Source organism: Oncorhynchus mykiss, chromosome 8, assembly GCF_013265735.2.
Source record: "Oncorhynchus mykiss isolate Arlee chromosome 8, USDA_OmykA_1.1, whole genome shotgun sequence".
In the NCBI taxonomy this organism is placed as follows: Eukaryota; Metazoa; Chordata; class Actinopteri; order Salmoniformes; family Salmonidae; genus Oncorhynchus; species Oncorhynchus mykiss.
The window spans coordinates 83,789,609-83,895,390 of NC_048572.1; the positions used below are offsets into that span (position 1 = coordinate 83,789,609).

Sequence of the window (105,782 nt, forward strand, 5' to 3'; positions counted from 1 at the left end):
TTGTGTGAAGCGCGACCCCATTGGACTCTGGAGCAGTGGAAATGAATTCTCTGGATTGACAAATCACACTTCACCATCTGGCAGTCCAACGGCCGAATCTGGGTTTGGTGAATGCCAGGAGAATGCTGCCTGCCCCAATGTATAGTGCCAACTGTAACGTTTGGTGGAGAATGAATAATTGTCTGGTGGCTGTTTTTTGTCGTTCGATAAGCAGGTGTCTAGATAGTCCATCTGTAGATGCTCTACACTATCAAAAAACTATCTGTTGATAAGCAACTGATATATATATATATATATATATATATATATATATATATATATATATTATACTGTATCAGTAACATATATATATACAGTATATATGTATATATCACACATTATGCTACAATATTATGCAATATTATGCTATATATATTACACATTATGCTATAATGTAATTCTTATAATTAGCATTATATGCTATAATGCATCTGTATAGGTGACCGTGTGTACTGTAGCAGTGTACACATACGGCGATGCACAGACACTATCTGATCATTAGCGAGTGCACAGGAAGAATTCACTTTTCACAGACTGACTGACCTGCTTTTCAAACTGTATGTAAAACCAATTAAATAGGCAGGTAAAAGACAATTAAATAGGCAGGTAAAAGACAATTAAATAGGCAGGTAAAATACAATTAAATAGGCAGGTAAAATACAATTAAATAGGCAGGTAAAATACAATTAAATAGGCAGGTAAAAGACAATTAAATAGGCAGGTAAAATACAATTAAATAGGCAGGTAAAATACAATTAAATAGGCAGGTAAAAGACAATTAAATAGGCAGGTAAAATACAATTAAATAGGCAGGTAAAAGACAATTAAATAGGCAGGTAAAAGACAATTAAATAGGCAGGTAAAATACAATTAAATAGGCAGGTAAAAGACAATTAAATAGGCAGGTAAAAGACAATTAAATAGGCAGGTAAAATACAATTAAATAGGCAGGTAAAATACAATTAAATAGGCAGGTAAAATACAATTAAATAGGCAGGTAAAAGACAATTAAATAGGCAGGTAAAATACAATTAAATAGGTTAAATTAAATGAAATAGGCAGGTGACAACAAATAAACTTTTTAATGTTCACTGTCAAGTTTATCATCATTCACGGAAGTAGGGAATGAAGATGAGTTACTTTTGTTCGTCCACAGATCCATATAGGGCATTAACCTACAGTACATTAACCATCCCATTAACTTACATTGTGTTATTGATTGGGTACTATTGCTTCTCTACATTCACATCAATCATCATGTGATAATGTATGTCAACAATATACATGGATCACCTGGTACTACTTACCTGCCTACTTAATTTAGGAAATATTATAACCATGTCATAAATGATCATACCATAACCATCAATGACATCAACAAGTAGGCCTAACTCATGTGAGAGCAATATTAGCACCCCGCATCTTGGACCAATGCAGTCTCAGTCCAAAATGCATTATTTCTTTATCCGACAACTCAGGTCCAGATTTTAGCAGATGCTTTTATCCAGAGCGACTTACAGGAGCAAATATGGTCAAGTGCATTGCTCAAGGGCACATTGGCAGATTTTCCACATAGTCGACTCAGGGATTCAAACCAGCAACCTTACAGTTACTGGCCCAATGCCCTGAACCGCCAGGTTACCTGCTGCCCAGTAGTAAAGTTGAATTCACCTGAAGTTATTTCAGTCTTTGAGGCACCAGCGATTGGAAACAATCAATCATCGAGTCAGTCAGCCAGGTCCTAAACTATGACATGACTCACAGTTAGATGCTATCAGAAACACCATGACTGGCTCTTTCTGTTACACATCATGGAGGAAGACCAAGAACCCATGAAGATGGAAAAAGATCAATGCGCATCCTAAATGGTACCCTATTCCCTTTATAGTGCACTACTTTTCACCAGGACCCATAGAGTTCTGGTCAAAAGTAGTGCACTATATAGGGAATAGGTTGCCATTTTGGACGAATACCTGACTTTACACATCACCGCTGGTTACAGAATAAGAGATCACAACACAGGATGGGAATGGACATGCATCAGAACTGTGAGAAAACAATCTAGTATCTTTGAGTTAATGCCGCACCATACAAGTGATAAATCTCACTTGACTTGGTTAACTATGACATCGTAAATCACTCTCACTAGGCTTCAGTATTCACCAGTATTGCACCATACATGCGATCAATCAGTCTTGCGATGAAAATCAAATCAAATCAAATCATTTTCGTCACATTGCGCCGAATACAACAGATGTAGACCTTACAGTGAAATGCTTTACTTACAAGACTTTAACCAACAATAAAGTTTTATGAAAAATACCTCAAATAAATAAGAAAAAAAAGTAACAAATAATTAAAGAGCAGCAGTAAAATAACAATAGCAAGGCTAAATACAGGGTACCGGTACAGAGTCAATGTGCGGAGGCACCGATTAGTCAAGGTAATTGAGGTAACGTACATGTAGGTAAAGTTATTAAAGTGACTATGCATAGATAATAACAGAGAGTTGCAGCAGCGTAATGGGCCGTGCAAAAAGTCTGAGTAGCCATTTGATTAGATGTTCAGGAGTCTTATGGCTTGGGGGTAGAGCAGTCATGAGTGAACAGGGAGTACAGGAGGAGGCTGAGCACGCACCCCTGAGGGGCCCCTGTGTTGAGGATCAGCCTGCCGGATGTGTTGTTACCTACCCTTACCACCTGTGGGAGGCCTGTCAGGAAGTCCAGGATCCAGTTGCAGAGGAAGGTGTTTAGAGCGTGATCACACAGTCTTCCAGAACAGCTGGTGTTCTTATGCATGTTTTAGTGTTATTTGTGTCGAAGTGAGCATAGAAATAGTTTAGCTCTTCTGGTAGGCTTGTGTCAAGAGGAAAGAATTATGGTCAGATTTGCCAAATGGAGGGCGAGGGAGAGCTATGTGTGTGGAGTAAAGGTGGTCCAGTGTTTTTTTTTCTCCCTCTGGTTGCACATTTAACATGCTGATAGAAATTTGGTAAAACGGATTTAAGTTTCCCTGCATTAAAGTCCCCGGCTACTAGGAGCGCCTCCTCTGGATGAGCATTTTCTTGTTTGCTTATGGCGGAATACAGCTCATTCAATGCTGTCTTAGTGCCAGCCACTGACTGTGGTGGAATGTAAACAGCTATGAAAAATACAAATAACTCTCTAGGTAGATAGTGTGGTCTACAGCTTATCATGACACACTCTACCTTCGGTGAGCAATAGCTTGAGACTTCCTTAGATATCGTGCACCAGCTGTTATTTACAAAAATACATTGTCCGCCGCCCCTTGTCTTATCAGAGGCTGCTGTTCTATCCTGCCGGAGCAGCGTATAACCAGCCAGCTGTATGTTGATAGTGTCGTCGTTCAGCCACGACTACATGAAGCATAAAATATTACCGTTTTTAATGTCACGTTGGTAGTTTCACCTTACGCGTAAATCATAGATTTTTTTGCTCCAAAGATTGCACGTTTGCTAGCAGAATAGAAGGAAGTGGGGTTTATTCGATCGCCTACAAATTCTCAGAAGGCAGCACACCCTCTAGCCCCTTTTTCTCTGCCTCTTCTTCAAAAATGATATTCTGCTAGTCCGTGGTGAGTAATCTCAGTCCTGATGTCTAGCAGTTATTTTTGGTTTTAAGATATGGTAGTGGCAACATTATGTACAAAATAATTTAAAAAACAAGTTACAAACAATGCAGATAAACTAACAAAAAACACAATCAGTTGGGGACACGTAAAACGTCTGCCTTCCTCTCCGGCACCATTTTATCCCGTTTATCCCGTTGCCCAGAACAGCTGATGCTCTCATTCATGTTTCAGTGTTACTTGCCTCGAAGCGAGCATAGAAGTAATTTAGCTCGTCTGGTAGGCTCGTGTCACTGGGCAGCTCTCAGCTGTGCTTTCCTTTGTAGTCTGTAATAGTTTGCAAGCCCTGCCACATCCTACAATGTGAAAAAAAAATGAAAAAAATAGCACGGCTGGTTAAGAGCCAATAAAACAACAGCCATCCTCTTCTATTTTGTACTGTGAAAAACATTTTGTGGCACTTATGAAAAACACTGAAAGGTAGATGGGAATATAGCCTTTCCTACTTGGATATTCTGGCTAAAATAACAAATTAGCCATATCACCTGGAAGCTTCAACAAAAACATCTGTGGTAATGCTATACTGATAGGGGTATTTCTGTATCTGGTCTATTTCTTCTTTTCATTCAGTCCACATATCTTCCTTATCGTATCAATTGTGTATTTGATACCACTAAGTCATGTGATAAATGCAACACCTTAGCCGGTATTAGAGTGTTGGACTAGTAACCACAAGGTTGCTAAATTCCCAATCTGGCCCTCAAACCATCACGGTCACCTAATAATCTCCAGTTTACAATTGGCTCATTCATCCCCCCCTCCTCTCCCCTGTAACTATTCCCCAGGTCGTTGCTGCAAATGAGAACGTGGTGAACAAGGCCGTTAACCCACTGATCCTGGGCCGTCATTAGAAACAAGAAATTGTTCTTAACTGACTTGCCTAGTTAAATAATGGTACAAATAAAACATAAACTTACTATTTCAAAGGGTTGGTGAAGGAACAAAGTGTCCAATGTTTTTTTTTTATTGTATTGTCCTTGAACCGCGTGACAATAAAGATGTCAAAGGCTATGCAACACAAAGGCTCTTGGGTTCGACAGTCAAAGAGAAAGTGTAAAGGTCTGTAGTGAACCATAAAAGGGACAGAGAGAAATATTTAACAGCTGTAATAAACACATCTCGATGGGAATATTAGGGACATTACTGTGCATTGTCAGAAAAGCTGACAACGTAAACTCTATGTACGTATATTGGTTGTTTTGTATGCCCGATAGATTCTGTTAACCTCTTTCTACTTCATTTATAAAGGAAATGTTCTCTTGGCGGTGTCATAACTCATCAACAATTAACATTTATCAAGGAAATGTTCTCTTGAGTGGTGTCATAACTCATCAACCATTAACATTTAACATTTATAAAAGTTCTCTTAGCGGTGTCATAACTCATCAATCATTACAGTCTAAGCCGGGGGGGGGACAGGAAACAAATATATATTTTACCCTTTATTTTTTTGTCACCAAACAATCTCTATATACACTTCCATTCATCTTTCTAACTGGTGCTGGAGACCTACAGCCTAGTGAGGCCCCTAGTCTGTTTATTTGACCTTTATTTAATTAGGCAAGTCAGTTAAGAACAAATTCTTAATTTCAATGACGGCCTAGGAACAGTGGGTTAACTGCCTTGTTCAGGGGCAGAACAACAGACCTTGTCAACTCGGGGATATGAACTTGCAACCTTTCGGTTATTAGTCCAACACTCTAACCACTAGGCTACCCTGCCGCCCCAGTCTAGTGAGGCCCCTAGTCTAGTGAGGCCCCTAGTCAAGGCCTCTAGTCTAGTGAGGCCCCTAGTCTAGTGAGGCCCCTAGTCAAGGCCCCTAGTCTAGTGATGCCCCTAGTCTAGTGAGGCCCCTAGTCAAGGCCCCTAGTCTAGTGAGGCCCCTAGTCAAGGCCCCTAGTCTAGTGATGCCCCTAGTCTAGTGAGGCCCCTAGTCTAGTGATGCCCCTAGTCTAGTGAGGCCCCTAGTCTAGTGAGGCCCCTAGTCAAGGCCCCTAGTCTAGTGATGCCCCTAGTCTAGTGAGGCCCCTAGTCAAGGCCCCTAGTCTAGTGAGGCCCCTAGTCTAGTGAGGCCCCTAGTCAAGGCCCCTAGTCTAGTGAGGCCCCTAGTCAAGGCCCCTAGTCTAGTGAGGCCCCTTTCCACAGATGGGTCACAAGAATTTCACCACACCCGCAAAAAAACATCTGCTAAACACATGTAGGTAACCAATGAAATGGTCTTTTATTTGATTTATTAGTGTGTCACCCAAACTGTTTGGACGCTACAGGCAGAAGTTGGGTAGATCGGCTGTACCGACTTCAGACGAGTCACAAGAAGCTTGTGGAGGGGGGGGGGGGGGGGGGGGGGGGGTCGTAGAGCAAAACAGAGAACACCATCCTGTTCATGAGAGTCTCATTTTCCATAGAAGGGGTTATAATAGTTTTGTAGGCCAAGCTGTGCCATACCTCATAAACCATAAACAAAACAGAGTGAAACGCAGTACACAACTTTATTAGTATTTGTTAGTGAAAACCAATATAACAAGCGAGAAAAATATACATTTGACAAAAAAAATCTACAGTCTCAAAACGTACAAAGAATACACAAATGCAAAGAGATTTCATTCAAAAATTGGAGGCACTTTTACTTGGTGGCGCAATGGTTGGTGGCGCTATGTTCAATAAAAAATCAAATCCAATTGTATTTGTCACATGCGCCGAATACAACAGGTGTAGTAGACCTTACAGTGAAATGCAACACCAGATTTTATGCAGTGGTGTAAAAAAAAATACTTAAGGAGAAATACCTTTTTGAGTATCTTTACTTTACTTTTTCATATTTTTGACAGGTTTTACTTTAACTTCACTTCATTCCTGAAAAAAAAGTACTTTTTACTCCTTACATTTTCCCTGACACCCAAAAGTACATTTTAAATGCTTATTAGCAGGACAGGAAAATGGTCTAATTCACGCCCTTATCAAGAGAACATCCCTGGTCATCCCTACTGCCTCTGATCTGATGGACTCACTAAACACACATGCTTTGCTTGTAAATGATGTCTGAGTGTTGGAGTGTGCACCTGGCTATCCATATATAAAATAAATCATTAATGCCATCCGGGTTGCTTAATATAAGGATTTTTTAATTATTTTTTCTTTTACTTTTGATACTTAAATATATTTTAGAAATTACATTTACTTTTGATACTTAAGTATATTTAAAACCAAATACTTTTAGATTTTTACTCAAGTAGTATTTCACTGGGTGACTTTCACTTTTACTTGAGTCATTTTCTATTAAGGTGTCTTTACTTTTACTCCAGTATGGCAATTGGGTACTTTTAACATCACTGGTTTTATGCTACACACAAAAAACTGTACAAACACACACTCACACACTCACACGCTCACACGCTCACGCGCACACACACACACACTCACACGCTCACACGCTCACGCACACACACACACACACGCACACACGCACACACACACACACACACACACACACACACACACACACACACACACACACACACACACACACACACACACACACACACAGGTTCCGACAGGATTGCTACACAGTAAAATGCAGCCGCACAGAATGGCTGGGCTGACTTCAACAGGTACGGGTGTCTGTTAAAGGAATAGCAGAACTGCACAGTAGCAGAAAGTATGCAGCATTTCCAGTTAGATCTCTGTTAAAGCAGCAGATGTCTTCTGCAGTAGAAAAGCAAAAATGTCCCTCCAATGACCAGACATCATCGAAAATCGTACTGATTTTACAACAGGACTCGTCACGGCAGGATGGCAGAGTAAATGGATATAGACGACACGGTGTCGAAGGCAGAGCTTCTAGCCTCCCAGCTTCTTCTTCCCCTTCATGTGCTGGAAAACAAATATATTGGTTTCAGGAAGACGAATGAAATCAGTGAATAAATAAATAAATCCAGTTGTCATGTTAGAAATTCTCACCTTTTTACTCTTCTTGGTTTCGACCTTCAGCATCAGTTCATTCACCCACTTCTCTCTGGGGTCAGCACAGAACAACCTGCCTCTCTTCATGGTGAACCTGACGTGGACGGGAACAGAAATAAAAAACTCAGGGTGACCTTCAAAACACGAACGCTGATGAAGCCTTACAGTTTTGCAGTTGAACCTCACGAAGTGAGTGAACCTCCGCCGTGCATCACAGAGCTGCATGTCTCGTCCACTGAAGGTACTTTTTAACACGTTCTGTATTACTAAAGTCATATAGCAGCCTTTCCACGGTTACACTCCTCTATTCTCAGTCAGGACTTACACTATAGCGTGGATGTTGCAGCCCCCGTCCGTCTCCTGCCTCCTGTAACTCGTCACCATCCTCACAGCGGTCTTCTTCACCCTCCGCACGTACTTCAGACAGCAGTCTTCATAGGAACCTGGGGGGGGGGGTGGGGGGCATGGAGAGGATCGCAGCTCAACATCTGTACTTTATGATGAATGAAATAAGAGAAGGCCCCCAACTCTGCACAGAAATTAATTAGTGTATTCCATTGGTTCAAAATGGAATTAACTGATTCCCCCCCCCCACCGTTTCAGGTTGGAAGTGCGCAGGTTTGATTCAGCATCAATGAAGAAGAGTGTGTGGATATGGCTTGACAGTCTTTGACCCATACGCTACCATCAGTAAAGCAAAGCTAACAACACCACCGACTGAAACGCTATCTGAAAATCAGTGATCAAATAAAAACAGAACAACACTCAGGGTGAGGCTGGCTTATCTCTCTGAGAACAAGGGGTCCAGCTGGTAGTATCAAAGTCCTTGTATCTGTATTTGTCCTGCATCTTTCCTGTATTTTTCCTGTATAACAGTGCATAATATGGATGTCAAATCCATGAACAACAACTCATACAGCCAGAAGAGGACTGGCCAACCCACATAGCCTGGTTCCTCTCTAGGTTTCTTCCTAGGTTTTGGCCTTCCTAGGAAGTTTTTCCTAGCCACCGTGCCTCTACACCTGCATTGCTTGCTGTTTGGGGGTTTTAGGCTGGGTTTGGTGACAAACACTTTGAGATATCAGCTGATGTACGAAGGGATATATAAATCAATTTGATTTGATTTGATTTGATCAATTAATTCAAAAATATTATACAAAAGCCCGTTTTACATCAGCACTTGTCACATAGAGGCTTAATTAACCGATACCCAGCCCATGTTAAATCCTATTTATACTAAACGTACCTTGGGCCAGCGTGACGCATAGACAGGCTAGGATTAGAATGAACACTACGTTGAACCGCATGTCTGGATGTGTGGTCGTGGCTCTGTGAAGAGTTCCCGGAGGTGCAGAGTGGAATCAAACCCTGCAGCAAACACAGAAATAGCCATACACCTTTATCAATGTCTCTCTGCTTCCGGCAACTTCTCACATCTTACTGCCCCAAGCTATCCACTTTCAAGTCGTTTTGTAGTTTTACCTAGGCTATATGATAACATTTGTGTTCCATTGCTAATGGACATCAGCAATCACCTTAAAATAACGTGAACTAAATAGGCACACTTTTCAGTCCAGATGTATAATTATATAGAAAATAGTAATATGTCCAAATGTAGACCGCCTATTCCAACTCACAATATCTTGTTCAACTTTTTGCAAGCTAAAAAGGGAATAATACATATTTCACTGATGATAACGCACAAAATCTATAACATTCAAAACCATATGCTTTTCATATGACAGTGACACAAAAGTAGTAATCCTTGCATTCTAGAAGGCTATCCTGTACAAAGACAGCTATCAGTACTACTCACAAAACTCTGAAGGAGATAGGATGTCTTTAGTTTGCTGCTGTTCCCTTTGATTCTGCTGGGTGCGCAAGGGAACGTGCTCTTATGTAGTTAGCGTCACACAGACAGAGCTTAGATTGTATTACCTGTGACGTGTCACACCCCCTTGTGCATCTGAGGTACTCTGACTTTGTTTGATTGTTATTGGGTAAGCAGAAAATTGATTGACACATGGAGCGTTGTGAAGAAAACTTGCCAAAATACATACGGGTTCTTGATAAATCTGGGTAATCTCCATCTGAAGGACGGTTATACATTCGATTTCACACAGTTTATTTTTCTTTAAATAGGGAAATATCTTAGACATTGAACTGAAAGGCCCAATCGAATAGTACAGTTAATTCAGTTTCTCATGGTTGTGAAATCATTTTAATTTACCAATTGAGAGTTTGGAACTATATGGTTCTATCTGCATTATTGTCTATATGTAATTATTGACATAGACTTGTTCTGTTCAATGTTCTCTACCTATGTAGTACACTAAATAACACCAATTCATGTTGTTAACATTGCTGTCACCGTTCAAACACGAAGAAGGTTCGGAACTTTAAAACCATTCATCTCAGAATTATCTTTTGGTCCCAAGCTCTCGCAATGGCTTTAACGATTAGGGCTCACCTGTGATAAGTATCTGTTCTTATCTCTTACATAATGTGTTCTTGATTCATGGCCAAATGTGGAAGCATTATTTAGAAAAGGGATGAATTATTAGACTCAAACTTGGCTACTTCTTTTATTTATTTTATTATTGACGTGTCTACAAAATCTACCCAAAAGCCTCTGTTGAAACTTGCCATAAAACAAACCTGGCCCTTCGCTACTTAATTAGTTGTAGGCTAATTGTCATAGAAAAAGATGTGTGACACAGGGGAATGTTGTAGAATATGCATGTAACTCGGGGAGCAGATCAGCCGTCATATTGTCTGGTGTAACCGCAGATCGTTTTTGTCAGTAACTTGGGAGACTCTTCTCTGCTACTCTCTTCTATTAAATGGTAGCAACGGTGTCAAAGGTCATTGTTTTTTCGCTTCTCCTTTAATTGTTTTTATTGTCAGCGGAAGTCCACACTTTTTTTTTACTCCCAACAGATAAAGTCATGGCTTCCTTTATCAAGCCAGGAACGACCATTAAAATTCCTATCTCGGGAATTGCCAAGATAGTGAGCCTGACCAAACGTCTCCATTGTAAAACAATGTTTTTTTCTGGGAAGACTGCTATAGAGCCAGGCACTGGATGATTAGAACGGTCCGTAGACAGTGCTGAGACCACAAAATCTGCAACCTCATACAACATGATCTCAAATCATTAATACAGACATTTTTTCCCCCCCCACCTTTCCTTTCCTTGTAAAATAAACAAAGATCTATTTTACAAGGGAGTCCTGCATATACACAATTTACAAAAACAACATAATACAAATATACAAAATACTATCCATAAGAAAGTATAGGTTGCTATAACATGCTACACAGATTTTTGTGCATTTCCACTGAGGATTTACCCCAGTGTTTTACCCAAAACACTTTTCTGAGCCGGCACCCGTGTCTCACTGGGGTAGGGCTCTGGAGGACCTGCTCTGACTTGAAGCCAAGGCAAAGCCCTGGGTATTTTTCAGCTGTCATTTTCATAACAATGGCTTTACTGTGAACTTTAACACCTTCTCACAAAGCAACAGTTTTTAGTTTATAGTGTCACACTCCTGATGGAAACACAATACATTTGCTCTATGCAGAAATCGACTCTGCCCTTTTCCTGGTTGCTAAAATTATAATAGTTCACCTAATTTTCAGTTTATGTGACAAAACATAACAAGCAAGTATAGTGTAGAAAAAACATTCCGAGGAGGCTGGTGGGAGGACCAATAGGAGGACGGGCTCATTGTAATAGCTGGAATGGAATAAATGGAACGGTATCAAACATATCAAACAAATGAATATCACGTTTGACTCCAATTACTCCATTCCAGCCTATATAAGGAGCCCATCCTCGTGTTGCTCCTCCCACCAGCCTCACCTGTAATCATTGTACATCTAAATGTCTGAAAAATATTTGTCCATAACCAAAAATGTAGTATTTCAGCTGTTTGAAGCTGGTGTACAAAACCGAAAATAAAAGACCCCAAAAACAAAACTTCAATAAAAATAAAAATAAACATTTATTTAACTAGGCAAGTCAGTTTTAAGAACAAATTCTTATTTTCAATGGGTTAACCCAAATGGGTTAACCCAAAAGCCACGTTGAGAAATAAGGTGATGAAAGAAATCAGACAGGCCAAGGCAAACTTTTTTATTAACATAATTGGTGAAGCAAAGGGAAATTCTAAATTGATCTGGGAGAATCTAAAAAAAGTTAACAGGGAAAGACCATAGTAAAACTACAAAAAGACTAGAAATCATGGTGAATAACAATCACAACACAGGATGCAGTCGAAATAGCAATAGCCTTCAATTCCTACTTTATTGACTCTGTCAGGGTACTGACACAGAACCACTCCACTGGATTCTTGGGCTCAGTGCTAGTGAATTACACTAAACCTGTCTTCATCATAAGGGAGGTTACTGAGTCAAAGGTGAACAAGGTGATTAGCTCACTAAAGAACTCTAAAGCCAAAGATGTGTTTTGGCTGGACTCACCTTTCTTTAAAAACTACAAAGAGTCACTCATTGGCCCCATTACTAAGGTCACCAACACATCTATTGGTCTCGGGGTGTTTCCAAGGGTATGGAAGTCGGCCAAAATAACGGCCATCTTTAAATCGGGTGACCCTGCTGACGTGAGTAACTACAGGTCCATTAGTACTACTACCTGTGGTGTCGAAGGTTGTTGAAAAGTGTGTAGCAGAACAACTGATTGCCCACCTCAACAACAGCCCCTTCACATTACACTCCATGCAGTTTGGCTTCAGAGCGAAACACTCCACAGAAATGGCCAACTGCTTTCTTCTGGAAAATGTGAAGTCCAAGATGGACAAAGGGGGCATTGTTAGGGCTGTGTTTCTGGACCTAAGGAAGGCTTTTGATACTGTTAACCATGAGATTCTCATCATAAAATTGTCCAAGTTCAACTTTCCCCCAATGCCTTGAGATGGATGAAATCATACCTTGAAGGCAGAACTCAGTGTGTCAGAGTGAGCAATGAATGAGCTGTCGCTCACTCTTAGCTATGATGTGGGCATGCCCCAAGGGTCAATACTGGGGCCCCTCCTGTTCAGCCTGTACATTAATGATCTGCCTTCTGTCTGTACTGGGTCTGAAGTTCAAATGTATGCAGATGATACAGTGATATATGTGCATGCAAAGATCAAACAACAAGCTGCACAAGAACTTACTACTGTAATGGTCCAGGTTACAAAGTGGCTCAGTGACTCGTGTTTGCATCTCAATGTGAAAAAAACAGTCTGCATGTTCTTCACAAAGAGGGCAACAGATGCTACTGAGCCAGATGTCTATGTGTCAAGGAAGAAGCTCCAGGTGGTATCTGATTTTAAGTACCTTGGCATCATACTTGATTCCAACCTCTCTTTTAAAAAGCAGGTGAAAAAGGTAATTCAAATAACCAAATTCAACCTAGCTAATTTCCAATTTATATGAAATTGTTTGACTACAGAGGTAGCAAAACTGTACTTCAAATCTATGATACTCCACCACTTAACATACTGCTTGACTAGTTGGGCCCAAGCTTGCTATACAACATTAAAACCCATTCAGTCTATCTACAAGTCTATCTTAAAGTGCTTGATAGGAAGCCCAATAACCATCATCACTGTCACAATGGCCTGTCTCCCCCTCCACTCAGTGTTTTTGTTAAAGAGAAAACCCAAACATATGGCAGCAGATCCACAAGGTCTGCCATGAGGGTTGACGGCATAGTTCCCTTAAGGAAAAGCACCTTTAGTAAATCCGCTTTCTCTGTGAGAGCTTCCCATGTCTGGAATACACTGCCATCAGACACACATAACTGCAACACCTATCACACTTTCACAAAATGCTTGAAGACATGTCTACAGGTCAATCAGATTTGTGAACATAATCCCTAGCTGTGTATTGCCGCTTTCCATGTTGTCTGTAGTCTGTAGCTTGTGAGGTGTGGAAACACTTTGTTGCTTTTATGGATTTTGTCTTGTTGCTTTTTGTGCTATGTTGCTCTGTCTGCATGCTGTGTCTTGCTTGTCCTATGTTGCGCTGCGTGTGCTCACTGCTCAATGATTGTCTGTATTGTAATTGTTTTTAATAACCTGCCCTGCCCAGGGACTGCTGTTGAAAATTAGCCGGCTGGCTAAAACCCGGCACATTTACTGAAACGATGATTAATGTACACTGTCCCTGTAAAAATAAAATAAACTCACTCACTCACTCACTCACTCACTCACTCACAGCCTTGTTCAGGGGCAGAACGACAGATAATTACCTTGTCAGCTCAGGGATCCAATTTTGCAACCTTTTGGTTACTAGTCCAACGCTCTAACCACTAGGCTAGCCGCCGCCCTAAATAACAATGACAGATCTATAACTCACATTTCTATGTGAATTTGTTTGTATATAAAACGCTGGCGACACCCTGGTGTGGGGGTAAGTCGGGATGGAAAAGCAGGAATACACAGATATGCCAGAATGTAGAAATATTGAATTACAATTTCTCTCTATAAACTCAACCTAATCTACTTTTAGAGTCATATAGGGATTTAGTGACAGGAATTACATATCGTTGTAAAGAGAGGTCTTGTGCTCACAAATAATTTTCCCTCTGGACATGTTCCGACAGTTGTGACATTCTCATACGTTAAGCAGAGCTATAGGTAGTGCACTTCATAGCGTTTAGGTTGGCATTTGAGACACACTCTATGAGTCTAACTCTGACATTAAAGAGCCTCTGTCAGCATGGCCTTAAATCATATCTTCTTCCATGTTTGGCCTCTCATCTCCTCTTTCCAGCTGAAATACGATTCTATTGGGATATAAACCTTTTAAAAAAAACACACAGATTTTTAGAAATTCTAACGTTAGACTTTAAAAAAAAGGCGCTATATAACGCTCCAGGATTCATTTTGTTCGTTTAAAAAAAAAATCTGAACATAAAACAACATTTATAAAGCAAACATTACCCCTCAGAAAGGATCTAGTGCAGCAAATACTTTGATAGTTTAAGCAAACTGCATGTTGCAGAACAGTGATTACATTTTTTTCAGAATATTGCACAAAAAAAAAAAAAGATCTTAAGGGGGGGGGGGCGACAAGCCACTGGTGGAGTTGAATACAAATACAAAAAAAAATACTTATTTTTTCCCTCAAACAATAGTTCTATACAAACATTTGTAAAATATAGAAAATTATTCATTTGAAAATCTCCAATTAAAACAACCATTCTTTAAGATCTTTCAGCACACTTTCCATTAGACAAAAATCTGGCGGATTTGAGGTTATGCAAAGTTGGCAAAAAATGTAATTTTTCTTATTCATTCCAGTGGTATACAAACTAGTAATTTTGTTTTCCCTCAGTTGCTTATGACTCTAAAACCTAATTAAAATAAACATATTTGAAACTAAATTAAAATCCTATCAGGGAGATGGAGTTGACAGTTTATGGATGTGACCAGGGTGATTTCAATATTGATTGTTTAAATCTATCAAAAGTTGTCACGACTTCTACCGAAGTCGAAGCCTCTCCTTGTTCGGGCGGTGCTCGGCGGTCAACGTCACCGTCTTCTAACCATCATTGATCCATTTTTCATCTTCCATTGGTTTTGTCTTGTCTTCCTACACACCTGGTTTCAATCCCATCAATTACCTGTTGTGTGTTTAACCCTCTGTTTCCCCTCATGTCTTTGTCAGAGATTGTTTGTTATTCAGTGTTGTGTTGGTTTTTGTATTGGTGTGTGACGGGTCCTCGTACCCACTATTATATTGTTACATTTAGTGTTTGGCGTATGTTTAGTTTATTGGTTATTAAATACTCCATTACACTCCGTTTGATTCTCCTGCGCCTGACTTCCCTGCCACCTATACACACGACTCTGACAAAAGTAGAGAACTTTTCAGACCATGAGTTGTCTTGTTGCACTACATGTAATGAGGACATTAATATTAATTTAAGATTTCAGACAAAACTGACGGAGTTCACCAAATTTACAGCCAATTTTTTTAATGGGAACCACCGTTTTGAGATAAATATTCTTTGAGTCAGCGAGGCCTATTGCAAGAAACTAAATAAGATCCCGTTTTAATTAATATTAATTATTGCCAGGTTTTAGAATTATAAAACCTTTTGGGGAGAGTTTGTAATTGGGATCCTTTGCTCCAGACATTTCTGGGCATAAAGCCGACATGGAAATGAATAATGTTGAAAATATTTCCAAAATTCCAAAAGAGGGGCAACACCCTTGTCTCGCTAAACTTAATTTTTAAGATCAAATATTTCAACTAAAAATTGTTTTGTTGTTCAACTATAAAAAAATAAAGTTTCCCTGCCAGACAAGGATCGTTTCGACTTTCATGAATCCCTGACCTATGTTGATGGGAAAGTGTCAGCCCTGAGTGGACGTGTCATCGGATAGCATTGTTCAGTGATGCTCAAGTCACTTTCACAACCAACACTATCACAATCGTGTCCCAAATAAGGCACCCTATTCCATATGGGCCCTGGCCAAAGTAATGAGCTACAAAAGGAATAGGGTGCATCCCATAACAGCCAAATGAGGCATGTCAACAGCCTGCCCTTTCTGTTTTGTTTGCCCTCAGGGTTATTTTTCTTGTCAGTGTTTTTTTGGTGTTATGGTCCTGCAAGTGAGGATATTATTACTACACTGTGGTCTCACTTTGTTGAACAAAACCTTCACACCCTTTTCTGTTTCCACCCAGCATGGCAGGAGAGGAGATAGCTTGAGAGTGAGTTGTTCAAATGTCAAGGAGATGTTATAAATATTTTCTTGCAAAAACAATAGTTCACATAAAATAAGATATATATCTGATTCTGTTGTGATTTACTCACATTGTTTCGGTCATTTTCTAAAAGTTTGACGCGACCCTCGCTGTCTTTTCCTTGTGAAATACAACAGTTTGCTTGTTTCATAATCACCTGCCATAGTTAAAACAGTCATCTGGGAACACATCCTAAACAGGGGACACAAAGTTGGCTAGAGTTGTCCCATTTCCTGGTAATGGTTTCATAGCTACTGATCCTGACAGATTAATGGCACTGAACTCTGAACAATAGCTGAGAAATACCTTGTCATAAAGTCTTAGAAAAAGATAATGGCACACTGCCAAGAGATCCTGGTATGCATCCCAAATAGCACCCTATACCCTATGTAGTGCACTACTACCTATGGGCTCTGGTCAAAAGTAGTGCACTATATAGGGAATAGGGTGCTATTTGGGACAAATCCCATGGATTCAGGTTGCATGAAAGAGACTATGTCTCTCTCCAACTTTCATAGTTTGTCATGTTGCATGCGTTTCGGGAAAAGCAATATCCAAAGCCATTAATCAGTGTTGCTGAATGAACACTTTACTTTGGCACAGAGAGAAGCCTCAGTATAGGTTCACATACTGACCTGTATATTAAGGAACTGTCTAACACTCTTCCTGACATCAGTGAAGCATCAAGTATGGCCTTGAATTCACAAGAATGTCTGATGGACACTCCAAAGACATTGTGCAAAACAGAGTGAAATATGGACAAGTCACTAATATGAAGCTATTATTAATTAGAGCTTTAACCAACCATTTATAAATAAGATGTACCAAACATGGGAAAAACAAACATTTTGACGGTTATTGATGTACTGTTTGGATTCTCCCACTGAAAATGTCAAGACAGGCATGACCGATAACAGGAATACTTCCCCATCCCTACAGAATGTTTTTTTTAATGTTTGAGTCGTGCATCACACAATGTCAACAAACATTGTAAACCGCAAAAAAAACAGGAAGGTAAGCCTACTGTTTCCTGTTAGAGTATTTTCACGATTTGACTAGTGTTAATGCTATATAAGAGTATATAACAACCACTGTGTTTACTGTGTGAGTAAGATATATGTATATATCAAATCAAATTTTTATTGTTCACATAAACATGTTTAGCAGATGTTATTGCGGGTGTAGCGAAATGCTTGTTGCAAAGTTTCCTAAGAACTAGAAGCAAGGCATCCCTCTCTGTCGGCACCATCTCAATGTTTTTTATAGTATATATGAGTTGGGGGAGGGGGAGGGGGCATGCATTTGGCTCTTAGATGTGCGTCTCTTGTCAGGTTTAGACTTACCATTGTTTATGGAGCAGCACACTTGAAAAGCTTCCATCTTCCTCCTCTTCTGTCTGCGATGAATGTGGAGTAGGCCTAGAGCAGTTAGCAGTGGGTGGGGGGACATGTATGGGCTTGGTAGTGCCTCAGGAAAATGTTGAACTCAGATTCTGTCTTGGTGTGTGAAAGACAAGAGCTCTCACGTGGTTATCTATAGCAGGGTTTCCCTAACTCTGTCCTGGGGCTCCAATTGTGCAAGTTCTCCCACTTAAAAAGATGAGAGAGGCCTGTAATTCAACTATGACAGACAAAATGACAGACGAAATGAGAATAAAAAAAATCCAGAAAATCACATTGTAGGATTTTTTTATGAATTTATTTGCAAATTATGGTGGAAAATAAGTATTTGGTCACCTACAAACAAGCAAGATTTCTGGCTCTCACAGACCTGTAACTTCTTCTTTAAGAGGCTCCTCTGTCCTCCACTCGTTACCTGTATTAATGGCACCTGTTTGAACTTGTTATCAGTATAAAAGACACCTGTCCACAACCTCAAACAGTCACACTCCAAACTCCACCATGGCCAAGACCAAAGAGCTGTCAAAGGAAACCAGAAACAAAATTGTAGACCTGCACCAGGCTGGGAAGACTGAATCTGCAATAGGTAAGCAGCTTGGTTTGAAGAAATCAACTGTGGGAGCAATTATTAGGAAATGGAAGACATACAAGACCACTGATAATCTCCCTCGATCTGGGACTCCACGCAAGATCTCACCTCGTGGGGTCAAAATGATCACAAGAACGGTGAGCAAAAATCCCAGAACCACACGGGGGGACCTAGTGAATGACCTGCAGAGAGCTGGGATCAAAGTAACAAAGCCTACCATCAGTAACACACTACGCCGCCAGGGACTCAAATCCTGCAGTGCCAGACGTGTCCCCCTGCTTAAGCCAGTACATGTCCAGGCCAGTCTGAAGTTTGCTAGAGAGCATTTGGATGATCCAGAAGAAGATTGGAAGAATGTCATATGGTCAGATGAAACCAAAATATAACTTTTTGGTAAAAACTCAACTCGTCGTGTTTGGAGGACAAAGAATGCTGAGTTGCATCCAAAGAACACCATACCTACTGTGAAGCATGGGGGTGGAAACATCATGCTTTGGGGCTGTTTTTCTGCAAAGGGACCAGGACGACTGATCCGTGTAAAGGAAAGAATAAATGGGGCCATGTATCGTGAGATTTTGAGTGAAAACCTCCTTCCATCAGCAAGGGCATTGAAGATGAAACGTGGCTGGGTCTTTCAGCATGACAATGATCCCAAACACACCGCCCGGGCAACGAAGGAGTGGCTTCGTAAGATGCATTTCAAGGTCCTGGAGTGGCCTAGCCAGTCTCCAGATCTCAACCCCATAGAAAATCTTTGGAGGGAGTTGAAAGTCCGTGTTGCCCAGCAACAGCCCCAAAACATCACTGCTCTAGAGGAGATCTGCATGGAGGAATGGGCCAAAATACCAGCAACAGTGTGTGAAAACCTTGTGAAGACTTTCAGAAAAGTCTGACCTCTGTCATTGCCAACAAAGGGTATATAACAAAGTATTGAGATAAACTTTTGTTATTGACCAAATACTTATTTTCCACCATAATTTGCAAATAAATTCATTAAAAATCCTCCAATGTGATTTTCTGGATTTTTTTCTCATTTTGTCTATCATAGTTGAAGTGTACCTATGATGAAAATTACAGGCCTCTCTCGTCTTTTTAAGTGGCTAAATACTTTTTTGCCCCACTGTATATGACTAGAAATACAAGAGCTCTTATGTGGTTGTCTATATGACTAGAAATACAAGAGCTCTTATGTGGTTATCTATATGACTAGAAATACAAGAGCTCTTATGGGGTTGTCTATATGACTAGAAATACAAGAGCTCTTATGTGGTTATCTATATGACTAGAAATACAAGAGCTCTTATGTGGTTATCTCTATGACTAGAAATACAAGAGCTCTTATGGGGTTGTCTATATGACTAGAAATACAAGAGCTCTTATGTGGTTATCTATATGACTAGAAATACAAGAGCTCTTATGTGGTTATCTATATGACTAGAAATACAAGAGCTCTTATGGGGTTGTCTATATGACTAGAAATACAAGAGCTCTTATGTGGTTATCTATATGACTAGAAATACAAGAGCTCTTATGGGGTTATCTATAGCCAGATTAGGATGAGGTATTTTCTTCAAATACATTTTCAAATGTGTCATAGCATGTTGAATTCCCTTGTACGCTACCCCATCTAGTGGTGGATCTGCAAGCAAGTTACACCTCTTAACCCAGTGCGCAGATCAAATCAATCTTCCACCTACCTATTGCGTCTTGAAACTTCTCTCTTCAAGCCCTCTTGGGCCAAGTTAACTTATTTTTAGATGAAGGAGAGGAGAGGAAGTTAGACCATTGTGATCATGTTGCACCATGAGCACTGGAGTACCATACACCCCCCACAGACCCAGGGGCAGTGGCAGTGGGGGTGGGGGTAGGGGAGAAGGCTCTGGGGACCCACAAAGCCTTAACCAACAATGCAGAAAAACAGAGTTAAGAAAATATTTACTCAATAAACTAAAGTAACACAATAAAATAACAATAACGAGGCTACAGTATATACAGGAGGTACAGGTACCGAATTGAGGTAATATGTACATGTAGGTAGGGGTAAAGGGGCAAAGCAGATGGCACCATTTTCTTGTTTTTAAAATGTATGGAGAGCCAGGGTCCACACTCCAACAATCAGACATTATTTACAAAAGATGCATTTGTGTTTAGTGAGACCGCCAGAGGCAGTAGGGATGACCATCTGTTCTCTTGATAAGTGCATGTTTTTGACCATTTTCATGCCCTGCGAAGCATTCAAAATGTAACGAGTACAATCGATTGTCAGAGAAAAAGTATGGAGTAAAAAGTACAATATTTTCTACAGGAATTTAGTGAAATAAAAGTAAAAGTTGTCAAAAATATAAATAGTAAAGTAAAGTACAGATACCCCCACAAATTACTTAAATAGTACTTTCATGTATTTTTACTTAAGTACTTCACACCACTGCCGCTAAACCCAGATGGGATGGCGTATCGCTGCAGAATGCTGTGGTAGCCATGTTGGTTAAGTGTGCCTTAAATTCTAAATCATCACAATCAGTGTCACAACCAAAGCACCCCCACACCATCACACCTCCTCCTCCATGCTTCACGTTGGGAACCACAAAGACACGGCGGTTGGAAGCAAAATTCTCAAATTTGGACTCGTCAGACCAAAGGAGAGAATTCTACTGGTCTAATGTCAATTGCTAATGTTTCTTGGCCCAAGCAACTATTCTTCTTATTGGTGTCCTTTAGTAGTGGTTAATTTGCAGCAATTCAACCATGAAGGCCTGATTCACGCAGTCTCCTCTGAACAGTTGATGTTGAGATGTGTCTGTTACTTGAGCTCTGTGAAGCATTTATTTGGCCAGATAACTCTAATGAACTTATTCTCTGCAGCAAAGGTAACTCTGAGTCTTCCTTTCCTGTGGCAGTCCTCATGAGAGCCAGTTTCATCATAGCGCTTGATGGTTTTTGCGACTGCACTTAAAGAAACTTTCAAAGTTCTTAAGATTTTATGGATTGACTGACCTTGTCTTATTTTACCCTATTTGGTAAAATACCAAGTCCATAATAACGCAGAAAAGCTCAAATAAGCAAAGAGAAATGACAGTCCATCATTACTTTAAGACATGAAGGTCAGTCAATCTGGAACATTTCAAGAACTTTGAAAGTTTCTTCAAGTGAAGTCGCAAAAACCATCAAGCACTATGATGAAACTGGCTCTCATGAGGAAAGGAAAACCCAGAGATGCCTCTGCTGCAGAGGACAAAATCATTGGAATAACTGCACTTCAAATTGCATCCCAAATCAAGTACAATGTGTCTGTTCAAGTAACAGACACATCTCAACATCAATTGTTCAGAGGAGACTGCGTGAATCAAGCCTTCCTGGTCGAATCGCTGCAAACGAACTACTACTAAAGGACACCAATAAGAAGAAGAGACTTGCTTGGGCCAAGAAACACGAGCAATGGACATTAGACTGGTGGAAATCTGTCATTTGGTCTGATGAGTCCAAATTTCTTCTTTGTGAGACGCAGAGTAGGCGAATTGATGATCTCTGCATGTGTAGTTCCCAACATGAAGCATAGAGGAGGAGGTGTGGGGGTGCTTTGCTGGTGACACTGTCTGTGATATATTTAGAATTCAAGACACACTTAACCAGCATGGCTACCACAACATTCTGCAGCAATACACCATCCCATTTGGTTTGCACTTAGTGGGACTATCATTTGTTTTTCAACAGGTCAATTACCTAACACACCTCCAGGCTGTGTAAGGGCTATTTGACCAAGGAGAGTGATGGAGTGCTACATCAGATGTCCTGGCCTCCACAATCACCCGACCTCAACCCAATTGAAATGGTTTGGAGGAGTTGGACCGCGGAGTGAAGAAAAAGCAGCCAACAAGTGTTCAGCATATGTGGGAACTCCCTCAAGACTGTTGGAAAAGCATTCCAGGTGTAGCTGGTTGAGAGAATGCCAAGCATGTTCAAAGCTGTCATCAAGGCAAACGGTGGCTACTTTGAAGAATATAAAATATATTTTGATTTGTTTAACACTTTTTTTTAGTTACTACGTGATTCCATGTGTTATTTCGTAGTTTTGATGTCGTTACTATTATTCTACAATAAAGAAAATAGTAAAAATAAAGAAAAACCCTTGAATGAGTAGGTGCCCAAACTTTTGACTGGTACTGCATGTATGTGTATATATACAGTTGAAGTCGGAAGTTTACATACACTTCGGTTGGAGTCATTAAAACTCATTTTTCAACCACTCCACAAATGTCTTATTAACAAACTATAGTTTTGGCAAGTCGGTTAGGACATCTACTTCGTGCATGACACAAGTCATTTTCCCAACAATTGTTTACAGACAGATTATTTCACTTTATAATTCACTGTATCACAATTCCAGTGGGTCAGAAGTTTACATACACTAAGTTGACTCTGCCTTTAAACAGCTTGGAAAATTCCAGAAAATTAAGCTTTAGAAGCTTCTGATAGGCGAATTGACATCATTTGAGTCAATTGGAGGTGTACCTGTGGATCTATTTCAAGACCTACCTTCAAACTCAGTGCCTCTTTGCTTGACATCATGGCAAAATCAAAAGAAATCAGCCAAGACCTCAGAATTTATTTTTAGACCTCCACAAGTCTGGTTCATCCTTGGGAGCAATTTCCAAATGCCTACCACGTTCATCTGTCCAAACGATAGTATGCTAGTATAAACACCATGGGACCACGCAGCCGTCATACCGCTCAGAAAGGAGACGAGTTCTGTCTCCTAGAGATGAACATACTTTGGTGCGAAATGTGCAAATCATTCCCAGAACAACAGCAAAGGACCTTGTGAAGATGCTGGAGGAAACAGGTGCAAAAGTATCTATATCCACAGTAAAACGAGTACTATATCGACATAACCTGAATGAACGATCAACAAGGAAGAAGCCACGGCTCCAAAAACGCCATTAAAAAAAGACAGACTACGGTTTGCAACTGCACATGGGGACAAATGTTTTGGAGAAATGTCCTCTGGTCTGATGAAACAAAAATATAACTTTTTGGCCATAATGACCATCGTTATGTTTGGAGGGGAGGCTTGCAAGCCGAAGAATACCATCCCAACCGTGAAGCATGGGGGTGGCAGCATTATGATGTGGGGGTGCTTTGCTGCAGGAGGGACTGGTGCACTTCACAAAATAGATTGCATCATGAGGAGGAAAATTATGTGGATATATTGAAGCAACATCTTAAGACATCAGTCAGGAAGTTAAAGCTTGGTCGCAAATGGGTCTTCCAAATGGACAATGTCCCCAAGCATATTTCCAAAGTTGTGTCAAAATGGCTTAAAGACAACAAAGTCAAGGTATTGGAGTGGTCATCACAAAGCCCTGACCTCAATCCTTTAGAAAATGTGTGGGCAGAACTGAAAAAGCTTGTGCGAATAAAAAGGCCTAGATACCTGACTCAGTTACACCAGCTCTGTCAGGAGGAATGAGGCCTAGATACCTGACTCAGTTACACCAGCTCTGTCAGGAGGAATGAGGCCTACAAACCTGACTCAGTTACACCAGCTCTGTCAGGAGGAATGGGGCCTACATACCTGACTCAGTTACACCAGCTCTGTCAGGAGGAATGGGGCCTACATACCTGACTCAGTTACACCAGCTCTGTCAGGAGGAATGAGGCCTAGATACCTGACTCAGTTACACCAGCTCTGTCAGGAGGAATGAGGCCTACAAACCTGACTCAGTTACACCAGCTCTGTCAGGAGGAATGAGGCCTACAAACCTGACTCAGTTACACCAGCTCTGTCAGGAGGAATGAGGCCTACATACCTGACTCAGTTACACCAGCTCTGTCAGGAGGAATGGGGCCTACATACCTGACTCAGTTACACCAGCTCTGTCAGGAGGAATGGGGCCTACATACCTGACTCAGTTACACCAGCTCTGTCAGGAGGAATGGGGCCTACATACCTGACTCAGTTACAGCAGCTCTGTCAGGAGGAATGGGCCACAATTCACCCAATTTATCGTGGGAAGCTTAATAAATGTATTTGACTAAGGTGTATGTAAACTTCAGACTTCAACTGTGTGTGTGTATATATATATATATATATATATATATATATATATATATATATATATATATATATATATATGTGTGTGTGTATGTACTGCTTGACTACAACAATCTTGGTTTACGAACAATCAACCACTCTACTAATTGAGTTCAGCCCCAGTAGACTGACAGAAAATTAGCTTTAACAATTCAAAATACTCTCTGCCCCATGGCAATTTGCGTAGAATAGCTGGAAACTAGCTTAAAAACAGCAACATTTTCTCTCATCCTACAATTCTACACATTTTGCCATTAGGCTTTTTATCCCCCCCCCAAAAAAATGTCCTTTGTCAGACCTTGAGGGGGCCCCTCAAAACCATGAGATTTCTGAATTGAAACCCAAAGTTTGTTTCACTCAGTTTCTCTCCTAGAGTTGATGGCCTTAGCTTAGCGGTATATCTCCTATTACCTTGGTCACAAATTGATTAAGCTACTTTGGATGGTGCTCTCTCTCTCTGAAAATAACACTTTTGAATTGCTGCTAATGATAGACAAATCACACGTTAATATTTTAAGATATTGATTATGTTATACGTTTCCATTACAAATTCTACTGGTTATCGATATTGAGTGATTTTTGTCTATTTCTGAGAGATTTGTTTCTGTCTGCCTACACGTATTTTGCGTGGTGGATTGTGGGTGTTGAGCAAAGAAGGAAAATGGCGGACTTGGCAAATGAAGGTGAGCAGTGGCCGTGTGAGGAAACGAAACCGTTTGATTATCTACATTACGTTTTAATTATAGTTAAATTACTGTGTGCTAAAAATAGTGATTCGTAGCCTTTCAAGAGAACAGTTGAACGAAAAAAAAAAAAAAAAAGTCAACTCCGGTTGCAAAAACAAAAGAAAACGTTAGCTTTCAGAGCAAGCGTCTCTTTTTAGGCGGGGATGGGACGCTGGCTAACGTTAGCTAGGTAATCAGAAATTATGGTACCATTAACTACGTGTTAGTAAAGTGTTTGTATTTATATATAATCAATTAGTAATGTACGTTAATGCATGTTTGCTTCCTACCTAGCTATGTGGGTTGCTTATTTGTGGTTGTCACATCTGACGTTACTGTCAAACTAGCTAACAATTTCATCAGCTAGCCAACGTTAGCCGGCGAAATGACTCGCTACTCCTTGGCGGGGGCTATGGCTAACTTTAGCAAGAGTGTTATTTGTCAAGGACAGTTAACTAACCAGTAAAACCCCGAATTCTTGAAAGGTTAGCCAACTATCTGTCAACACCCCACTTGCCAGCAATTTTAATGAATGTTGCACATTCGGAACCGGAGAGGACTAGGTAGCTAGTACAATAACTAACAAGTCTGAACCTTATTCTTACGCCAAATCCAGTTATCTAGTTAGAAACGCTTCGTGGCTTGTAAATTCACTGAGTTGTCTGTAACTGTATTTATATTAGTAGCCTATATGATGTAACTAGCTTACTAATTTGTTTTGCTGTATCTGATTGGGAGGTAGGCTAGTGGCTATGTCGTGGTAGGAACGTTAAGGCTGCTGCACAGACGCAATGAAGACTAGTTAAAGATGCACTATGCAGAAATCGCTCCGCCATTTCCCGGTTGCAAAAATTCTAATAGTTCGCCTAATTTAAGTTTGTGACAAAGCAAGCAAGTGTAGACAATCATTGTACCATCTAGACTGCTCATAAGTATTTTACATAGCCAAAACATATAGTATTTTCAAATGTTTGAAGCTGGTGTAAACCGAAAAGTAAAATATACTTAAAAGAACTGGAAGCATAGAAATAATGCACATTGAAGCTTTCAATTAAAAATGATGGATCTATAGCATGCATTGCTATGTGAATTTGTCTGTCGCCCAAAAAGTTACATATTGTAGCTTTAACTGAAGTGTTTTGTTCACTTTTCCGTGATGGCAGCCTCCCGAAATCAACATCCGACATTCCAATAAAAAATAAATTATACAGTGCCTTTGGAAAGTATTCAGACCCCTTGACTTTTTCCACATTGTTAGGTTACAATAAAATAAAATGTCTCTACAAGTTTGGCACACCTGTATTTGGTGCGTTTCTCCCATTCTTCTCTGCAGATCCTTTTAAGTTCTGTCAGGTTGAATGGGGAGCGTTGCTTCACAGCTATTTTCAGGTCTCTCCAGAGATGTTCGATCAGGTTCAAGTCTGGCCTCTGGCTGGGCCACTCAAGGACATTCAAAGACTTGTCCCGAAGCCACTCCTGCGGTGTCTTGGTTGTGGGCATATGGGTTGTTGTCCTGTTGGAAGGTGAACCTTCGCTCCAGTCTGAGATCCTGGGCACTCTGGAGCAGTATTTTGCTCTGTTCATCTTTGCCTTGATCCAGACTAGTCTCCCAGTCCCTGCTGCTGAAACACACACACACCATTATGCTGCCACCACCATGCTTCACCGTAAGGATGGTGCCATGCTTCCTCCAGAATGTGACAATTGGCATTCAGGCCAGAGAGTTCAATCTTGGATTCATCAGACCAGAGAATCTTGTTTCTCATGGTCTGAGAGTCTTTAGGGGCCTTTTGGTAAACTCCAAGTGGGCTGTCATGTGCTTTTTTACTGAAGAGTGGTGTCGGTCTGACCACTCTACGATAAAGACCTGATTGGTGGAGTGCTGCAGAGATGGTTGTCCTTCTGGAAGGTTCTCCCATCTCCACAGATGGACTGTAGAACTCTGTCCGGGTGACCGTCGGGTTTCTGGTCACCTCCATGACCAAGGCCCTTCTCCCCCGATTGCTCAGTTTGGCCAGGCGGCCAGCTCTAGGAAGAGTCTTGGTGGTTCCAAACTTCTTCCATTTAAGAATGATTGAGGCCACTGTGTTCTTAAAGACCTTCAATGCTGCAGAAATGTTTTGGTACCCTTCCCCAGATCTGTGCCTTGACACAATCCTGTCTCGGAGCTCTACGGACAATTCCTTCGACCTCGTGGCTTGGTTTTTGCTCTGACATACACTGTCAACTGTGGGACCTTTTTATATAGACAGGTATGTGCCTTTCCAAATCATGTCCAATCAATTGAATTAACCATAGGTGGTCTCCAATCAAGTTGTAGTGATATCTCAAGGATGAACTTGAGCTCAATATCGAGTCTCATAGCAACAAAAAAATATAGCATGGGGTCTGAATACTTACGCAAATAAGATATTTCTGTTTTTTTCTTGTTAATACTTTTGCAAACATTTCTAAAAACCTGTTTTCACTTTGTCATTATGGGGTTATTGTGTGTTGATTTGCTGATTTGTTACAGCCCTAATCCATTTAAGGATGGGGCTGTAACGTAACAAAAAGTGTAAAAAAGAGATCTGAGTACTTTCCGAAGGCACTGTGTATGCCTTCTACAAGTTCTCATCTAACCAACAATGTGTGAGGTATTTCAAGTTTCCGTGTGGCCTTTGAATCTTGTTAGTTTTGGTTTGAACCTCTCTACACCCCAAATATTTCCCCCCTCTGTTCTATTGATTTCACCGTGATATCCATGGAAGTGATTAACAAAAGAGTGTTGCGGTACACTTAGTGCAGAACTCTTCAAGATGTATCTATCTAGCTGTCTTCTTCTACAACTTGTCCTCTAACCAGGGATGTAAAGCCTACCTGTTATTCCTTTTTCCTGTGTTTTTTTTGTGCTGTGTTAGTTTTAACAGGATGTCCAACCTCATCTCCCCCTCTTGCGCAATTGATTTCAACGTGATATCGATATGCGTGATTGACGAAAGTGTTGCATTTTCTTTCTGTTTGGTGACCCCCTTATCAAAATGCAACATTCCAAAATGTAGCTGCAGGTTGGCCTCTAACCAGTGAGGTAGCTGCAGGTTGGCCTCTAACCAGTGAGGTAGCTGCAGGTTGGCCTCTAACCAGTGAGGTAGCTGCAGGTTGGCCTCTAACCAGTGAGGTAGCTGCAGGTTGGCCTCTAACCAGTGAGGTAGCTGCAGGTTGGCCTCTAACCAGTGAGGTAGCAAAACATCTCCAGTTTTTGAGTTGTGGTAGTTTCAGCAGCACATATCTCCTTCTTAATTGATGAGTGATTTATTTCCACACATCAAAACAACAAGGGTTTTTGGTGCTGGTGCAGTTTTGAGGTGCTTGTTTAAAGAAAGTAGAATGATTACTATTGTTGCACATGTACAGTGTCTTCGAAGTGTTCATACCCCTTGACTTATTCCACATTTTTGTTACAGCTTGAATTCAAAATGGATAGATTCCCTCCCCTCCCCCCCATCATTAATGACAAAGTGTTTTTATTTTTTATAAATGTTTTGAAATATGGAAATCTAATTTGCATAAGTATTCACTTCACACCCCCGAGTCAATATTTTATAGTAGCACTTTTGGCGGCAATTACAGCTTTGAGTCTTCCTGGGTAATGTGTATCAGCTTCACACATCTGGATTTGGGGATTTTCTCAAGCTCTGTTAAGTCAGATGGGTGGAGCAGCAGTGAACAGAAATCTTAGTCTTTTGACAGATTTTCAATGGTATTCAAGTCTGGGCTTTGTTTGGGCCACTCAAGGACTTTCACATTCTTGTTCTGAAGCCATTCTGGCATTACTTTGACTGTATGCTTGGGGTCTTTGTCCTGTTGGAACGTAAATCTTCCCCCCAGTCTAAAGTCGATTGCACTCTGAAGCAGGTTCTCAAGGATTTTCCTGTATTTGGCTCCATTCATTGTTCCTTCTATCCGTACCAGTCTCCCAGTCCCTGTAGCTGAAAAGCATCCCTATAGCATGATGCTGCTGCCACCACCATGCTTCACTGTAGGGATTAGAGGTCGACCGATTATAATTTTTCAACACCGATACCGATTATTGGAGGACAAAAAAGCTGATGCCGATAATTCAAACAGTTAAATGTATTTATTTATTTATTTGTAATAATAACAATACTGAATGAACACTTCTTTTAACTTAATATAATACATCAATGAAATCAATTTAGCCTCAAATAAATAATGAAACCTGTTACATTTCGTTTAAATAATGCAAAAACAAAGTGTTGGAGAAGAAAGTAAAAGTGCAATATGTGCCATGTAAGAAAGGTAACGTTTCAGTTCCTTGCTCTGAACATGAGAACATATGAAAGCTGGTGGTTCCTTTTAACATGAGTCTTCAATATTCCCAGGTAAGAAGTTTTAGGTTGTAGTTATAGGAATTATAGGACTATTTCCCTCTATACCGTTTGTATTTCATTAACCTTTGACTATTGGATGTTCTTATAGGCACTTTAGTATCTCCAGTGTAACAGTATAGCTTCCGTCCCTCTCCTCGCTCCTCCCTGGGCTCGAACCAGGAACACAACAACAACAGCCACCCTCGAAGCAGCGTTACCCATCGCTCCACAAAAGCCAAGGGGAATAACTACTCCAAGGCTCAGAGCGAGTGACGTTAGAAACGCTATTAGCGCGTGCCAACTAGCTAGCCATTTCACTTCGGTCACACCAGCCTCATCTCGGGAGTTGATAGGCTTGAAGTCATAAACAGTGCAATGCTTGACGCACATCAAGAGCTGCTGGCAAAACGCACAAAAGTGCCGTTTGAATGAATGTTTACGCGCCTGCTTCTGCCTACCACCCCTCAGTCAGATACTTAGATGCTTGTATACTCAGTCAGATTATATATTTAACGCAGGACACGCTAGATAATATCTAGTAAGATCATCAACCATGTGTAGTTAACTAGTGATTATGATTGATTGTTTTCTATAAGATCAGTTTAATGCTAGCTAGCAACTTACCTTGGCTTACTGCATTCGCGTAACAGGCAGTCTCCTTGTGGAGTGCAACGAGAGAGGCAGGTCGTTATTGCCTTGGACTAGTTAACTGTACGGTTGCAAGATTGGATCCCCCGAGCTGACAAGGTGAAAATCTGTCGTTCTGCCCCTGAACGAGGCAGTTAACCCACCGTTCCAAGGCCGTCATTGAAAATAGGAATGTGTTCTTAACTGACTTACCTAGTTAAATAAAGGTATAAAAAAATATATTTAAAAAAATCGGCAAAATCAGTGTCCAAAAATACAGATTACCGATTGTTATGAAAACTTGAAACCGGCCCTAATTAATCGGCCATTCCGATTAATCGGTCGACCTCTAGTATGGATGATGTTAGATGAGTGATGAGCTGTACCTGTGTTTTCTCCAGACACAGGGCTTTGCATTCAGGCCAAAGAGTAAAATTTGTCTCATCAGACCAAATAATATTTTGCCTTATGCTCAGTCTTTCACGTGCCTTTTTGCAAACTCCAGACGTGCTGTCATGTGCCATTTTCTCAGGAGGGTCTTCCATTGGGCCACTCTACGGTAAAGCCCACATTGAAGTCCTGTAAAGACTGTTGTCCTTCTGGCAGGTTCTCCCATCTCATCTAAAGAACTCTGTAGATCTGTCAGTGGTTATTAGGTTCTTGGTCACCTCCCTGACAAGGTCCTTCTTGCCCGGTTGATCAGTTTGGTCTGCCGGCCAGCTCTAGGCAGAGGCTGGTTAGTTCCATTTTTTTTTTTCAATTTCCCAATGATGGAGACCACTGTGCTCTTGGCAACTTTCAACATTCTAGAACTTGTTTGATACCCTTCCCCAGATATAGGCCTCATCACAACTCTTATCTCTGAGATCTACAGACAGTTCCTTGGACTTCGTGGTATAGATTCTGCTCTGATATGCACTGTCAACTGTGGGACCTTTTATATAGACAGGTGTGTTTCTTTCTAAATCATGTCCAAACAATTGAATTGGCCACAGGTGGACCCCAATCAAGTTGTAGTGACGTCTCAAGGATGATCAAAACAAATCGGATACACCTGAGCTCAATTTAGTGTCATAGCAAATAGGTGTGAATACTTATGTAAATGACATTTCTGTATTTTATTTGAAAATACATTAGCAAAAATATCTAAACGTGTTTTCACTTTGTCATTATGGGGTGTAATCAATTTTGAATTCTTGTTGTAATGCAACTATGTGGAATAAGTCAAGGGGTATGAATACTTTCTGAATGCACTGTATATGTAGATAGTACATTTTTATGTTTTCAATATCACAAACTGTTTCTGCATGTTGGTATTGATTTGGACACTTTTTAAAAGTGTGTTTTGACATTGGGGCTATTTATCAAAATGTCTGGTCAACGAGAAGCACCAGCGGTATCATTTTAAGGTTTAAGAATAAACATTTAATCAGGTTAAAAACTGCTTAACGAGTCCAAAAACATGTCAGATTTAATTTTTATGATACCCCAGAAATCACCAAATCTGGTTTGCCCTGCCTGGTCATGTTGCGTGTGTCACTGTCGTACACCATGACTGTTTGTCACTTATGACCACAGTTGTTTCAGTCAAGCTAAAAAAATATTGTGGGAGTTGAGCTGGATCACATGTTTATTTACAAAGCAGGACAGTCCTCTCTCTCCGACCCTGGCCTGTAGACGAGCTAGTTGTCCCCTTCGGCTTCAGTTAGGTCATGAGTTTTGATGGTTCAAATCCAATGCTTTTGTTCATAAATGTAGACTACTTGAGCCACTCATAGGGCAGATAAGCATGATATACACTGGAGGATATACACTGGAGGATATACACTGGAGGATATACACTGGAGGATATACACTGCCTTCAGAAAGTATTCAGACCCCTTGACTTTTTCGTTATAGCCTTATTCTAAAATGGATAGAATACACGCTGTACCCCATAATGACAAAGGGAAAACAGGTTTTTAGAAAATTTTGCAAACGTATTAAACATAAAAACACAGAAATCCCTTATTTACTGTAGTATCCAGACCATTCGCTTTGAGACTCAAAATTGAGCTCGGGTGCATCCTGTTTCCATTGATTATCCTTGATGGTTCTACAACTTGATTGGAGTCAACCTGTGGTAAATTCAAATGATTGGACTTGAGCTGGAAAGGCACACACCTGTCTATATAAGGTCTCAAAGTTGGCAGTGCATGTCAGAGCAAAAAACTAAGCCATGAGGTTGAAGGAATTGTCCGTAGAGTTCCGAGACAGGATTGTGTCGAGGCACAGATCTGGGGGAGGGTACCAAAACATTTTTGCAGCGTTGAAGGTCCCCAAGAACACAGCACAGTGGCCTCCATCATTCTTAAATGGATCAAGTTTGGAACTACCAGACTCTTCCTAGAGCTGGCCGCCCAGCCAAACTGAGCAATCGGGGAGAAGGGCCCTTAGTCAGGGAGGTGACCAAGAACCTGATGGTCACCCTGACAGAGCTCCAGAGTTCCTCTGTGGAGATGGGAGAAACTTCTAGTAGGACAATCATCTCTACAGCACTGCACCATTCAGGCCTTTAGAGTGGCCAGACGGAAGCCACTCTTTAGTAAAAGGCACATGACAGCCTGCTTGGAGTTTGCTAAAAGGCCCCTAAAGACTCTGATCATGAGAAACAAGATTCTCTGGTCTGATGAAACCAAAATTGAAATCTTTGGCCTGAATGCCAAGCGTCACTTCTGGAGGAAACCAGGCAACATCCCTACGGTGATGCATGGTGGTGGCAGTCTCATGCTGTGGGGATGTTTTTTAGCGGCTGGGACTTGGTACAGAGATACAAGTACAGAGATCTCCTCGATGAAAACCCCATTCTGAGGTCCTGAGCAGGTTAAGGTTCACCTTCCAACAGGACAACGACCCTAAGCACACAGCCAAGACAACACAGGAGTGGGCAAGTCTCTGCATGTCCTTGAGTGGCCCAGCCAGAGGCCAGACTTAAACCCGATTGAGCATATCTGGAGAGACCTGAAAATAGCTGTGCAGCAACACTCCCCATCCAACCTGACAGAGCTTGAGAGGATCTGCAGAGAAGAATGGGAGAAACTCCCCAAATACGGGTGTTCCAAGCGTGTAGCGTCATACCCAAGAAGACTTGAGGCTGTAATCGCTGAATCCTTACATACATTTAAAAAAAATAATAATAATAAAAAAAATTATATATAAATTCGCAAAAATGTCCAAAATCCTGTTTTTGCTTTCTCATTATGGACTATTGTGTGCAGATTGATGAGGGGAAAACATTAAAATGTTTAGAATAATGCTGTAACAAAATGTGGAAAAAGTCCAAGGGTGTGAATACCTTCCGAAGGCACTGTAAATAGCTTTTGTTTAATGCAACTTTTTTGTCCTTTAAAAAAAACAAACTTGATTTGCTTTAGATGCAGGTTTTTAATATTTCATTCATGTCTCATCTATTCTAGGCTGTGGTTGTCTCTGGTGACTGAACTAATCAGTGTTTGTGTGCCACTTGTTTTAAAATGGACTGAAGGATTACAATGAACGTTGTTTATTCTCAGATTTTGCATCATGAATGTTTGGCATCTATTCAGAAGTGTCTGAACTGAGTGGTGAGCGTTGCTATGCTTTGTGGGTAGAACTAGTTTAGCGGAAAGTTGGAAGAAGGAGAAAATAAAGTCTGAAACCATGGTTCTTTTTTGGGTGGGGGGGGCAGAAATACTCACCATGTCTATGGTTTAGCCTCGGCTTATCTAAATACAGTATTCCTGAGTTTCCATAAGTGTCACTGAGCATCTTTTGTAGAATTAGAAACATATTCCTGTGTTTTAAACAGAGAGAATCAAGTGTGCCAGACATGGGTTGCTCCGATCTAGGCCTTCTAGCTGTTTGCAAAAAAAACAACACTATGGGATTACTTGTTACAGCAAGACTGCTGCAGGGTGTTCGTTCACGACGCTTGTTTAAAAAAATTTAAAAAAAAGATCACCATGACAAGTGTTTGTTGAAACAAACAACTGATTGACAGGCCGTGGTGTCTTTAAAAAAAAAAATATATATATATATATATATTAGGCCTACACTTCACACAAGTCACTGAAGCATACTCTTCTTCTGTATGATAAAGGATGCTTTCCTTCTTTTGAAACAGAGCAACCTGCCACAGTGCCACCAATGTTTGTGTTCCAAAAAGATAAAGCACCTTCGAAGGTAAGTCACATCGTGTTGTTTCTACCGCCTGACATTCGTTGACATGAGTGAACCTTCTTTATGGAAATTCACTGTAAAGCTTCCATTTGATTGGGTAGTTGTTGTTTTTTAGACTGAGAAACACAGTAGATTCAGTACTGCTTTCTATTACAGCGGGCAGCTGATGCATCCAGTGGAGAAGATGGAGAAGGTAAGACTACATCCGCATATCAGATTTGGCCTTTTTAAAATCTATTTTTTTATTTTTTTAAACACCTTTTCTAATATTTTCCATCTAATCTTAAAATTGATGTCCGTTTTATAAATCTTGTAATTTGTTTACCAGGAGGGGTATTGTATTTCCTAAACTGGAGCCCAGCCGGGGCTTTTTAAACTGCCATGTTCTTTGTCAACCCTGAATGCTGATTGGCTGAAATCTGTGTTATATCGGAATGTATACCACGCGTATGACACAATTATTTTTACTGTTCTAATTACGTTGGTAACCAGTTTATAATAGCAATAAGGCACCTCGGGGAGGGTTGTGGTGTATGACCAATATACCATGGCTAAGGACTGCATCCAGGCACTCCTTGTTGTTTTGTGCCTAAGAAGAGCACTTAGCTGTGGTATATTGGCCATATACCACACCTTCTCGGGCCTTATTGCTTCATTAAAGTGCAACTGATTGCAATAAACAACTTCGCTGATAGAAAAGTTTCTCTATATGGCATCGATATTAGTCAAACATTTATTCTAATGTCAAAATTGAGTACCAAGTGTAAATGTGAACATTTTGGTCATAACGTCAGTCTCGTCCTAAACTGAGTTTTGTAAGTGAGTTCGTCATGACTTACTCGAGGGTTGGGTTTGGATTTCGACAATGCTCACTTGTCTGCTAACACGGGATACACAGCTGCAGTGATTTGTGCTCTATCCAATCCTACCGCAGAACACAGACCGTGAGACAGACTGACCAGCAGAGCAGTCTTTGTTGTACATGAGACAACTTCACACTTTTTTTTTTCTTCAGAAATACTTCACCAAACATTTAACTAGATTGCGTGACTAAAAACTCAGCCAAAACATGCAGATTTCTTGAGTTCATTTTGACTTTTGAGGAGTGATACTGGCTTTGTTCATATGGCGTCTCACGGGGGACAAACATCAGTAACTGCCACATCCAACCACACCCAAAAGACTGAAATCTCTTCTTTCTTTTTTTCTTCTTAATGAGCGACGGAGAAACAAATGCAGAATCGGTGCGTTCAATCGCTCTTTAATCATGTGAATTGACGGCTAAGTCTCTTTAATTATTTTTTAAACTTCAGATTCAGACAGAGAAGATGGCTATTGTCCTCCGGTGAAAAGAGAGAGGACTTCATCTTCAACACAGTTCCCGTCTTCACATTCTGGTAGGAGAAAACAACAACATCAGAGAAGCTGACTGTGTTTCAGTTGATTAATGAAGAGTAGGACAGGAAACTTGCCTTGTGTGTGTGTGTAAGGTTTCTTCTTGCTCTCTGCAGTGGCTAGTAAGAACAATGTCTTCATGCCATCAAGTTTCTGGCAGTCTCCCACTGGGAATTCCGAGGACTCGGAGCCAGGTGAGCCATAGTGTTTACTTCCTATGGTTCCTCCTCATTATAAAGGCTTCCCCTCATTTAAGTCTCCAGTATGTGACATGCGTTTTGTAAATGCTTGTGAACTTTAGTCCAGGCCAAAAGCACCTTTTTTAATGCACAAATAAGTTATAGTACAACTCAATGGCAAGGAAAGTTAACAAAAAGGTCTGACCTGGATTTTTTTTATTTTTTTACTTTGGTTTATGTGCAGTCTCTCACAAATACCTTAATTCAAGATGGGTTCACATAGACAAGAAGCATACATTATAGAAAAAACCCACACAGACCATGGGTTAAACTTGACAGGGAAGAATAGCAGGACAGAGAAATATATAAACATGGTTTTGAATTGTTTTAATGTATTGTGTTAATGTATATTGTTTGAATGTATTGTTTGAATGTAGACATTGAATGAGTCTTACTCACACTACTCCAAACTGCCAAATGAGATGCTGAAGTAAACTTTCACAGATGGTTATTTTCCTCATTAAAAAAAAATGTCTGTGCCACAAAACATCAAGATTTGAAAGAAATAACAAAACCACAAAAATACAGAATCTCAGCTCAAAAGCTCCCAAACATATGTAGAATTAGTTTGGAGATCAAGAAAATAAGACTTAATTTAGTCCATTCTGGGGGGAAAAGGGTAAACTCTAAACACCAATGTGTGTCATCTCCAAGACCTTAGTGACACACTAGCTTTGAGGTGAGTAGGGAACTTAATTTATGTAGCTTCGAAAATGACCTTCATTCAAGCAAGTTAGTCAAATGTGTCTATCTCTAAATGTGTAGTGCTTCGTTTTAAAGGGATACTAAGGGGATTTTTGTCAATGAAGCCATTTATCTACTTCCCCAGATGAACCTGTGGATACCACTTGGTGTGCTGTTTGAATGAAGTTGACAAAGTCTATGATAACTGCTAGTAGATACCATTCACTGCGCTAACGCTAGTTAGGATTGGCTTGCGAAACTACCTCTTAACTTCCATCATAATGGATGCAGAGACAAACGGTATCTCCATGGGTTCATCTGGGTTCATTTTATGATGGTATTAATGTACCCTCCCCACACGCTGAAAGTTGCCATTTTTGTTTATGGTCTTGTTAACAATTGTACCTCTTGTTTTTTTTTTTTTTTTTCTTGCCAGAAGAGAAGCCAGTTGGGTTTCGTTTAAAACCACCAACTCTTATACACGGGAAGGCACCTAGTTCAGGTGGGTATTGGTGCCTGGGTATTGGTGTGTGTTGATTACAGAAAGCAACTCTAGTCAGGTTAAATTTTCAGGAAAACTCTTAAAACGTAGATGGTGTTACAGCGTGTTAATATGATTGGACGTGCATGGTAATAGTTTTGATATAGTCCCCGCGGTCGTGCATGTTGTAATATAGTACATGGTAGGTGTGATATAGTTGTGAATGGACTAGTTCTGTAAGGCATTCAGATCCAATCCATTAGCAGGTTATGTTCCAGGCGTCCCCAGTCAGAAACCCAAGGAGCAACTGCGCAGTGTCCTCCGGCCAGCCATGCTCCAGGCCCCGCCAGCCAAGACCAACTCCGAGTCCACTAACGGGGTGAAGAAGTCAACGGACGGGACGTCAGAAGGGTCGACCATCTTCCGTAACAACACTGAGCAGTCAGACGGCCTCGCCAGGTCACCGGTGAGGACAAGGCGTCGTGGTCCCGTTTTGTAATACGCAGAAGCGTGTGTAAAGTGACAATGGTGCAGCAACGAAATAATTTTAAAGTGGAACGATAATTTTAATGCGCCTCTATGGCAGCGACTTATTTTGCCTGTAGTTGCATGGCAACAACAACAACAAATTTAAAGTTGAATTCCATATATGTTTCATCTAGAAATGTGACAAAGAGGAGGATGGGATGAGGGACGACTGTCCTGCAGAGTCCTCTTTCGTGTTTGGACAAAATATCAAAGACAGAGCAAAGGTTCATATTTTTGTAGGATGCTGATACTCTTATTTCATTCACTAAATAGGCTGTTTTCAATATTTTATTCATTTTTTTTTTATCACTTTCTCAAATTAAGTGGATTATGATCTCAGTTTCTTTGGTAACCTCTCTCTATTCCTCTGTCTGTGTCTCTCTCTCTCTCTCCGTCTCCGTCTCTAGTTGGAAGAGAGCTCTAAAGACTGCAAGTTGTTACCCCTGGCCTCTCAGAAGGAGGGAACAAACTATTTCTTAGAGTACATTGCCACCCCCAGGTAATGCAGTGTCCTCAAGAGTAGAAATACTCATTTTACTGGCTTTTCAGACCACTTTATACTCTTTTTCACTATTTTGAAGGTTGAACTTTATAATGCTCGTAATATTATGGTTTCAGCTACCTTAGTGTTTTTAGAAGCGGTAATTGTAAGTTGCACTGGATAACTGTCTGCTAAATGACTGGCGTACTGATAACTTCACCCACGAAGCATCGTTACCCATCGCTCCACAAAAGCCGTGGCCCTTGCAGAGCAAGGGGAACTACTACTTCAAGGTCTCAGAGCAAGTGACGTCACCGATTGAAACGCTATTTAGCGCGAACACCGCTAACTAGCTAGCCGTTTCACATCCGTTACACTCACCCCCTTTTTGACCTTCCTCCTTTTCCTTCCAGTTCAAAGAACGCCGCAAACAATACGGACAAGGGGGCCAAATTTGTCTTCGGGCAGAACATGTCAGAGAGGGTTCTGGTGAGTAGTGGACTGTTTTAGCGGGTGGTGTTGTCCTTCGGGCCATGACAAACAGTAGAGCTGTTGGGGGAGATCAAAACCCAAATCGATACAGCTCCATGAGAAATGGATCAACCTGGAACTGTTATGAAAGCTTGTAGCAAATCCAATCATGCAGGACAATGTGTTTTTGAATTGGGACTAGAAAATCACACGTATATTATGAGTGACCTTATCAGGGGTGGACTTTATTATTGCATTGTTGAGACACTGTGGTTGACTGGCTGCCTCATGTGGGGTTGACTGGCTGCCTCATGTGGGGTTGACTGGCTGCCTCATGTGGGGGTTGACTGGCTGCCTCATGTGGGGTTGACTGGCTGCCTCGTGTGGTTGACTGGCTGCCTCATGTGGGGTTGACTGGCTGCCTCATGTGGGGTTGACTGGCCGCCTCCTGTGGGGTTGACTGGCCGCCTCCTGTGGGGTTGACTGGCCGCCTCCTGTGGGGTTGACTGGCCGCCTCCTGTGGGGTTGACTGGCCGCCTCCTGTGGGGTTGACTGGCCGCCTCCTGTGGGGTTGACTGGCTACGTACTGTGTGTTTTCAGAGTCCTCCTAGAGGAGGTGAGGCATCAGAAGAGGACTGTAAAGACTTACCGGCTCCCCCTGTGTCTGAACCGTCCTCAAAGGAAAACACACCAGAGAAGGGTAAGAGAGAGACATACACACACACACACGTCTCGCAGTATAAATCTTGAGAGACTGGCTTTCTCTATCTTCAGTACAGACTAGTGCTGGCCCCAGTGTGTTAATTAATGAAGGTGTGCGTCATTGTGTGTGTGTGTGTGTGTGTATGTTCCCAGGTAACAACGTGACAGAGTCACTGGAGGAGTCTGCAGCAGCGTACACCAAAGCCACAGCCAAGAAGTGTATCTTAGAGAAAGTAGACGTCAAAACTGGAGAGGAATCAGAAAGTAATGTTTTACAGGTCGGTGACTAGTCTCTATTGCTGACTATGTTGGAATACATCAAGGTGCATAGTCTTAGGTTCTAAATAAACAGAGTAAAACTATGGGACCACTAGGGAAAGCTCAAACCAAGTTTATTCACTCAATGGGACAAACGGCTAAACAGACATATTTACATAAGCACTTGGTCCTAGGTTTTACATAAACCTTCATCCTATGCTGTCTCTCCTCCTTACACATCTGGACAGTCAATAGATCTCTCCTGCTAGACAGGACTTTAAAGATGCCAGTTTTCTCTTTCTTCATCTGACCTGACCTCGGCCCAAATTCCTCACTCCTCTCTAACTCACGGCTGTCCTGTTGACTTGTACCAGACGGTGGCCCTTCTCCTTTCCATAGGATACCTGATGTCTAACAATAACACGTTCTGACGGAATGTAAACGTGCTACGTTCTCCCTTTAGTGACCTGAAATACGGATATTTCATATTTTCAAGTTTAGTAGTCAGAACCCATCAATAGTCACTAGGATCAGTTTTCAGATCATAATGTATTAGATTAGGTGGACAGGGAGGCGCTGATCTAGGATAATGTATTAGATTACATGGACAGGGAGGAGCTCGTCTAGGATAATGTAGTAGATTGCATGGACAGGGAGGAGCTGGTATAGGATAATGTATTAGATGGACAGGGAGGAGCTGATCTAGAGCGGTACTCACACTCTGAGACACTTGATACATACACCCCGCCGATCAGTAATGTGTGGAGACAAAATCAGCAAGCCCTTTTTTGAGGAGAAATATCTTAATTTTCTTTATACAGCATTTCTGCTAAATATACATTTTACATACATGGTACTTTTTTTTATATAAAGCAGTCACATAACAATAATACATTACCAAACATAAACTCTTTAATCCCACCCCTCAGTCCATCCCACCTATCACCATAGACCTCAACTCTTTAATCCCACCCCCTCAGCCACTCTCAGTCCATCCCACCTATCACCATAGACCTCAGCTCTTTAATCCCACCCCCTCAGCCACTCACAGTCCATCCCACCTATCACCATAGACCTCAGCTCTTTAATCCCAACCCTCAGCCACTCTCAGCCCATCCCACCTATCACCATAGTCCTCAGCTCTTTAATCCCACCCCCTCAGCCACTCTCAGCCCATCCCACCTACCACCATAGACCTCAGCTCTTTAATCCCACCCCCTCAGCCACTCACAGTCCATCCCACCTATCACCATAGACCTCAGCTCTTTAATCCCACCCCCTCAGCCACTCTCAGCCCATCCCACCTATCACCATAGTCCTCAGCTCTTTAATCCCAACCCTCAGCCACTCACAGTCCATCCCACCTATCACCATAGACCTCAGCTCTTTAATCCCAACCCTCAGCCACTCTCAGCCCATCCCACCTATCACCATAGTCCTCAGCTCTTTAATCCCACCCCCTCAGCCACTCTCAGTCCATCCCACCTATCACCATAGACCTCAGCTCTTTAATCCCACCCCCTCAGCCACTCTCAGACCATCCCATCTATCACCATAGACCACCCCTCAGCCTCTCTCAGCCCATCCCATCTATCACCATAGACCACCCTCGTCTAGTTTTCATGTGCCATATATTTTTTGGTTCTGTGAAGTTTTACAAACATTTTGAACCTTTCTAATCGTATAGTATCCACAGATTGTGAACTAAAGATGAACCTTTTGTACAAGTATTTATTGACTATGGCTTTCCAAATCGCCCAAAACGGCTATTTGTAAGGTTCATTTTAAGTGAATTTCTTTTTTTTTTTTTTTTTTTTTTTCTTTACCATTTCTGAACCTGTGATCAGAAACGAGCTATATATAATAAATACCAGAATACATTTTCTAATGATTCTGTGTGTGTGTGTATATATATATATATATATATATATATATATATATATATATATATGATAGATAGATATATATATATATATATATATATATATATATATATATATATATATGATAGATAGATATATTTAAAAATATCTATCTATATATAAAATATATCTATCTATATGTTTATATATATGTATGTATATGTGTGTGTGTGTATATATATATATATATATATATGTATGTGTAAACAAGTTCCCTACCTTCTCCCTTTTCCACTTGCCGCCTCCATGTTTGTGGTAATGCTGCAATCAGTTGGTTGTTAGTTTATATTGAACAGATATTCCCATATATTTTCGATAGCTGCATATGTGACACAGCTCCACTGTTTCTATTGTTAGGGTCTTATTTTTGAGAGTAAATAACTCCCAGACATTAGAGAAGCTTAACCAAGTTTAATTAGATTATTTCTGCCCAAAGGTTATTTTACAGCTGTAATTCAGACCGCCAAACATTTCTCACAATCATAGGTGTATATATATCTATATCTATCCCACTTAAGACACTCCTCCTCTCCAATCCTTACATCTTATGGTTCCACAGGAACCTTATAACTCCCTTCAGGGGATCTGACCTCAACCACCTGACCTCAATCCCTCCTTCGCCTAATCCACAGATGTCCATCTGCCTCCCCTATAGCAATCCTTTGATCTCCTCCCGTCCACCCAGCACATTCCACAGCCACTCTTGTCTTTCTACAGATCTCACTCCTTTATATACTATGCATCTCATCTATTGTGTCCTTTTAATATCTCAATGTTAAAAAAATTGAATTTTGAATCCAACACTATTCATAATATCATTAGTAAATATAGTAAAATAAATGTTTTAATAAATCAGTATATTTGAGTTTGACCATAACATTTGATGTAATATTTGTTCTATCATTTTTCTGGAGGATAAAACTGAAAATGTACCCAGCTTTGTACGGCTTGTTTTAAGAAAGGGTGATACTTTAAACAACATTTCATTTTCAATTAGTCGGCAATGAGAAGTTGTAATCTGTATGAAGGTAAAAAGGCCATTTTTGAACAAAGGATGATTCTTCCTTAATAATCTACTGGAGATCCATTTTGGGTTTAAGTATAATTTATGTATGAGTGAAGCTTTTAGTGAGCTGTTTAAAGCTTTAATATTTAATAATTTTAGCCCCTAAACTCATATTTTATATATATATATTAAAAAAATATATTTTTTTAAAAACTAGGCAAGTCAGTTAAGAACAAATTCTTATTTACAATGACAGCCTACCCCAGCAAAACTCGGGCGACACTGGGCCAATTGTGCGCCACACTATGGGACTCCCAATCACATCCAGATGTGATACAGGCTGGATAAATAAGCACATTTTAATTTTGTCTAGCATTCCAAATAAAATGAAATTGTTTTTTTCTCATATGATAAAAAAAAAAAAAAAAAAACGAGTCGTCTGGGGTATTTGTTGTTGATTTGTTGTTTTTGTTGTCCCTCTTCAGGTCCAGTGCAAGTTGTTTGTGTTTGACATGACGGCCCAGTCGTGGATAGAGCGAGGTCGAGGGCTGCTCAGGCTTAATGACATGGCATCTACAGATGACGGATCATTACAGTCACGCCTAGGTAGGTACACGAACGCACAAACCTGTACACATTCATGAATGGTTGTTTTGTCTCGGTAACTTACAGGATAACTCGCAATGCCTTCCAAACCGACCAGTCATTTGGATTGAACATTCCAAAAAGGATTGAAGGAATACAATGCCTTCCTAACCGACCACAGTCATTGAACATTCCAAAAAGAATTGAAGGAATACAATGCCTTCCTAACCGACCACAGTCATTGAACATTCCAAAAAGAATTGAAGGAATACAATGCCTTCCTAACCAACCACAGTCATTGAACATTCCAAAAAGAATTGAAGGAATACAATGCCTTCCTAACCGACCACAGTCATTGAACATTCCAAAAAGAATTGAAGGAATACAATGCCTTCCTAACCGACCACAGTCATTGAACATTCCAAAAAGAATTGAAGGAATACAATGCCTTCCTAACCGACCACAGTCATTGAACATTCCAAAAAGAATTGAAGGAATACAATGCCTTCCTAACCGACCACAGTCATTGAACATTCCAAAAAGAATTGAAGGAATACAATGCCTTCCTAACCGACCACAGTCATTGAACATTCCAAAAAGAATTGAAGGAATACAATGCCTTCCTAACCGACCACAGTCATTGAACATTCCAAAAAGAATTGAAGGAATACAATGCCTTCCTAACCAACCAGTCATTTGGATTGAACATTCCAAAAAGGATTGAAGGAATACAATGCCTTCCTAACCGACCAGTCATTTGGATTGAACATTCCAAAAAGGATTGAAGGAATACAATGCCTTCCTAACCGACCAGTCATTTGGATTGAACATTCCAAAAAGGATTGAAGGAATACAATGCCTTCCTAACCGACCAGTCATTTGGATTGAACATTCCAAAAAGGATTGAAGGAATACAATGCCTTCCTAACCGACCACAGTCATTGAACATTCCAAAAAGAATTGAAGGAATACAATGCCTTCCTAACCGACCACAGTCATTGAACATTCCAAAAATAATTGAAGGAATACAATGCCTTCCTAACCGACCACAGTCATTGAACATTCCAAAAAGAATTGAAGGAATACAATGCCTTCCTAACCGACCACAGTCATTGAACATTCCAAAAAGAATTGAAGGAATACAATGCCTTCCTAACCGACCACAGTCATTGAACATTCCAAAAAGAATTGAAGGAATACAATGCCTTCCTAACCAACCAGTCATTTGGATTGAACATTCCAAAAAGGATTGAAGGAATACAATGCCTTCCTAACCGACCAGTCATTTGGATTGAACATTCCAAAAAGGATTGAAGGAATACAATGCCTTCCTAACCGACCAGTCATTTGGATTGAACATTCCAAAAAGGATTGAAGGAATACAATGCCTTCCTAACCGACCACAGTCATTGAACATTCCAAAAAGGATTGAAGGAATACAATGCCTTCCTAACCGACCAGTCATTTGGATTGAACATTCCAAAAAGGATTGAAGGAATACAATGCCTTCCTAACCGACCAGTCATTTGGATTGAACATTCCAAAAAGGATTGAAGGAATACAATGCCTTCCGAAAGTAATCATAAAACCATGACTTATTCCACATTTTGTTGTTACAGCCTGAATTCAAAATGGATTAAATTTATATATATTTTTTCTCACCCAACTACACCCCATAATGACAAAGTGAAAACATGTTTTTAGAAATGCTTGGTAATTTATTGAAAAATGGAAAACAGAAATATCTCATTTACATACAGTACCGGTCAAAGGTTTGGACACACCTACTCATTCCAGGGTTTTTATTAACTTATTAATTGTAAAATAATATTGAAGACAAATAACATACATGGAATCATGTAGTAACCAAAAAAGTGTTAAACAAATCAAAATATATTTTATATTTGAGATTCTTCAAAGTAGCCACCCTTTGCCTCGATGACAGCTTTGTACACTCTTGACATTCTCTCAACCAGCTTCATGAGGTAGTCACCTGGAATGATTTTCAAATAATAACAGGTGTGTCTTAAGTTAATTTGTGGAATTTCTTTCCTTAATGCATTTGAGCCAATCAGTTGTGTTGTGACAAGGTAGGGGTGGTATGCAGAAAATAGCCTGTAACCTAACGAAATGTGGAAAAGGTCAAGGGGTCTGAATACTTTCCGAATGCACTGTATATGTGTTCCTCAGTGATCTGTCTAATTACCCTGTGTATATATCAATCAATCAACCCCAAACAGCAAACAATGCAGATGTAGAAGCGCGGTGGCTAGGGAAAACTCCCTAGAAAGGCAGGAACCTAGAAAGAAACCTAGAGAGGAACCAGGCTCTGAGGGGTGGGGCAGTCCTCTTCTGGCTGTGCCGGGTGGAGATAAGAAGAGTACATTGCCAATTTAAAGGCCAGATTGTTCTTCAAGATGTTCAAACGTTCATAGATGACCAGCAGGGTCAAATAATAATCAGTGGTTGTAGAGGGTGCAGCAGGTCAGTACCTCAGGAGTAAATGACAGTTGGCTTTTCATATCCAAGCATTCAGAGTATCTCTACTGCTCCTGCTGTCTCTAGAGAGTCTAAAACAGTAGGTCTGGGACAGGTAGCACGTCCAGTGAACAGGTCAGGTTCTATAGCCGCAGGCAGAACAGCTGAAACTGGAGCAGCAGCACGACCAGGTGGACTGGGTACAGCAAGGAGTCATCAGGCCAGGTAGTCCTGAGGCATGATCCTAGGGCTTAAGTCCTCCGGGAGAGTGGGAAAGAATTAGAGGGTTCACACAAGAAACCAGATAATGCAGGAGAATTACACCAGATATAACAGAATGACCCTAGCCCCCCGGCACATAGACTATTGCAGCATAGATACTGAGACGGTGGGTTGGGGGACACTGTGGCCCTGTCTTGACGATACCCCCAGACAGGGCCAACCAGGCAGGATATAACCCCACCCACTTTGCCAAAAACAGCCCGCACACCACTAGAGGGATATCAACAGTTACTACCATGAGACTAGGCTGCGTATAGCCCACAAAGATGTCTTCTACACTGTTCCCCAGTGATCTGGCTGTAACTACCCTGTGGTATGTGTTCCCCAGTGATCTGGCTGTAACTACCCTGTGGTATCTGTGTTCCCCAGTGATCTGGCTGTAACTACCCTGTGGTATCTGTGTTCCCCAGTGATCTGGCTGTAACTACCCTGTATATCTGTGTTCCCCAGTGATCTGGCTGTAACTACCCTGTGTATCTGTGTTCCCCAGTGATGCGGACCCAGGGCAGTTTAAGGTTGATCCTGAACACCAAGCTGTGGCCCCAGATGCAGGTGGACAAGGCCAGCGAGAAGAGTGTCCGCGTCACCGCCATGGACACAGAGGACCAGGGGGTCAAAGTGTTCCTAATATCGGTACGACACCATCCCCTAGCCTGCATCACACATACAGCACCATCCCCTAGTCTGCATCACGCATACAGCACCATCCCCTAGCCTGCATCACGCATACAGCACCATCCCCTAGCCTGCATCACGCATACAGCACCATCCCCTAGCCTGCATCACGCATACAGCACCATCCCCTAGCCTGCATCATGTTATGTCATCACACATACAGCACCATCCCCTAGCCTGCATCACGCATATAGCACCATCCCCTAGCCTGCATCATGCATACAGCACCATCCCCTAGCCTGCATCATGTTATGTCATCACACATACAGCACCATCCCCTGTAGTGGGTGTGGCCAATGGTGCAGTTTTAGGGGCCCTATTGGCTGCTGAGGCTATATTGCTGTTTTTACAGCAAATTTCCTGTAATTCTACACATTTTGCCATGGCTGCTGCAGTGTCTGAGTGACTCAAACATAACAAAGTCAATGGGATCCCCCCCCATGCCATGACATTCTCCCTGACTATCTAGTTTTTATTCCAGTGCTTGATAGATCTCAAAGATGACCTTGCTAACATTTATCTTTCCTACATACTTTTGTATCTTGTTTTAGTAATTTAAGTTCACACTGAGAACTTTTTACAGTCCGGGAAAATGTAAATAAAACAATTAGAAAATTAGAACTGCGTCACTGCTAAATGCATATAGGGGAAACAATGATGTCTGTTTATCTCTTGTCTTTGTGGTCCCTTATGGATCTGGCCATAAATCTCCACCCAGCACAGCCGGAAGAGGACTGACTACCCCTCAGAGCCAGGTTCCTCTGTAGGTTTCTTCCTAGGTTCCTGCCTTTTTCTAGGAAGTTCCTAGCCACTGTTCTTCTGCGTTGCTCACTCTTTGGTGTTTTTGGCTGGGTAATCAGTAAAGCACTTTGTGACGACTGCTAATGTGTAAAAAAAAAAGGGCTTTATAAAATAAATGTGATTTCAAAAAAAATATATATATATTTGTTGGTTTCCAGGCCAGTTCTAAGGACACAGGTCAGCTCGCTGCAGCGCTGCACCATCGTATCCTGGCCTTGAAGAGCCGTGCGGACCAGGAGCCCCATGAGGCCTCGGCTACAGACTGCGTCCCTGAGGCTGACCTGCCCCACTCTGAGGGGGACAGCGATGAGGAAGACCAGGTCAACAACACAGCAGCAGGTCTGTACCTAGCTACCTTTCTAGTGGTATTAGTGGGTGGGTGTGTCATTCAATCACTTTTTTGTGAGACTTCAAGGTTCTTCAACTGCCTTTGTGGTACTTTGTGTACTTTTAGTCAGTATGTCTACCCATATCTCTCCAGTTACTATTACTAGTGTGTCCAGTCATCAGACCCACCGACGACAGGGTGGCCTAGTGGTTAGAGCGTTGGACTTGTAACCGAAAGGTTGTCAGCTCAGGGATTTGATCTTGCAAGGTAAAAATCTGTTGTTCTGCAGACACAGCACCATTCCCAATCTGTCGTTCTGCCCCTGAACAAGGCAGTAAACCCACTAGGCCGTCATTGAAAATAAGAATTTGTCCTAAACTGACTTGCCTGGTTAAAGAAAGAAAGAGAGAATAAAAACCTACACGTGTTCTGCGTACCATGCACTCAATCTGAGAGGAAAGCATGCAGGTACAAAAAAACTGGCACATTCTGGTGTTTGACTCAACCATCTGAAGTTGGAGCTGAGCCAATCAGAGGACTGGTTTCTTCCCTCCAGCGTGATGGCAGCTCCCCGCATTGCCCCCTGTAGTCATGGTTTCCTCTCTCCAGCTGGATGGCAGCTCTCTTGTTTGTTGACATCAATGATGTGTGAGGGGGGAAAAAAGGCAAACGAACTGATTTGCCAAATACATTTTCCAAAATTGTATCTAAGTCAGGCGCACAACTACTTTCTTAATTGTCTACTTAGCTAAGGTCGTCATTACGACGAAGGTAATTAGCTACAGCGCTTAGTCAACTAAAATAACACTTTCTTACCCGTGCATGCTTTGATCTCCGCAATGGTAGTAGGCGGGAGCACATTGACGAGCAAGGAAACGTGTGTGTGTGTGTGTGTGTGTGTGTGTGTGTGTGTGTGTGTGTGTGTGGTACTGAGATAGTTCAGTGCGAGTGGATGGAAACGGACAGGGCAGAGAGAGCTTTTCCGCTAAGACCGTCGTTAACGTAACGCTATGTTGGACTGTTAACGATTAGTAGGCCTATGTTAATTAAACAGTTCTTGATCTGTAGGCTGCTAAGTAGTGATAATAGTCAGTTCACCAATGACAACAAGGCATATTGAATACTAGGTAGCCTAGTAGTCAGACCTAACTTGGAGGATTATGTCAGGGATGGAGATCAGCAACAAGCTCCTATAGGTCTAGTTTACTTGTTTCATATTACCAAATAGCCTACAGTAAACTAGACTACTACATTGCATCCAGTAATTGAATTATTCTGAATTTTCTCCCCAAACAAAATGAAAAAAAGTCAGTCTACATTTGCACTAGACTATCCACATAGACACCTATTCATTAGAAAAATCATTACTCCTAAATTGAACCTAGAAGCATTTGAAAGTGTCATTGAGACCACCTCCATTTCATTTAGGATAAAACACAAGACTTCTGTGTTAGCTACATTGTTTGATATCATTTAAGATCTAGGTTTCAGGAAATGGCATTTCCTGGTTAAAAAATAATAATCTAAATGCTCGGACTTCCTGAGGGGGAAGTTAACTTTAGGAAAGACGTGCCCCTAGCGGGACACCTCAACAACATCCGGTGAAATTGCAGAGCGCGAAATTCAAACTACAGTGTTATAAATATTTAACTTTCATAAAATCACAAGTGTAACACATCAAAATAAAGCTTAACTTCTTGTTAATCCAGCCGCTGTGTCAGATTTTAAAAAAAAAGGCTTTACGGCGAAAGTGCACCATGCGATTATCTGAGGACAGAGCCGCATACAAAACCATTGAAAACTAAAGTCAGAAATAGTGATATAATAAAAGCCTTACCTTTGATCTTCTTCTGTTGCCACTCCAAAAGGTCCCAGTTACATCACAAATGGTCCTTTTTGTTCGATAATGTCTTTCTTTATATCCATAAAAACTCAGTTTAGCTGGCACGCTTCAGTCAATAATTCACCCAGTTTCCCTCCATCAAAATGCATACAAAATAAATCCCAAACGTTACTAATAAACTTCTCCAAACAAGTCAAACAACATTTTTAATCAAACCTTGGGCACACTAATACGTAAATATACAATAAAATTGAAGACAGAATTGTTATTGTCTTTACCGGAGAAAAATACCAAAATGCGCTCTCTTCCACGCGCTTGGAAACACTACAGCCAATCATTTTTCATTATGACGCTTACTGGTAGTCCCTAGTCACGTGACGTTTCCCTGCACACGGCGACGAGATACCGGAGCCTTGAGTCACTGAGTGTTTCGCAGTACAGCACACGCCAGGTGATGTAGTTACAGTATGGAATTCACAACTAAATGTTTGCCAGCTAGATGTCTTTGTACCCATTAACTGTCAAATGTGCTAAATGCGCTGCAGTTGCTTTGCTAATTTAGTAGCTAGTAAGCTACATTCAAAATCAAGCTTTGCTTGGTAATAGCAGAGAATCCCCTCCTGGATCAAGAGCTGTGTAATATTTGTTTTGTGCATGCAGCAAGCAAACTGTGAGTAGCATTTTCGAGTTACTTGTATAACTTTATTAGCTGGGATGTCTGTTCTGCAAATACTTTAGGTTCAGAGACTGTATAAAAATGTTAGCAATGCGCTCGTTAGCATTTATTTAGCATTCTCGATGGGATTTTACATGTACTTGTTAGCATTGCTAACCTTCGGATTACAGAGGATCAGTGGGGTTTGAAAATAGAGCTCATTGTGTTCAGTGCCGGTATAAAGTTATGACAACCAGGATACCGCCCAAACCTACAATTCTAGTTTGTCCAGTCACTGTTCGGCTGCTCTGCAATTTTACTGTTTTAAAGCTAATTTCCTGCAATTCTACACATTTTGCCATGGCTTATGCCTTGTTCTTATGCTAGCAAAATGACTCAAACATTACAAAATCAATGGGGACTCCATTACATTTTTGGAATTTCCGATTCTCACCGACGGTGTAGTTTTTATTTTCGTGATTGTTAGATCTCAAATATCTTATTTAAAAAAAGATGTATAAAATAACATTGCTCCATTCTATTTTCTACATTCTTAATATCTTGTTTTAGTCCTTTTTAAGTTCCACTGAAAACAATTTACCATCCAGAAAATGATTCCTGTGTGCCAATGCTAAATGCATATAGGGCAAACCCTTGATTGTATTATATTAACAGTGTTCTGTCCTGCAGGTAACTCCGAGGGAGGGGAGACCCTGGCTGCTGGGAACACATAGCGTTAGTCGCCCTAAAGGACTGCCTGTCAGGATACTGCTGCTGTTTAAGGGGCATTTTACTGCAGGCATCCCCACGGACACCCCACCCTGACCAACATGGGTCCTTCAGACCAGTACTTTTGGATATTTAGAATTCTAGCTCCAGGATTAAAAATAAAAAAAACCTGTGCTGGAGTCTCTCTCACCCTAACTCGTGCAGTTCATTTTTTCCCTTTGCATTCAAAAAAAGTAAACATCTGGACTTATTTTTATTATTTTATTTTTTTCTCGGCTGCAATAAGAAACAACAGCTTTTGGGGGGAGGTTTGTGACTTGGCTTCTCATCATATTGATGAGTGTGAGGGTGTTTTTCCCCTCTGACATTTTAAGGTATGACACATGTTTTTATGAATGCAGTTTCTACTATGGGACCTTTCTACTCACCCACACGTCTTGGACCCACCCAACCAGCCCCGGCTCCAGAGGAACTCATGGCTGTCACCGTGTTCTGCTCTGACTCATTTGACTGGTCCTTCATCGGCTCACCATCCCCATCCATCCAGCTCTCACATGTCGAATAGTTTCCGGATATGTCATTCATTTGTGGTCATCAATTTTCGTGAGCTATCTAACGCATAATATGCACTGTTTCTAGTGTTCACGGCTAGTCCGCATCACTCGGTCTTCAAATGATAGCAGTTTCTTATATTTCCTGTTTAGTAAATAAATGACTAAAACCAATGCAACTCTTGTGGGTTAATGCTCCAAGGATAACCAACGGAGCAGGCAACAAGGCGCATGTCCCAATTAATATCTTGTTTGTCCTGAAAGTGTGTACTCATTCAGTCTGAGCAGGTTCGACCAGAGCCTAGTGAGATACGATACTTCTCACACATCTAAAAGCATTGGATTGGTGGCGTCCATCATTTTAACCACATTTCCATTCAAATCAGTGAAGGAAAATGAACAAGTGCACACTTTTTTTTGGAGCAAAGAGAGTTGGGACAAAACCAAGGATTCACCTGGAAAATGTCTCTAAAATGGATGACTTTGCATCATCTAGTCATTGACCCTGTTATGCATCTCAAGAAAGTAACTCAACAAAATCTTATCTACATTTTGTATGTCATGGTTTTCAGTTCTGACATTTGAGAGTTTTATTGTGTTGATACAGTATTATTTGTTGTTTGATACATATAAACATTTTTTATCCATTTTCAATTCATTTGGAGAGAAAAAAAAAACTGCTGGAATGAAGATTTATTTTGTCTGTGAAAAAAAAAAAAAAAACGGGAGTTCATTCAAACAACCGTACTACCCTTGAATGTCATGTACATTTGAATATAGGCCGTGGCTGCGGAGTAGACTTTTCTGGGATCTAAAGATCCCGAAGCGTCTGTGTATGTGCGGATGACTTTCTACTATGTTCTGTTATTTAAAATATAACAATGATCTTGCAGACATTGATTCATCTCTTAATCTAACTTTATTAAACGAGCACCATTCGTCTGAATAGGTCTGTTCTCTACGACGAGCAGAGAATATACACATGTACAGAACGTGATCCGCACAGAAGCAGATCCTAATAAAGGAGCATCCGCAACCACGCCGTTTGAATATATTAATTATCCTTTAGTTAGCGATCCGCAACCACGCCGTTGAATATATTAATTATCCTTTAGTTAGCGATCCGCAGCCACGCCGTTGAATATATTATTCTTTAGTAATCGTTCTCAACTCTTCTCCCTCTTTACAAAATAAAACATTTTGGACTGATTTATGTATTTTTCATTATGAAACCTTCATCAAACACATCAATAATTTCTCCCATATCGCAAAGAGCTGAAATAGGGGCTGCAGATTAATGTACCTACAAAAGCAATGACACTCACTCATTCACAATGGACAGTGGGAAGGAAGCTTGAGAAGTTTCCGTTAAATGTTTACTTCAAACTGAAACCTTTTTAGTGACATAATGGGTTCACAGTATGTTATGTGATAAGGCAGTGTTGCCAGGTCGAGCTAAAATTTCTAGCACAATGACCACTCAAAACCCACCCACAAGACCTGAATACTAGCCCACATTTTTGTTCTAGCAGCAAGAGAGGAGTTTGTACATTTATCCAGTAGTTGTCTCCACAATGACAATCTAAATATTTATGGTCAAATTGTTTCTCTGCATTTATCACTTTATTACTGGTTCATCACACCAATTGATTTAATCTGAATTTTAAACTGGGTGGTTAGAATCCTGAATGCTGATTGGCTGACAGCCGTGGTGTATCAGACAGTATACCACGGGTATGACAAAACATTTTTTTTACTGCTCTAATTATGTTGATAACCAGTTTATAATAGCAATAAGGCACCTAGGGGGTTTGTGGTATATTTGTTAATATACCACGGCTAAGGGCTGTATCCAGGCACTCCGTGAGGTATATTAGCCATATACCCCCCCCCCCCCCCCCCCCCCCCCCCCCCGCCTTAATGCTTAACTATAGAAGTGATTGATAGTGAATGTTTAAGCCATATATTTTTTTCAATAAAATATTGTGAAATAGTGTTGAGTCACATTGCTCTAAAATAATCCTATTCCTTTAAACTGTAGGCCGTCATTGTAATTAAGAATTTGTTCTTATCTGACTTGCCTAGTTAAATAAATAAATCATAATAAATAAAAAAAATGGAGTATAAAAATCTAAAAGCCCCAACAGTTTGTTTTTTTGGGCTTCTTTTATTTGATAATAAATGTCAATGTGTAGAGATAAGTACTCACCAAAACAGTAGTGCTGGTTTGCTAGTAGCTCTCCATCTAAAGCAGGCCTGGGCAATTCTTTTCCATGGAGGGCCACATTATCATATCTTTTTCCTATCGCGGTCCAGAATCATATTACAGGATTATACATCATGTGTATGACTGTGTTGACAGATATTTCTACAGTAAATCTCGTCCAGATATGCTACTTATTTTACTTTTTAACATGCACAGAAATAAACCACATCCATATTCTCCTTTTGGTAGGTATTTTCATTATTAAACATGAAATGAACTACACGGAGGGAAAAGTCTATTCTGCATTCAGCACCACGGACGGGGATGCACAAAAACAAAGAGCTCAACATTACTATTAACTACTCAAACAGTGTGCGGAGTGACGTCTGATGGGAATTGACTAGAGCAGTGAAGTCATGTATACTTTCTGACGTCGCTATTCGCAGGATTGCTGAGGTGAGAGTCAGTCAGAGATGATCTGTGCCTTGACTTGTTATATTTCATCACTGAAAATGTCTGTTCACATAGGTAGACCCAAACAGTACAAACATCTTCTGAGCATGACTCCTAATCTTTGGAAAGTTTTGTTCATCGAAAGATGCATAGAACCTCGTCAGTGACATTGTTTTGAATAGTTCTCCAATCACTGCATCAGACCGACTGAAGATCGATAAACTCAAGTTGCAGGTCTGTGGGAGCGTTATCCCCATTGAAGGTGAAAGGAGAGGAAACCAACAGCGTGTCATTTTCCAACACTTTGAAATCCTCAAAACGACGAGAAAACTCACCGTTAAAGCACAGCAGCGAAGTATACTTCTCCCTCTGGTCATCTGATAGGGAACAGACTGGTAGTGTCGGAAGGTGGGTGAGATTGTTGGCTTCTATTTGGCGGGTCAGGAGAAGTAATTTTTTATTTGACAAGGATGTACATCTGATGTGCAAAAAGGCCATTCCTTTGTAGTTTGGAATTCAGTTCCTTCATGAGGGCCACAGTGAAGGCCAAATCAGCCAACCATTCTTTATCTTGCAGTTGAGGGAAATCCACATATTTTCCTTTCATTTGCAAAAACTCAGCGATCTCCGACTTCAGGTACAGAGCACCTCCTGATGAATAATGCAATGCAAAATAATAATGATGCAAAAATTCTGATCTGGGTTCAGCTCAGCTACTTAATCTTGTATCCTTTTCAAAAGGCCAATGTTTTTTTCTGTCAAGTTTGGGCACCCATCAGTGGTCACACTGGATAACCTTTCAAAACTCAGTTCCAGCTTTGCCACACAGTTATTAACCTCCTCCAATAAATATTTCCCTGTGGTTGTGCTCTTCATTGAATTCACTGAAGCAAGCTCCTATGTAATTTCATAGTCTGCAGTTATGTCTCGTAAGAATATCAACAACTGCGACGTGTCACATGCATCACTACTCTCATCTAGGGCCAATGAGAAATATGTGAAATCCTTTACCTTGTCTTTCAACTATCTTTCAATATGTGTGGATTTCACATATTTCTCATTGGCCCTAGGCCAACCGGGAGCCCCACTAGCAGGTTGAAGTGCTGGGTTAGGCCAACCAGGAGCCCCACTAGCAGGTTGAAGTGCTGGGTTAGACCAACCAGGAGCCCCACTAGCAGGTTGAAGTGCTGGGTTAGACCAACCAGGAGCCCCACTAGCAGGGAGGACCTTAGGGGGCACTAGGAAACAAGGGTTCCAGCCAGGGAGAGGCCAAAGGAGGTACATGCTAGTGATCCCCATACAAGTTGGTACTGCTGCCACTTCCTTCTGTCATTTGTCTGTAAAGTTTAACTCCTCGTTACTCACCCTGCTTTTTTCTTGTGTTTGTGTGATTTGAGAGTTTCTTCTTCACCCACACACAGTTGCTTCTTGGTCGTGACATCAGTACTTTCAACAATAATCAACGAGTAAGACTCATTCCCAATATCATTTATTTCCTCATGCACTGCAGGCCCTATAACTGCATCTATGAGCGCTGTGCATTTTGTTCTGTGGATAATTGATTCCTTTTTCATCTGTGTAAGTCTGATTGTTCTCCTGTGATGCTCTTTATCCATTTCATCTGTGTAAGTCTGATTGTTCTCCTGTGATGCTCTTTATCCATTTCAATTTACTCTGTTCTCTTTCCTGGTATTTGCAACATTTTCACCCATATTCTGTCCATTTCTGACAGTAGAACCGTGTCCAGCCAGTAAACTCACTCACTCACTCACTCACTCACTCACTCACTCACTCAGCAACAGCTGCCTGACAGTCAGCAGCAGGTCACAGTGAAATGAATAGATAATGACAATTTAGAAGATGAGCAATATCATTTTCACCCAAGACATCTTTTTGAAAGTAGCCCAATTTGACTGGAAATTGACAACCCCGGTGATAAGACTACTACTACTACTACACACACACACACACACACACACACACACACACGTTGGCCGATGTTCGAGAGCATCAAAACCGTGCTGTATCGGGTACATTTATGACGCGACTGACTGATCTACAAATAATATTGAGGAGTTTTTTTATGATGCAAGGTGTTTGGTAGATTAGTCAATCTCGCCTTTAAAGGGCGCTGCAATGTCGAACGCGCCCATTGTGTCCGGTAGGGACGTTTACACATGGGGTGTATTCATTACGTCTTGCAACGGAAACGAACGAACGAAACGGGGCGGGACCTGTCTGTATTTGTCCAATAGACACTCTTGTTTTCTTTGCAAAACGTTTTCCGTTTGGAGTAAATGCTAAGGCACTGCAAACTCAGTGTTAGAGGCGTCACTACAGACCCTGGTTCGATTCCAGGCTGTATCACAACCGGCCGTGAATGGGAGCCCCATAGGGCGGCGCACAATTGGCCTAGCGTCGTCCGGGTTAGGCCGTCATTGTAAGTAAGAATTTGTTCTTAACTGACTTGCCTAGTTCAAAATAATACAATTTTAAACGTCAGAAATAGCGTGTGTACGTCCCAATGACCCCATATAGCAATGAACGAAGTAACACAGCGGATATCCTGCGCGCACAGTTCCGTCTCTGAGTATACCAAACGGATGTTTGCGTTCAGATATTTATATCCCTTATAATATCGTTGTGTTGTATCTGTGCAGACCTATGCTGAAACATTATTAATGTGACAGGCCTCACGTCTACAGAGTGAGACTACCCGAAAGGTCGGCTCGTTAACGTTAGTTTACCAAAGAGAGTCGACTAAAACTGACTTGATAGCACGGTGATAATGGTGGGTTGGTGTGCTGTACCGGGTTGTAACACACAGGAAGATGAAGATATTCTTTATCATTGCTTGCCGGCGAATGATGTGCAAAGATGCAGACGATGGTTAGCAGCCATACAAAAGGATGTAAATTTACCAATGGAAAGGCATAAATATTTCTTAGTGTGTGAACACCACTTCAGACCAGAGGAATATGAAAAGGATTTGATGGCAGAGACGATGGGCGCCAAACATAAGAAAAAGCTCAAATCCACCGCGATTCCCACCATATTTCCATGGAATGATTACATTTTGAAGAGAATTCAGCCACACAGAAAACATTTGAATGCGGCCGGAAGTGAAATGTTTCTGGTAGGTTTGCGAAATCCCCTGAGAAACCTTTCCACCAAAACGGGACGTTAGTGCTCCCATTACGGAAAATTCGGCTTGCTAAACATACAAGTTTTGTTTATTTTTTTCCCCCCAAAGACTCAATTTCCCAGTATTTTGGTCCAATGAAAATGTATCATCTGTGTCATAGTTTTCATAATCAAACATGCCAGCGCGGTTTATCAACTACAACGCTTGCAATGTAGTACTTGCAAATATACTAGTGCAGTGTTGTGATGCAGGTCTGATACATATGCTTAAACTTTTAGCATCATACAATTAGGAATTAGAACACCAGAATGGACAAACTACATTACATTGTCAAAAGTATGTGGACACCTGCTTGTTGAACATCTCATTCCAAAATCATGGTGCTTAATACAGAGTTGATTTTTTTTCCCGGTATAACAGCCTCCACTCTTCTGGGGAAGGTTTTCCACTAGATGTTGGAACATTGCTGCTATAACAGCCTCCACTCTTCTGGGGAAGGTTTTCCACTAGATGATGGAACATTGCTGCTATAACAGCCTCCACTCTTCTGGAGAAGGTTTTCCACTAGATGTTGGAACATTGCTGCTATAACAGCCTCCACTCTTCTAGGGAAGGTTTTCCACTAGATGCTGGAACATTGCAGCAGGGACTTGCTTCCATTCAGCCACAAGAGCATTAATGAGGTCGATCATTGATGTGGGGCGATTAGACCTGGGTCGCAGCCGGCGTTCCAATTCATCCCAAAGGTGTTCAATAGAGTTGAGGTCAGGGCTCTGTGAAGGCCAGTCAAGTTCTTCCACACCGATCTCGACAAACCATTTCTGTATGGACCTCCCTTCATGTTCTAGGGCATTGTCATGCTGAAACAGGAAAGGGCCTTTCCCAAACTGTTGCCACAAAGTTGGAAACACAGAATCGTCTATAATGTAATTGTATGCTGTAGCATTAAGATTTAGCCTGCCAGTTTCAATGGAATCATTGCACACATCTTTTCAAATTAATTGCCAAATGTGCCAACAATGCAGTCAATCCACAACTATACCAGAGAGGAAGTGGCTAAACGAGAGGTTTCACTCGCCTCAATCTGCCCAGAATGCATGTAAACCCAATGCCTATGGGCTTATTTTTGAACCTAAGCTTGTTGCTTTTGGGACAACAACTCCCATTGTTAGGGCGGAGACATGAGCATTTGGTCACCAACGTCATTTTTCAGTGGGGCAAAAAAGTATTTAGTCAGCCACCAATTGTGCAAGTTCTCCCACTTAAAAAGATGAGAGAGGCCTGTAATTTTCATCATAGGTACACTTAAACTATGACAGACAAAATGAGAAAAAAAAATCCAGAAAATCACATTGTAGGATTTTTTATGAATTTATTTGCAAATTATGGTGGAAAATAAGTATTTGGTCAATAACAAAAGTTTATCGCAATACTTTGTTATATACCCTTTGTTGGCAATGACAGAGGTCAAATGTTTTCTGTAAGTCTTCACAAGGTTTTCACACACTGTTGCTGGTATTTTGGCCCATTCCTCCAGGGCCTGGACATGTACTGGCTTAAGCAGGGGGACACGTCTGGCACTGCAGGATTTGAGTCCCTGGCGGCGTAGCGTGTTACTGATGGTAGGCTTTGTTACTTTGGTCCCAGCTCTCTGCAGGTCATTCACTAGGTCCCCCCGTGTGGTTCTGGGATTTTTGCTCACCGTTCTTGTGATCATTTTGACCACACGGGGTGAGATCTTGCGTGGAGTCCCAGATCGAGGGGGCTCCACGCAAACATCACTGCTCTAGGGGAGATCTGCATGGAGGAATGGGCCAAAATACCAGCAACAGTGTGTGAAAACCTTGTGAAGACTTACAGAAAACGTTTGACCTCTGTCATTGCCAACAAATGGTATATAAAAGTATTGAGAAACTTTTGTTATTGACCAAATACTTATTTTCCACCATAATTTGCAAATAAATTCATAAAAAATCCTACAATGTGATTTTCTGGATTTTTTTCTCATTTTGTCTGTCATAGTTGAAGTGTACCTATGATGAAAATTACAGGCCTCATCTTTTTAAGTGGGAGAACTTGCACAATTGGTGGCTGACTAAATACTTTTTTGCCCCACTGTAGCACGGCCTTGACTGCGTTCATTCCTATTAGACTGGTTTGGATTTCTCCCCAAAATGGCTTCTATTATCATACCATTCTGAAACTTTGAAGGTTTATGACACAGCCCCTCTAGTAATTTAATATACAATCTCTATGGGTTGCACACATGGAGAATGTTATGACATCTCTCCCTCCTTTTCTCTTGTCCCCATTGTAGAGTGCAGTTGGCAGACTTGGTGCCAAACCAAAATGTGAGCCTGGTACAACAACAACAGGAGCAGCATCCCAGATGTCAACATCGGTGGTCCAACAACCTGCTGTAGTTCCTGTTGCTTTTTCAACACAGACTGTGAAGGTCAGACAGCAACCTCTTGCTCGTATGCATTTGCAATACGTCCCCCAATAATATGCTTAAAATGAACAGTGTTGTTGCAGGTCTGATATCCTTAAAGCATGGCAGTGTAGCATATGGGGAACTGCGAAACTCACTCCTAATCCTGTAGTGTCACCCCTTGCTCCGTTGAAGAAGGCCTTTTTTGGTGGCGCATGGATTGTAACGCATCACAAAGGCGACCACGTGTTCGTGAGGAAGAGGTCCTGACTTCCCCCTGAATTAGGGGGAAGCGGTACTCACTAAGCAAGCAGCGTGGTATTTTTACAGTAGCATGCATGGAGAATGTCCGCTGTGTTATCACAACTCTCCCTCCTTTTTCTATTGTCCCCATTGTAGAGTGCAGTTGGCAGACTTGGTGCCAAACCAAAATGTGAGCCTGGTACAACAACAACAGGAGCAGCATCCCAGATGTCAACATCGGTGGTCCAACAACCTGCTGTAGTTCCTGTTGCTTTTTCAACACAGACTGTGAAGGTCAGACTGCAGATTCTTGTGTATATGCATTTGCAATGAATTGCCCAAAAATATGCATAGAATGCACAGTGAAAAACTGAAATAAGGGCAATAGGAAACATAAAAAATAATAACTCACAATCTACAGCAATCCTTTAAGTGGAGCACAATTTTTTTTTAAATACTTAGGATGTTTAATAAGTGACAACATACAGAACTTTATTCCATTACTCAACAATATGAAAGCAGATCTAATTAAATGTAATAATCTTACAGGTCAAATTCAACCTCTTCATAATGGCATGGCTGACAAAGGTTTAGTATTTATTTGAGATATTGCCAACTACCCCATCAAAGACATTCTTTAAAAAGTATACTTGGTCATATTTATATGGGCCAATCAAATGCATAGAATAAAACATTTTTTATAAATCTTCCTAAGTTTGAAGATGGGTTTAACCTTTCAGAATTGTATCAGCTCTCCACCCAGGGCTTTTACTTGCTGCATACAGTATAGTTAAATGCACTAACGTGGAACAATGGGTACATATTGAAGATGGGTTTAACCTCCCAGACTTGTATCAGTTCTCCACCCAGGGCTTTTACTTGCTGCATACAGTATAGTTAAATGCACTAACGTGGAACAATGGGTACATATTGAAGATGGGTTTAACCTCCCAGACTTGTATCAGCTCTCCACCCAGGGCTTTTACTTGCTGCATACAGTATAGTTAAATGCACTAACGTGGAACAATGGGTACATATTGAAGATGGGTTTAACCTCCCAGACTTGTATCAGTTCTCCACCCAGGGCTTTTACTTGCTGCATACAGTATAGTTAAATGCACTAACGTGGAACAATGGGTACATATTGAAGATGGGTTTAACCTCCCAGACTTGTATCAGCTCTCCACCCAGGGCTTTTACTTGCTGCATACAGTATAGTTAAATGCACTAACGTGGACCAATGGGTACATGTTGAACATGCTCATTCTCACCCCCAGAATCTTTTCACGTGTCTGTTTTCAAAGGATAAAGCTAAGAACATTAACAACTTCATAGTTAAGAAAACTATAACAATATGGAAGAAAATGAAACGTATTCTACATTAACCAATATCACTTCCTAAAAACGCAACCTTATGGAACAGTCCTTCGATAGCTTTTCCGATTTCAAAGATAAATTGGTCCACATAGAAAACTAAAGGCATAGAAAGCGGAAATGCCTTGGTAACAGGAAATACATTTATTTCCATGACAAAACTAATAAGTCATTTTGGACAGTAGATAGTTTAAACTTAAAAATTACATATTACAACATTTTGATTTGACATTTTTTGGACATCAGAGCAACCTTGAGGGAATCTTATTTGAGTCAGAAAATGATGAAAATGATGTACGACATCTCTCCCTCCTTTTTCTCTTGTCCCCATTGTAGAATGCAGTTGGCAGACTTGGTGCCAAACCAAAATGTGAGCCTGGTACAACAACAACAGGAGCAGCATCCCGGATGTCAACATCAGTGGTCCAACAACCTGCTGTAGTTCCTGTTGCTTTTTCAACACAGACTGTGAAGGTCAGACAGCAACCTAACCATTTAAAAGATTTGACTGAGTTACAGTTCATATACAGTGGGGCGAAAAAGTATTCAGTCAGCCACCAATTGTGCAAGTTCTCCCACTTAAAAATATGAGGCCTGTAATTTTCATCATAGGTACACTTCAACTATGACAGACAAAATGTAGGATTTTTAATGAATTTATTTGCAAATTATGGTGGAAAATAAGTATTTGGTCAATAACAAAAGTTAATCTCAATACTTTGTTATATACCCTTTGTTGGCAATGACAGAGGTCAAACGTTTTCTGTAAGTCTTCACAAGGTTTTCACACACTGTTGCTGGTATTTTGGCCCATTCCTCCATGCAGATCTCCTCTAGAGCAGTGATGTTTTGGGGCTGTTACTGGGCAACACAGACTTTCAACTCCCTCCAAAGATTTTCTATGGGGTTGAGATCTGGAGACTGGCTAGGCCACTCCATGACCTTGAAATGCTTCTTACGAAGCCACTCCTTCGTTGCCCGGGCAGTGTGTTTAGGATCATTGTCATGCTGAAAGACCCAGCCACGTTTCATCTTCAATGCCCTTCATTCATTCTTTCCTTTACACGGATCAGTCGTCCTTGTCCCAAAGCATGATGTTTCCACCCCCATGCTTCACAGTAGGTATGGTGTTCTTTGGATGCAACTCAGCATTCTTTGTCCTCCAAACACGACAAGTTGAGTTTTTACCAAAAAGTTATATTTTGTCATATGGTCAGATGAAACCATTCTCCCAATCTTCTTCTGGATCATCCAAATGCTCTCTAGCAAACTTCAGACGGGCCTGGACATGTACTGGCTTAAGCAGGGGGACACGTCTGGCACTGCAGGATTTGAGTCCCTGGCGGCGTAGTGTGTTACTGATGGTAGGCTTTGTTACTTTGGTCCCATCTCTCTGCAGGTCATTCACTAGGTCCCACCGTGTGGTTCTGGGATTTTTGCTCACCGTTCTTGTGATCATTTTGACCCCACGGGTGAGATCTTGCGTGGAGCCCCAGATCGAGGGAGATTATCAGTGGTCTTGTATGTCTTCCATTTCCTAATAATTGCTCCCACATTCGATTTCTTCAAACCAAGCTGCTTACCTATTGCAGATTCAGTCTTCCCAGCCTGGTGCAGGTCTACAATTTTGTTTCTGGTGTCCTTTGACAGCTCTTTGGTCTTGGCCATAGCAGAGTTTGGAGTGTGACTGTTTGAGGTTGTGGACAGGTGTCTTTTATACTGATAACAAGTTCAAACAGGTGCCATTAATACAGGTAACGAATGGAGGTCAGAGGAGCCTCTTAAAGAAGTTGTTACAGGTCTGTGAGAGCCAGAAATCTTGCTTGTTTGTAGGTGACCAAATACTTATTTTCCACCATAATTTGCAAATAAATTCATAAAAAATCCTACAATGTGATTTTCTGGATTTCTTTTCTCTCATTTTGTCTGTCATAGTTGAAGTGTACCTATGATGAAAATTACAGGCCTCTCTCGTCTTTTTAAGTGGGAGAACTTGCACAATTGGTGGCTCACTAAATACTTTTTTGCCCCACTGTATATGAACTGTAACTCAGTGAAATCTTTTAAATTGTTACATTTTGCGTTAATATTCTTGTTCATTGTACAATAAGAAGAATTTTAGATTTGTGTTTACAAAACGCAGTAAGATATTTATTATGTGCTTTTATTTAGTTTTTTTTCCTGCATGTGTACTAAGCCGGTAAAACCGTAAATCCCGGGATGAGAGAAAGACGGTTAGAGGATCTGTATACTGCCCAACCCTAATCAGCTTCCCCAATCTTAACCTTAACCATAATTGTGGAAAATGTATAACTTAGGAAATATCAGCTTCCAGGGACAACTTTAACCCTACACCCTCTTGCTCATATGCATTTGCCACCATTCCTCTAAAAATATGCTTAGAATACAGTGTTAAAAAAAGAAACAATTATTTAACCTTTATTTAACTAGGTAAGTCAGTTGAGAACAAATTCTTATTTACACTGACGGCCTACCCCGGCCAAACCCAGATGAACCAGGGCCAATTGTGCGCCGCCATATGGGACTCCTAATCACGGCCGGTTGTGATACACCCTGGAGTTGCAGTGTTGCAGGTGTGATCTGAGTAAACCATGGTAGCATGCATGGAGAATGTCCGCTGTGTTATCACAACTCTCCCTCCTTTTCTCTTGTCCCCATTGTAGAGTGCAGTTGGCAGACTTGGTGCCAAACCAAAATGTGAGCCTGGTACAACAACAACAGGAGCAGCATCCCAGATGTCAACATCGGTGGTCCAACAACCTGCTGTAGTTCCTGTTGCTTTTTCAACACAGACTGTGAAGGTCAGACAGCAACCTCTTGTGTAAATGCATTTGCAATGAGTCCCCAATAATATGCTAAGAATTATGGTAGAAAATTCCCAGGTTTTCCAGAAATCCCGGTATGAGGTTTCCAGGATTTTCTGCTTCTTCTCCCTCTTGATTCTGTAAATCTTCCACCTTCTGGAATTCTGATTTTCTGGAAACCCAGAGAATTGGGGAAAGTTCCCAGAAGTTTGCAACCCTTCTTAGAATATACAGTTGTTGTGTTGCAGGTCGAATATTCTTGACACATGGTAGCATGCATGGAAAATGACAGCTTGTGTTGTTGTGAAAATTCCCCCCTCCCTTTGTTCCTCTCATTTTAGAGTGCAGTTGGCAGACTTGCTAGTTGGCAGACAACAACATCATCAGGATCCCGACGGTATCAAACTTATAAAGAAGCAAAAGTAAGTAACAGTAACACTGTAACAGTATAACTTTAGACCGTCCCCTCGCCCATACCCGGGCGCGAACCAGGGACCCTCTGCACACATCAACAACAGTCACCCACGAAGCATCGTTACCCATCGCTCCACAAAAAATCTATTAAATGACAAATTCCAGCCACAATCCTTTTTACCTTTTGTCTGTTCTGTGTGGATGGAAAATACGCAACTACACATTTTCTTATGGCTCTTTTTATTCTAATGTAGGTCAGTCTTCGTGTCGGCCTATCGCTACGAACAAGAGTACTTACCGGACCTTGGGAGACAGTTGCAGATAATTTAGCGCGAGGTCGTTTCAAAGCTATCCCTAAAAACCTAATGGCAATCCCTGGCCTGGGCCACGCCATGTTGGAGGAAGTGCTGAAGCTGGTAACTAAAGAATGCGTCACTTTAGTTTCTATGCGTTTCAACTCAGTATTACGTCAGACTAGTCCCCTTTCAATTAAAACCTTCAACTGGACCACTGTGACCGATGAGTGGAGGAACTCGGCTCCGACCTTCTTCCGGTTTCTATCCACTAGTTCAGCTACAGCGGGCTTGAATCCAAACTCAACCAAATCAGCAAAAAGTTCTATGGTGGCCATGGCTGGTGCCTTATTACTCAGGGCTCGTTCAAAGAATATGTGTGCAGCCGTGTACAGGACCTCAATGTTGCTACGGCAACGACGAACCAGGACGAGATGCCAAAACAAGCTTGCAAAAATGGGAGTTTGCGTTTCAAGTCACAGTAGCTTAACGAAGAGGAGAGACATTACACTGTCTTATGATAAAGACTTAGCTGCCTGCCATACCCGAACCGCAGTTGAAGACCAACCAATAAGCCTACTGACCAGCCCAGCCCATTCAATGGTGAGTAGAGATTACCATTCGGTATGTTTTCCTAAATGTGACTACATACAGTGTCTGAAGAAAGTATTCACACCCCTTGAATTTTTTTTGGTCTCTACATTTTGTAGTGTTACAGCCTGAATTTAAAATGGATTCAATTAAGATTGTGTGTCACTAGCCTACACACGATACCTCATTATGTCAAGGTGGAATTATGTTTTTGAGTATTCAAACCCTTTTGTTATGGAAAGCCTAAATAAGTTCAAGAGTAAAAATGTGCTTTTAACAAGTCACATAATAAGTTGCATGGACTCACCCTGTGTCCAATAATAGTGTTTAACATGATTTTTGAATGACTACCTCATCTCTGTACCCCACACATACAATTATCTGTAAGGTCCCTCATCTCTGGACCCCACACATACTGTAAGGTCCCTCATCTCTGGACCCCACACATACTGTAAGGTCCCTCATCTCTGTACCCCACACATACTGTAAGGTCCCTCATCTCTGTACCCCACACATACTGTAAGGTCCCTCATCTCTGTACCCCACACATACAATTATCTGTAAGGTCCCTCATCTCTGTACCCCACACATACAATTATCTGTAAGGTCCCTCATCTCTGTACCCCACACATACTGTAAGGTCCCTCATCTCTGGACCCCACACATACTGTAAGGTCCCTCATCTCTGAACCCCACACATACAATTATCTGTAAGGTCCCTCATCTCTGTACCCCACACATACAATTATCTGTAAGGTCCCTCATCTCTGTACCCCACACATACTGTAAGGTCCCTCATCTCTGTACCCCACACATACTGTAAGGTCCCTCATCTCTGAACCCCACACATACAATTATCTGTAAGGTCCCTCATCTCTGTACCCCACACATACAATTATCTGTAAGGTCCCTCATCTCTGTACCCCACACATACAATTATCTGTAAGGTCCCTCATCTCTGTACCCCAAAACATACAATTATCTGTAAGGTCCCTCATCTCTGTATCCCACACATACAATTATCTGTAAGGTCCCTCATCTCTGTACCCCACACATACTGTAAGGTCCCTCATCTCTGTACCCCACACATACAATTATCTGTAAGGTTCATCAGTCGAGAAGTGAATTTCAAGCACAGATTCAACCACAAAGACCAGGGAGGTTTTCCAATGCCTCGCGAAGAAGGGCACCTGTTGGTAGATGGGTAAAAAAATAAAAATAAATTGACATTGAATATCCCTTTGAGCATGGTGAAGTTATTAATTACACTTTGGATGGTGGGATTTCACCATGAGGCCAATGGTGACTTTAAAACAGTTAGAGTTTAATGGCTGTGATCGGAGAAACCTGAGGATGGATCAACAACATTGTAGTTACTCCACAATACGAACCTAATTGACAGAGTGAAAAAAGGAAGCCTGTACAGAATAAAACATTCTAAAACATGCATCCTATTTGCAATAAGGCACTAAAGTAAAACTGCCAAAAATATTGCAATTAAATTAACTTTATGTCCTGAATACAAATGTTATGTTTGGGGCAAATCCAATACAACACATTACTGAGTACCACTTCACATTTTCAAGCATAGTGGTGGCTGCATCATGTTATGGGAATGCTTGTCATCGTCAAGGACAAGGGAGTTTTTTTTAGGATAAAAGGGAAACGGAATGGAGCTAAGCACAGGCAAAATCCTAGAGGAAACATGGTTAAGTCTGCTTTCCAACAGACACTGGGAGATGAATTCACCTTTCAGCAGGACAATAACGTAAAACACAAGGCCAGTTGGTTACCAAGACAACATTTGAATGTTCCCGAGTGGCCTAGTTACAGTTTTTACTTAAATCGTCTTGAAAATCTATGGCAAGACTTGAAAATGGCTTTCTAGCAAATATCAACAACCAATTTGAAAGAGTTTGAAGAATTAAAAATAACATAATGTACAAATATTGTACAATCCAGGTGTCCAAAGCTCTTAGAGCCCGGTGTCCAACTCAATCCACAGAGGGCTGAGTGTCTGGGTTTTCACTCCTCCCTTGTACTTAATTTATTAATTATGGTCACCGATTAGATAGGAACTATATAGGTCTTAATTGGACACATTAAAAGAAGAAACCAAAAACCAGCAGACACTCAGCCTTCCATGGAAGGAGTTTGACATCCCTGTCTTAGAGACTTACCCAGAAAGACTCACAGCTGTAATTGTTGCCAAAGGTGATTCTAACATGTATTGACTCAGAGGTGTGTACAAGTGTAAATTAGATTTCTTCATCTTATTTTCACTAAATTTGCAAACATTTCTAAAAACGTGTTTTCAATTAGTCTTTGAGGGATTGTGTGTAGATGGGTGAGAGAAAATCAATGTAATCCATTTTGAAATCAGGCTGTAACACAACAAAATGTAGAATAAATCAATGTAATCCATTTTGAAATCAGGCTGTAACACAACAAAATGTAGAATAAATCAATGTAATCCATTTTGAAATCAGGCTGTAACACAACAAAATGTAGAATAAATCAATGTAATCCATTTTGAAATCAGGCTGTAACACAACAAAATGTAGAATAAATCAATGTAATCCATTTTGAAATCAGGCTGTAACACAACAAAATGTAGAATAAATCAATGTAATCCATTTTGAAATCAGGCTGTAACACAACAAAATGTAGAATAAATCAATGTAATCCATTTTGAAATCAGGCTGTAACACAACAAAATGTAGAATAAATCAATGTAATCCATTTTGAAATCAGGCTGTAACACAACAAAATGTAGAATAAATCAATGTAATCCATTTTGAAATCAGGCTGTAACACAACAAAATGTAGAATAAATCAATGTAATCCATTTTGAAATCAGGCTGTAACACAACAAAATGTAGAATAAATCAATGTAATCCATTTTGAAATCAGGCTGTAACACAACAAAATGTAGAATAAATCAATGTAATCCATTTTGAAATCAGGCTGTAACACAACAAAATGTAGAATAAATCAATGTAATCCATTTTGAAATCAGGCTGTAACACAACAAAATGTAGAATAAATCAATGTAATCCATTTTGAAATCAGGCTGTAACACAACAAAATGTAGAATAAATCAATGTAATCCATTTTGAAATCAGGCTGTAACACAACAAAATGTAGAATAAATCAATGTAATCCATTTTGAAATCAGGCTGTAACACAACAAAATGTAGAATAAATCAATGTAATCCATTTTGAAATCAGGCTGTAACACAACAAAATGTAGAATAAATCAATGTAATCCATTTTGAAATCAGGCTGTAACACAACAAAATGTAGAATAAATCAATGTAATCCATTTTGAAATCAGGCTGTAACACAACAAAATGTAGAATAAATCAATGTAATCCATTTTGAAATCAGGCTGTAACACAACAAAATGTAGAATAAATCAATGTAATCCATTTTGAAATCAGGCTGTAACACAACAAAATGTAGAATAAATCAATGTAATCCATTTTGAAATCAGGCTGTAACACAACAAAATGTAGAATAAATCAATGTAATCCATTTTGAAATCAGGCTGTAACACAACAAAATGTAGAATAAATCAATGTAATCCATTTTGAAATCAGGCTGTAACACAACAAAATGTAGAATAAATCAATGTAATCCATTTTGAAATCAGGCTGTAACACAACAAAATGTAGAATAAATCAATGTAATCCATTTTGAAATCAGGCTGTAACACAACAAAATGTAGAATAAATCAATGTAATCCATTTTGAAATCAGGCTGTAACACAACAAAATGTAGAATAAATCAATGTAATCCATTTTGAAATCAGGCTGTAACACAACAAAATGTAGAATAAATCAATGTAATCCATTTTGAAATCAGGCTGTAACACAACAAAATGTAGAATAAATCAATGTAATCCATTTTGAAATCAGGCTGTAACACAACAAAATGTAGAATAAATCAATGTAATCCATTTTGAAATCAGGCTGTAACACAACAAAATGTAGAATAAATCAATGTAATCCATTTTGAAATCAGGCTGTAACACAACAAAATGTAGAATAAATCAATGTAATCCATTTTGAAATCAGGCTGTAACACAACAAAATGTAGAATAAATCAATGTAATCCATTTTGAAATCAGGCTGTAACACAACAAAATGTAGAATAAATCAATGTAATCCATTTTGAAATCAGGCTGTAACACAACAAAATGTAGAATAAATCAATGTAATCCATTTTTAAATCAGGCTGTAACACAACAAAATGTAGAATAAATCAATGTAATCCATTTTGAAATCAGGCTGTAACACAACAAAATGTAGAATAAATCAATGTAATCCATTTTGAAATCAGGCTGTAACACAACAAAATGTAGAATAAATCAATGTAATCCATTTTGAAATCAGGCTGTAACACAACAAAATGTAGAATAAATCAATGTAATCCATTTTGAAATCAGGCTGTAACACAACAAAATGTAGAATAAATCAATGTAATCCATTTTGAAATCAGGCTGTAACACAACAAAATGTAGAATAAATCAATGTAATCCATTTTGAAATCAGGCTGTAACACAACAAAATGTAGAATAAATCAATGTAATCCATTTTGAAATCAGGCTGTAACACAACAAAATGTAGAATAAATCAATGTAATCCATTTTGAAATCAGGCTGTAACACAACAAAATGTAGAATAAGTCATCGGGTATGAATGCTTTCTGAAGGCCCTGTATATAGTTGTAGCATTAATCCACAGTGTATTCTTCCCCAGTCGTTTCAGCAGACAGACCCTTCCATCATGACTATACTTTATGTATACTATACTTTACTAGAATGGTGGTTTTAGGGTTGTGGCGATATCGAGATATATGATTATTTATTTATTTTCCCCGAAAGAAAACACGAAGCATGCCAAACTCTTTGGTCCTTTTAAAACCTGCTTTATATCAAAATGTGTGCTATAGCTTGGAAAATAAACATCTGACTCTTAGTGACAACATAATAATATTTCCAACATTAGGACTGATTTCCTCAGGAAAATTAAAACCGCTTCAATCTTTTGTTTCCTTGCCACGATACCTCGGAGTATCGCGATACTGGTATCGTCACAACCCAAGTAGCTATTTTTAGACCCGTTGACAGTGACTGAGAAGTGCTCCATTTTTAGTTTGCACTTTTCAGTTTGCACTTTTGGGACTATTCCATTGGTTCTTTCCATTGCACTGGTTAATAACTGCACGTATGTTCTACATGTATACAGGTGCCACCTTTGCCACTGGAGGATGGCGATACCGGTTGGTCTGGAGAGAGTGTAGCAGAGACTACTGTTGTGTTGCCGGGCAGTGACGATGAAGATGCCGCTGCGCTGACGGATGAGGAGTTCTGGCAGTTCTCCAGGGAGCAGGATGAAGATGAGGATGATGAGGATGAAAAGGAGAACAAGACTGCGTACAGGAAGTCAGTCCAGCAGAAACAGGGAAAACGGGTGAGATTTTTTGATGGAATGAATATCTGGAATGCAACCAAATCAGTAGACAGTTGTAACTGGTCATTACTATACAGAGGGAGGGAGGGTGTATCAGGGAGGGAGGGTGTATCAGGGAGGGAGGGTGTATCAGGGAGGGAAGGAGGGAGGGTGTATCAGGGAGGGAAGGAGGGAGGGTGTATCAGGGAGGGAGGGAGGGAGGGAGAGGGTATCAGGGAGGGAGGGAGGGAGAGGGTATCAGGGAGGGAAGGAAGGGGGGGTATCAAGGAAGGAAGGAAGGAGGGAAGGGGTATCAAGTAGGGAGGGAGGGAAGGAAGGTGGGAGAGGCTATCAGGGAGGGAGGGAGGGAGAGGCTATCAGGGAGGGAGGGAGGGAGAGGCTATCAGGGAAGGAGGGTATATCAAGGGGGTTTGGTTGAGGACTAACTATTTTATGATGTTCAGAATGATTGAAATTGACTCCAGATCTGTCCACACAGCTCTCTGCGAAGAAGTTCTTCAAAGCGCAAAGGAAAAATAAAGGTTTGTGAAACAATTTAACTAATGATATTCGTTAGTAGTGTTGTCACGATAGCAACATTCTACTAATGATACGATAACAGGCCAAGTATCACAGGGGAGAAATTCAGTGGCAAAGACTCCTGTTCGCCCTGTCCCTCGGACGCTTGTTCCCGTTTCCTAAACGTTACGCGAACGTGCTAAATGAAAAACCTGGCACTGATATTCACACTTCTATTGAATACAACACGTTTTAAATGTAACTTCACACTGTATACTGAATACTGCATGGAAGGGCTAATTTGTTCATATTTGCAAAGGCCTACCTGTGATTTAGCTGGAGGAATGGGAGGAAGGAATATACACTGCATAATGATCTGTATGTCATTGTGTCAGTCAGGAGACAACACTACATAATGATCTGTATGTCATTGTGTCAGTCAGGGGACAACACTACATAATGATCTGTATGTCAGTCAGGAGACAACACTACATAATGATCTGTATGTCATTGTGTCAGTCAGGAGACAACACTACATAATGATCTGTATGTCATTGTGTCAGCTAGGGGACAACACTACATAATGATCTGTATGTCATTGTGTCAGCTAGGGGACAACACTACATAATGATCTGTATGTCATTGTGTCAGCTAGGGGACAACACTACATAATGATCTGTATGTCATTGTGTCAGCTAGGAGACAACACTACATAATGATCTGTATGTCATTGTGTCAGCTAGGAGACAACACTACATAATGATCTGTATGTCATTGTGTCAGTCAGGAGACAACACTACATAATGATCTGTATGTCATTGTGTCAGTCAGGGGACAACACTACATAATGATCTGTATGTCATTGTGTCAGTCAGGAGACAACACTACATAATGATCTGTATGTCATTGTGTCAGCTAGGAGACAACACTACATAATGATCTGTATGTCATTGTGTCAGCTAGGAGACAACACTACATAATGATCTGTATGTCATTGTGTCAGTCAGGAGACAACACTACACAATGATCGGTATGTCATTGTGTCAGTCAGGAGACAACACTACATAATGATCTGTATGTCAGTCAGGAGACAACACTACATAATGATCTGTATGTCAGTCAGGAGACAACACTACATAATGATCTGTATGTCAGTCAGGAGACAACACTACATAATGATCTGTATGTCATTGTGTCAGTCAGGAGACAACACTACATAATGATCTGTATGTCAGTCAGGGGACAACACTACATAATGATCTGTATGTCATTGTGTCAGTCAGGAGACAACACTACATAATATCTGTATGTCATTGTATCAGTCAGGAGACAATACTACATAATGATCTGTATGTCATTGTGTCAGTCAGGGGACAACACTACATAATGATCTGTATGTCATTGTGTCAGTCAGGGGACAACACTACATAATGATCTGTATGTCATTGTGTCAGTCAGGAGACAACACTACACAATGATCTGTATGTCATTGTGTCAGTCAGGGGACAACACTACATAATGATCTGTATGTCATTGTGTCAGTCAGGGGATAACACTACATAATGATATGTATGTCAGTCGGGACAACACTACATAATGATCTGTATGTCATTGTGTCAGTCAGGAGACAACACTACACAATGATCTGTATGTCATTGTGTCAGTCAGGAGACAACACTACACAATGATCTGTATGTCATTGTGTCAGTCAGGGGACAACACTACATAATGATCTGTATGTCATTGTGTCAGTCAGGAGACAACACTACATAATGATCTGTATGTCATTGTGTCAGCTAGGGGACAACACTACATAATGATCTGTATGTCATTGTGTCAGTCAGGAGACAACACTACACAATGATCTGTATGTCATTGTGTCAGTCAGGAGACAACACTACACAATGATCTGTATGTCATTGTGTCAGTCGGGACAACACTACATAATGATCTGTATGTCATTGTGTTAGTCAGGGGACAACACTACATAATGATCTGTATGTCATTGTGTCAGTCAGGAGACAACACTGCATGAAACCTACTCTTCAGTTGGTCAACTAAATTGACGTGAGGACAATATTAACATTACATGTAAGTCAGTTTTTACTAGAGGTCGACCGATTAATCGGAATGGCCGATTTCAAGTTTTAATAACAATTGGAAATCGGTATTTTTGGGCGCCGATTTAAAAAAAAAATATATATTTATTTATTTATTTATACCTTTATTTAACTAGGCAAGTCAGTTAAGAACACATTCTTATTTTCAATGACGGCCTAGGAACGGTGGGTTAACTGCCTCGTTCAGGGGCAGAACGACAGATTTTCACCTTGTCAGCTCGGGGGATCCAATCTTGCAACCTTACAGTTAACTAGTCCAACGCAATAACGACCTGCCTCTCTCTCGTTGCACTCCACAAGGAGACTGCCTGTTACGCGAATGCAGTAAGCCAAAGTAAGTTGCTAGCTAGCATTAAACTTATCTTATAAAAAACAATCAATCATAATCACTAGTTAACTACACATGGTTGATGATATTACTAGATATTATCTAGCGTGTCCTGCGTTGCATATAATCTGACAGCATACAAGCATACAAGTATCTGACTGAGCGGTGGTTGGCAGAAGCAGGGGTGTAAACATTCATTCAAACAGCCCTTTTGTGCGTTTTGCCAGCAGCTCTTCGTTGTGTGTCAAGCATTGAGCTTTTTATGATTTCAAGCCTATCAACTCCCGAGATGAGGCTGGTGTGACCGAAGTGAAATGGCTAGCTAGTTAGCGCTCGCTAATAGCGTTTCAAACGTCACTCGCTCTGAGCCTTCTAGTAGTTGTTCCCCTTGCTATGCATGGGTAACGCTGCTTCGATGGTGGCTGTTGTCATTGTGTTGCTGGTTCGAGCTCAGGGAGGAGTGAGTTACACTGGCAGCTATGCTGTTACACTGGCAATACTAAAGTGCCTATAAGAAAGTCAAAGGTTAATGAAATACAAATGGTATAGAGGGAAATAGTCCTATAATTCCTATAAATAGTTATAGTCCTATAATTCCTATAATAACTACAACCTAAAACTTCTTCCCTGGGAATATTGAAGACTCGTGTTAAAAGGAACCACCACAGCACTTTTACTTTCTTCTCCAACACTTTGTTTTTGCATTATTTAAACCAAATTGAACATGTTTCATTATTTACTTGAGGCTAAATTGATTTTATTGATGTATTATATTAAGTTAAAATAAGTGTTCATTCAGTACTGTTGTAATTGTCATTATTACAAATACATTATTATTATTTTTTTTAAATCTGCCAATTAATCGGTATCGGCTTTTTTGGTCCTCCATTCGGTATCGGTATCTGCGTTGAAAAATCATAAATCGGGCGACCTCTAGTTTTTACCATGTCCTCTTTGGTCTCTATGAGAGTTCCACATGTTGTATCTGAAAGTGGTGACATGCCTAATGGTGCTAACCAGAGAAATGTCATTGCTATTCCGACTTTGTGTTATTTTCCTAATTGGTATAATTCAATCTTTGAGTCTCCTGTTGTTCTGAAATCTCAAAGTAATCTGACTTGTATTGAAACTCTGTATGATTTTAAATGCAGAAAAGGTTTGACATTTTTACATTTTAATATTCGTAGTTTATTACCTACAATGGATCATGTCAAGATCTGGGCCTCTCAGGCAGACCCTGATATTTTTTAATAGTATCTGAGACCTGGTTAACTGATAAAACCCTGCACTCTGAGGTTTCTATGGATGGTTACAATGTGTTTAGGGCTGGTAGGAAAGGTAACGGTGGTGGTGTTTCTATGGATGGTTACAATGTGTTTAGGGCTGGTAGGAAAGGCAACGGTGGTGGTGTTTCTATGGATGGTTACAATGTGTTTAGGGCTGGTAGGAAAGGCAACGGTGGTGGTGTTTCTATGGATGGTTGCAATGTGTTTAGGGCTGGTAGGAAAGGCAAAGAGGTGGTTGTGTTGATATTTACACAAGGAATCTTCTTTCTGTGTCTCTGTTAAAGGCTACCAACAGTCCTAAACTATATTAATTGTTGGCTTTAAGTCTTCAGTTGGGTTTAAACTAAAAAATAACAGTTATAGGAATCTTATCGTCCACCATCTGTACTAAACTAACTCACTGATTTAATTGCCATTTTTACTACCCCAGAGGTGTTGATCGCCAGAGATTTTAATCTTGCATGGGGAATGCAGGATGCTGTTTAAATGATATTTGTACTAATCTAAATTTGACCCAGCTGATTACAAAGCCCACGAGTCCAAACATAAAGGCCCCTACAAAATTGACTTCGATTGACTTCATATTTACAAATACTCCAGAGAAATATGCTGGGAGTGGGGTATTTGCTTTGGATATTAGTGACCGCTGTCCCATTGTATGTGTCAGGTATATACGGATGCCTCGATCCAAACCTCGTTTTATCAAAAAGGAATTTTTAAGATTTCAATTGATAGGCCCTTTTTTTTTTTTAAGACCTTTTATTTTGGTGACTTTGATTGCATTACACCTATACCTGACCCAGAGTTGGCTCTGAACCACTTCTCAAAGGTTTTCAACTGTGTTGTAGATTAACGTGCTCCCTTTAAAAAAAACAGAGAATTAAAAATCAGTCTTGCCCTTGGTTCAGTCCAGAGCTATCTGAAGTCATACACAACAGAGATGCTGCCTGGGCCAAAGCTAGATTCACTGACTCGTGGCCCAGACTGGCAGTCTTTTAGGCAATTGAGAAATCTGTGCGTCAAAGTGGTTAAATAAATCAGATTATCATGTTGATTATCACTATCTGAATGTACAGGGAACTCGGCTACATTTTGGCTGTTAAAATCACTGAAGGGTTGTGTCTCCTCTTCACTCCCCCCAATAAATTGATTTAGATTCTGGCCCTATTACTGACCAAATTGATATCATTAATGCATTTAATCACCATTTGATCTCTGCAGGCTTTATATTTGAATGTATTTCAAAGCCAGCTTTTGAAAAGAGTAGTTCGGATAATAGACGGTGAAAATCTATTGAATGATACTGAAAATGCCCGTCAGGAGTTTTCTTTTCGGGAAATGCACTGATAAAGAAGTCCTGGAGGCTTTGTTAACATTGTTAACAGGAAGTATTCCAAAATAAAATCCACACATGTGCTGACACTCCATGAGGGTAGGAAAAAAAAATGATCGTGACAACTATCAAAACACACACCTCCCTCTCTCCCCCTGTCAGGAGCACCAGAAAGAGATTGTTTTATATAGTTAGCCCAATATGAATCCTACCTTTTTGAAGTTACCGGTATACCATGCAACACACACGTCTTTACAATACAGTGCATTCGTTAAGTATTCAGACCCATTGACTTTTTCCACATTTTGTTACATTACAGCCTTATTCTAAAATGTGTTTTAAAATGTTTTTTTCCCCCTCGTCAATAACTATATTCATAATGGAAAAACACGTTTTTAGATTACAAAATGTCACATTTACACAAGTATTCAGACCCTTTACTCAGTACTTTGAGGAAGCACCTTTGGCAGCAATTACAGCAGAACGACAGATTTTTACCTTGTCAGCTCAGGGATTCGATCCAGCAACCTTTCGGTTACTGACCCAACGCTCTAACCACTTGGTTATCTGCCGCCCCTATGACGCTACAAGCTTTGCACCCCTGTATTTGAGGAGCTTCTCCCATTCTTCTCTGCACATCTTCTCAAGCTCTGTCAGGTTGGATGGGGAGTGTCGCTGCACAGCTATTTTTAGGTCTCTCCAGAGATCGGGTTCAAGTTAGGGCTCTGGCTGGGCCACTCAAGGACATTCAGAGACTTGTCCGAAAGCCACTCCTGCGTTGTCTTGTCCATGTGATTAGGGTCATTGTCCTGTTAGAAGATTGAACCTTTGCCCCAGTCTGAGGTCCTGAGTTCTCTGGAGCAGGTTTTCATCAAGGATTTCTCTGTATTTTCCTCCGTTCATCTTTGCCTCAATGCTGACTAGTCTACCAGTCCCTGCCGCTGAAAAACATCACCACAGCATGATGCTGCCACCTATGCTTCACCATAGGGATGGTGCCACGTTTCCTCCAGACATTCAGGCCAAAGAGTTCAATCTTGTTTTGATCAGACCAGAGAATCTTGTTTCTCATGGTCTGAGAGTCTATAGGTACCTTTTGGTAAACTCCAAGCGGGCTGTCATGTGCATTTTACTGAGGAGTGGCTTCCGTCTGGGCACTCTACCATAAAGGCCTGATTGGTGGAGTGGTGCAGAGATGGTTGTCCTTCTGGAAGGTACTCCCATCTCCACAGAGGAACTCTAGAGCTCTGTCAGAGTGACCATCAGGTTCTTGGTCATCTCCCTGACTGAGGCCATTCTCCCCCGATTGCTCTGTTTGGCCGGGCGGCCAGCTCTCTTGCTTTGTCATTATGGGGTATAGTGTGTAGATTGCTGAAAAAAAGTAGATATAGAATAAGTAATGTAACAAAATGTGGAAAAAGTCAAGGGGTCTGAATACTTTCCGAAGGCATTGTACCTTACACCTTTTAAATAATATAATTGTTTATTAATGTGTTCACAGTGAACCCTGGGCAAAATATCAGCGTGAAACAATGTATCTCATTTTCCACAGCTGTGCAAACACGTCCTCATGGAACCCGCGTCGATGTTTCTCCTGAGTAAGTCCACATTCACTTTCACTGATGATTCCACATACAGGAAATACATCAACATGTCTAAAGGGGATCGTAACATAACCGGGAACTCACTACCTTTTGAGACAACCATCTTTTCTTAAAACTACACTGAACAAAAATATAAAACATGTAAAATGTCCCGTGTTTCATGTGCTGAAATAAAAGATCCCAGAAATGTTCCATACGCACAAAAAAACATATTTCTCTCTAATTTTGTGCCCAAATTTGTTTACCTCCCTGTTAGTGAGCATTTCTCCTTTTGCCAAGATAATCCATCCACCTGACAGGTGTGGCATATGAAGAAGCTGATTAAACAGCATGATCATTACACAGGTGTACCTTGTGCTGGGGACAATAAAAGGCCACGTTAAAGTGTGCAGTTTTGTCACACAACACAATACCACAGATGTCTCAAGTTGAGGTAGCGTTGCAATAGGCATGCTGACTGCAGGAATGTCCACCAGCGCTGTTGCCAGAGAATGTAATGTTAATTTCTCTACCATAAGCCGCCTCCGTCGTTTTAGAGAATTTGGCAGGACGTCCAACAAGTGCATAAATGAAAGATCCAGGACGTCCAACAAGTGCATAAATGAAAAGGTGAAAACAAAACACAAATATTTCGGCCTCAGGCCATCATCAGTGTAAATCGTTGGAACACACACCTGGCTTTTACTTCAATGATAATTGCATATGTCACATGATCAACATCTTTATTTTGCATTCAAGCGTCAGTTTTGGATTTATTCCTTTTTTTCGACAGTGTGCGGGTCTCCATCTCTTCCAACCATACTCACCAGCAGTCACCCATTGAGCATGTTTGGGATGCTCTGGATCGATGTGTATGACGGCATGTTCCAGTTACCGCTAAGATAATAATGCACGGCCCCATGTCGCTATGATCTGTACACAATTCCTGGAAGCTGAAAATGTCCCAGTTATTCCATGGCCCTGCATACTCACCAGACATGTCACCCATTGAGCATGTTTGGAATGCTCTGGATCTACGTGTTCAACAGCGTGCTCCCGTTCTCACTAATATTCAGCAACTTCGCACAGCCATTGAAGAGGAGTGGGACAACATTCCACAGGCCAAAATCAACAGCCTGATCAACTCTGCCCCTACTTTTTTTGTTTTTATAGCTGTCTGTGACCAACAGATGCATATCTGTATTCCCAGTCATGTAAAATCCATAGATTAGGACCTCATTTATTTATTTAAAATTGACTGATTTCCTTATATGAACTTCAACTCTGTAAAATCTTTGAAATTGTTGCGTTTTGTTTTTATTTAGTCTTAAGTGGCTTTTACATTAACAGCACTTTGTGATGAGCACCATTTTGTTAATTGTCACTTCACCTCCATCCACAGGAGTGGTGACCTGTGTGTGAACAGAGACTGTCTCCTGCAGCTCTTCCGGTTGTGTAGGAGGTGTGGATTTGAGTGCAAGGTCAGCTTGCAGGGTCAACAGAGGAGCTTCTCTGTCATTCAGATGTGCCCAATATGCAGTCACACCAGGAAGTGGATGAGCCAGCCTTTTGTTGCTGAGGAAACCTCTGGTGAAAGAGAGACAGAGCTACTGGATGGAGAGGTGGGTATTTAGTTATTTACCTCAGTGACATCATCACAGAACCTTTTTAGAGAATGATGCAGACATGCTGATAGTAAAATGTGTTTTTGTTTGTTTTCGTGAGGAACCATGTAAGGACAGAGACCAGGATGACAGTTGTTCGTTGACGATGGAAATCACTGAGGAGATGTGTGACTATGATGAAGAAGTCTGTCCTCGGAGGAAAAGGGGAAAGCAGAGATCAGATGAGAGATCAGATGAGAGATCAGATGAGACCGAGTGGGAGCCGTCTGACGAGGAAGACATTGTAATGGACTCTGATTCTTCTGAGGATTTGGAAACGGCAGGTTCCTCTGGTCTAACAGAAAAGGCCAACGTTGATAATTGTCAGAGCGGAATAGAGAAAGAAGAGAGACTTGTGGAGTGGTGCACTGACTGTGTAGCCGAGCCTGTACTCGCCTGCACCACACAGCGCCATAAGAAGCTGTACGCCTGTGGTGTGTGTGTGAGTGAGGTCCAACAAGCTGTTGGATTTGACCGATTCTACATGCAGTTCGAGGACCTGGCCAGCTTCAAGGAACATGTACGACGTGAACACAACACACAACCTCATAGGTTTCTCTGTACAGACTGCGCCAAGCGTCACATCAAGAAGGATAATTTGTGTGTGTACAAGATTAAGAAGCTCCGCTGTCGAGATTGTGGTAAACACGGTCTGAGTGAGCAGGGTCTGTGGAGTCACAGACGTCTCCATCAGAAAGGCTGCGTTTACCCATGTAAGTTCTGTCTCAAGCCATTCAGGACCAAACAGGACAAGTTTACCCACGAGGAGAACCATCGGCATCCTTATCATTGCTCAGAATGCTCAGAAAGATTCAAGAACATTAGACTACGGAACAGACACCTTCAGAGCCACAGAGGTCCAACGACAGCCGTCCACAGTGGCCAGAAGCCCCACAAGTGCCAGCTGTGCCGACGCTCGTATGCCCAGCCGAGCCACCTCAAGTCCCACATGCGCCTCCACACAGGGGAGAGGCCTTTCAAGTGCCATCAGTGTGAGAAGTTTTTCAATTACAGCGTCAGTCTGAAGAACCACATCCAACTCTATCATGGCCCCGGCTCTCAGGAGCAGGAGAGCCGGGAGACAAACTGTGGGGCGGCGCAGGAGAAAGAGGAGGAGAGAGAGCACAAGCGTCACTTTAAGGAGGATAATTTGTGTGCGTACAAGATCAAGAAGCTCTGCTGTCTAGACTGTGGTAAACGCTGTCTGAGTGAACAGGGTCTGAAGTGTCACAGACATCTCCACCAGAAAGGCTGCGTTTACCCATGTAAGTTCTGCCTCGTGCCATTCAGGACCAAAGAGGACAAGCTTATCCACGAGGAGAACCATCGGCATCCTTATCAGTGCTCAGAATGCTCAGAAAGATTCAAGAACATTAATCTACGGGACAGACACCTTCAGAGCCACAGAGGTCCAAAGAGATATATTTGTGACATCTGCGACAAACGTTTCTTCCAGTTTAAACACCTACAGAAACATACATTCGTCCACAGTAGGCAGAGACCCCACACGTGCCAGCTGTGCCAACGCTCGTTCACTGAAAAGAAACACCTCAGGGCCCACATGCGCTCCAAATGCCAGCAGTGTGAGAAGTGTTTCAATCGCATAGTCCATCTGAAGATCCACATCCAACGGCATCATGGCACCGGCTCTCAGAAGCAGGGAGAGAGAGTAGGAGGGGGAGAGTCAGGAACCAAACTCTAGTACTGAGCAGGAGAGAGAGAGTAGGAGGGGGAGAGTCAAGAACCAAACTCTAGTACTGAGCAGGAGAGAGAGAGTAGGAGGGGGAGAGTCAGGAACCAAACTCTAGTACTGAGCAGGAGAGAGAGTAGGAGGGGGAGAGTCAGGAGAGATTGGAACTCTATAGCATCATTATAATGATGTAAAAAGTCTGTCGTTCTGGCCCTGAACAAGGCAGTTAACCCACTGTTCCAAGGCCGCCATTGAAAATAAGAATTTGTTCTTAACTGACTTGCCTAGTTAAATAAAGGTGAAATAAAAAAATATATAATGGGAAAATAAACGATGATGATCAACTCAAAGTTTGCTGGAGTTTGTTAAACACTGCTCCAAAAAAAATAAAGGGAACACTAAAATAACACATCCTAGATCTGAATGAATGAAATATTCTTATTAAATACTTTTTTCTTTACATAGTTGAATGTACTGACAACAAAATCACACAAAAATGATCAATGGAAATCAAATTTATCAACCCATGGAGGTCTGGATTTGGAGTCACACTCAAAATTAAAGTGGAAAACCACACTACAGGCTGATCCAACTTTAATGTAATGTCCTTAAAACAAGTCAAAATGAGGCTCAGTAGTGTGTGTGGCCTCCACGTGCCTGTATGACCTCCCTACAACGTCTGGGCATGCTCCTGATGAGGTGGTGGATGGTCTCCTGAGGGATCTCCTCCCAGACCTGGACTAAAGCATCCGCCAACTCCTGGACAGTCTGTGGTGCAACGTGGAGTTGGTGGATGGAGCGGGACATGATGTCCCAGATGTGCTCAATTGGATTCAGGTCTGGGGAACGGGCGGGCCAGTCCATAGCATCATTGCCTTCCTCTTGCAGGAACTGCTGATACACTCCAGCCACATGAGGTGGACATTGTCTTGCATGACATTGTCTTGCATTAGGAGGAACCCAGGGCCAACCGCACCAGCATGTGGTCTCACAAGGGGTCTGAGGATCTCATCTCGGTACCTAATGGCAGTCAGGCTACCTCTGGCGAGCAGAAATGCCACCCCACACCATGACTGACCCACCGCCAAATCGGTCATGCTGGAGGATGTTGCAGGCAGCAGAACGTTCTCCACGGCGTCTCCAGACTCTGTCACGTCTGTCACATGTGCTCAGTGTGAACCTGCTTTCATCTGTGAAGAGCACAGGGCGCCAGTGGCCAATTTGCCAATCTTGGTGTTCTCTGGCAAATGCCAAACGTCCTGCACGGTGTTGGGCTGTAAGCACAACCCCCACCTGTGGACATCGTGCCCTCATACCACCCTCATGGAGACTGTTTCTGACCGTTTGAGCAGACACATGCACATTTGTGGCCTGCTGGAGGTCATTTTGCAGGGCTCTGGCAGTGCTCCTCCTTGCACAAAGGTGGAGGTAGCGGTCCTGCTGCTGGGTTGTTCCTCCACGTCTCCTGATGTACTGGCCTGTCTCCTGGTAGCGCCTCCATGCTCTGGACACTACGCTGACAGACACAGCAAACCTTCTTGCCACAGCTCGCATTGATGTGCCATCCTGGATGAGCTGCACTACCTGAGCCACTTGTGTGGGTTGTAGACTCCGTCTCATGCTACCACTAGAGTGAAAGCACCGCCAGCATTCAAAAGTGACCAAAACATCAGCCAGGAAGCATAGGAACTGAGAAGTGATCTGTGGTCACCACCTGCAGAACCACTCCTTTATTGGGGGTGTCTTGCTAATTGCCTATAATTTCCACCTGTTGTCTATTCCATTTGCACAACAGCATGTGAAATGTATTGTCAGTGTTGCTTCCTAAGTGGACAGTTTGATTTCACAGAAGTGTGGTTGACTTGGAGTTACAATGTGTTGTTTAAGTGTTCCCTTTATTTTTTTGAGCAGTGTATATTCCATCTTCTCTGCTACAGTGCTGTGAAATCAGCGAGATTTACCGGGGATCCAAATCTCACAAAAAAAAAAAAAAAAAAAAACGAAAAAATAAAAAGACCTCCATTTATTGGACCCAATAATCCCAAATCGTAGTTTATTATTTCAAGATGTGTTCTGTTTCTCCGACCCTCCCCATTTCATGCTATTTTAGGAGGTATTGAGGCTTATTGTTGAGTAGTGGTTATTTGTAAGTAGGTACTCTGTCAAGGTGTGTAAATGAAATAAATATGCAATCCATTTTAAAACAAATCGTTATGAACATTGTGTTACTAAGGGGACATCGAAACAACAACGCTAACGATTAATGAGTTGAAAATGTATATTTGAAAGTTCAATATTATACATAAAATAATATCTGCAATACTGGTTTAATTCCCATTCCACTATAAGGCACTGTTCCACATGCTGCTCCCAATTCAGGGGTCTGAGGATTCAGAAGCAAAATAGTTGATGCTCTTGACACACATCCGTGCATTGGTAGATGTGCTGTACATTGTTATAAATAGTTATGTTATAAGTCTATAGCAGGGTTAGTACTGTTGATAGCTGTTGCAGTGCTGTCATAGAGGCCAACATTTGTCAGCGGTGGAAGTAGATTTTTGCTGGGAAAAAAAAAAAGCTCTACTTGGTGGTATGACACTGCATCCTATTAGTAGTCTGGGGATTCCAAATCACCCCCATTTTTTTGGTAGGAAATACCTTTTTATAGTTCCTACAGTACAGTTGTATAGTGCTTTCATGGAGACCTTCAATGATAATCACAAGTTTCGACAGCGGTGGCCGTAGCTTTCTGCCTTAAAAATGGGGGGAGGTGTATTTGTCTGTAATGAAGCCCTTTCGTAGGGAATAACTCATTCTGATTGGCTGGGCCTGGCTTCCCACTCATTGGGTAGCCAATGAGAATCCATAGATTAGAGACTACTGAATGTATTTTTATTGACTGATTTCCTTATATGAACTGTAACTCATCAAAATCGTTGAAAATGTTACGTTTATATTTTTCTTCCATATATAAAATGTGAAGCATCGTGTTGGCGTTTCCACTCACTACCAAATATGGTGAAGCCCACGGGCCGGCAGTGGGAGATGATGGAGCGAGATGGATTTTTTCTCATCGAAGCAACATTTGATCTCAATATAGTTTTCTATTTCCAAAACTGGAATCTGTTACGAACAGAGTGGACTAAATTTGGTAGACTTTGCCTTTTGTTCTTTAGAAGGAATGCAAGGTCGAATTTAAGTATTGCACCAGCACTTCACAGCGTAGGCGTTCCCTAACAGAAATATGCAAATACATGCTGGAACGTGCCTATAGGATCTCGCTAGCTCGTGTTTGGCTCTGCCCACATCCTTGCTTGTTTTGCCCACTATGATTCATTTGCTCCCATTGGAAATGACAGGCTGTGGTCTATCTTGGGTTACATATATAAAAAAATCTTTGGTATGACACAGGGTCCTATTAGAAGGGTGTCTGAGGATTCCAAATCACACCCCTTTATTGGAGACAACTTCTATAGAATGAACAGTACAGTAGCAAATAGCTGTATAGTGATAACTTCAGTTTAAATGGTACAGAAGCAAACAAGTAGATCAACCAAATGTATTTTATAAAGCCTCTTTACAGTGCTCTACAGATACTCAGCCCCCCCCAAAAAATGAAAGGGCAATCAATTGAGATGCAGAAATACAGAGGCTAGAAAAAACTCCCCAGAAGACAGGAACCTAAGACGGGAACCTAAGAAGAAAGATTAGAGAGGAACCAGGCTCGGAAGGGGTGGCAAAGTCCTCTTCTGGCTGTGCCTTGGGGAAACGTTGAGTACATGTGGCCATTAAGTCAAGATGGTTATTCAAGATGTGCATAGATTACCAGCAAGGTCAAGAAATAACCCCAGTGGATATAGAGGATGGAACAGTTCCAACACCTCAGGAGTCCGTGTCAATTGGCTTTTCAGAGAGGACTGTGCCACCACAGCAGCAATATTTGTTGACCTGTTGCCACTAAAAAGGGAGACCAGTGGAGCACAAAAACCATTCCATACAACCTATATTTATGTTTATTTTCCCTTTTATACTTAAACTATTTGTTATACTTCAACTATGTTACAACACTGTACATAGACAATGTAACATTTGAAATGTCTATATTATTTTAAAACTTTGAGTAATGTTTACTGCTCATTTCTAATTGCTTATTTCCTTTCTGTTTATTGTCTATTCCACTTGCTTTGGCAATGTAAACATATATTTCCCATGCCAATAAAGACCTTAGAGAGAGATTGAGCGCGAATTTGCCGAGTTGAATAGGGTACACGCAAATAAGAGCGTTTCTGCATCTCACCTGTGGAACGGGATATCTAAATTTACTGGTTGTAAGCTAGGTCGAAATATATATATATATATATATATATATATATATATATATATAGGCATAAGGTTATCAGTGTGGTGAAGGTAAAAAAATCACATTTTATGAGAAATGGAAATGGGCGGGGGTTAGGACTTTGTGGCTGTGGTAACAACCAAGTGGATCCAGTTAACAATGGGCAATCAACAGTTTTTATTTTTGTGTCGACAACTAAAGTCTAGTCATGGTGTGGTGCTCAGTACCTGGATGTGCGAACTACAAGCAAGCACAGGCTGCTGGGGTAACGTTTCATCGGTTACCTGTCAGAGATATTACTCGTAGTCGACAGTGGCTGGCGGCAATAAAGAACGCAGCCTATGATGTGAATACTGCACTGGATAAATATCCAAATGTCCGTGTTTGTAGCCAGCACTTTCAGCCAGAGGACTTCGAAACGGACCTGAGGTCTCAACTGATGGGTTTGCCAGGTCGTCGCACGTTGAAAAGTGAAGTTATTCCATCAATTTTCCCCTTCACTTCAAAGAGGAAGGCATCCGATCAGCCAACATCAGAGCAGCAAAAAACAAGTCGAGCTGAGGTAACTACAGTAGCTATCGAACAGTTATTTATCTAGCTAAAACCAAAATCTAACTCGTTTTCATAATACGCTGGCTAATCATACCATCGCATAACCAACGTAATTAGTTAGCTGCTACCTAACGACGTGATTTGTAACTTTGTAAACTACGTTAAGTTACAGAGTCGTTGTGTTGTCGCGCTTCAACCAGGCTACTCTGCTCCAGCCTTGCAGGTTTGTCACTACACTAGTTACCACAGCCACAACGTCTGCATGGTATATATATCGTAAACAAAAAACGAGTTTATTGGTCTTCATTTATGATTAGGCATAAAGTTAGCAGTGTGGTTGAAGTTAGGTTTAACATCCGATTTTAAGAAGATATATTTTAGAAATACGCGGGGTTTATTCATTTTGTGGTTGTGATAACTAGTTGACGACCGAAAATTTGGGGATATGACCCGGAAGTGGAAATGGCGTTTACTTGGGCTAGTCCAAAAACTCGCTCGCCAAGCAGTTACGAACAACGCGTTGAGAAGTCAAACCTGTAATCTCATACTTTCTCTAGACTATATTGTTGTTGTCATCATGCCCGTGTGGTGTTCTGTACCACACTGTGCTAATTACAAACAAGCGCAAAAAGAAGGAGTAATCTTTCACAGTTTGCCTACCGGAGATATACCCCGATGCCGTAAATGGCTCGCGGCTATCAAGAATAATATTTACAATGTCAACACACCAGTGGCCAAGTATCAAAACATCCGCGTCTGTAGTCAACATTTTCGTCCCGAAGATTATTTGAGGGATTATCAATCTGAATTGATGGGGAAGCCAAATCGACGGCAGCTAAAAAGGGACGCGATACCATCGGTGTTTTCCTTCACAACAAAACGGAAGACATCCGATCAACCAACACCAGCACAGAAGAAAAGATCTCGATTAGAGGTAACCTAGCCTTACCTAGGCTAAATTAACTAGTTACAGCAAACACTGTAGTCCTGTATTTAATGAATCGGCCAAATCAACTGAAATCAACTCAGTTTGCTGAAATTTGTATTGTAAACTTGTTCAATTTCCCGGTAGTCAGACGTTACTTCAGACGATATTCTCTGCAATGTTTCAGCCATGAAACCCTGAACATCCAATAACCGTTTAGCTGCTTTCAGAATAATTTCAAAATTCTTAGATTTTTTGTTGTTACTTTGAATTTTACAATGAATCACCTGCGCAATAAACAGCTAAATCAACCTTCTTTACGATTAGTGTTTCAGGATCTCTCAACTGACTGACATCCACATCCTGTTGGGCATCCACTGACATAGCTTCATCATCTCTACTTGTTTGCGTTGAACATTTTTTACTGCCTCTGTATAGGACACCTCAATTTCTACTGCCTCTGTGTAGCTGATGTGAAATGGCTAGGTAGTTAGCGGTGGTGCGCGCTAGCGGTGGCGTTTCAATCGGTGACGTCACTTGCTCTGAGACCTTAAAGTAGTGGTTCCCCTTGCTCTGCAAGTGCCGTGGCTTTTGTGGAGTGATGGGTAACGATGCTTCTTCGAGGGTGACTGTTGACGTGTGCAGAGCGTCCCTGGTTCGCGCCCAGGTCGGGGCGAGGGAACGGACGTAAATTCTATACTGTTACATCTGCAGGACACCTTCTCAATTTTTACTGCCTCTGCAAAGGACACCTCGACAGCCCTGATCCTTCCTACTTTGACCTCCTTCACTAACAGGCCACCCAGGGAACTATGGAACGTGATTCCCATCACAATTGGAACACCGTCCACCCTCAGTTTTCAACAATGCATACTTTGTTGTCCTGCATACCACTGCTGGCTTGCTTCTGAAGCTAAGCGGGGTTGGTCGTGGTCAGTCCCTGGATGGGAGACCAGATGCTGCTGGAAGTGGTGTTGGAGGGCCAGTTGGAGGCACTCTCTCCTCTGGTCTAAAAAAATCTCCCAATACTCCACGGCAGTGATTGGGGACACTGCCCTGTGTAGGGTGCCGTCTTTCGGATGGGATGTTAAACGGGTGTCCTGACTCTCTGAGGTCATTAAAGATCCCATGGCACTTATCGTAAAAGTAGGGGTGTTAACCCCGGTGTCCTGGCTAAAATTCCCAATCTGGCCCTCAAACCATTACAGTCACCTAATAATCCCCAGTTTACAATTGGCTCATTCATCCCCCTCCTCTACCCTGTAACTATTCCCCAGGTCGTTGCTGTAAATGAGAACGTGTTCTCAGTAAAATAACGGATAAATAAAAAAATATACCCACTTGGGTGATTGAAAGATGAACTGAGGTCCAGACTCCAGTCCAGTTGGTGGTGGTAATGCACCTTAAAGTTGGTTTCCAACCGCCATATATGAAGTTCGATGAAGAAGCCTGAAGGAGAAGAGATTACTAGAAACTAACTTGGTTTACCGTGGATTAATTGTTGGAATAGAGGACCTTGTGCATTTCAGGTAAAATAACAACCCAATGTCTGATATAGAATTTTATTATCAATGTTTATAATTTTCAATTATCCTAATCGGTCTGCAACCCAGAGTGTGTAAATGAAACAGACAGAATTCCCAGCTCACAATTAGTCAAATCAATGTTTATTCACCAGAGCTCTCCCGTTCATATACAAAGATGTTCCTTTTCTAACCTACGCACACACATGCACACTAACATTAAGAGAGCTATCTTCTTCTTCAGAATTTTCACCACAGTTTATCACTATCCAGTTGACAGTTCCATTCCCCCCCAGATAAAGGAAACCTGGAGGGGTACTTACTCCCTGTCCTATCGTACATTCTCAGAGTTATAGCCGGGTCGGTTCAACCATAGTTTAATTGTTTCTAGGTGTTTTCTTAGGCATACCCACACATCACTCTCTCCCCAGTCCAACCTAGTTGGATTTATGTTTAATAATTTTAGTTACTCTTTATCCATGCTACATAACCTGTAATCCCTAATGGTTAAGTTTCCGGGTAGAATTATTTAATCCTTTATCTTAAACGTTATAAATTATTTTATCAATATCCCAGGACAAATTAGCTAGCAACAGAAAACTAACTAGCTAAATTGCCATAAATGTTTAATGCTTTTCGACCTGTCCCCAAATTAATAAAGCCGGTTCAGAGTTAGTTTTGATATTTTAACCTGCATGTCCTGATCGCGTCTGGTGTGGGTGGTCAATATCAAAATACGGGCGAGCGGCGTGCGTCGTTTTGCCTTCCTGCGTCACTTCATACACCGAAGATCTCCGCTGAACAAAAAAAAGTTAACTACAAATTCAAAACTTGCCAAATGTCTTTGCAATTGATTACAAACAATCCACGTATAATGAGATGCTTCAAACGAAAGCCCGAGATGACTGTATTAAAATATAAAACAGTAGGCTATATGTCTATATCAATCATATTGAAATAAATTTAATGTTTAATCAATTGAGTTCTATTTTGTTACTTGTTGGCTACGGTCTGTAATTTGTCTCAATATATTTCATGATGTGTAGCCTAACATTTTGTATTTTCTTTACAGTATCTGAAGAGTATTGAAGCTCTCATCACACCAGAGGTGAGTCGGTACAATATCAACCACTACATTTTTACAGTTTAATATAACTAGCCCTACCTCATTACTGTAGAGACTGATGAATGGTGCCATCCCTGGTTGAGGTCGTGTTGAATGCGTTCCAAATGCCACCCTATATAGGGCAGGGCAATACTTTTGATCAGAACCCTATGGGCACTATAAAGGGTTCCATTTGAGATGTGGACATTGACATGTTAACTGGGATGTCTTTATAATGAAAAGTGATCACAGATGTGTCTATACAGGTGGCTCCAATATTGCCTGGAAGGAAGAACAAAGGTCAGTATAAAGTAACTCTGCGTTATCCACATTCTTGTCAGTGGGAAACAGCACTCACGTTTTCATCATGTTTTTCTGTCTTGTATATATATTTTTTTGCTAATATCTTTGAATAGTTAACTAAACGTTTTCTGCATTGTACTGGTCACCGTTTTGTCTCGTTTTTGGATTCTACCTGCCTTCCTTCCTCCGATCTTATCTCACCCCATATTATTCTAAAATATCAACACTGGTGTCTGGTACAGGCATCTTTTTCATTCCACTTCAAGAAATGGTGGTAAATTGGCCATGACTATTCCACTTAGTTTTCTAATTAGACTGTAACAATGAAGACGGGTAGAATTTCTGTCTCATAGAATGACAGTGATGTTCCAATGTGAATGTTCACAGGTGTTCTGACTCGACCCCGTGTCCAGGATTCTGGAACCAGCATTGACATTACACCTGAGTACGTTCAAATAATCCCACCACCTCTTTGTTATCGGTACTTAACAATCCTACAGCCCAGATGTATTTGGTCATTGACTGTCAATTTTTGAAGTGTTTAGAGATTGTAAGATTGTGGTACGATTTAAAAAAAAAACTCTGTTTCTTCCCCTCCATCTACAGGAGTGCAGATGTGTGTGTGAACAGAGACTGTCTGCTGCAGCTCTTCCTGCTCTGCGAGAGGTGTGGCTGCGACTGTGATGCCAGGATCCAGGATGAACTGGGTTGCTTCTCTGTCGTTCAGAAGTGCCCGTTCTGCAGTCACCACAGGAAATGGATGAGCCAGCCCTCTTTTGCCCAGGAAACCTGTGGATTGAAGGAAGAGGTGGGTATGCACTGGATACAATGTAGTGGACACGACGAAATACAAACTCTGTACACAACATTCTTAACAAGATTCTGACATGCCTGTAATCCATAATAATGACATTTTGTTTTCCTTTCCTAAGGCGATTGGAGGGACATGGTCCCAGCCATGTGAAGACAGAGACCCAGACCTAGAGAACATTTGCTTGACTATGGAAATCACTGAGGAGTTGTGTGAACATGATGCTCGGTCCTCGGACGAGGAGAGTGAGGAGGACGAAAAGCCCAAGAAGCGGAATAAGCAGGAGAGATCAGATGAGACCGAGTGGGAGCCGTCTGACGAGGAAGACATTGTAGTGGACTCTGATTCTTCTGAGGATTTGGAAACGGCAGGTTCCTCTGGTCTAACAGAAAAGGCCAACGTTGATAATTGTCAGAGCGGAATAGAGAAAGAAGAGAGACTTGTGGAGTGGTGCACTGACTGCGGAGCCGAGCCTGTACTCGCCTGCACCACACAGCGCCATAAGAAGCTGTACGCCTGTGGTGTGTGTGTGAGTGAGGTCCAACAAGCTGTTGGATTTGACCGATTCTACATGCAGTTCGAGGACCCGGCCAGCTTCAAGGAACATGTACGACGTGAACACAACACACAACCTCATAGGTTTCTCTGTACAGACTGCGGCATCTTTCCTCACAAGAAGGACCATTGGTGTGAGCACAAGATCAAGAAATTCCACTGTGTAGACTGTGGTAAGCGCTGTAGGACTGAAAACGGTTTCAAGATTCACAGGCACCTCCACCACCCTGACCATGTTTTCCCCTGTAAGTTCTGCCTGCAGCCATTCAAAACCAGGTCAGACAAACTGACACACGATGAAAGCCATCAGGGTGAGATCTCTCCCTACCAGTGCTCAGAATGTTCCGAAAAATTTGATGACCTAATGGCAAGGAACAGCCACCTACGAACCCACAGCAACCTGAATAGAAACATCTGCCACACTTGTTACAAAGAATTTTCTAACAAAAATCATCTGGAGAGGCACATGATTATTCACACAAGGCAGAAGCCCCACATGTGCCAGGTCTGCCAACAGTCCTTCAACCAAGCGAGCCACCTTAAGTCCCACATGCGCCTCCACACAGGGGAGAGGCCCTTCAAGTGCCAGCAGTGTGAGAAGTGCTTCAATCACAATGTCAGTCTGAAGAACCACATCCAACGCTATCATGGCCCTGAGAAGAGTATCACAAGCTGAGGAAGAGGAGAGTTACACAGGCTGAGGGAGAGGAGACTACCGCAGGCTGAGGGAGGGGAGACTACCGCAGGCTGAGGGAGGGGAGACTACCGCAGGCTGAGGGAGGGGAGACTACCCCAGGCTGAGGGAGGGGAGACTACCGCAGGCTGAGGGAGGGGAGACTACCCCAGGCTGAGGGAGGGGAGACTACCGCAGGCTGAGGGAGGGGAGACTACCGCTCAGCCTGCGGTAGTGGAGACTACCGCAGGCTGAGGGAGAGGAGACTACCGCAGGCTGAGGGAGAGGAGACTACCGCAGGCTGAGGGAGAGGAGACTACCGCAGGCTGAGGGAGAGGAGACTACCGCAGGCTGAGGGAGGGGAGACTACCGCAGGCTGAGGGAGGGGAGACTACCGCAGGCTGAGGGAGGGGAGACTACCGCAGGCTGAGGGAGGGGAGACTACCGCAGGCTGAGGGAGGGGAGACTACCGCAGGCTGAGGGAGGGGAGACTACCGCAGGCTGAGGGAGGGGAAGGGAGAGAGAGAAGGTGAGGCCCAGAGGGACATCTAGAACCGCTGGGGAAAGAAATGTAGCTGTAGAAAACTTAGATTGATCACACCAGGGTTGTGTTCATAGGGCACACCGTAGCAAAACGTTTTTCAACAGGAAATTAAAATGAGCTATTTACTACTACTTTAACTTTTAACTTAGTTTGTGTTGATGTTATATATCATGTATTGATTACTTTCTACATATTTTAAACATTTGGAATTCCAGTTGTTTTAATAGTTGTTGAAATATCATATTAGAAAATAGTTATATTTATATAGAGGATTTTTGTATTTGCTGTCATGAGGATGATTTAAAGTTCCATTTTGAAATACTGCCTTTATAGATTTCCGTGCAACTTTTAAGATTTGAAGTCGATGTAATATTCAAGCTCAATATAATATCCAACTATATCACTGATTCATAGTCCGCTCAGTTCTGTGACGTAAACAGAGTTGTTCAACAGAGTGGTTAATTGTACAATTCATTATGCACGTGCTTCTCATATGAATGCAGAAATGTATTTGTATTTATTATGGATCCCCATTAGTTCATGTCAAGGCAGCAGCTACTCTTCCTGGGGTTTATTATGGATCCCCATTAGTTCCTGCCAAGACAGCAGCTACTCTTCCTGGGGTTTATTATGGATCCCCATTAGTTCCTGCCAAGGCAGCAGCTACTCTTCCTGGGGTTTATTATGGATCCCCATTAGTTCCTGCCAAGGCAGCAGCTACTCTTCCTGGTTTATTATGGATCCACATTAGTTCCTGTCAAGGCAGCAGCTACTCTTCCTGGGGTTTATTATGGATCCACATTAGTTCCTGTCAAGGCAGCAGCTACTCTTCCTGGGGTCCAGTTAAATGAAGGCAGTTTTACCATTTTAAAAACATTACAACACATTCATAACAGATTTCCCAACACACTGTGAGCCCTCAGGCCTCACAGCCCTCAGGCCTCACAGGCCTCTACCACATATCTACAGTACAAAATCCATTTGTAAGTGTGTGTATAGTGCTTATATTATCGTGTGTGTATATGCATGTGTCTGTGCCTATGTTTATGTTGCTTCACAGTCCCCGCTGTTCCATAAGGTGTTTTTTTAAATCTAATTTTACTGCTGCATCAGTTACTTGATGTGAAATAGAGTTCCTTGTAGTCATGGCTCTATGTAGTACTGTGGAATAGAGTTCCATGTAGTCATGGCTCTATGTAGTACTGTGGAATAGAGTTCCATGTAGTCATGGCTCTATGTAGTACTGTGGAATAGAGTTCCATGTAGTCATGGCTCTATGTAGTACTGTGGAATAGAGTTCCATGTAGTCATGGCTCTATGCAGTACTGTGGAATAGAGTTCCATGTAGTCATGGCTCTATGTAGTACTGTGTGCCTCCCATAGTCTGTTCTGGACATGGGGACTATGAAAAGACCTCTGGTGGCATGTCTTGTGGCGTATGCAGTACCAGTACTTCAAACAGACAGCTCGGTGCATTCAACATGTCAATACCTCTCATAAATACAAGTAGTGATGAAGTCGATCTCTCCTCCACTTTGAGCCAGGAGAGATTGACATTCATATTATTAATATTAGCTCACGGTGTACATCCAAGGGTCAGCCGTGCTGCCCTGTTCTGAGCCAATTGCAATTTTCCAAAGTCCCTATTTGTGGCACCTGACCACATGACTGAACAGTAGTCCAGGTTCTCGACAAAACTAGGGCCTGTAGGACCTGCCTTGCTGATAGTGCCATTAAGAAGGTAGCGCAGCGTTACTCCAAGCAGTTTAGTCACCTCAGTACTACACAACTTGCTCAATTTCCACATTGTTTATTAAAATATTTAGTTGAGGTTTAGAGTTTAGTGAATAATTTGTCCCAAATACAATGCTTTTAGTTTTAGAAACATTTAGGACTAACTTATTCCTTGCCACCCTCTCTGAAACTAACTGCAGTTCTTTCTTAAGTTTTGCAGTCATTTCAGTTGCTGTAGTAGCTGACATGTAAAGTCTTCAATCAAATTTATATATAAAGCCCTTCTTACATCAGCTGGTGTCACAAAGTGCTGTACAGAAACCCAGCCTAAAACAGCAAGCAATGCAGGCACAGTGGCTAGGAAATACTCCCTAGAAAGGCCGGAACCTAGGAAGAAACATAGAGAGGAACCAGGCTATGAGGGGTGGCCAGTCCTCTTCTGGCTGTGCCGGGTGGAGATTATGAACCAGGCTATGAGGGGTGGCCAGTCCTCTTCTGGCTGTGCCGGGTGGAGATTATAACAGAACATGGCCAAGATGTTCATATGTTCATAGATGACCAGCAGGGTCAAATAATAATAATCACAGTAGTTGTCGAGGGTGCAACAGGTCAGCACCTCGGGAGTAAATGTGAGTTGGCTTTTCATAGCCGATCATTCAGAGTATCTCAACAGCTTCTGCTGTCTCTAGAGGGTTGAAAACAGCAGGTCTGGGACAAGGTAGCACGTCCGGTGAACAGGTCAGGGTTCCACAGCCGCAGGCAGAACAGTTGAAACTGGAGCAGCAGCACAACCAGGTGGACTGGGGACAGCAAGGTCCTAAGGCTCAGGTCCTCCAAGAGAGAGAGAGAGAAAAAAAAGCGAATTAGAGAGATCATACTTAAAATCACACAGGACACCGGATAATACAGGAGAAATAATCCAGATATAACAGACTGACCCTAGCCCCCCAACACAAACTATTGCAGCATAAATACTGGGGGCTGAGACAGGAGGGGTCGGGAGACACTGGCCCAGTCCGACAATACCCCCAGACAGGGCCAAACAGGCAGGATATAACCCCACCCACTTCCAAAGCACAGCACCCACACCACTAGAGGGATATATTCAACCACCAACTTACTATCCTGAGACAAGGCCGAGTATAGCCCATGAAGAACTCCCCCATGGCACGAACCCAAGGGGGTGAGCCAACCCGGACCGGAAGATCACGTCAGTTACTCAACCCACTCAAGTGATGCACCCCTCCTAGGGACGGCATGGAAGAGCACCAGTAAGCCAGTGACTCAGCACCGTAATAGGGTTAGAGGCAGAGAATCCCACTGGAGAGAGGGGAACCGGCCAGGCAGAGACAGCAAGGGAGGTTCGTTGCTCCAGTGCCTTTCAGTTCACCTTCACACTGGGCCAGACTACACTCAATCATAGGACCTACTGAAGAGATGAGTCTTCAATAAAGACATGAAGGACTTGACCGAGTCTGCATCTCACATGGATAGGCAGACCATTCCATAAAAATGGAGCTCTATAGGAGAAAGCCCTGCCTCCAACTGTTTGTTTAGAAATTCTAGGGACAGGAAGGAGGCCTGCGTCTTGTGATCGCAGAGTACTTGTAGGTATGTACAGCAGGACCAAATCGGAAAGATAGGAAGGAGCAAGCCCATGTAATGCTTTGTAGGTTAGCAGTAAAACCTTGAAATCAGCCCTTGTCTTAACAGGAAGCCAGTGTAGAGAGGCACTGGAGTTATATGATCAAATGTTTTGGTTCTTGTCAAGATTCTAACAGCCGTGTTTAGCACTAACAGAAGTTTATTTAGTGCTTTATTCGGGTAGCCAGAAAGTAGAGCATTGCATTAGTCTAACCTAGAAGTGACAAAAGCATGGATTCATTTTTTTCTGCATCATTTTTGGACAGAAAGTTTCAGATTTTTGCAATGTTACGTAGATGGAAAAAAGCTGTCCTTGAAACAGTCGATATATTCGTCAAAAGAGAGATCAGGGTCCAGAGTAACGCCGAGGTCCTTCACAGTTTTATTTGAGACGACTGTACAACCATCAAGATTAATTGTCAGATTCAACAGAAGATCTCTTTGTTCCTTGGGAACTAGAACAAGCATCTCTGTTTTGTCCGAGTTTAAAAGTAGAACGTTTGCAGCCATCCACTTCCTTATGTCTGAAACACAGGCTTTCAGGGAGGGCAATTTTGGGGCTTCACCATGTTTCATCGAAATATACAGCTGTGTGTCGCCCGCAGAGCAGTGAAAGTTAACATTGTTTCTGAATGACATCACCAAGAGGTAAAATATTTATAGTGAAAACAATAGTTTTATAGTGAAAACAATGTCGGAAAACCGACATTTACAGTTGATTTGTCAGAGGACAAACCATCTACAGAGACAAACTGATATCTTTCTGACAGATAAGATCTAAACCAGGCCATACCTTGTCCGTGGAGACCAATTTGGGTTTCCAATCTCTCCAAAAGAATGTGGTGATCGATGGTATCAAAACCAGAGCCTCGGTCTGATGCCATTAAAAGGTAATTTATCACTTTCACAAGTGCAGTCTCAGTGCTATGATGGGGTCTAAAACCAGACTGAAGCGTTTCGTAATCATTGTCTTCAGGAAGGCAGTGAGTTGCTGCGCAACAGCTTTTTTCCATTTTTTTTGAGAGGAATGGGAGATTCGATATAGGCCGATAGTTTTTTATATTTTCTGGGTCAAGGTTTGGCTTTATCTGGAGAGACTTTATTACTGCCACTTTTAGTGAGTTTGGTACACATCCGGTGGATAGAGAGCCGTTTATTATGTTCAACATAGGAGGGCCAAGCACAGGAAGCAGCTGCAGCACTACTCTGTTCCTATGGCCCAGATAGCCCCGGCAACAACTGACAAAGCTCCTATAGGCCAGATACCTGTAATGACTACAAATGTCTTCTATCGGTCCTACGGCCAATCACAGATAGACGAGTAGACCCTGTCCATTGATAGTTCGTACTAAGTCTGTTAAAGGGCATGGACTGAAAAATAGTAATATACCGTGGAAAGTATTCGTTAAGTATTCAGACCCATTGACATTTTCTACATTTTGTTACATTACAGCCTTATTCTAAAATTGATTAAATAAAAAAAGATCCTCAGCAATCTACACACAATACCTCAATGACAAAGTGAAAACAGGTTTGTAGAATTGTTTGCTAATTTATTAAAAATAAAAAACAGCAATACCTTATTTACATAAGTATTCAGACCCTTTGCTATGAGACTCGAAATTGAGCTCAGGTGCATCTTGTTTCCATTGATCATCCTTGAGAAGTTTCTACAACTTGATTGGAGTCCACCTGTGGTAAATTAAATTGATTGACATGATTTGGAAAGGCACACAGTTGTTTATATAAGGTCCCACAATTGACAGTGCATGTCAGAGCAAAAACCAAGCCATGATGTCGAAGGAATTGTCCATAGAGCTCAGAAACAGGATTGTGTCGAGGCACAGATCTGGAGAAGGGTACCAAAAAATGTCTGCCACATTGAAGGTGCCCAAGAACACAGTGGCCTCCATCATTCTTAAATGGAAGAAGTTTGGAACCACCAAGACTCTTTATGGTCAGACGGAAGCCACTCCTCAGTAAAAGGCACATGACAACCCGCTTGGACTTTTCCAAAAGGCAGCTAAAGACTCTCAGACCATGAGAAACAAGATTCTCTGGTCTGATGAAACCAAGACTGAACTCTTTGGCCTGAATACCAAGCGTCACGTCAGGAGGAAACCTGTCAACATCCCTACAGTGAAGCATGGTGGTGGCAGCATCATGCTTTGGGGATGTTTTTCAGTGGAAGGGACTGGGAGACTAGTCAGGATCGAGGCAAAGATGAACTTAGCAAAGTACGGAGAGATCCTTGATGAAAACCTGTTTGAGAGCGCTCAGGACTTAAGACTGGGGCGAAGGTTCACCTTCCAACAGGACAATGACCCTAATCACACGGCCAAGACGATGCAGGAGTGGCTTCAGGACGAGTGGCTCAGCCAGAGCCCGGACTTGAACATATCTGGAGAGACCTGAAAATAGCTGTGCAGCGACGCTCCCCATCCAACCTCACAGAGCTGAGTGGATCTGCAGAAAAGAATGGGAGAAACTCCCCAAATACAGGTGTCCCAAGCTTGTAGTGTCATACCCAAGAAGACTTGAGGCTGTAATCGCTGCCAAAGGAACTTCAACAAAGTATCCATCTAGGCTGGGTTTAAGTTCTATTTTTCAGGAAGGGAGCAAGTAGTAGAGGTTAATGGTTACATGTCTTAGGCAAAACCAATGAGTTGTGGCGTTCCGCTGGGGAGCGTGCTTGGGCCTCTGCTGTTTTTATTGTATATTAATAATATTGAAGATGCTTGTTCTTGCCATCTTTTTCTTTATGTGGATGACTACACTTCTGGTGTCTCACAAAAGTAAAACTATGTTGGAGAGCATACTTAGCACAGAGCTTACTAACATTAGCAAATGGCTTGGAGATAATAAGCTATCTCTGCACTTAGGGAAACATGAAGCAATTATTTTTGGATCCAGACCTAAATTGTGTAGGTTGTCTGAAATCAGAGTGGAGTTAGGGGGTGAGGTGCTGACTACTAAAACCTCTGTTATCTACTTGGGATGTATCCTTGGTGGAATCTTGGGAGGTGTGAGCATGGCCAATAAGTTGCTAGGGAAGGTTAATGCCAGGACTAAGTTTTTGGCTAGAAAGTCCAAGCTGCTTGATAAGGACTCCATGAAAGTGCTAGCTACTGCCCTCATTCAATGCTATTTTGACTATGCTAGTACTTCCTGATTTGGGGGCTTATCTAAACTTATGAAGGGGAAGTTCCAGATAGCCCAGAATAAGCTGATCAGGGTGGTATTAAAGGTGGGTCCACATACTCACATAGGCAGGAGCTGCTTTCAGGAACTAAACTGGCTGCCTGTTGAGGCTAGGGTGTCCCAGATTAGACTAGGTTTGGTTTACAGGGGTATTTATGATCCTGCGCCCAGATATTTAAGTGATTACTTTCCTCGCTTTCGGGATGCACACAATCACAGCACCAGATCAGGTGTTGCTTATGTGTGCTTATACAGGTTCAGGAGTAATGCTGGGAAAGGTAATGTCTTGTATACTGGAGAACTCAGAATGGAATGAGTTGCCTCTGCCTATAAAAACAATGTCCTCTCTTGGCAGCTTTAAAAATAAGGTAAAAATATGTTTGATGTCCTCTGTGCCCATATGAATAACCCCTATGATGTAACTGGAATGTTGAGATTGATGTTCTTCTTCTATGTTTTTGATGAGATAGATGTTCTTCTTCTATGTCTTTGTTTTATTATTTCACTGCCATTCTGTGTTCCATCTTGTCCAGCCATCTTGTCTCAAGAGGACCACAATGGAAGTAAGTCACAGACTTTATTGTGTGTTGTCCTCTATGATTTTATTCATGTGCATGTATGGCTTTTAAGTTTTATGTGTGCTTGTTTTTTTAAATGGTCAAATTAATAAACTAAAGTAAAGGGTCTGAATATTTGTGTAAATGTGATATTTCCCTTTTTTAATTTTTTTATAAATAAATTTGCAAAAAAAACAGTTTTTGCATTGTCATTATGAGGCATTGTGTGTAGATTGATGAGTAAAATATATATTTTGAATCCATTTTAGAACAAGGCTGTAACCTAACAAAATGTGGAAAAAGTCAAGGGGTCTGAATACTTTTCTAAGGCACTGTTTCGACCCAAGATTGTTCTGCTAAGGGGACAAAAGTTCTATAATTGTTTTTTTCAGAGAGTGTAGTGGTTGAAACATGCCCTACAACCGATTAGTAGGAAGGAAGTTACGATTCAAGGGGCTATGGGTCTATCTATGATTGACTGTATGACTATTATAGCCACATAGCCTGGTTCCTCTCTAGGTTTCTTCCTAGGTTTTGGCCTTTCTAGGGAGTTTTTCCTAGCCACCGTGCTTCTACACCTGCATTGCTTGCTGTTTGGGGTTTTAGGCTGGGTTTCTGTACAGCACTTTGAGATATCAGCTGATGTACGAAGGGCTATATAAATACATTTGATTTGATATTATAAAAACACATTTGTAGTGTGTTTAGGAGCAGTGGTCACCGTCCATCCTCTTGAAGATCTCCGATAGGTTTTCCCTCCTCATCACATATCACAACAGATTCCGCCAAGCAAGTTCTTGTTGAGAAGCTAAGTGTAGTTGAGAAGCTATGTGTAGTTGTGTGCGTGAAATACTAACTCTTCTACCTTTCCTACCACAGGATATGTGTATTGTCAATGTTGGAGAAAGCTGGTGATGACAATGTAAATAAAACCACTTGGTTTTTTTTGTACTTTATACCATTGATGACTACTCCGATGCCGCTCTAGACTTCTTATCTGATCATGTTTAGCCAACACACTCTTACTTTCACCATCATCTGTTTTTCTTCTCACAGGAACACCTTACAGAGCTTGTGCACATGTAAAACAACCACTTCTAAGGAAGATACATAACCTTCACTATAACCTTGTTTACTATCGGTTTATTATCTTATGTAAATAACTGATGATAATTTATGAAGAATGACAACCTTTCATTGCAGTCTGGTTGCTTTGTTTACCTTTAACAGCAGAAAACATTCCCAAATGTATAAACAGGTTGTTGTGCTCCTGCACCTATTGAAAACGATACAACAATGACATAAGAGGCATTATGTAATGTTTGTTTAGATGACAAGACAAAGTAGCCTGCGCACCTGTGGAAGATGTTCACTTTCAGGGTCCAATTCCAGCTACAACTGACAGGTTGAATACCTTGTGCCCCTTTTTTAAGAGTAAGGGGAGTGGGCTCTAGACCATCCTATCAGCCAATCAGGACTGTGTATGTAAATATCTAATTTCATATTCAAATTTGTTTCCTAACAATCACATGATCAGACTGAGTGGCCCAAGGAGGCGCAGTGAAAATAAATTATAAAAACACACACAGTAATTGATTAGACATAAATTGATGATTTAAAAACTAAATCCAAAGACTGCATGGGGGCTTTAATAATTTTAAGTTTCACGTTCCATGGGCAGATGTCAGAGTTCGACGTCCCAAAGATTCCAGAAAGCAGGGACCCTTTTTAAATGAACGTTAAAAACATCCAATCACACGTTTATAGCTTGCTGGTAGCCAATCACTGGAGTCCATGTGTTATGACATTCGTATCATGTTGGTGACATGATTATAGCCACAAGGCAAAGCCTTGTACTCACTCAGTGGTTGATTTGGCAAAGCCGGTTATAACACATGGACCGTGCTCGAGAGGATCAAAACCGCAATGTATCATTGGTAAATCGTGACTGACTGTCTGACCTACAAATATAAATTAGTTTTTATTTATGATGCAATGTGATTTGTAGATCAGTCCGTCGACAGTCACCTGAAGTCGTTTTGATACTCTCGAACACGTCCACGTCCTGCCCACAGCCTAAATAACACATTTCCAGTTCTTGTATTTTGGGATTCAAAATAAAGTAAACCGGAAATATTGTCCAACTGTACTGAGAAGGTTTTGGTTTCCAAAATATGAAGTATTAATATATAAAATATTAAAGATGTTGAACCTGTTGTCATGTTATTTGTCTTTGCTTCGTCTAATTAAAAAAAAGAGAGATCTCAAATTCATTTGCGCATAATCTCCCTTATTTACGGTTGACTACTTTCATCACTTGCGGTCATAATTCCCCCTATTTTACTTTGTGGCGTGGATGAGCTCTGAGGCGCTGAGAAGCCAGCAAAAATAAGCAAGACCTAGCAAGAATAAGGCGTTTAACTCGGCGATTTCCCTTCGAAATAAAAGTCCCACAACTAAGCTTTTTCTTTTGTAACATTTTTATTAGGAAATGTTAACAGACTTAGAATTTTGTTTGACTATATAAACATTTTAGTGGCACAAATAATATTATAGCATTGCCGATATTGTAAACAGTATTGGAAGTAATGATCACTAGATAGTTATAGTTATTATGGTAACACCAGTAATTCAAACAAAACTCTTCTTTATAATGCCACTGTTAATAAATATTATTATATAGTAGGCCTATAGTCCGCTAAGGTCATACATAAAAAAAAAATATATAATAACTATAATTGTACTAAAAATTGTATAACATAAATATTATAATAATAATAAATGTTTAATAATATCCCAGTGTTATTTAGCCCATTCTTATTGAATGATGTTCAGTACGTTTTTCATATTAGACATACATATGGCACCATACATAATTGCCTGTACATTGTGTCGCAGTAAAAGGGGGGTCCATTCTACTCAGGAGCACCTCCAGTTTCCAAATCCACAGGTTTTAAACACCCATCATCATTGGTGCTCATTTTGCGGCCCTTAACGAGTGGCCAATCGGCTTGAATCCAATCATTTTTTTTCTTCATATTGAACATACCACATTGCACCATAGACAATTTCCTGTACGTTGTGTCACAGTTAAAAGGGGGATTTATTCTAATCAGGAGCACTTCTAGTTTCCAAATCCACAGTTTACACCCAGAGGACGTCACTGATCATTTTGTGTCCCTTAAAAAGTGACGAATCACATTTAAATGCAGTACTTTTTTCATTCCGGACATAAATATTGCACCGTACATAATCGATTGTGTGTCCATAAAACCAGGGTCCAGCCTACTCACTAGAGTCCATAGCATACAAAACCGATGAACCAGGGTCCAGCCTACTCACTAGAGTCCATAGCATACAAAACCGATGAACCAGGGTCCAGCCTACTCACTAGAGTCCATAGCATACAAAACCGATGAACCAGGGTCCAGCCTGCTCACTAGAGTCCATAGCATACAAAACCGATGAACCAGGGTCCAGCCTACTCACTAGAGTCCATAGCATACAAAACCAATGAACCAGGGTCCAGCCTACTCACTAGAGTCCATAGCATACAAAACCAATGAACCAGGGTCCAGCCTACTCACTAGAGTCCATAGCATACAAAACCGATGAACCAGGGTCCAGCCTACTCACTAGAGTCCATAGCATACAAAACCGATGAACCAGGGTCCAGCCTACTCACTAGAGTCCATAGCATACAAAACCGATGAACCAGGGTCCAGCCTACTCACTAGAGTCCATAGCATACAAAACCGATGAACCAGGGTCCAGCCTACTCACTAGAGTCCATAGCATACAAAACCGATGAACCAGGGTCCAGCCTACTCACTAGAGTCCATAGCATACAAAATCGATGAACCAGGGTCCAGCCTACTCACTAGAGTCCATAGCATACAAAACCAATGAACCAGGGTCCAGCCTACTCACTAGAGTCCATAGCATACAAAACCGATGAACCAGGGTCCAGCCTACTCACTAGAGTCCATAGCATACAAAACAGATGAACCAGGGTCCAGCCTACTCACTAGAGTCCATAGCATACAAAACCAATGAACCAGGGTCCAGCCTACTCACTAGAGTCCATAGCATACAAAACCGATGAACCAGGGTCCAGCCTACTCACTAGAGTCCATAGCATACAAAACCAATGAACCAGGGTCCAGCCTACTCACTAGAGTCCATAGCATACAAAACCGATGAACCAGGGTCCAGCCTACTCACTAGAGTCCATAGCATACAAAACCGATGAACCAGGGTCCAGCCTACTCACTAGAGTCCATAGCATACAAAACCGATGAACCAGGGTCCAGCCTACTCACTAGAGTCCATAGCATACAAAACCGATGAACCAGGGTCCAGCCTACTCACTAGAGTCCATAGCATACAAAACCAATGAACCAGGGTCCAGCCTACTCACTAGAGTCCATAGCATACAAAACCGATGAACCAGGGTCCAGCCTACTCACTAGAGTCCATAGCATACAAAACCAATGAACCAGGGTCCAGCCTACTCACTAGAGTCCATAGCATACAAAACCAATGAACCAGGGTCCAGCCTACTCACTAGAGTCCATAGCATACAAAACCGATGAACCAGGGTCCAGCCTACTCACTAGAGTCCATAGCATACAAAACCGATGAACCAGGGTCCAGCCTACTCACTAGAGTCCATAGCATACAAAACCGATGAACCAGGGTCCAGCCTACTCACTAGAGTCCATAGCATACAAAACCGATGAACCAGGGTCCAGCCTACTCACTAGAGTCCATAGCATACAAAACCGATGAACCAGGGTCCAGCCTACTCACTAGAGTCCATAGCATACAAAACCAATGAACCAGGGTCCAGCCTACTCACTAGAGTCCATAGCATACAAAACCAATGAACCAGGGTCCAGCCTACTCACTAGAGTCCATAGCATACAAAACCGATGAACCAGGGTCCAGCCTACTCACTAGAGTCCATAGCATACAAAACCGATGAACCAGGGTCCAGCCTACTCACTAGAGTCCATAGCATACAAAACCGATGAACCAGGGTCCAGCCTACTCACTAGAGTCCATAGCATACAAAACCGATGAACCAGGGTCCAGCCTACTCACTAGAGTCCATAGCATACAAAACCGATGAACCAGGGTCCAGCCTACTCACTAGAGTCCATAGCATACAAAACCGATGAACCAGGGTCCAGACTACTCACTAGAGTCCATAGCATACAAAACAGATGAACCAGGGTCCAGCCTACTCACTAGAGTCCATAGCATACAAAACCAATGAACCAGGGTCCAGCCTACTCACTAGAGTCCATAGCATACAAAACAGATGAACCAGGGTCCAGCCTACTCACTAGAGTCCATAGCATACAAAACAGATGAGTTTGAACAAAGCACCTTCAATGGAGAATCATCATTGAACAAGCTTTTTAGTTCAGGACTAGGCTTAATATCTGTCTGGGAAACTGGCCCTCAATGGTACAAATATAGCACTGTCCAGGAAAAACTAGCGATTGTGTCCATAAAACCCAGTGTCCAGTCTGCACTTTAGTACTATCACTTTAACACTCTGCTGATTGACTAATTCAGGACTATATCTTAATCACAATGGAATACATTTGATCATTTTAGCTTACTCTTTGTTTGTTTCCAGTATGACATTAAACTCCATTCCATAGCAGACTTGCACTCTTGGATTTCCTTATAATGGAGGTGCCAAATTCCGACTATTAGCATGTGATTAGGTGAGAAGCTAAATGCTTAAGCGAAACAATAGAAGCAATGTGATCTGTAGATGACGTGTTAATGTTAAACTGACGGCATACCTGTAAATTATCTACATGATCCTAATGATGATTA

At 41.3% G+C, this 105,782-nt stretch overlaps 4 protein-coding genes across 18 annotated transcripts; 3 read left to right on the forward strand and 1 right to left on the reverse strand.

The window, feature by feature from the left end:
* Positions 1-6,157: 6,157 nt before the first annotated feature.
* On the reverse strand, positions 6,158-9,595 carry ccl25a (chemokine (C-C motif) ligand 25a). The gene is made up of 5 exons (XM_021614083.2): positions 9,464-9,595; positions 8,894-9,015; positions 7,973-8,090; positions 7,645-7,741; positions 6,158-7,557 (listed from the first exon to the last, which is right to left on the reverse strand). The coding sequence occupies exons 2-5, from the start codon at positions 8,952-8,954 to the stop codon at positions 7,525-7,527; spliced, it is 309 nt and encodes a 102-aa protein (XP_021469758.1). The 5' UTR covers positions 8,955-9,015; positions 9,464-9,595; the 3' UTR covers positions 6,158-7,524.
* Positions 9,596-25,058: 15,463 nt separating this feature from the next.
* LOC110530810 (ran-binding protein 3) lies at positions 25,059-52,715 on the forward strand. 13 transcript variants are annotated; one of them, XM_036986555.1, is made up of 16 exons: positions 25,059-25,176; positions 34,357-34,415; positions 34,569-34,605; positions 35,726-35,809; positions 35,924-36,001; positions 37,170-37,232; positions 37,475-37,677; positions 37,874-37,963; positions 38,147-38,238; positions 38,634-38,709; positions 39,292-39,391; positions 39,547-39,671; positions 43,065-43,185; positions 46,415-46,557; positions 47,559-47,739; positions 50,917-52,715. In XM_036986555.1, exons 1-16 carry the CDS (start codon positions 25,155-25,157, stop codon positions 50,958-50,960), a joined length of 1,518 nt encoding a protein of 505 aa, XP_036842450.1. In that variant the 5' UTR covers positions 25,059-25,154; the 3' UTR covers positions 50,961-52,715. The 13 variants fall into 13 exon arrangements, with proteins under 13 accessions (XP_036842450.1, XP_036842453.1, XP_036842458.1 ...); XM_036986558.1 differs by having other exon boundaries at positions 37,490-37,677; XM_036986556.1 differs by having other exon boundaries at positions 25,060-25,176; positions 37,478-37,677.
* Positions 52,716-56,737: 4,022 nt separating this feature from the next.
* LOC110530811 lies at positions 56,738-81,953 on the forward strand. The gene is made up of 12 exons (XM_036986566.1): positions 56,738-57,301; positions 59,628-59,765; positions 60,141-60,278; positions 61,695-61,832; positions 64,043-64,180; positions 64,525-64,605; positions 64,852-65,493; positions 70,734-70,958; positions 71,437-71,479; positions 78,076-78,121; positions 79,509-79,728; positions 79,832-81,953. Exons 1-12 carry the CDS (start codon positions 56,954-56,956, stop codon positions 81,470-81,472), a joined length of 3,798 nt encoding a protein of 1,265 aa, XP_036842461.1. The 5' UTR covers positions 56,738-56,953; the 3' UTR covers positions 81,473-81,953.
* A 3,969-nt stretch (positions 81,954-85,922) lies between these two features.
* On the forward strand, positions 85,923-93,115 carry LOC110530812 (zinc finger protein 774). 3 transcript variants are annotated; one of them, XM_036986569.1, is made up of 7 exons: positions 85,990-86,064; positions 86,190-86,361; positions 89,872-89,907; positions 90,171-90,204; positions 90,595-90,652; positions 90,814-91,015; positions 91,140-93,115. In XM_036986569.1, exons 2-7 carry the CDS (start codon positions 86,239-86,241, stop codon positions 92,247-92,249), a joined length of 1,563 nt encoding a protein of 520 aa, XP_036842464.1. In that variant the 5' UTR covers positions 85,990-86,064; positions 86,190-86,238; the 3' UTR covers positions 92,250-93,115. The 3 variants fall into 3 exon arrangements, with proteins under 3 accessions (XP_021469763.2, XP_036842464.1, XP_036842462.1); XM_021614088.2 differs by having other exon boundaries at positions 85,923-86,361; XM_036986567.1 differs by lacking the exons at positions 85,990-86,064; positions 86,190-86,361 and adding an exon at positions 86,808-87,285.
* Positions 93,116-105,782: the final 12,667 nt, after the last annotated feature.

What these genes read in the sequence shown, in the direction of transcription:
- ccl25a (XM_021614083.2), bottom strand. Translation starts at nt 8,954, where the DNA reads ATGCGGTTCAACGTAGTGTTCATTCTAATCCTAGCCTGTCTATGCGTC. An exon ending in ATGCGTCACGCTGGCCCAAG is followed by an intron (nt 8,091 to 8,893) that starts GTACGTTTAGTA and finishes CCCCCCCCCCAG; the next exon opens with GTTCCTATGAAGACTGCTGT. An exon ending in AAACCAAGAAGAGTAAAAAG is followed by an intron (nt 7,558 to 7,644) that starts GTGAGAATTTCT and finishes TTTGTTTTCCAG; the next exon opens with CACATGAAGGGGAAGAAGAA.
- LOC110530810 (XM_036986553.1), top strand. Translation starts at nt 25,155, where the DNA reads ATGGCGGACTTGGCAAATGAAG. An exon ending in GGCGGACTTGGCAAATGAAG is followed by an intron (nt 25,177 to 34,356) that starts GTGAGCAGTGGC and finishes CTTTTGAAACAG; the next exon opens with AGCAACCTGCCACAGTGCCA. An exon ending in ATCATTACAGTCACGCCTAG is followed by an intron (nt 43,186 to 46,414) that starts GTAGGTACACGA and finishes TGTGTTCCCCAG; the next exon opens with TGATGCGGACCCAGGGCAGT.
- LOC110530811 (XM_036986566.1), top strand. Translation starts at nt 56,954, where the DNA reads ATGGTGGGTTGGTGTGCTGTACCGGGTTGTAACACACAGGAAGATGAA. An exon ending in CCGGAAGTGAAATGTTTCTG is followed by an intron (nt 57,302 to 59,627) that starts GTAGGTTTGCGA and finishes TCCCCATTGTAG; the next exon opens with AGTGCAGTTGGCAGACTTGG. An exon ending in TTTCAACACAGACTGTGAAG is followed by an intron (nt 60,279 to 61,694) that starts GTCAGACTGCAG and finishes TCCCCATTGTAG; the next exon opens with AATGCAGTTGGCAGACTTGG.
- LOC110530812 (XM_036986567.1), top strand. Translation starts at nt 86,929, where the DNA reads ATGCCCGTGTGGTGTTCTGTACCACACTGTGCTAATTACAAACAAGCG. An exon ending in AAGCTCTCATCACACCAGAG is followed by an intron (nt 89,908 to 90,170) that starts GTGAGTCGGTAC and finishes GTGTCTATACAG; the next exon opens with GTGGCTCCAATATTGCCTGG. An exon ending in GCCTGGAAGGAAGAACAAAG is followed by an intron (nt 90,205 to 90,594) that starts GTCAGTATAAAG and finishes GAATGTTCACAG; the next exon opens with GTGTTCTGACTCGACCCCGT.